The sequence below is a fragment of the Rhipicephalus microplus genome, chromosome X (assembly GCF_043290135.1).
Source record: "Rhipicephalus microplus isolate Deutch F79 chromosome X, USDA_Rmic, whole genome shotgun sequence".
NCBI lineage: Eukaryota > Metazoa > Arthropoda > Arachnida > Ixodida > Ixodidae > Rhipicephalus > Rhipicephalus microplus.
This window is the reverse complement of record NC_134710.1, coordinates 388083729-388227907: the sequence shown is the minus strand read 5'-3', so window position 1 is coordinate 388227907 and position 144179 is coordinate 388083729. Positions and strand designations below refer to the sequence as shown.

General features: G+C 46.9%; 1 protein-coding gene across 2 annotated transcripts; it reads right to left on the bottom strand.

The window, feature by feature from the left end:
* Positions 1–40986: 40986 nt before the first annotated feature.
* Positions 40987–141828, bottom strand: LOC119161024 (tRNA methyltransferase 10 homolog A). 2 transcript variants are annotated; one of them, XM_037413341.2, is made up of 7 exons: positions 141387–141828; positions 140688–140850; positions 134530–134601; positions 110263–110334; positions 87036–87182; positions 80864–80969; positions 40987–61801 (listed from the first exon to the last, which is right to left on the bottom strand). In XM_037413341.2, exons 1-7 carry the CDS (start codon positions 141623–141625, stop codon positions 61605–61607), a joined length of 996 nt encoding a protein of 331 aa, XP_037269238.1. In that variant the 5' UTR covers positions 141626–141828; the 3' UTR covers positions 40987–61604. The 2 variants fall into 2 exon arrangements, with proteins under 2 accessions (XP_037269238.1, XP_037269240.1); XM_037413343.2 differs by lacking the exon at positions 87036–87182.
* Positions 141829–144179: the final 2351 nt, after the last annotated feature.

Here is a 144179-nt window from a genome sequence, read left to right as displayed (position 1 = left end):
ACACGAGAATACTTCAACATGATTAAATCAATTTAACGAACACCAGCGTTGCCCGACCACCCAAACGAAGTGCAAGAAGGAAATCATGAACACATTAGCCTTGCATGTGAAGGTGCATTCTTTTCATCTAAACTGACCTCAGTGGTGACATCCTGAAAGAAATGTTTCGTTTGCGAATAATTTCTAGTAGGATACCCGGCAGGGAGGGGGGCAGCCCCAGTGGTGGAAGCGTCTCTATCACAGTGTACACCCTGCTAAAGCACGTCCCATAGAAAGTACAGAGAGTTTTCACCTTTTGAATATAATAGATTGTGTTGTTCGTGCTTAAGAAAGGGGACATTTGTTGCAAAGGGTCATTGTCTTTTCATACGTGTGAAAACAGTAATTAACGGACATTACGGAACATCGTCGCTTTTGGCACCCTATTAAAAAAACTCGTGTGGCGCTGTTGAGAGTCACCCGGCTTCTTCCACAATTACCTCCGAACTGCTTCCAAATTACCTCCGAACTGCTTCCCAATCACCTCCCTGCTGTTTCCCAATATGTACGGTTCATACGTCTTCGTGCAGCTCGCCTTCGGCCGGATGAAGGTGTCCAGCTGAGCGCACGGAATCGTCTTCATCATTCTCCAGTTTCTAGTAAGTTTTATTTATTTATTTATTTACAAAATACTGCAGACCCATTTAAGGGCCCCGGCAGGAGGGGCAAAGATCATAACATTGCACACAGGTGTAAAACAGCAAGAACAAAAAAGATACATCATATACAAAAGATACAAAAACATAGGTCATGGTTAAATACGCTCAAGTGCCTCTACAGAGCTGATTAACGATTGAGGTAGGCAGTTCCAGTCGTTTATGGTTCGAGGAAAGAACGAGTATTTGAAAATGTTTATTCTGGCGAAATACGGTGCTAATGAATGAGTTTGTCGATGCCGGGTTGGTCTTGTCGTAAGCGGTTTCAGATACAAATCACGGTTTACTGACAGCTTGTTGTTGTAGATCCTTGACCTTGTGCTGTGGTGATACATGGACGCTGATCCTGATGGCCACACTTCGAAATAAACAGCAGCTAGCATTCGCACTGGTAGAAGCAGACGCTGCGGAGGAGGCACATCTCGTCGTCACTATATTGAATATATTGGTAGACGCAGAAGTGGATGCACCCCTGGATAGAGTTTACTTCCGTAGGACGACGGTGCGCCACCGAGGAAGGCATGGGACTGCAGGCGTCTATGTTGATCGTCGTTCACCTCTTGAGACTGCTGCAGCTGGCGTTGGAAGTTGAACAAGATGCAGCACTCGTGGTCTCGTTCATACATGGACAGACGGTGCAGCGAAGGCATGTCTCGATCGAGATTACTTGCGTAGGACCATGGTTGACTTGGTGGGTGGGCGGACGCAGCAGCGCAGGTGTGTCTGGAACTGGTTCGCTTGCGTAGAACAACGGTGCTCTACCGGTTTTGGCCCGGCACTGTGGTTGATTTTCGGTGGACTCCCGTGTGCAGTCTCTGTAAACAATGTCTTCTAATCTTGTACTGCTCATGCGACGCTGGGGCGGCTTGTGGTCTTCCTGCCAGTCGATCATTCTTGCACCTGGCTTTTCGAAAGTGCTCCATGACATAAGCACGCGCACAATGAACGCGCGCACGATTTGCTACTCTCCTACTTCTTCCTCCATTTCGTCCGCGGTTTAAGCCACATGTGGAAGATTGAACGTGAGGCGGGCTGTTTTACCATCGCTCTTAGTTTGCTAGTAGTCATAAATATGGCATGTCGCCCCCTCACCAACATGAGACACACTAGTTTTTTATCTTTCTTATTCTAAAAGTGAACAGGTATAAGCTGGTTTTTTTTTCGGATTGGAGTTGAAGGAGAACTATCATCATCACTATGGCTCTTCTTCAGGAACTGTGCATAGCGTTTGTGGAAAATCGGCCTACGCACCCTGCCTTTCTCATTTTCTTCATCTTCTACTTCAAGAGAAAAAAAGAGAAATAGAGAAAAAATGAAACAAAAGATAAAAGACACAGCTAAAAAGGCAAAGACACTGAGACAATGCAAGTGAGGAAAGATAGATAGAATAATAATGAAAGAAACAAGAAACTTACGAAAAAAGGTAGAAACAGAGAAAAAAAAGAATTCAAGGATCATTCCACACCAACTGTCCCAACACTGGCGCTCGACCACATGTGATCTGCTTGAAAAAAAAAAGTTAGAACCCTCTACCTAAAGACCTACTCCACCAATCTACTCCACCGTAACTTTTTTTGAAAAGTTTTTTTTTTTGCCTTTAGAACCAATGGTAGGTGGGCTTTTCATGAGGCCTCTAATATGGAGAATATCGTCCATATTGGAGCTTTCTTTATATAAAAAATCACATTCAGCGAAATGTCATAATTGGTATTAGAATAGTGCCAAAATGTTTTACAGTGAACTAAAAATGACTTAGGTGTGAAATAAAGTGTACAGGTGGCGATAAAATTGCAAAAAAAATGTTCGATTTCGCACATGCTTGGTCGCAATTCATTATTAAGGCTGTTTTAGTAAACATTTGCTTGATTGCAGATTAACTAAGCATTTTCATTCGCTCCTCTCTCATTAAGGCTTGTCAAGTTACGCCCCGCTGCGGTGGTCTAGTGGCTATGGTACTCGGCTGCTGACCCGCAGGTCGAGGGATTGAATCCCGGCTGCGGCGGCTGCATTTTCGATGGAGGCGAACGTGCTCTAGGCCCGTGTGCTCAGATTTGGGTGCACGTTAAAGAAACCAAGGTGGTGGAAACTTCCGGAGCCCTCCATTACGGCATCTTTCATATTCATATGGTGGATTTCGGACGTTAAACCCCACTTACCAATCAATTGCAAACATGGCTAATCTGCCTTTGGATTGCAACGAAATGCTTTGCATTTGGTAATGAGTGCTTAACAGCGCAAACGACAGGATGGGATAGGAGAGGCGAGACAGAGCGCTGAACTTCCAACAATTTCTTTCTTGCGAAAGTCTTCGCTTTTGTACAGTTACCAGTTGCACCAGCCATGCACGAAACACAATGACAATGCAGAAGTACATCACACCTACAAGCAAAAAAAGAGCTTTTCTTTATCGATGAGTGCGACAGAAGGGATGCTAGCACAAGCATCTTTTAATGAACGTATCTTTTCAGCCTCTTTAATCTCGCGTGTGGTGCGATCCCTGCATGTCGCAACAATAATACACTCTGAAAATATATGCCGGCAGTCACACGTGCTGCAGTGAACGGACAGCGATCCTTGTTGATAATGATCCGCATTGTACATATGTTCCTTCAGCCTCTCATTTATACAACGACCCGTTTGTCCTCGGACAAACGACTCGGAAACTAAGAGCGATGGTAAAACAGCCCGCCTCACGTTCAATCTTCCACATGTAGCTTAAACCGCTGACGAAGAGGAGGAAAAAGTAGGAGAGTAGCAAATCGTGCGCGCGCTTATGCCACGGAGCACTTTCGAAAAGCCTGTGACTCCCGGCTGGCCGTCGGTACTGCTGTTATGCGCTGCTTCTCATGGGTTGGAACGGCTGGAACGACGGACGGCAAGACTTCACTTGAGTTTAACGATTGCTTCTTTGTGGTTTTGGGTGTTTTTTTGGCAGTTGTTTGTGGTTTGTGCCATTTTATTTTCTGAGCTCAAGCGACTCAGGCTACCTCGATGCCGGTTTCTTTGTCTGACCCAGGGCCTTCCCCTTGGCTAGCTTCTATACCGGCCAAGGATTGGCCGGTTGATTTTTTTCTTTGCAGCGATGTTATCACCGTCCCCGTGGTTTAGGTTCCGACCAATGGAGGTACAATACCTATGAAGAATTCGAAGGTGATTCAAATGGAGCTTCTGCCACATCACGTTTTAAAAAGATCACCGAGGTCCAGCATTTCGGTCGTGGTGATATTTTGTGCTGTTCTGCCGATCAGAGTGCGTCCCAGAGCTTCTCAATTGTTCCGAATTTGCAGCGCCATTTCATTATGCGAAAAACCACCATTTCATTATGCGAAACGCCATAGTGGAGGGCTCCGGAAATTTCGACTACCTGGGGTTCCTTAACGTGCACCCAAATCTGAGTACACGGGCCTACAACATTTGCGCCTCCATCGGAAATGCAGCCGCCACAGTCGGGATTCGATCCCGCGACCTGCGGTTCAGCAGTCGAGTACCTTAGCCACTAGACCACCGCGGTGGGGCAAACTTGTGTAGGGTAGAAAACTGAACTTAGCATAGTTAACTTCCCTACCTTTTCGATATTTTTTTATTTTTTCTCTCTCTATACGTGAGAGAAAAAATAAAATACTGTTGAAAATAAAATTTTTCAACAGTCGCTCCACGACGGTGTCCTCCACGACGGTGTCGTGGAGGACACCGTCGTGGAGCGACTGTTGAAAAATTTTGGTTAGTATTATGGATGAATAACAGACAGTATTTTGAAAATATTTGACATTTATTTGATTGTTACCCGGTGCCGAGGATGGTTTCAGTGACTTAATAATGCTTGCGACACCATCGTAGCTGAGAATGACAAGAAACATATGATCGTGGTGATATGGTTGTACATGGGGAGCGTTGGTGGTGGTGGGTAATGAAAATTTTTTTGAAAAAACATCATTAAGCATTTTCGAGCATTGGTCGGTCGGTATAGCATTACCGCTAAGGTCATTAAGTACTATAAGATCACTTTCTTGATATTGATCACTCGCCAACATTTTTTAGGGTTAGTCTTTACCATCGTAGGTAAGGTGTTGCTTAGAAAACGATCTTTGGCAACTTTTAAGGCCTGCGCGTATTCATCAGCGCACTTCTTGTAATCTGACCAACGAGCCCTACTATTGATAACTTTAGCCGATTTGAAGAGACACTTCTTTTTATTAGAAAAGCGTTTAAGCTGGTGATTATACCATGGTTTTTTTAGGTTGGAGGAAATAGCATAAGCAGGGATGTACTTATCTGTTAGTTCCACAACCTTAGCAAGAAAGATACTCCAGTTTGACTGAACGTCGCGATAGTCGAAATCATTCAAGAAATCATCAAGAAATATAGCAAGTTCATTGTTGATGGTAAGAAAGTCGGCCTTGTTGTAATCTCGTAGTGTATTATTCATTTTAACGGCTTTAGGTTGCGCAAGGCAAACGTTAAACGAGAGAAGGTTATGATCACTTATTCCAGGCAGGTAAGTTACATCAGAAACAAGATCGAGTTGTGTGGTCGATCAATGCAAGATCAAGTGTATTTGAAACGAATGGTGTTATCCTTGTTGGTTCTTTAATCAACTGTGCTAGAGAAAATGTACTGCACAGCTCTAAGAAGTCTTGCGCCATAGATGAGTTTGGGTACACTGTGACGGGTTCGTTTTTCCATAAGATATTAGGCATATTGAAATCACCAAGTAGGAAAATTGGCCGTGTGGTGTAATAGGAAAAAACACTATTAGTTGCATCATGTAAATTCCACACAAACATTGTAGTGAAACTTGGGGGGCGATAACAAACACCCAAAATTATTTTTTGGTGGGCTGTTACGACTGCCCATACAATCTCCAAATTCGAAAGAGTTTGAATGCAGTCTGAAGGCAACCTTTTATTTATTGCCAAAAGCACGCCACCACCAGAATAATTATTGCGGTCACAGCGGTAAATAGAGAAATTGCGTGAGTTGGCAAATAATTCATGGTCCCTGATTGCTGGTTGAAGCCACGTTTCTGTCAATGCGATTATATCCGGTTCGCATGTATCAATGGCCGAATTCAATAAAGGACATTTGTCCCCTTTGTTGAACTGTGCATATTGGGAAGCAGCTCGGAAGTGGTTGGAAAGCTGCTCGGAGGTGGTTGGGAAGCAGCCTGAAGGTAATTGGGATGCAATTTGGAGGTAATTGAGGAAGCAGCTGGGAGATTCACAACGATGCCACTCTAGTTTCCCAAAAAAGGTGCCTAAAGCGACAATGTTTCGTATGTCAATTACTGTTTCTGCGTGCATAAAAAGGCAATGAGCCTTTGCAATAAATGATGGTTTTTTTGAGCACGAACAACACATTTAGTGATATGCAAAAGTGACCTTTCCACCAGTGACGCTCCCCCCCCTCCCTTGCCGGGTATCCTATATTAGAAATTATTCACACACAAAACATTTCTTTCCAGACGTCACCAGTGAGGTCAGTTTACCAGCCAGCAGTGAGGTCAGGGAAAGATACGCCTTCACAAGCAAGCCTAATGTGATCGTGATTTCGTTCTTTCACGTCTTTTAGCCACTCAGGCAACGCTGCTTTTCGTTAAATTTAGTTAACCATCTTGAAATATTTTCGTGCTGAGTGGTGGAGAAAGGAAAGATAATTTATTTGTTGATAAAGCAGCAATCAATCAAAACAAGTAAGAATATTCTTTTTTTTTTGTATCACACGTTTCATACTAAGACAGGGACATGCATGTAGTGTGGAGAGTCAATCTGCAAAAACAGTTTCATTGCATGGCTGAGATAAGCACATAATGAGCAAACAATGATCCCAAAATATCTGAACCCGTGCAAAATTTAACAATCACGAGCACTCTACAATGTACTGGACGCGATCACGTAATTTATGACAGAGAACATATTTCGTTTGAGATTTTGAGTACTGAACAAGACAGAAGTTCAGGGACAGATAGAGGCGCGAAGTGATGAGAACCATTGAACAACCAATGATACTGCAAATGTTTTGGCTAGTTTACTTGTTTTTGTCTAGGCCTTGCCTTGAGGAAACAACGTTCACTTTTCAAAACAGCTTCAGTGCCATTCGCTGTTCAACAATTTCTGAAATTACTTTGAAATTCCTCTGAAATTTCTGAAATTGGCTTCTAGTACTGTCACTGAAATACGTGTTAATGACAATGACAGTACTAGAAGCTGAGACCTGGCTTCATTCATTTACAAGAAAAGGAAAGACTATCATTGTTCCACATTGGTTGGACTACATGCCAAATGTGAAGGATTGAAAGACTCTGTTTCCGAGTCGACACACATTCAAGCCTTCTATGAAGCATTTTATGTCAGCAGCAGGTAGGCTCTCGTCATTGAAAATTAGGCTAGCGACACGGCGCTTTTGTCTGTCGGGTGAGGCTTCCACAGAACAGGGTTTACTCATAGAATATAAATACCCCCCCCCCCCCCCAGCTCAAATAACAAACCCAAACACTTGTGCTCACTCGTTGGCACTCGAAAACCTCGAAAACATTCACAAAACTTGGAATCTTTGGGTTAACTCACCACAGAGTCGCGCAAAACATGTGATGACCTGATCAAGTCATCTTCGCCTAATGCATGCTTGTCTTTCTAAGGCCACTTTCCGAGGAATACCATGCATGCTCCTAGAACATGAACCACTTGGTGCGAAGAACTTTATTGCGAACTAAAGCCTGACTATGCTTAACTAAGATTTGAAACTTCACGTGTGCCTCAGCTCAATTAACTCTATTGAGCCTATGTCAACACCATCTTGTTACGAGATTTAGAATAACAGACCGAGCGACGCTCGATCTCCTCCCTCTGTTATCTTCACGGGTGAGTGCTAAAGCCTCTTGCCAAAACTGAAATGTAACAATGTTCAGGAGTAGAAAGAAAACAATTCATTTCTTTGGAGAGAAAAGACCACACTGGCAGGGAGACAATTGGGGAGTTCTTCACTTAAAGGGTACAGGTAGCCAGTGCGCCTTCACTTGACTAGAGTGACAAAGAAGTGATATGTTACAGCGGAAAGTGTCAACAGGTCACAACGGCAGTGAGGTTGTTTTCCATCGCCGCTACCGGTTTTGGTAACCACCATCACACTGAATAAGTGAAATATAGCTAAAAAAATTCTTAAAACTGACTATTATCAGCAGCGGCGTCAAATTGTGCAGCAGCTCGTGTAGCCTGGCAGACGCATTGAGGGTGTACATAGTCATTTCGCGCAAGGGAGATTTTGTGGAGTACGGTTGACTTGACTTTGCAGCTGTATTGTAGGATAGTTTGAATAGACCGATTTCGCGGCCCCATACGTTTCTCTCCTTGCAGCAAGGTTAGGGTGTCCGCCACGACGCGGATTGAGAAGTCGTTCTGAACGGGGCCCGATTACGCCATACGGTTCCACTTTGTGTCTTTGTTTGTTTGCTTGTATGTTTGTTTGTTTTACAGCAATGGCTACATCTTCAGCCCTGGCCAAAGAACTGAGCTTCACAGTGCAGGTCTCTCAATAGTGCGGTGTGAAGATCGGACACGTTTGACCCTCTCATCTATCCTCAGCAACAAAGAACCTCTAACGTTTTCCTCAGACACGAAGAGCAGGTTGCAACAGAACAAGGCTCGGCATAACTTTAGGTCTCGAAGCGGTACACCATTTGAATGCCGATGCCATCTGGGTGAGTTCTTACAATCCCCGTCAATTTGCGGCAGCACAGTAAAGTGAGCTGACCACTCGCCGCTGAAGTCTAACGCGTCCGAAGGTGAGCACTAAGAAACGATACACACGAACAGTTAGCTGAGGCGCTGGTAAAAAATCGCTTCTCCTTTGTTTAATTATGCGATGATTTCAAAAGCCCACGACACTCTATTTGCGATTAATGTTTATGATAGCTGACTCATGCCTAACCTCTGCCGTCATAACGCTTCGTACCATTAAGCTTCACGTTTTCGTTAAATAGTCCTGAAGAAGCAGCGTCTCGAGGCTTAGAAAAAAATTACGTAGCTTTGCAATAAGGTTGCTAATCCTGAAAAACAAGTGGAGCCAGGCGGCCTTGTTTATCTTTAGTTCTTTTTTTCTTTCACTCTCTCTTTCTGTCTTTTATGTTTCTGTGTTTATCTTCCTTCCTGACTTTTTCTCGCTTTATTTCTTCTTTCTTTTTCTATGTTTCTTTTCCCTCCTTCTATCTTTTTCTAATCTTTCTCTCTCTCTCTCTTTACCCTGTCTTTTCTCGTCTCTGTTTATTTCTTCGTTTCACCCTTTATTCCTGTCTTTCTCTTTTTTTCTAGGCAAAACATGAACAGAAGGACGAAGAGAGCCCATTGTTATGCCAGCGAGTCCTCGTCAAACGTCCGTGCCCCTGAAAAAGGCAATCTGGGTCAAGGCCAGCCCGCAGTCCGCTCGACGCGAACAACTCAACGGCGTGAACACGCGCGGCGCCTCTCTGGCCCACGTGCATTGAGTCAGCAGCGCACGTGACAGCGAGCCGGCGTCCTCGTGTCTGGGGGTCCGACGTGGCCCAGCGGCGACCCCATTGGAGGAATCTGCCCTGACGACCAGCGGCGCTTCTGATTGGACATTTTGGTTGGACCCGGTGCAAATAAAAGAAGCCCTGCGGCGCGTCGCGATCGGCGGTCCTATGAGAGAGGAGTCCCCATGTCGGAGAGCCGACATGTGTGTGAGTCGGCGGTCTTAGGCGAAAAGCTGACCTATGTGTTAGAGAGGAGAGCTCGGCTCTTCGAGTCTCTGTCGGCCCCAGTGCCGAAATTGTAACGCCTCTGTATATATGCTGTACATAAACCTTATTTAACTCACCGTCGTCTCGTCCGCTCGTCTTATCAGCTCTGCGCAGAAGCAGTCGCGAGCTGAGAAACATACGCTACCAAACGGCTGGTGACCTTCCCGGCGGAGTTGAAAGCAGTGGCGCCTTCGGGACCGTGTTGGCGTCGCCGTCTTTCGCAACAGTGGAGGTCAGCGGTGGGATTCGGGGGTGGCTTCGCAACAGTGGTGGCTTCGGCGGGATCGGTCCGTCTTTCGCAACAGTGGTGGCAGCGGTGGGATCGGCCGGCGTCAGCGACATCGATGCGGTGAGTGCCTGATGTTTTCCCCTCAGTTCACCAGACTACTCTAGCTCAGGTTATAGTAGTTTAGAGAAGGGCTGTGTGAAGCATTAGAGTGAGCTTTGATCGTTTCAAGCAAAGTCGAAGTGCTTTGAAACCAAAGTTAATGCGGAGGGGGTAAACACGGGAGAGTGAAAAATTGCTTGCGCGTCTTGCTAGTTGACTTATAGTGGGTACGGCAAGTAAATTGTTAACAGGGGCAAACAGCAAGAGGCTAGTGTGAACGATGGAGAACCTTAAAGTGAAGGAACTCATCGAAATTTGTGAGGAACTCGGCATTACTTTGGGCCGTGCGAAACGAAAGCAAGCGATCCTTGAGATCATGAAGGATGAGGGAGTGTCGGCTGAGGAAGTCGATGAGGCCTGGGTGGATATTAAAGCACGCCGCGAAGAGGCTGAAAGGCGCGAAGCTCGCGAAGAAGCTGAAAGGCGCGAAGCTCGCGAAGAAGCTGAAAGGCGCGAACGTCGCGAGGAGGCCGAGAGACAGGAGCGTCTCGAGTTGAAACGACTAGAATTGGCAATCCTACAGTGTTCGCAGGCGCCTAGCGTAGCTTCTCCAACAGTTCAGGTCAGCGGTTTTAGAATTCGGGACCAACTGCCACCGTTCGTAGTAGGCGAGGACATGGCGAAGTATCTCGTCAAGTTTGAACACGTCTGTGAGCGAAACGCTTTGGAGCGGTCTCTTTGGGCGCAGAACCTGTTAACTCTTCTTCCCGGCGAAGTGTCCGACGCGATAACTTGCTTGTCGAGGGAAGCGTTTGAGAGCTATGACGAGGTTAAGGAGGTGCTCTTGAGACGTTATAAGTTGTCACCCGAGGCTTTCAGGCAAAGGTTCCGGTATGCTGAAAAGGGGAATGAGTCACACGTTGACTTCGCGTTTCGTCTTAAAGCCGATTTAATTGAATGGCTCAAGGGCGAAGGTGTTTATGACGATCGCGATAAAGTTGTGGAATGCGTTGCATTGGAGCAATTCTACCGCTGCATCGAGGATAATGTCAGACTTTGGCTGCAGGACAGACTTGGGGAAGTACAGCTAAACAAGGCAGCAGAGTTAGCTGAGGAGTATTATACTCGCCGAAAGTTGCACAGCAGGGCAGTGCGCGTTGAAAAGGATGAGAGAAAAGAGGGCTTTTCAAAGAAACCTGATCAACGGAAACCCGCTCCGCACCGTAATTTCAAGAAGGACCCGTCTCTTACGAAGGACAGTGTGGGGGAAGGGCAAACAGAAGCAGAGAAATCGAGTGAGGTTTCTACCACACAGGCATTTGAATCGGAAAACAAACGGAAGCCGCTAATCTGCTACAACTGTAAAAAGGAAGGGCACATCGCTAGAAACTGTCAGGAAAAGTTTGCCTTCGCAACGATCCGAGAATCAGAAAAAAACATTCGGTTGTTGGAGCCGTATCTCCAAGAAATTAGGGTCAATAAGAAAACGTGCCGAGCACTTAGAGACTCAGCGGCAACCATGGACGTTGTCCATCCTTCATTGGTGTCTCTGGATGACTTCACAGGAGAATGCGCGTGGATCAGGCAGGTCGCCGAGGAGCAGAGTGTTCGCTTACCAATCGCCACGGTTGTCATTAAAGGCCCGTTCGGTGAGCTTCGCACCGAAGCGGCTGTGTCTGCCGCGCTAAATGATCGTTTTCCTTATCTTTTCTCCAACAACTCAGAGCAGCTTCTCAAAGAGCAGGGCAAATCGTTCTTCCCCAACTTAGCGTGCATGGCTCTCACGCGATCGCAAGCGCGGAAGCTATCGCGGCAGCTTGATCTGGTTCAATGCGGTGAACTCTCGAGTGACCTTGTCGGCGGGTCGACGGAACCCCAGAAAGGAAAGTTTCCGCATGAGTCATGTGAGCAGTCACGCGAGCGGCCCGTCGCCGAACCGACCGGCGCGGTTTCCGTAGAAAGGGGAGACGACATGGCGCCATTGAGTCAGAGCGAGAGGGTTGCAACGCTCTCGCCTGTAGCAGAAAGTTGGAGCGAGCTGCCGAGAGTTGATCGAGAGACGCTCATTCGAGAGCAGCGTGAGGATCTCTCGATTGAAGCGCTAGTAAAAAGCCAAATTGAAGCGCTAGTGGAAAGCCAGAAAAACGCGGCAAAAGTGCTGTCGAAGGAGCACTACGAGGAATCGGTGAAGAAGCGTGCTTTTGAAGTAGGGAGTAGGTAATGCTGCTGCAGCCGTTCAAAAAGAACAAGCTTGAGGTTGATTGGGAAGGGCCCGCCAAAGTATTATCGAAGCCTTGCGATACAAATTATGACGTGAAATTAGGAAGGCGGCCGGACAAAATTTACAACTTGATGAAACCATACGTTCAACATCAAGCGGTCGTAAATCTGTTGTTGAATGCTTCAGAGGAAAAGGAAGCAGAAAATTTGAGTACTAGTGAGGTAATCGAAGGGGGATCGAAAGTAATCTGGGAGCAGATAAACCTAGAGCCTAGGTTAAGTGAAGCCCGGAAGGAGGACCCGAGAAGGATTGTTTCCGAGTTTGGAGACGTGTTTTCGGACCGCCCCGGAAACACGAGGGTGATCGAACACGATATCGAGCTAAGCGGTGAGGAGTCAATCCGTAGCAAGCCGTATCGTTGTTCCCCTGTGCAACGTCGCAAGTGTGAGCCGCTCTTGGTGCCGCATAGGTATCGTCGCTTAAAAGTGGCCGGTTACTGAGGTGGAGCATGTTGCTCCACAGCGCAACTTTGACGTTCGCTAAAAAAAAGGGAAAGCTAAACGCTAATGCAGGTGCATTGAGCAGTGCGTTCTAGCTAGTAGCTTCTCAACCTTTCGGTTTCTGGCTGGCGATTCGGGGCAAAATTTTGACCTCATCACGACCTGGGCTGAGCGCTCTCGTTCAGAGTGATCTCAAGGGGCCAACTTTATGTGGTATTCTAATCCGTTACGTTGTTGTACGTGGGAAAAAAATTTGAGTTGTCATTTTAAGGGTCTTTTGTCCCACATGTGCCTCTTGATGTAGAGGGAACAAAATTCCGATAAACACGTAGATAGGTATATGTTGTACTATACTTTGTCTGGTGTTCTGTCGGGTGACCGAGGGCACTTGCTTGTGTCGTGTGTTGTCTGTTGTCGAACCGTTCTTAGCAAGTTGCAGAACCATCGACAAGTGCTGAAACCGAAAATGGTCAGAAGAGACGAGCGAAGTTGGCCAGCAAGTTGTGGCGACAAGCCAGTGGAGCTGGGATCCGTCGTCACAAATGGGATGTGTTTCCGGAACAGTCTGGAGCTGTATTCTCCCCATGGCCCTGGAGGCGAACCTGGAGGAACCTGGCGAACGAGCGCACCTGACATCCGAGCCCCGTGGAAGCAGCTCGTCTTTCCGGTGCATTGTCTGGCGGCGGGGGTGCTGTTATGCCAGCGAGTCCTCGTCAAACGTCCGTGCCCCTGAAAAAGGCAATCTGGGTCAAGGCCAGCCCGCAGTTCGCTTGACGCGAACAACTCAACGGCGTGAACACGCGCGGCGCCTCTCTGGCCCACGTGCATTGAGTCAGCAGCACACGTGACAGCGAGCCGGCGTCCTCGTGTCTGGGGGTCCGACGTGGCCCAGCGGCGACCCCATTGGAGGAATCTGCCCTGACTACCAGCGGCGCTTCTGATTGGACATTTTGGTTGGACCCGGTGCAAATAAAAGAAGCCCTGCGGCGCGTCGCGATCGGCGGTCCTATGAGAGAGGAGTCCCCATGTCGGAGAGCCGACATGTGTGTGAGTCGGCGGTCTTAGGCGAAAAGCTGACCTATGTGTTAGAGAGGAGAGCTCGGCTCTTCGAGTCTCTGTCGGCCCCAATGCCGAAATTGTAACGCCTCTGTATATATGCTGTACATAAACCTTATTTAACTCACCGTCGTCTCGTCCGCTCGTCTTATCAGCTCTGCGCAGAAGCAGTCGCGAGCTGAGAAACATACGCTACCAAACGGCTGGTGACCTTCCCGGCGGAGTTGAAAGCAGTGGCGCCTTCGGGACCGTGTTGGCGTCGCCGTCTTTCGCAACAGTGGAGGTCAGCGGTGGGATTCGGAGGTGGCTTCGCAACAGTGGTGGCTTCGGCGGGATCGGTCCGTCTTTCGCAACACCATACAGCTCAATTTTTTACAAACGCCATGCATATTTCTTAAATAACAGCACTAATGATGATGATAGTTTTTCTTCAACTCCGCCTGGATGAAGCTACACCCTGAACAGTCCCACTGCTAAAATAACAAAGATGAAAAAAAACGAAGTCTTTTCGAGGTGGCGAGACACCTTAACCATGATTTCTCACATAGTGATAGCCACCGTAAAACAATCAGCCTGACATTCAATCTTCCATGGTGGCTAGGAACCATCGACGAGGAGGAGGAAGAAGTAAAAGAGAAGGAAATCATGCAGCGTGTTTGTCTGCAAAGGTAAATACTTCGATTCCAGTCGTAGGAATCATAACTGATTCATTATCAGTGTGCTCTTCTCTGTCCACATCTGGTTGCTCATTCATACTGAAACTTTCTAAATCATTGGCTCCCTGTCATCCCCAAAGTATTCATTTAGTCTGGGCTCCAGAGCACAAACGTTTGTTTGTTGTTTGTTGTTGAAATAGCTGATTCTCTTGTGAAGGCATCCCTTTCGACACCCATAATTCCTATTTTCCCTCCTACAGTACGCATTGTGATGGCGCGATTTCGCACACTCAAAATCAGGCAAAATTTATCAGACCCTGCACTGACGGCTTCTCCTGAGTACAACCACTTGTTATTTCCCTTGTGCAGTGAACTGTCTAATTCAAGGATGATGGAAGTTGTCATCACAAAATTTCGTTGCTGCGTTACCTCTCTCAATTTTTACTTGCATAGATCAGGTTTATTTAATTCCCCTATGTGCATTTACTGTAATCGAGAGGAAACGATTAGTCATTTTTTATTATATTGTCGCCGTTTCCATTTATCCAGGCAAAGCAGACTAGCACCACCTCTTCAAAAACTGGGCTTGCATTTATCAAAACCTGTTCTTCTTTCATTTGCAGCCTCTACGCTGGGTTTCAGCAACAGAGATGTTTTATTCATCATGCAGGAATATATCACTGCGACTAAACAATTTTCTTGCTAAATTGTGGTTTCACTATTTCTATTTTTCTTCATTTTTTTTCTTTAAATTCGCAATTGGCATTTGTAATCATAACTAAATAACCAAAGTATTTTTTAGGAATAAAGCAATCCAGAAAGTATCGGCCAAATTCACTTTATAATCGGCCAATCCCCTCCTTTGGGTACGAGCCATGTGCAGAAGAAAACAACAACAACAACCCTAAGGCTATTCAGGAGCAGCTTAGGGCAATAACCTCAGAGTACGTAAAAATCACCAAGGTACGACAGTTTGGCCGCACAGGTATTGTGTGCAGATCACCAGACAAAGATTGTGTAGCGGATCTTTTGAAATGCTCATCATTTGCCTCTGTCCCGGTGAGTGCATATATCCCAACTCATCTTGCATGCACAAAAGGCGTTGCACGAGGAGTCGACTCGTAACTAAGCCCATCTGAGATGCTGGAGAAACTCTCCTTGGCCGGAGTAGTAGCTATCTACCGGTGCAATCGAGTAGTAGACAAAGTGAAGGTAGCCACCGAGTCAGTCATCGCAACTTCTGCTAGAACATAGGGCCCATCCAAAATGAAAGTTTGGCCACTAATCTTTACGATGGAACCATTAGCATGGCACCCCCTGCAATGTAAAAATGGTTGGCGTTTTGGCCATAGTGCTGGTGGGTGTAAATATGGAATACGGTGTTCCATTTGTGGTGAGGGCCACTCACACAATGATTGCACAATCCAAGCTGAAAGTGCTGCCTCTGTGAGGATGCTCATAAAGCAGATTATTCCAGTTTTCCTGTTCTCTTTCAAGAGAAGCAAATGTTGGAAGTAATGGACAAGCGACGATGCTCAAGAAGCGAGGCAATGACAGTTATCAAGAAAAGGACACAAGGGTATGCTGGGGCTACCGCTCAACAAAAAGCAATGGCAGATGCTATCTTTGCCCAAACAATTGAGGCTGCAGTAGGAAAAGCAGTATCAAAAGCAATAGACAGGTTATTTACCAGCCTCTCAGAATGCCTGTATCAGATAATGAGTGCTCAGTTAACTCAGGTGATGAATAACTTAGCAGCTCCTCCTCAGACAAGTTGTACACTGACATACCAGCAGGAGGCAGGATGCAGCACGAGAGAAAATAGGTTGCCCCCAGAAGACCCTCGGGAGGTTAATAAGCCTACAGAGAGAGAAGTTCGCCTCCCTGCTATAAATCTGAGTGTCAACACTGATGTTGAAATCGATTCGCATGCCCAGAAACGTAGCCGATCTCCCTTAAACCCACCTTTCGTGTCTTCACAGACAAAAGCGAAAAAGGCTCCGCCTAGCAAGGTCGTAAATGACAGCATACTAGAGAAGGTTGTTTCGAATGTTGGTATATCCCACCATTGAGCCGTTCAAGGTCTTACAGTGAAATTGCTGTTCTATTTTTACAGCCTCCACAGATTCATCTTGTCTCATTGTAGGAAAAAATCCTGATATAATATTGTTACAAGAAACTTGGTTATTTCCAGATCAGTATTTTCATTAAAAAATTATAGATAATTTTGTCTAGATCGATTGTCAAGAGGGGGCGGGTTACTCACTTAAGTTTCTACCAGATTTTGCCACATGGCAAAAATAAAACTTCAGCTTCTGTCACTGGAGTACGAAATTTTAGTAATTCCTTTGAGTCTTCCGTCATGTAGAGTATTTCACATAGCAAATAGATATTATCTGTCAGAGGTTCATGACACAAACCTTTAGGATAGTGTAATTTCTATGAGCGATAACACTGTCCTATTGGCGGGAGACTTCAACTCCCATCACATAACTTGGGGCTAATGGACAGCCTCGTGCAGCACTCGTTTGTGGGACTGGTCTCAGGGTAATAGTCTCACTTGTCATACCTCAGGTATCCCCACTTTTTATCACAGGGATGTCATCCTCATCCTTATATTCAACATTTGCGGGTTCAGGCCTGAGCATCTCATCTTGGTCGACTGTTGACACTGCAACTAATAGTGATCACATTCCAGTGATATTTGACATTGTATGCCCACTAATATCTGTTCCTTCTAGAACACTCACGTGCATAAATTGCAGTATATTTTAAAGGAGCTTGCGGGGCTTCATAGATTCTCTGTCAGAGGCAACGGTAAAGCAAAAAGCATTGAGCATTTGTTCAGTGATACAGGAGTCGCGTAGCAAAGCAGAATTTGAAGTTCACTCAGTTGAAAAAAACCTGTGTTGCGATGGTGGAACCATAACTGTACTCAGGATTTCAGGCGTAGAAAAGCTGCCTGGAAGAAGCTATTACACAATTAGTGTCCTAAAAACTGGTCAGATTATAAATTTATTGCAGGCACATTTAAACTTACATGGCTACAGCAAAGGCAGAGTATGATGAAAAGCATTTTGAATTTATTTCAAAATCAAACAACAAAAACGCTCTGTTTTGATTTCTGAGACATAAGAAAGTAATTTCTCAAAGCAGTAAATCCTGAATCTATAGTTTTATCGCCTCAGGAATCGAAGCAGTCATTGCAAAGCATAGCTCAAGGTTTCGAAAAGCGATTTTCGGCTGATGTTTATCCCCCTCCAGTAATCTCACGATCAAGTGACAGTTTTTCCGAAATCTCTATGGAGGAAGTGTCAGAGGTTACGAGAATTTTTCCGACGGCGGCACCAGGTCCGGATGAAGTCTCTTCAGCAATGCTGCAAATTTTATTCAATGAGTCACGGGAGAATGTACTTATTATAATAAATTATTTCATAAGAGAAGCTTGGATTCCATCTGAAGGGAAAATCGCAAAAATCATACCTGTTCTGAAAAACCAAGTAAAGGTTACGTTTTAGATAATATAAGACCAATTGCACTCACGTGCAATTTTGTCAAAGTAGTAGAAAGAGTAGTGCACATTTACATAATAAAATTTGTGAACAGAGAAAGGATTCTTTACGCATGTTAAATTGGATTTCGGCTGAGATGTTCCATATGGCAAGCACATATTCACCTAGAGAGTCATACATCTGGGGCGACGTCAAGGGCAGTACGCAGCTCTAGTTACCCTGGCCATCACAAAAGCGTACGATAGTGTCAAACATAGTGTACTAGTCGGCCGTCTGAGAGAAATCAATTTGCCGTATTATTTAGAAGCGTGGATTACAGAATTTTTAGGAAATATAAAGTTTTACTGTTCACAAGATGGTGTTTCGTCAAGTTCTTATAAACAGGAAAAATGAGTTCCCCAGGGCGCTGTTGTGTCTCCGGTATTTTTCAATATTTTAATAAGCTCGATCCCATGTAATGAGAATGTTCAGATGTATGCCTACGCAGGTAATATCTCGTTTTCGTCAGCTCATGACATTCACGCTCCCTATCAAAAACTCCAAATGTACTTAGCTGAAATAGAATACTGGCTCAACGTTATTCATCTTTCTCTAATTATGAACAAATGTGCATTATTAGTATTTCCTATAAAAGACCCAGTACACATATATTTCTCGAACACAACTAATATCATTCCACAAGTTCAAACCATTAAATATCTAGGAGTGATACAGCTCTCTGGTATGGCGAAACCACATTGAATATATTCCGGCAAATGGTGTTCGAGCAGTCCGCTTATTACGAAGGATAAGCAACATGAGATCAGGAATGCGCAGAGCCTCGTTATTATCAATATACCGCATGTATGTGAGGCGGGTTTCAGAATTTAAATGTGTCTTATACTCCGAGGCACCTGCTTATAAGCTGCGTTCTCTTATTCTTTCGGAGAAGAAGGCACAGCACATATGCTTAGGGCTACCTAAATTTGTAGCGAATAACGTTTTTTATGTGGAAGCTAGAATTCCCTCATTCCTCAACAGATTCAGAATATTGGATGTACAAACGTACTTAAGGGCATTTGAATCTACTTTAAGGCGTAAAGAAACAGTTTTTATTGCGCAACCTGGTTTATTTTTTTTATTGCCTTCGGCCTAGGTTTCACACACCTCAAGTAAAGTTTGTACAGTCTCTTCTCGACCCACTGTCCGCGCAAATTAGGAAGGTTCTTCCAATTTGTAGCGTGACAAGTTCTATCCAATATACTTTGATGAAATTTTTTCTAATAGCGCTAAACACCTACTGAATAATATGTTAAGAGCTACTATACAGGACTACCTGCTAGGAATGCAAGCACAGATCATCATTGTAACGGACGCTTCTCCGAAAGATGAAATGAGTGGCATCAGTATATTCTGCCCTGTGTTAGACTGGTGCTTTTCCCTCCGAATTCCAGTTTTCACACCTATCTCTATTGAAGAATTTTTAACTGTAGTACTGGCCCTTCGAAAACTGCTAGCATCAATAAATTCCGCTGTAATAATAATGGACTCCTTGTCGGTCTGCAGTGCGCTCACGGCATCCGGTGATTCGAAAGCATTAAGCGAATTCTATTCTTTAGTACCAAATAACTAAACTCAGGTGCGATTAGAATGGGTGCCGGGGCATAGAGGCACAAATTTAAATGAAACAGCTGATGCACTAGCCAAAGCGGCGTTAAACGAACCAGCCATCAATATTACCCCTACAACCTTTATAGTAGTGTCAAGATTTCGGAGGCAAATGATGATGCGAGAATTCTCTACATCATCTTTAAGGAATTCTCCAGATTTCAACCATCTAATGACACCATGGAAATGTCATAACTGACACCTGGAAGTTTTAATCACTCGATTATGCTGTCGTATTCCTCCATTAAATTTTTATTTGTTTAGAGCAGGCTTGACTCCCTCTCCACTCCGTTCTTTTTGTAGAGAAGAGGAAACTGTGGAACACTTCTTGATCTCTTGTAGAAATTTTTCATCATTAAGAAAGGTATTACTAGAAATTCTGTAACGAATCCTTGGATTAGCTTCCAGGACGTCAAATTTACTATCCCTAGGTGCACATACCCTAGGGCACAGCAACAGGAAAGTGTGGGAGACCGTGCAACATTTTATAATACAGTCAAACAGATTTACTCAATAACCTAAATTTTAAAAGGTTCTCAGTTAACCAATATAAACTATTAAAAAGTTTTCCTTGATATTAACTATTTATTGCTCCTTCAGTAGGAAATAATTGATCAAAATCTTTTGTAAGGAATAATTTACAAAAAAGTTATATTTCTGTTAAGATTCCTTTGGCTACTATTTAAATATATATATTCCTTTCTGTTTGGCTACCCGATTCTTGGCCGATCCCCATGGTGGGTGTGAGCCTCAAATTTAGGATCCAGATCTACATCTACATTTATATACAGAGGTCGTTAGAAAACTAAGGCGCAAGCTATGGTTAATTGACTGGAAGACTGCAGCTCCCTCCATTGTGGTATGAGCAGTACAAGCTCAGAATACATCGAACACGGCAGCCTATGGAAATCCACGCAGCATCAACCGCAGACCCGTGCCTCCGCCGGTAGAACGCCGTCGTACGTCCTACGCAAGCGAGCAAGGTCCAGAAGCGTCTTCGCTTCTGCGTCTGCCCATAAACGACCTGGATCGTGACAATGAGTGGTGCCTCTTCCACAGCGCCTCCTTTCACCTCCGAGAGGACCAGCTGCAACGAGCTAGGGAGGCGAACAGCGGTCAGCATTGGCGTTTGCAGTCCCGTACCGGATTCATCGGTACTGCCCCATCGTCCTGCGGAAGTCATCTCGATCGAGACGCGCCTTCACTGCACCGTCTGTCCATGTACGAACGAGACTACGAGTGCTGCCTCTTGGTCAACTTCCTACGCCAGCTGCAGCAGGCTCAAGAGGTAAACGGCGATCAATGTAGACGTCTGCGGTTCCATGCCTCCACTGGTGGTGCACCGTCGTCCTACGCAAGTGTACTGAATCCAGGGGTGCCTTCACTTTTGGGTCTACCCATACGCGACCTGGATCGTGATGAGTGGGGCCTCTTCCGCAGCGTATTTTTCCAACAGCGAGAATGCCAGCTGACGTTCGTTTAGAAGTATGGCGACAAAGGTTGATGTCTGCTTATTGCCACAGTTAAAGGTTAAGGGTCCACCCTATGACTCAACTGGGAACGGTAGCATAATGAGCACCGATTCCATGTGCCCATTCACCTGCTTTAGCCTGGCGAAGGGCGACCAGTACCCGAATATTTCGAAGTGTGCTCAATGCGAAGCAGTGAGCGCAGTACGACGAGCCACATGGTTCTTGAACGTCACAGCCTCCAAATTTTTCTTCAGCCGGTGAGCGTGGTGGCAATGGTAGCAACCATGTGTAGTTTGACACTGCTGTTTTGTACGGATGGCTACAATGAGAGCTGGACGTTTGCCGAAAGAGTCTGGCCTGCCATGGTGCACGTCAACCTCTGGCACTATAGAGGAGTCCCGCACTTACCGTATACAGGTTTACACGTCCCGTGAGCCTCTTCGAGTGCACCTTCGTCTGCTGACCCGACATGCACAGCATCGGTTGTCTTCACTATAAGCGGATCGACCAGGCTGTATCTATTGACGATGCCTCGATACGCATACACACACGATCCCTTTAAGCTTTGCACCTGCCGTGATCCCCGGAGTGCCTCCATGAACATCGACTAAACCGTTGGTGAGTCTTCACATACGCGGAATTTTTATATGTCGCACGTTTCTTATATTGCCCTCAAGCAACTCATCTTGGCACGTTTGGATGACCGATACAACGACTCTGTGCATATCTACACCGATGGATCTGTAATTTCGTCCACCTCGGCTGCAGCCTTCGTGATCCCTCAACTCGGTATTTCCTGACAGTACAAATTAGATCACAGGTCACCTTCGACAGCTGCAGAACTTGTTGCTATACATGAAGCCATAAAATTTGTCAACGACCAAGCACCGCGTAAATAGAAGATTCTGTCCAATGCAAAAGCAGCGCTTCAAGCCATCCATTCTTGCTCAAGAAGAGACCAATTTACGCGTTAGCATTGAGAATCGTCCAAGCATTTGACCTAACACACAGGAGTGGTCACTTGATTACACTCCAATGGATTCCGGAACACTGCGGCCTGGTTGGCAACGAAATAGCTGATAGCGAAGCAAGAGCGGCAGTATATAACGCTCATATGAACGTCAAAGTGCCGTATTTGCGAAGTGACGTCAACACATTCTTGAGATCGCTCATGCGCTGCCACTTACTGGCCACTACAAAATCATCAGAACAAGCGTCGGCGGGAAACAAACCGCGATATGACTTTTCCTCTTCCAGCTGAAATCAGCCGAAGACATGCCAATATACTGCACCGGATTCGCCTGGGCATCGCCTTCACTCGTCACTACGCCCACCTATATTCAGCCATGCGGACAGCCTAAACTGTGAGCTCTGCCTAGTGCGCGAAACTTTTGCTCACACATACTGCGACTGCCCATTATACGTAGAGCAAAGAAAAATGCTAACTTCAACGTGGCCAAGCATCGGACGAACGCCATTGAGTGAAAGCCGCATGTTGTCAGCAATGAACGACCGCACAGTGTCAAAAACTGCTACAAAGGCTGTTCTAGGCTTTATCAAAAGCACTGGACTAGATACTAGACTGTAGAGTACTATGCTAAGTGGCTACTGTACATACGCACCACCCCTTGTCCTCATCATCCTTCATCCCTCTTTCCTTCCTCCTTCCTGTGTAGAGTAGCAGGCTAGATCGAACTAGCTCAGGCCGACTTCTCTGCCTTCTCATAAATTATCACTGACCTTCATCGTACAAGCATACTTGTTATTAGGATAATGAATATGTGGCTGACCGATTTCACGCGTATTATGCTGCTGCCCCAAAAGAATATGCCGGGGCTTGGAATGTTTCAGTCACATGGTCCCCCTACTGTTCACCTTCTCACCTGCCCTCCAGGTGTGCGGCGCATTCCAGTGGCAGATTGAGTGGCCCGGCTCTCTGTGCTTTGCCCCCCACTTCTCAGTGCCCAGCCCCTCTACTTCTGTTCTCTCAATGGAATTCACCATTAAAATGTAATTCGCCATTAAGCATTACTATCAGCCTTAGCTGGATTCACGTTTATACTCACCGGTATTCAAAGCAGTGTCGTTCATACACCATTTCAGTATTTATTAATTAGCGGTGTGAAATATGTAGGAGGGTTCCTTGATCTCCCCCACCAACTCTTTCAGGGAATTTCTTGATTATTGTATATCTTATGCTGCCATCTCTTCCAAGAAAAATGACCTTACTGGTTTGGAAGCACTAAGAACTCATTTCAAAAGCTACTATGTGAAACAGCACCAAGAGCACCAATCTCGTGAGATATTGGCGTTGAAGAGCATTGACACCGTGGTCGAAGGAGCATATTCTACGCTGACGGGCTCGTGAGTTGACTCACTCAGACTCAGACTTAATTCAAGCCGTGAGTGGCAGTGAGTTCAGGTGATTAATGTTTTGGCGAGATTGAGTACGGTAGAAGACAATTTTCGTGTGTCCGAGTCCGATTGGGTTCAAAGGTTAAAATATATTATTGCAATGGCAACTATATAAACACTCTCGGCTGGATTTTGCCGCCGGCGTCGACGTCACTCATACTATATTGCCACCAGCACGTAGTGGGTCGACAGCAAGAGCGGCTCTCAATCTGGAGGAGAAAGATGATCGCGTGCTTTCTTCTCTGCTCGAGAGCCAGCCACGACTGACGCATCGTCCTAGAGCTAGCTACCCGGTCGTTCAATAAATCCCCCAGTACTTGTGACTCATCGTGACAAACTGGTGGAAGGTGCTGGGTAGTCTCACGGATGCTGCAGACCCCCCCAGGAAGCCGTAATACGAGTCCAGTGCCAGTCAATACTCCCGTGCATCGGACCAGCCGCCGAATCAGGGGATTGCCTCCGGAAGTCAACGATACTGCTCCCACCACGCCAACAAACATGACCAGCACTTCGGTACAAACCTTGCCAACCGGCACGGGAAGCATGTTGCCGAACCGCTATACGTTGGAAAGCCCACGGGCACCGCCGACGTTCCATGGTACGGAGCGCGAAGACGTTGAGGACTGGTTGGCGGACTTCGAGCGCGTAGCCAACTTGAATCAGTGGGACGACGCGGCGAAACTGGGTCGTGTCTACTTCTATCTCGAAGACGGGGCTCGCACGTGGTATCAAAATCGGGAGGAGCAGCTGACGACGTGGCCAGAATTCTCTCGTAGACTTTTGCAGACATATGCCAGCGCTGACCGCCAAGAAAGAGCTGAACGAGCTATTCTTGCCCGCGTCCAGTCGCCAAACGAAACTGTGACCGCGTACGTCGAAGACATGACGCGCCTCTTCCGACGGGCAGATTCAAGAATGACGGAGGACAAGAAGTTGCGTCACTTGATGCGCGGTGTCAAGGACCAGCTTTTCGCCGGCCTCATGCGAAGCCCTCCGAAGACGGTCGCGGAGTTCTTGTCTGAAGCCGTGACAATGGAAAAAATGCTGCAGCAGCGATCAAACCTATACGACAGGCAAGTCAGTGGCATGTCCACTGCTGACATTTTCGCCGCCGCTGGGACCAGCAATGACTCCTTACGTGAACTCATCCGTAATATCGTACGTGAAGAGTTGCAAAAGGCTGGTGTAACACCTCATCCTACGGTTAGCTCTATTGCAACTGTGATCAAGGATGAGCTGCACCAGGCCCTCCGGGACACCTTGCCTCCTGATACAGCTGCGTCAGCTTCTGCTGAATACCACCGTGGGACAACCTACGCGGAAGCCTTGAAACGCCCTGCTGCATCGCCGCCATTGTTCGTTCATCCTGTCTCTGCAGTTTCACTCGAGTCAGCGCAGCACATACCATACTACGAAGGCACGTACACGCCACCGCCCCTGCCCTTTGTCCGTGGTGCTTCTGTCGCCCATCGTTCGGTGCAACCGGTCCAGTACATCAACGATCGCCACTCGTCTCCTCGGAAGTCTGATGTCTGGCACACACCCGATCATCGGCCTCTATGCTTTCACTGCGGAGAAGCTGATCACTTGTACCGCCAGTGCCCTTATCGCCGTCTTGGGCTTCGCGGCTTCTCTGCGTACTCGCCGCCACCCCGTTACGGTCAGAGACCACGCGACATCCAAAACTACCTCTCCCAGCAGCATGCACCACCGTCTGCTGGGCGCCAGTCGCGCTCGCCATCACCGAGGCGATTTTCATCAACGCCCCAGCGGTACTCTACCACACGATCTCCCAGCCCACGCCGGGAAAACTAGCCGAAGCGACCTCTGGGGGCGGGGTCGCTGAACGTCGAAGCGCTGAAGACCTCCTATTGACGCAGAACCGTACAGAAACTGGTCCGACATCACCTGCTGCTGCAAAGGATAGCCGGCTTTCACTCGACATAGCAGTAACAATTGATGGTTGTGTAGTTAATGCGTTAGTGGACACCGGCGCAGACTATTCCATACTGAGCGGGAAACTGACAACGCAGCTGAAGAAAGTAATCACACCGTGGCATAGCGCGCAGATTCGGACAGCTGGTGGCCATGTCGTTACTCCACTGGGTGCCTGCATAACTAGAGTACAGATTCAAGGGTACACATTCGTAGCAAGCTGCCTTGTTCTACGTGAATGCTCCCGTGACGTCATTCTGGGAGTTGATTTTCTACAGGAAAATGGAGCTATCATTGATCTGCAAGAGCGCCGCGTCACGTTCTCAGCCCAGCGAGCAATCAACGTGCAGGATGACGGAATGCGTGTCGACGTACTCCGTATTTCTGAACAGAGCGTGACGCTTCCTCCCCGAGCCAGTGTCCTAGTCGACGTAACATGCTGTGGTTTGAGCGATGGCGATGTGGTGGCCGAGACAAATTTAGAACACCTCCTGCAGCAAGGCATATGTGTAGCGAGAAGTGTAATACACGTTCGTGACGGCCGATCTGAATTGCTCGTTACCAACTTTAGCAACGAGCATCGACACCTTTTCCGTGGCACTTCGATAGCGTTTGCCCACGAAGTAGCAAACGTAACCAACTGTCTCACGTCAGAAGTAGTGGATAACGCAGACACATCAATGAGCAACATTGACATCAATCCTGATCTGTCCACCGATAACCAGACTGCGCTGCGAGCGCTCTTGTTCGAGTACAGGTCTTGCTTCGCAAGTTGCTCAAAGATCCGCCAGACGTCCATCACTGAACACAGGATCATCACGTACGAGGACGCACGCCCAATACACCAGCACCCCTACCGCGTGTCGGCTAAAGAACGTGAAGCGATACGTACGCAAGTTCGCGAGATGCTTGACGATGGCGTTATCGAACCATCCAACAGCCCGTGGTCATCTCCAGTCGTGCTTGTCAAAAAGAAGGACGGGTCGCTACGCTTCTGCGTCGATTACCGAAAGCTTAACAACGTGACCAAAAAGGATGTGTACCCGCTACCACGTATCGACGATTCGCTAGATAGACTTCGTCGTGCCCATTATTTCACTTCTCTCGATCTCAAAAGTGGGTACTGGCAAATCGAGGTAGATCAGCGAGACCGCGAAAAGACAGCCTTCGTGACTCCAGACGGCCTATACCAATTTCGAGTACTCCCTTTCGGCTTGTGTTCAGCGCCGGCGACTTTCCAGCGAATGATGGACACTGTCCTCACAGGGCTGAAGTGGCAGACTTGTCTTGTCTACCTTGACGATGTGGTGGTCTTCTCTGCCACGTTCGAGCAGCACCTTCAGCGCCTGCGCAGCGTGCTGGAGGCTATCCGATCGGCGGACCTCACACTAAAGCCATAGAAGTGCCACTTCGGCTATAAAGAACTAAAATTTCTTGGACATGTAGTTAGCGCCGAAGGAATCCGTCCCGATCCGGACAAGCTTGCCGCTGTTGCCGAATTACCAGCTCCTGTCGATAAGAAAGCCGTCCGGCGCTTCCTTGGTTTGTGCGCCTACTATCGCCGATTCATTCATGGCTTTTCACAGATAGCAGAACCTCTGACTCGTCTCACAAGGGACGACACACCGTTTGTCTGGGAAAACGAGCAACAAGCAGCTTTTGATGAGCTGCGATAGCGCATGCAATCAGCGCCCGTTCTAGGTCATTTCTACGATGATGCTGACACGGAGGTCCATACCGACGCTAGTAACATTAGGCTCGGTGCAGTGCTCGTACAGCGTCAAGAGGACATCGAAAGAGTGATAGCCTACGCCAGCCGCTCTCTATCGCGTGCCGAGGCGAATTATTCCACTACGGAGAAAGAGTGCCTCGCAGTCGTGTGGGCAATCACCAAGTTCCGCCCGTACCTTTATGGTCGTCCCTTCAAGATAGTGACGGACCACCACGCCCTCTGCTGGTTGGCAAGCCTGCGCGACCCTTCAGGACGGCTAGCACGGTGGAGCTTGCGGCTGCAGGAATTTGACGTCACCATCGTCCATAAGTCCGGCTGTAAGCATGAAGACGCTGACACACTGTCACGCGCGCCCCTTCATGTCGTCGGTCAGGAAGCAGAAGAAGACGAAGGCTTCCTGGGCGCCATTAGCTCATCAGACTTGAGTAAACGGCAGCGGGATGACGCAGAGATTCGTCCGATCATCGATCATTTAGAGGGCCAGGACACAATCATACCACGTCATTTATTCCGCTCGTTGCCGTCGTTCTGCCTTCGAGATGGTGTGCTGTACAAGAAGAACGCTCGTTCGAACAACCGTGCCTACCTCCTGGTGGTTCCTCGAGACATGCGAGACGACGTCCTCTTCGCTTGCCATGACGAACCCACATCCGGTCATCTGGGCTACTCACGGACACTTGCCAGAGTGAGTGAGAGGTACTATTGGCCAGGACTTTCGGCAAGCGTCAAGAAGTACGTGAAGAGCTGTCGGGAATGTCAGCGCCGAAAGCAACCATCTGTTAAGCCAGCTGGTTTGCTTCAGCCCATTGAAGCACCTTGCACGCCATTCGACCAAGTCGGCATGGGCATTCTCGGGCCATTTCCCCTGTCTGCGGACAGCAACAAATGGGTGATCGTCGCGACCGACTATTTGACACGCTACGCTGAAACCCAGGCGATCCCACGAGCCACGGCTTCTGAGGTAGCACAATTTTTCATGCGCCACATCGTGTTACGACACGGTGCTCCTTCCAGTGTAATAACGGACAGAGGGACGGCATTCACGGCGCAGCTTACGGACGAAGTTTTCAAACTGAGCAACACCAGACACCGAAGGACAACTGCGTACCACCCGCAAACCAACGGACTTACCGAGCGACTGAATAAGACCCTCGCAGACATGGTCTCAATGAACATCGACGTACAGCACAAAACATGGGACCGGATCTTACCTTACGTGACCTTCGCGTATAATACCGCCGTGCAAGAGACCACGCGATTCACGCCATTTCGGCTTCTCTACGGCCGCGAAGTGCAGACCATGCTAGACTCTATGCTACCGTGTCAAGACGAAAACGAGTTGGCAACTGACGCCGAAGAATTCGCAGAGCGTGCTGAGGAAGCCCGGCAGCTCGCGCGACTGCACATCGGCCAGCAACAGCAGGCAGACGCACGACGCTATAATACCCGCCACAGAGAAGTGTTTTACAGCCCCGGAGATCAAGTTTGGGTGTGGACGCCCGTCCGCCGCCGTGGCCTTAGCGAAAAGTTGCTGAGCCGGTACTTTGGCCCATATAAAGTGTTACGCCGCGTCAGTGACGTGAACTACGAAGTGGTTCCGGACTCAACACCCCATGCACGGAGCTGGACACGGCTGAGGCCGGACGTCGTTCATGTGTTGCGCATGAAACCATTTATTGCGCGTTGCTCGTAACTTTTCCTTTACCGTACAGCATTCTTTGTGTGTTTTGTTTATTTGTGTGAACTTGCTTTCTCGTTCATTGCCGTTTCTTATATTGGCACGCTCTTCAATTTTTACTTTCACATTTGTGGTGACCCCGCTCCTAACTGCAGCGGACGATCACCGCGGGTTCACGCTTAGCGAGCCACCGGGCCGCTACTCCGTTTACTCGCGTATAGCGCACCGCTCCGCGCTCAACTGATAAGGCGTTTAGCGCGGCGCGGCAAATATACAGTGTTCTAATGTAACAGTACACAACACTTTATTGCCTCTGGCGGCACCCCGAACGACAGTACAACGTCCGCCGGGACGCGGGTAGCAAAGGCACCCGCACGCGGACGTTCACAATAAGGGGAAAACCGCGAGCACGTCGCAGCTGGCAATGGCGAGCTTTGACACGCCGGTCGGGAAAAGGTCCCTCGCGGCTATGCTGCGCACTCTCACGATGGCCACTGGGCCTGGTCGCGAGTGTTAGGGCAAACCTCGTACACGTAGGCCTAACGCAAGTGCGGCTCGTTGTGGTACGACCACTTCAAGCACTAGGCACCGCTCTGGGCTTAGCGTACGCTACCGAAGCTAGCACTCAAGTAAACACGCCTGCCGGGGTGCCCAAGGTCACCCCAGGCAGGCTACCGTCCGCGATTCCCAAAGGGGACGCGGACGAAGGAAAACACGTGCTTACCCGGCGCTGTCCACGGAACAAGAGACGCTCCCTCGGCGCGCGCAGTGGCCCGCGCCGTGCCCGCACGTGGCGCCATCTATCGCCACGTGGTGTTTACAGAGCAGGAAAGCGAAAGGGTGTGGCCGTGTGGCGGAATGCCCGCGAAATGGTCGCAGGCGCGCCTCAGATCCCCACATCCTCCTCTCCTTAATTCACCCTATATACCGGTCTGCAAAGGCAGCCGGTCGTCGCCCATGCATGCAAAGGCGTCATGCAATGGGCAACAGCTAGCCTCAGCCTCGCTCTGCAACTGCTGCTGAAGAAAAAAAATAAACAACACAAGAATACACTTGACAAATACAAGGGCTCCGCGGAAGAGGGGTAACGGGAGTTCATGATGCTCACGCAAGAGCGCGTTCACGGCTCGGAGGGGCAGCGTCACGTAATGTCTTACTTGGGTGATTGCGTGGATGCGAGAGTTCAAGGGGAGGGTCCTGGTTGAGGCATTCATGCGAGGAACGGGCTCACCTTCGTCTCGTCGATGTTGACGACAGCCCTGCGAGTCCGACGAATGCCGCCTTGGTGGAGGTTCGGATGGACCTCGCTGCGACAGCCGGCCCTTCTGTTGGAATAATGGTCGCCAAATATACTGGCTTCGGTGTCGGTCGAGTCGTGCAGAGCGTCTGCGACAGATGGCCTCGTGCAGGAGCCTCGTGCAGGTCTCCGAACACCTCCAGAGTCCAAAGTGGTGTAGGGGTCGGTGACTTCCTAAGTTGTCGCCACACGCACACACACACACGCACACACACCTCCGATGGTCGGGTCTCTCCAAACGCGCACCGCAAGGGAAGCGCAGAGTGTCATTTGTCCCTCTCCCCACGCTAAAGCACCAATTCAAATCCCCTCCTCCAGCGAGAAGAAAAAAAAAGAAAACACTGAAAAACATCAAGTAAACAACAACACTCAAATGACAATCAGCAGCAGTAACTGGGCGGAACAGACTTTTTTGCAAGCACTGGCTGTAAAGAAGTTAGCTAACTGAGACTAGAAAGTAAAAATGAGGGCCTTCGGTTGCGGAAATAAGCCCGCCGTCCGGCGCGAAATCACTAAGGTGACCGCTTCCTCAGATTATACCGGTGCGTGGTCCGAATGCGGTCCGCCGCACCGGGTGTGCGCCGTCGCTTGCACGAAGAGCCACTGGGCGCTGGCGCAGGCTCGTCAGACCTTGACGCAAAGGCTTTCAGGTCTGCGATATGGGCACGGCTGAGTTTTCCCGAAAGCGGGTCTTTCAGCAAGTACGCGAGTGGAGTCCAAGCTTTTTCCACTCGGTACGGACCAAGCCACTTCGGAGCGAGCCAAGTTGAGAAACCCTTGCTCGCGTCGCTAAGAGCGTGGTTGCGCTTCAGGACGAGGTCACCCACCTTAAATGAAAGGTGGCGACGTTTTCGGTCGTACTGGGCCTTTTGCTCGGCCCTGGCCGATGCCAAACTTTGCCTCGCTCTACTGAGAGCTCGACAAAGCCTGTCCCGAAGTGTGGAAGCGTAAGCAGAACAGTCTGCCGGTTCTTCCTCGTCTCCGAGCTGGCATTGCATGACACTGGTCACCGGATTTGCCAACTCCCTTCCGAAATTAAGGAAGGCGGGAGAGAAACCAGTAGAGCGACTCTCGGAGGTTCGGATTGCAAACGCGAGTTCACTCAAATGGTCTGCCCAGTCCCTTTGACTTTCGGCAAAGGCCGCCAACATCGGTTTGAGCGTACGATTGGTTCGCTCCGTCAAATTGGACTGGGGATGGTAGGGCGAAGTGGTGCAGTGATCTATTCCTAGGAAACGGCACGTATTACCAAACACCCGAGCGGTGAAATACGACGCATTGTCCGTGATCAATCTTTTCGGAAAGCCGAACCGACAAAACACTTCCTGTAGCCTCTCTAGCACCGCTCGCGCTGTCACTTTCCGCAGCGGAAACAGCTCCACCCATTTGGAAAAATGATCAACAACTACCATCAGATGTATGAACCCCTGCTTACTCCTGGGGAACGGCCCCATTAGATCGCAGGTGGCTACTTGCCACGGACGCTCACTGACAATCGGTTTCATCAAGCCGGGCGGCTTGCCACCCCTTGATTTCACCGTTTGACAGACGTGGCAGGAACGGCAATAGCGAAAAATGTCACGCTTCATGCCAAGCCAAGTCACAACCTTGCTCAGTTTCGCAAAAACTTTGGAGCCACTCAGGTGACCGGCAATGGGCTCGTCGTGAGAGGCTCGCAACAGTGCGCCTCTCAGACTTTTGGGCACAACCACCTTAAACGGGTCCACTGACTCCTCATCGGTGGCTATGTATTTCAGCAGGAGTCCATCATGGTCCAGCAAGTATGTATCCGCGGGGGACCCAGCGACACACGCCGGTTCCCGTCCCCCTGCGCCCGCCGCACTACCAGCAGCGTCTCGGCGCTCCGTCTCCCTGAGACCGTCGCTCAACTCGCGACAAAACGGATAATCTTGCTGGGCCTTCAGTAACTCTTGTCTGCTGAAAGCGATTCCCATTCTCCCAAAGGGGAGCTTGGTATCGTTCCCACTCAGGACTGCAGCCATCGCCTCCGCTCGCATTGGCGTCACGGGTTCGCTTCCCTTTCGCTCCCCCTCTCGCCCGCTTCGCGGCGCGCTGCTTGCCTGGCCCGTGGAAAGGGTTTGCTCGTCGCCGCACTCACCCTTTTCTCCACTCGGCGGCTCCGTCGCCGTTTCGCCCGCGCCGCTTGCTTGCGCAAAGGCACCGCTAGCGGTTGTCGCACCGGGATCCAGGCTCCTGGTCGACACTGGGGCACGAGATAGCGCGTCAGCTACCACGTTAGTGCTCCCCTTCCGATACTGCACTGAAAAGTCATAATGCTGTATTAGGAGAGCCCAGCGCGCTAGCCTGCCTGCAGGCTCACGGAGCCGCATCAGCCAGCTAAGCGCGCTGTGATCTGTTTGCACCACAAATTTCGTCCCATCCAGGTAGACATCAAACTTCCGCAGTGCAAACACGATGGCGAGACACTCCCTCTCGGTCACGGAATAATTCCTTTCCGCGGGTATCAACGAGCGGCTGGCAAAGGCCAGCGGCTGCAACACACCATCGTATTCCTGTAGGAGAACTGCTCCCAATCCCAGATCGCTTGCGTCAGTCTGGACAACAAACGGTCTGGTCAGGTCGGGGAGCTTGAGCTGCGCTGTCTCCGCAATGGCGCTAGACAGACGGCAAAACGCCTCTTGCTACGTTGGGCGCCAGTGTGGTGACCCCGCTCCTAACTGCAGCGGACGATCACCGCGGGTTCACGCTTAGCGAGCCACCGGGCCGCTACTCCGTTTACTCGCGTATAGCGCACCGCTCCGCGCGCGCTCAACTGATAAGGCGTTTAGCGCGGCGCGGCAAATAGACAGTGTTCTAATGTAACAGTACACAACACTTTATTGCCTCTGGCGGCACCCCGAACGACAGTACAACGTCCGCCGGGACGCGGGTAGCAAAGGCACCCGCACGCGGACGTTCACAATAAGGGGAAAACCGCGAGCACGTCGCAGCTGGCAATGGCGAGCTTTGACACGCCGGTCGGGAAAAGGTCCCTCGCGGCTATGCTGCGCACTCTCACGATGGCCACTGGGCCTGGTCGCGAGTGTTAGGGCAAACCTCGTACACGTAGGCCTAACGCAAGTGCGGCTCGTTGTGGTACGACCACTTCAAGCACTAGGCACCGCTCTGGGCTTAGCGTACGCTACCGAAGCTAGCACTCAAGTAAACACGCCTGCCGGGGTGCCCAAGGTCACCCCAGGCAGGCTACCGTCCGCGATTCCCAAAGGGGACGCGGACGAAGGAAAACACGTGCTTACCCGGCGCTGTCCACGGAACAAGAGACGCTCCCTCGGCGCGCGCAGTGGCCCGCGCCGTGCCCGCACGTGGCGCCATCTATCGCCACGTGGTGTTTACAGAGCAGGAAAGCGAAAGGGTGTGGCCGTGTGGCGGAATGCCCGCGAAATGGTCGCAGGCGCGCCTCAGATCCCCACACATTATCCGAATTTCCAATTTCTTGTTCACGTGCCTATGTAGTAGCATCGCGGTGATGCTATGTACTTTTCTTTCCTCTTTTTGGGACTTGTTTTTTTTTTCTTTTCGGAAGGGGGGATAATGCCACCAGCACGTAGTGGGTCGACAGCAAGAGCGGCTCTCAATCTGGAGGAGAAAGATGATCGCGTGCTTTCTCTGCTCGAGAGCCAGCCACGACTGACGCATCGTCCTAGAGCTAGCTACCCGGTCGTTCAATAAATCCCCCAGTACTTGTGACTCATCGTGACAATATGTATACGTATCTATATATATGAAGACGCAAGAAAAATTATTCAGAAAAAGGTTCTGGCACGCAGAACCGAACGTGGGACCTATGAATCGTGAATGCAAGGCGTTCACCGCAGAGGAGCACTTCCTTCAACGTTCAACAGGCAAGCTATTTATTTCTACCACTTACCGCTGTTGACGGGCATTTCGGGGGGAACTATCGTGTTTTCAGCAATACTAAAAAGATGGCACAATGAGCGTGCGTTTCCACATCGTCACGACGTGGCGGCGCGCGCTCCCATCTTCCACGCGTAGTTTGCCCCGCTGAGAGGAAAGAGTGGACGCTCACTCACGCACCCTGACCTCGCAGTGGGGACTATCGTACGCTTTGGCTGGCCTTGGGCTTTCACCGGAACGATTCTGTTCTAGTTAACCGAGCGCACAAAGATTACTGCAATCGTAACAGTCTTGGCTTGCAAAAAGGGCGTGCTTTTCAGACACAGCAAAGTAACAACCGAGACGCTTATTCTCGTTCATCTGTACCTGTGAGTAGGTTTCGTGCGTCATTTGTGCGAGAGAAACGCGGGGCCCGTTTTGATCTGCTTGCTGTTCTGCGCGTGGCCTTCGAATTTGTTCCTGTCCCGTACATTGCTTCGCCTTTATGGCAAAGCTGTGATTGTTTTCCACGATTGAGTCTGAATGAGCTCGACAAGTTTTGCCGACCTATGGTCTCAACTACAATCATCGTAATCGGGCGGCTAGAAGGCCTGTACTAGCTAGAATGACTGCATGCGGCAGCATATTTTACGTACGCAGCTCTCAACAGTATTTTATTGCACACACCCTCTATTCATCATATATGATGTGTGCTTGTTGGGGGGACTTGTTCCCTTATTTCAGATATATATAAACGTTTCAAATTAACATAGAAACCATCATGAGGACGCAAATAAACACAACACACAAGAAGAAATAGACGAGGACTTGTGTGTTGTGTTTAGTTGCACCCTTACGATAGTTTCCATGTCAAAGCACCAACTCGCCCAGCAGTCAACACTTTTGAAGTTTCAAATTAAGCGGCTTCATTATAGCAGTGTCCAATGGAATGATCTCTACCACGATTCTATTGCAACTAGTTTTTTATTTAACTAGCTTTTTAAATTAAATGCTTATTTAACCACTCAATTATTTTGATGTTTTCTAAATACTGTAGGCATAATATATTAATGTCTTGCTTAGATCCTATCGTAAGAGCGTTTAAATGGCACGAACGCTGAAGGTATAGTGCCTAGAAAATATGTAAGTATATTGTAGGCCAGAACGCTAACTGTGAGCCCTCTATGCACTGTTCGTTGTAGATACCACCGCAGTTCTTTCCCTGCGGCCGTTTGCTCTATGTTCCTCAACTGAGGTCCACTGCGAGCTTACCGGCACACAGTACCTAAAGTAGGAAGTGATTCTAGGCTAGTAATGTGAAAAAAGCTGGGCGCTCAGGCGTGCGAATGAATTGCCCCCATTTCATTTCAGAAAATCTTCTATTATACAGCCACATTCGGCTCAACGATATGAGTGAATGCGCATATTTGCGGCATGAGATGCACTCATTGGACTGGCATGCGGATTAGTTTGGCGGCTACCCTCCACCCACATATCCCACAAGTCATGATCAGAAACAACCTACCGTCAAGACATGTGAAACCAGACACGTACATGCAACAGGCGTGCGCTGGTTTGAATGCAGAGTGCTGAAGGATCGATGTTTGGTCTAGTTGGTACGGTAAACGAAAAGATCTCTGACAGACCTAACTGTGCGAGATGCACACTAGGCTTTGTCACTAGCCTATCAGATCACACGGCTTTGAATACACGCATAGCTGGCATGCACCAGTCTTGTGCATTGCACACTATTGCTCAGATGAATTATTAATGTGTGCGGGCATTTTTTAAGAGTAATAACATTTTTTTGTCATTGTGCATATATAACCACGAACGAAAGTTCAAGAACACAGTGTGCTTCGACTAATGCCAGGAGTATTTCTTGCCAGTGCCACGGTCTCCAAACTTTTGCTCACGACTACACATCACCATCCTCGTACGTACCACGCTATTCAATTGACTGTGCAGTCATAAGCGAACGAGGCAGGGGTCTAATTCGTGCGGCAGGAGGGTGGAGGGGGTTGATGGGCACAGGTTCGTTGCAGCCCTCTTTTGCGGTTGTAGCGCCGCCCCTCCCCCACTATTAAAAAGTATGGGGCAGAGATCGCGCCCGCCCTAATACCCGTGCACATGCCTATATTACGAGGCTGACCCCTAGTGCAAGTTATAATTAGGATTTGAACTTTTTTGTTACATAAAGGCTGAATTTTAAAATTCTGTTACCATATATCTTATTGCTTGAGAACCTCAGAGAGCCATAATATTTATTCAGATCTTGCCACTAAGTTATAGCCTGAGCATTGCCTTGAAATGACAGACTCTATCAATGAATCAATATTTATGATTCTCATTTGCTCGCTTTATATTTAATTTAGTCGACTCTCGTTAATACGAAGTTCACGGGGACTGCGAAAAACTTCGAATTAAGCGGAATTCCAATTAACCACAATGAAGGAAAAATACATTTATTTCAAAGCAGCCTAAGAAAAAAAAAATCTGTGATTGCCGTTTGCTTCTGTTCGCTGAATCTTGCAGCAGAAAGCAAGTCCAGCAGGCTGTATATGTGCCCGAGTGCTTCCTCGGCGTTGCTCTCAGCAGTGAAAAACCGCTGCGCAAGGGCAAGGCCTGCGGCTACATCAGCAGCCCGCTGTAGTGGCTCACTTGCGGCGTTGTCGTCATCAACCTCAGTTTCGTGACTAGGCTCGCAGGGCCGAACCATCTCCACGATCTCAGCGTCTGACAGTTCACCCCACGTTTCTACCAAACTGTCAGTGGCAATGTACAGCTCGAAAGGGACGTCGCTGAGACCTGGCAGGAGACCATCAACGTTAAGCTGCCTTGTGTCTTCTTCCCCCACTGTACAAGAGAGAGAGAGAGAAATAACTTTACTGGGTTGAAAAAGAAGGGGTTTAGGAGCTAGATAGGTGGGGCCCCATGTCCAAGGCTCCACTGGCTTGCGCCGCCTGCCGGACGTGGCCCAGGAGTGCTAGTTGCACCTCCGGGTCCGAGCTAGCGAGGAGTGCCTCCCATTGCTCCAAAGAGTTTTCCATTCTATACATACGCTGTAAGCGATCAAGTTCATTTGGCCATTTAGCACAACTCCACGAGATATGGTAAAGGGTCGGGGGCCAGTCGCGACACCACGGACAATCGCGCCCATACAAAGTTGGATGAATTTTGTGCAGTCGTAATAAATTTGAATGAGCTCCCGTTTGAATTTTACGGAGGTCTATGGCATCTTCCCGTTTAAGAGATTTGTGGAGGGCGCCATATTTCTGCCGCGTGCATCGCTGGTGAGCAAGAAGCTCTCGCGGAGCCATCCGAGCCGAGTCGTTTTCCTCTTCCTCGCGAAAGCCGTCGTTGCTGGGTTGTGGTAACAGCGAGAAAGGCTGCTGCTCCGCTCGGTTCGTGAGCGCTCGAGCTAGAGCGTCCGCCCTCTCGTTAACCTCTAGGCCTGCATGTCCAGGGCACCAGATCAACCTATAACTGTTTCTCAATTCGCCGCCTAAAAATTTGCAAATGTTTAATGGGAGGCGGCCTTTCGTGAATAGCCGGCACGCCTCTTGCGAATCTGAGAGTACGGTGATGTACGTCTAGTCGCCGCTGCGCTCTCGACTTTTAATCGCCAATGCGATGGCGAAACACTCGGCCTTGGTGATCGATGTAGTGTACAGTGATGCGCTGGACGCCATGCTTCTCATGTCACTGCTTACCACTGTGACGACGCAGCGCTTCCAGTTATACCTGGAAGCGTCAACGTATAGCACGTTCTCATTGCCTCTGACTAATTTTCTGATCCATTTTACACGCTCCTCTCGCCTTTCGTGATGCCGCTCCTTGGTCATATTCCTGGGGATAGGGGCGATCGAAATATGTCGTCGGACTGGGTCTGGTACGTCCACCAGCTTTTCATCCAAGTTTTGGGGTTGCGGTGTTATACCCGCCCTCATCAGTATCTCTCTTCCCGACTTCGTCTGGCTGAGGCGGTTGCGCTGAGAGATCAATGCTGCTGCTTTCAGTTCAGCGTACGTGTTATGCAGGTTGATCTCGAGAAGCCTCTGTGTCGGAGTGCTTATCGGTAGGCCTAATGCTGCCTTGTAAGCCCCTCTGATGATAGAATCTACTTGCTCTTCCTCGCTCTTGTTCAGCGTGTGGAAAGGCAAGCTGTATGTCAATATGCTCATTACGAGCGCCTGCACTAAACGGACAGAATCACTTTCTTTCATGCCTTTTTTGTGGAAGGTGATCCTCTGAATCATCCTAGCCACTTGTTTAGTTGCCGATTTAAGAAGACCGATAGTGTGATTTGCCCTACCATTGCTTTGAACCCAGAAACACAGGATCCGGGTGACGGTGACTTCTTTAATCATTCTGCTTTTCAATTTCAATTTCTATTCTTCCGTTACTTTTGTAGCGTTTCATGCGTAATCTGATCACCTCCGATTTTTCGGGTGCGCAGCTGAGACCACTGGTTCTGGCAAAGTTTTCGACAGCCAGTACCGCCTCTTGCAGAGTCTGCTCTTTGCTGGCCAGGGACCCCCGTGTGGCCCACAGAGTAATGTCGTCCGCGTAAAGGGTATAACCTAGCTGTGGTACACAATCCAAGGCCCGAGCGAGTCGACGCGTAGCGATATTAAACAACACAGGAGATATAATGGCTCCTTGAGGCGTTCCCTTGTTTGGCATTCGGAATGGCTCACACCTAAAGCTTGAGATACCAATTGTCGCCTCCCGATCGGTGAGAAATTTTTTTATATAGTTATATATCTTTTTCCCGCAACCAATTATATTTAGCTCTCAGAGTATTGCTTCATGAGAGATACTGTCAAAAGCTCCCTTAAAGTCAAGAGCAAGTAGCAAATGCTCTCCATCTTTGGGAACACCCTTGAGGACCTCTTCTTGTATCAGGAGGAAAGCGTCCTGTGTTGAGAGATCAGTGCGGAACCCCAGCATGGTGGCCAGAAATAGCCTCCTGTCCTCTGAAATTCTGAAGTCTGGTCTGAACGACCCTTTCGAAAAGCTTCCCCATACATGACGTAAGTGATATAGGTCTGAGCGCCTGCAGGGAGGGCTTTTTTCCGCGTTTCGGAATGGTTATAATTTTGGCGGTTTTCCATTCTGCAGGGACCTTTCCTTTGAGCCAATAGTGTTCATTGAATTGTTCTGTCATGCCTTTGATGGCTTTGTCGCTAAGGTTTCTTATCATCGCATTCGTAATTTGGTCTTCACCGGGGGCTGTGTTCCTCTTGGCTGCCTGAGCTGCTGCAAAGACCTCCTCCTTTGTTATCGGCTCGTCTTGTTCCTCATTTCTAGCTCCGCTGTAACTCATGTGATTAGCCGAATTACTTGGTGGACTATCGCCAATATATCTCTCCTTGAGGGCTTTCACGAGGTCGTCGTCCGTGGCCGGAAATGTTTCTGCGATTTTCTGCTGTGTTCTACTTGTCGTAGATTTGGACTTGACTGGATCAAGAATATTTCTTAAGATTGACCAAGTTTTCGCGGTGCTCAGTGTATTCTGAAGCGAACTGCAGAACTTTACCCATCCCTCGGTAGCCAATTTGCTTGCATAGTCGTTTGCTTCCTCTGCAAGAGCAGCGATCCTACGCAGTAGTGTCCTATTCAGGCGTTGACGTTTCCAACGCTTTAGTAGGCTGCGCCTGCTCTCCCATAGGTGTAGCAGACGGCTGTCTACTGCTGGCGTCTCTACGGTTCTCGCAATTTTCTTCGTAGTGATGGCGTGTACCGACTTTATGTACTCTGGCCATGCCTCTATTGAGTTCGGTACATAGTCGGGTGGAGGATCTCGTTTCCTAAACTCAGTCTAATCTGTGATCGCCGCGTCGCCTATCAATCTGCGCATCTTGGGTGTCGATATGGAGATGCTTATATTGTAATGGTCGCTTCCTAAATTTTCCTCCAGGTTTGTCCAGGATGCGTCTTTGAGGTTGAAGGTGAAAGTGAGGTCCGGGAACGTGTCTCTACATACGCTGTTGCCCACTCTCGTGGGCGCGATTGGGAGAGTTATTAAACTCAGGCCCAGCCAAGACGCAGCATGTTCAAGGCGCGTTCCCTTCGGCGAGTCTTTTGGGTAACCCCATGTGGTGCTGGGTGCGTTAAAATCACCCAAACCCCACTGTACAAGACGCCAAGTCAAGCGTCTGATAAGGCCCACGAGTTGCCATAGTAAATGCACGAGGAGCTTCGTCGCACGTGGAAACACTGAGTCCGCGCACGACCGTAACGAGATCAACAAAGAGCACCGGAACCGGAACCGCCGGAGCAGCTGCTTCCCGATCTGGGGCGCTGCATGCAACTGCGATGCCATCAGCTGACACTTTGAGCTGCGGCGCTGGGGTCAACAGCGATGCCCTTGGGTGCCGGTCGGACACACATTGTTGTTTAGCACTTCGAAAATGGAAAACTCAACAAACATTACGATTTGCCCGAGAATTCGATTGAAAATAAATTCAAATTAACCAAAATTTCAGACCTCAAGCTTTTAATTACCGAGAATTTCTTCCAGTTGAACTGCATGCAAAACTGACGGGACCCCCACTCCACTTCCAATTAACCGATAATTCCAATTAAGCAACTTCGAATTATCGGGAGTCGACTGTACTATTAGACAAAAGCCTCTCTTGATAAATGGACAATATTATTCATTAATATATGTTGTTGGGCTACTTGGTTCATACTGTGCAAAAGGTAAAGACACACAAGAGCAACACGAGGTTCACAAAAGTGTTTCCTTGCCTTGCATGTGCATTACCTTTCGCACACTAATCCACATTAGTTCATATCATTCACTTCCACAACTTCTACGAGACCCATATTTCTGCTGCTTACTTCTTAAAGTTTTCCTTGTGTGCAAATCTGTGAATAAATAAATGAAAAGGTAATAAAATCATTACTATGTTTTCTTTCCCTTTCGTCAGATGTGCTAGTGACTGCAGAAGTGTTTGATCACTATGTGCACAACGATACAATAACACCTTGACTTCTGTCCGGTGCTCACCCGTGTTTATGTGTTGCCCGTCCAAGTCATACTGCATTTGTACTAGCACAAGGGTACGTACGGCTGGTCCTCGTTACACTATAACTTGGGCTGTGACAATATGAAGCCAGCCCTTAATCAGTCATATGAAGCATGCATGAATCAAACATGGCTGCTCCTCAGAGCAACTGGAGAACAGAAAAGGACATACATTGGCTTCTCAAGGGAGAGATAGAAATATTTTAATGAAGAGCTGGGATGCCTGGCTTTTCGCCTGACATGGTACTCCAAATGATCGGTGATGAGTATGATATATACACTGATTAAAATATATACACAACACATACAGCCACACACAGGCAGACTGCACTATTTACAGTTTCATTCAGTACTTGGTACAAATATGGCACAATATTATTTTTTTTACCAAACACTGCCTAAATAAAATAAGGAACATACATTAGATGTACTGATCCATCCATAGCTGTAACCACAAATTCGAAAGGACGCTTTTCTTTGTTATGTGGTCGCGGGCTGCCCAATGCAGCCAACAAACATATAGGTACCAAGGTGTTGTGGCCGTAACAGAAAGCAACACCATTAAAGACGCTCCAGCAGATTTTGGTTATGGCTCCCACAGATTTTGCTTGTTCTACCCTGTTGAAAGTAAAAGTGCTTCTAAAAACTCTGAAAGAACAAGTCGCACGTTTCTAAAACTCTTTTATCTGCACCATAAGTTATATTCCAATGGTAGTGTAAAGTGCACAGCCTGCTGCATGTTACCATTGATGGGTAGCTTCATCATCCTAGAGATACTCAAAATCATGCAACACTCCTTTTAGGCAAAAGACAGTTAACTCTTATTTCCAAATACTGACAAGTGAACAGTCCATTCTGACAATTTCACTGAGCTGCGCATGACTACGACAATCTCTGAGGGCAAGGCAACACAAAGAAACAGTGTTTTTTTGTGACAATAAAACCTGTAAAATTTGAGCCCTTTTATAAAGCTGCTTGTTTCTTTTTTTTAATCTGGCTGATTGTTGTCCCCCCCCCCCCCTATGCAAGGTTTTTTTCAGATTTTCTTCAAGATTAGCACATATTTGATGCTACAGAGAATCTGCTATTTTGTCAGTGCTTTTTATGGCTTTTGTCCAAATTCATCAGCAGCGCACACATATTTTCACCTGAGCTATATACGGACCTGCCATGCTTGCTTGCCATGGCTCTGATGCAGAGACAAAACACATACACACACACAGAGCATCAAGACAAGTGCCACCTAACACCTGATCTGTGAGCTTAGGTGAACCCTCTGTGGGGGGCTCAATGGGTCAAAAATATTTTTTAGCAAGTTGCTTGAGGCAAGTCAGGTAGTGTAAAGACCAGGGTACATGGAGTGATCGTACAGAATCATGTAGGCGATCTTGGACCTACAATGCACAATGTCCATAAACACTGCTGCGAAACTGAACCCTCTAAATATTTGACAAATGCCTCTGCTGGCCACTGGAAGTGGCCAGCAGGTAATGGCCACTATGAGGTGGGACAGCTCTGCTCACTTTTGTTTTCAACAAAAACTGGCTTGTCATTTCACACAGCGTGATCATACCAGTTGTTTTCTGAGAACATTCTGTGCCAAATATGTGCAAAACTATTCAGGCATTCTTAAGGGGGGACACGGGTTGCGGAGACCAAAAAGTCGCGAAAAAACTCGTTTTCTATTGCATTTTTAAAATCTACAGCTACTAGTGCACTTATATCGTGAATTTCATGCCAATTATATCATTACTTTAGCCACTAAGACCCTTTATACGGCGCTTTCTAGCTAAATCTGAGCCGAAATCAACATTGAAATCGCACACTTTCCGTGACGCGCCCCTGCCCTTTCATGTGTGCCAGTGCGGCCCGCTTGGTCTCAATTGAGAGAGCCGTCTTTCGCTTTCGAATTCCCACAAGAATGGGTCCAATTGAACCATTGGCAGCTTGTAAAATGAGCAGCAAAAAGAAGTATCAGAGCGCCTTCCTATTCACTACTTCGCGCACGTGACTTGAGCTTGCCTCCCTATTAGTGGAGGCTCCTGGCTTCGTCTGCCCGTATTGAGGTGCGCGTCTATGCGCACCATTTTGCCTCAGTGTCGGCGGAGAAGTTTCATGATATCAAATACTAAAAGCGAATTCCACATGAGGTACAAGTTTGGTGGGAAAAAAGTCCGAAGGACGCTAGTCGCAAATTTCAAGAAGCCCTTCGTGATACAGCAAAACCCCCGAGACGCTACACTCTCCATGTCCCATGGTGAAGTCGTCGACGCTACCACGGAAGACCTAGCTACCGCATCAGTTGTCATGGAGCCTGTGCAAAGTCCGTCGGCCGCGGAGCCTTCGAGCAGCGGTCACGTGCCTCTAGATACTATCTATCGGCAGCAATCTGACTTGGAAGAAGAGCGAGGTAAAGCCGAAAATAAGTTATCGAAGGTGTGGTTCACTGCAGCGACGGAGCGAAAACGCGCATTCGTGGTTGACAGTGCTGACGAAGCAGCTCGGCCGCCTGATGGAACCACGTTCACAATTATAGATTTGGACACAGTGAACAGCGCTTTGTTGGCATTTGCAAAGTGCAGGGCATGCAACGGAGAACTGCAGATCGTTCGCAACGACCGGGAATTCAGACTCGCCGTGAAGTTGCGTTTTGTGTGTTCGACCTGTGGGGAGACTGTGTCGTTGTGGAGCTCGCCGCCCGTACATAGCGATGAACGTATGAAACCTTTTGCTGTGAATGTTCTGGCCGCGCATGCCTTGCAGGCAATGGGGAACAGACAGACCGCACTGAATGATGTGTTCTCGTTGATGGGCATCAGCTGTCGGGATCTTCACACAAAAACGTGGCAACACTACCTGAAGCTATCTGAAGACGAAGTTGGCACCCGCGGCCGATTGTGGTGCACGCAATTTCATGAGCGACGGCGCGCGGTCGGTTCGCGAACTTTACGGCGAGCCTAATATAGGCCACACGGGAAACATCGCGGTGTCGTTTGATAGGTCATGGATGACTCGCGGTCATTCGTCGCATATCGGTCTCAGCACCGTCATAGAGTTGTTCAGCGGGCTGGTGCTTGACTTCGTTGTTTTGAGCAACTTTTGTGCTGGATGCGAGTCGGGCCCAAAGGAAGGTGTGAAAATTGAGGCAAAGGCAGCGCGGGCTTTGCTGCCTTTTCTGCCGTTTTCATGTCCCAACATGTCTCCTCTCCTCTGCTGTCTGCCGCGCTGGGGGAGTTTAACCCCCTCAACCGGTAGCCGATGTTGACTGTGGCGCCACGCGCGGAGTCTCCAGAGAAGTTTTCGCGCGCTGTGTCGGGAGCGGGGAGATACTCTCCGGGACAGCAGACGATGAGCCACGCAATCTTTTCCGTTCGTCGACTCCCGTCGCTTAGGGCTCGTCGGACCTCGCTGACGGCTCCTGGCGCCCGAGGCGAACGCTCACCTTTTGTTGCGCCACTGCGTACGCTCGGCCAAAGGGTGCTACGGTGTCCTAGTGTGTGGCTTAGCTATGTCGACCCGTCTCCCTTCGAAGCCAACGCGAGCACCTTTGCCCTCGCATGAGCAACCGGGCCTTGGTCCCGATGTCTCCGTGGATCACCTTTACCACAGACGTGCTTGTGGCACACTGTGTAGTACTTTTATGCCCGTGGCGTGGATCAGCCTATTTGCTTTCCCGCCGCGCCTTTGCAACGGGCTGTACTGCGTTTGGTGTTGCCACAGACAATAAAGTGTTGCAACTTTGAGCAGTATCGTGTTCTCGCCACGGGGACGGTTAACGCGTGCCCTGCGGCTCGCTAAGACCGAACCCACGCTAGTGGCCGTACTCCTTCGGGATGCGTGTCACTACACTGGCGCCCAACGTGGTATCAAAAGCTCTAGCTTTTGACTGCTCTTAGCGAGTCAATTCGCCTGCACGATTCGGGCTCGTCGTAACATGTCTGCTTCGTGGCATGCCGCGTTGCACAAGGAGGCCATTGCCTCCATTGGCGGAAACCCTTAGGCACCCCCTATTGCAGTAACGACACGAGACGCCTAGCTGCTCCCTTTGGAGATGGCGCGTCGTTTCGGAATGGCCCTCTTGCCCTATCCGAACAGCGCTCGCAGTCGGTTCCCTGCAGAATTGACAGGGCGCAGGCACCTGAATTGTTGATGGTAGCCGCACCATGTGCGCCTTTTGTTCGACAACAGGCCAATTCCACAAGGAGCCTATTTTGCTCTGGGAACGGCGCGCAGGGCAGTGGTCTGTTTGAAACCGCCCCACTGATTGAGCTGGGCGACTGCTCACCTTCGCTCGACCGTGCCGCTACCGCACCAACGGCTTCTTACGAAGCCGGTGCGACGACGCAGACATTGCTGCAAAACGCCGTGCAGATCATCCAAGCACTCTCAGGAGCTGTGCGAACGCTTTTGGCTGGTCCGAAAAGCGGTCACCCCGCTGTGTTATGTTGCCTTTACCAACCTACAGCAGATATCGCGATCAGCTCACCGCCTGAGATTACCTCGACTCTCAGTCCCGTTATCAGAGAGCAATGCATATATGCCAGGTCTCCCGATTTGCCCTGGAGACTCCCGACTTTTGACAACTTTGTACGATTGTACGACCGAGATAGAAATCTCCCGGAAGTGCCCGCGTGTTTGTCTCAAAGTGGGCTCTAGTTCTGCAACCTAGCACGAATGCACACGCACGGAGTGCCGATTGTCATCGCCGTCGTTGAAGAGCTGGAATGTGCCTAGTCAACCAAGCGGAGCCGTCGCAAAAGCGAGCGAGCCTGCCAGTACTTCTCTGAGTATGTGAATGCAACGCCGCCGCTCTGTGAGCTATGAGGCGCAAGGCAGGTGTGGTGGCGCTAGCGTAGGATTCTGCTGTGTTTTCCACGCTGATGTAGCTGAGTGATAGCACTGACACCGCTGGCACATCGACTTGCCGTTCTTTCTCTGAGCATTGCTTGTGTTCTTGTGTCACGAACGCTGTTAGCGTGGCTAGCGCTGTGTAGCGTTGCTGTCTGCCATGGCACTCAGCAAAGAGCGAAAAAAATATCTTCAGGTGTTCTTGAAGCAGTATACGACAGAGTTCAGTTGTGTAATTGCCTCGCGGAAAGGTGAGCAACATGCGTTCTGCACCATCTGTAAGTGCGACATCGGTATATCCCACGGCGGCAGGACTGACGTGGTTGCACACGTTTCGTCGAAGAAGCACACCAACAACGTTCAGTGCCAGGAGAAACAGCATGTAATGCAACAATTTTTCGGTAAGCAAGACGGTGACAATGATGTGATACGTGTGGAATGTTTGTTCACCGCTTTTCTGCTTGAGCACAGCATTCCGTTGAGTGTCTCCGACCACGTGGGACCCTTGCTGCGGAAGATGTTTCCAAAATGCAATGTTGCGAAGCGCTACGGCTGTGCTAGAACTAAGACTACAATGATTGTTGGCGAAATGGCAGGCCATGCAAAAGAGTGTGTGGTGAGTGCCTTGAAAAGACGAGTTTTTGCGGTTGCTACTGACGGCTCGAACGACAGCCAGGCACAGCTGTGTACCCCATCGTGGCCACCTTCTTTGCGGAAGAATTGGGCTTTATCGAGAGCAAACTGCTTACTATAAGCACCCTGGAAGGCCCTTCAATGGGGCACAACATCGCCAAGTTAATTATGGACAGTTTTGCGTCATTGAATGTGTCATTGTCTAATTGCATAGCTTTTTGCTGTGACAATGCCAACGTGACGATGGCCAATAAGAATGGCGTAGCGGCAGCGCTAACCGAGGCCCATAAAATCATTATGAAAATTGGATGCCCATGCCATTTAATAAACATTGCAGCTGAAAAGGCAGCTTCTTGTCTCCCAGCGAAGGTGGACGAAGTCCTTGTGGACATTTTTTATTATTTTGAAAGAAGTGCTAAAAGAAAAAGTTCGTTTAAAGCGTTTCACGAACTGCACAATAAGGAGTTTCGCAAGGTTCTAAAGCACGTTCCAACCAGATGGCTTTCGCTGGGAAAATGCCTGGAAAGTCTCCTATATCAGTGGGCACCGCTCTTGAGTTTTTTCCTTCAAGAAGTGAAAAGAGATGCCACTACAGGGTCCCAATTTCTGACCTACTACGACATTCCCAAAATGCTAGCACAAACTGAAGACACTGAGCAGCACCAGTTCAGACAGAAGAGAAAGAAGTCTGTTGAATCAACACCTCTGCCTGTGAAAAAGTTAAGGCTACTGATGTGTGCAAGACTGGATCAACTTGCATAACACGTGAGGAACGACTGTTCATGTTCTTGAACTCTGAGCTTAGCAAAGCTTGCTGTCTGTTTTTAAATAATATTATTCCTGCTTTTGAGACAGTCAACTGCCGCCTGCAAGCACAGGCACCCCTAATACACAAGCTACAGCCTATACTTCTAAACCTTCTTGAGGACATCCTTTCAAGGTTTGTGAGGCCAGCACTGCTAAAGCAGCACAATGACATCTGTTTGATAGACTACCACAGCAGAAATGTGCAAAAGGATGACCAAGACTTGGTAATTGGACACCAAGCTAAGTATGTCGTTGAAAAGCTCAAGCCAAGTGACAAAAAGGAATTTTTTTAGGCTCTTAGAAGGTACATGGTTGCTGCATGCGACTACATGCACCTCAAATTTCCTTTTAGAAATGAGGCTTTGATCAATGCACGTGTTGCGGATATTGAAGCTATAGATAACATGTCATTTAAAAATATCTTTTTCTTTGTTGAGCGGTTTCCAGCGTTATTGCCACAAAACGAGCAAGAGACCAGAGATCAAGCTATTAATGCACTGGAAATGGAATTTGTGAAGATGCAGTCTTTCGAAATTCGTACAAATATACTGGAAGAGGAACGGGCCGATGTGCAGTGGAGAAAAATCTCGCTGCTGAAAGGCGAAGATGGACTTATGAAATTCAGTCGCATTGATCAAGTGACGCTGGGAATCCTTTCAGTACAGCACAGCAATGCTGAATGCGAGCGGCAGTTCAGCATTGTGAGGAAGACTCGAACAGAGTTCCGCGCTTCCATGTCAGACAAGACACTTGGGCAACTACTTCAGGCCAGATGTCATAGCCGCGGACCGCGTTATTCACAGGTATATTCTGAGGAGTTTTTGAAGAGGGCCAAATCTGCCACGACAAAAAATGAGCAGTAATGTAACTGCGAGTGACACAGCTTGGACTGTTCTTTGAGTGACAGCTTGGACTAACATGGCGCTAAGGTTGGACTCCACGTGCAGTTTCCCCGTGCAAAAAAAAACATTCTTTTGGGAAAGTGTTGGAGTGGCAGCGGTGAACATTGTTATGCCCAACAGTGCTCGAAGGACATTTCGAAAAAGGTGGCTTGAGCCACGTCGAAGATTTGGTGGTGGTGACCATAGCAGGGTAGGTTGTTGGCAGTTTACAAAAACTATACCATTATTGTGCCATGATAATTCCATAAAAGTTCAATCTTGAGAAAAAGCGCGTGAAAAATTCCATCCTCCGTGACCCCCCCCCCTTCCCCCTGGTTGCATCTCCCTAATGCCTGCGCTGCCAACCTGGCAGGTATGGCAAATGGGTTTGGATGATAAGGTGGTGTTCGAACGTGTTATTCACACTGCACTGACTGACACGGCGGCGAGATGGTATCGGCTTACCGGTTACCGTGCAGCAATCCTCGAGGAGTTTCGTGCGGGCTTTTTGCGCGAATTCCTACCCGCCGACTATGAAAGTAGGATGCGGCGAGAGCTTGAGCTCCGTACACAAGCTCCTGACGAGTCTTTACAGGAGTATGTACGTGCGATGTATGAACTTATTTCTATCGCCGAGTCCCGAGCATCAAACGAGGAATGCGTCCAAAGGGTGATACGGCAGGCACATCTGACTTTTTCGGCATGCCTGCATGGCGGCCGCTTCTATGACTTGGAGGAGTTGGCCGCCGAAGCAAAGCGCATTCAAGGCGAACGACATTCTCGCCGCACGTGCCTATCGCCCGCCGCCGCCAGCCAGCGATGCCCTTGAGCCACGCTGCGCTTGGAGAGGGGCCATGACCCTTCCCCAACAGCAACAGCCTCTCGGTGCCGCCTTTGCAGCTGCAACCAGCTGTGCGTGAGAGTTGAGCGATCGCGCTCTTGACCCCTTTAAGCATGAAAGGCGGGCAGCCTGCGCTGCTCCACCTGAAACCTCCACACAGGGACGCTTTCCGACCAAGTGTAATGTGGAAGATGAGGCTTGCAGAAACGTATCCTGCGATAACGTAGCGAGCCGATCACGACAGCTCGAGGCTGCTCCATCTGGGAAAACAGACCGTGATGGAGTGCGCTGTTACCGCTGCCGTGAAAGAGGGCACATAGCAAGGGAATGCACCAGATCCAGACCTCCTGCGAGGCAGGGAAACGGGTTTTCCGGGCCGTTCGTGAATGCAAGAGAGACCCAACCCTTGCTTCTTCCCTCTGCGTGCAGGGCAAGCACTTCTCTTGCTGATACGCATGCGCTGTTCATTCCGGTCACCACTGCCGGCCATGAATTTTCGGCTTTGCTGGACACGGGCGCTAGCGCCTTGTTGTTCGGCGAACAGGTGTTGTCCCTCTTGCACAAGCACTCAGTGCCCTTGCGGGACAGCCGAACGACATTCATCCTTGCAAAAGGCGTGGCGCATTCGGCAGGCGCTGCAAGGTTGACTATCAGATGGGGAGATCGAATGAGATGCTGCCGTCTTGTTCATCTTCCAGGGCTCGATGTTCCAGTGATTCTCGGTCAGGACTTTCTCCTTAAAACCGGTATCGTTGTGGACATTTCGAATGGCGGCTATTGTGATGACCCATTTTGCCAACTCAAGCCATTCATCAGCCCGCTGGCGCTTACCGTTGCCTTTGCTGCAGAAGCGTCGGAAACGTGCCCTGCGCAGAGTTCGGGGCCAAGCCCCTGCTCAACACATTTGCCCTCTCACAGTCCCCTTCGGGAACGAGAGACGTGGCATGAACCGTGTCGTACGCCAACTCCGGGGTCGTACGCTGGCGTTCCGCGCTTGTCGGCTCGAAACCCCTGTGTGGATCGACCGACACGACACAAAAAGGCACTACATCCTTTGGTCGCCTACGTCTTGGTTGGATGATGCACAGAAGGCTTGTCTGTCGACACTGTTACGTGAGTACGACGAGCTCTTCACCGATCAACCGGTCTAAACCGATTTAGTGAGCCATGTGATCGAAACTGGTGACGGGCTTCATCTGAAGTGTAACCCCAGGCCCGTCAGTCTCGCCAAAAGGCAGATTATCGATGGGTTGCTAGACAACATGCTTGCGGCTGTCATTATTCGCCGCTCGTGTAGCTCCTGGGCGTCTCCAATTGTGTTGGTGCCTAAGAAAGATGGCAGTCATCGCCTTTGCGTTGACTATCGCCGTCTGAATGGAGTGACTCATAAGGATGCCTATCCACTTTCCACGATATACTCCATCGTAGATAACCTGGATGATGCACGGTACTTTACCACGCTTGACGCCTCTAAAGGTTACTTACAGGTCAGTATGGGTAACCGTGACCAGTGTAAAACTGCCTTCACGTCCCACAGAGGGTTGCTCGAGTTTACTCGTACGCCCATTGGTCTTTGCAATGCTCCTGCAACGTTTCAAAGACTCATGGACCGCGTCCTCGGGGAAGCAAAGTGGTCTTACTGCATGTGCTACCTCGACGACATCGTGATTTATTCACGAACCTTTGAAGAGCACTTGGCCCATGTTGCCGATGTACTCGAGAGAGTGAGGAGCGCCGGGATGACATTAAATCCCGCTAAGGTCCAATCAGCGCAGACCCGTGTTCAGTCACTCGGGTTTACGCTGGGCGAAGGCTCCATGGAGCTGGATCAGGAGAAACTTCGAGCTATTCTCGATTTTCCCGTGCCCAAAGACGTACATGGCCTTCGCCGCTTTTTAGGAATGGTCAACTTTTACCGTTCCTTCATTCTGTCCTGTGCCCGACTGCAGGCGCCCTTGAGCAAACTCTTGGGTAAGTCTGCTGAGTGGCAATGGGGACTTGAGCAGCAGGAGGCGTTTTGCAGACTGTCTAACGCCATAGCGGAGACAGCGCAGCTCAAGCTCCCCGACCTGACCAGACCGTTCGTTGTACAAACGGATGCGAGTGACCTGGGTTTAGGAGCTGTTCTCCTACAGGAATACGATGGCGTGTTGCAGCCGTCGGCCTTTGCCAGCCGCTCCTTGGTCTCTGCGGAGAAAAATTATTCCATGACCGAAAAGGAATGCCTCACCATCGTGTTTGCACTGCGGAAGTTTGACGTCTATCTTGATGGGACGAAATTCGTGGTGCAAACGGATCACAGTGGGCTCAGCTGGCTGCTGCGACACCGTGAGCCTGCCGGCAGGCTGGCGCGCTGGGCTCTCCTGATACAGCACTATGACTTTTCAGTGCAGTATCGAAAGGGGAGCACCAACGTGATAGCTGACGCGCTATCTCGTGCCCCATTGTCTGCCGAGGACCTTGATCCCGATGCGACAGCCGCTAGCGGTGCCTTAGCACATACAAGCGTCGGGGGCGAAACAGCAGCTTAGCCGCCATTCGTCGAGGAGGGCGAGTCACCATGCGGACAAACCTTGGCTGCTAACCAGGTAAGTGGCGCACCGCGAAGCGGCCAAGCAGGGGAGCTTTACGAAGGCCACGAGGCCGAGAGCGAACCCGTGATGCCGACTCAAGCGGTTGTTGCTACGGTCCGGAGGGGGCGCGATACCCGACTCCCCCATTTTGGGAGAATGGGCATCGCTTTCAGCAGAGAAGAGCTTCTGAAGGCCCAGCAAAGTGACCTGTTTTGTCGCGAAATGTGCGACGGTCTCAGAGAATTGGAGCGCCGCGACGCTGCTTGTCCTGCAGCGGGCGCGGATAGCGACTGTCTCGACAAGACAGAGCGCCGTGACGCTGCTTGCCCTGCAGCGGGAGCAAATAGGGGGCTCGGACCAGCGTGTGTCGCTGAGTCCCCGGCGGATTCATATTTGCTGGACTATGACGGGCTCCTGCTGAAGTATATATCCACTGACGACGAGTCCATCGACCCGTTTAAGGTGGCTATGTTCAAAAGTCTGAGGGCCGCACTGATGCGATCCTCTCACGACGAACCCATGGCCGGTCACCTGAGTGGCTCGAAAGTTTTTGCAAAACTCAATCGCGTTGTGACCTGGCCTGGCATGAAGCAACATTTTTCCCTATTGCCGTTCTTGTTGCGTCTGTCAAACGGTGAAATCAAGGGGTGGCAAACCGCCCAGTCTGATGAAACCGATTGTCAGTGAGCGTCCGTGGACAAGTGGCCACCTGCTATCTAATAGGACCATTTCCAAGAAGTAAGCAGGGGTTCATTCACCTGATGGTAGTCGATCACTTTTCGAAATGGGTGGAATTGTTCCCTCTTCGGAAGGTGACAGCGCGAGCGGTGCTTGAGAAGCTGCATGAAGTGTTTTGCCGGTTCGGCTTCCCGGAAAGGCTCATCACGGACAATGCTTCATATTTTACCGCTCGGGTGTTTGGTGTCACGTGCCGTTCTCTCCGAATTGATCACTGCACCACTTCACCCTACCATCCCCAGTCCAATTTGACGGAGTGCGTCAATCGTACGCTCAAATCGATGTTTGCGGCCTTTGCCGAAAGTAAAAGGGGCTGGGCAGACCATTTGAGTGAGCTTGCATTCGCTACTCGAACATCCGAGAGTCGCTCAACTGGTTTCTCGCCCACCTTCTTAAATTTTAGAAGGGAGTTGGCAAATCCGGTGACCAGCGTCACTCAATGCCAGCTCGAGGACGAGGAGACGCCAATAGACTGCTCTGCTTACGCATCTACACTTCGGGACAGGCTTTGTCGAGTTTTCTACAAAGCAAGGCAAAGCTTGGCATCGGCCAGGGCTCAGCAGAAGGCCCAATATGACCGCAAGCATCGCAACTTAGTTTTTGAGGTGGGCGATCTTGTCCTGAAGCGTAACCACGCTCTTAGCGATGCCAGTAAGGGGTTCTCAACCTCACTCGCTCCTAAGTGGCTTGGTCCGTACCGAGTGGAAAAAATTTGCACTCCACTCTCGTACTTGCTGAAAGATCCCTATTTGGGAAAACTCAGCCATGCCCATATCGCAGACCTGAAACCCTTTGTCTCACGGTCTGACAAGCTCGCACCAGAGCCCTGCGGCACTACGCGCAAGCAACGGGGCACCCCTGGAGCAGCAGACTGCATTCGGACCCCGCACCGGTATAATCTGAGGAAGCGGTCACCTTTGTGATTTCGCGCCGGACGGCGGACTTCTCCGCAACCGAAGGCCCTCAGTCTACAGTTTGGTCTCTGCAGGCTAGCTTCTTTCAGACCACTGCTCGGAAAGGAGTCGGCCCTACCAGTTGCTGCAAGTGCTTTATTTTTGTTTTCATTCCTGTCTAGCGTTCATGTTATAGCTTGTTTTTTTTTGTTGCATCAAATGCTCTAAGAACGTGCCTTTTCTGCATGAACACATTCATTTTTTCTCCTGCTGTTCTTTTTTTTTTTTCCTTTTTGCTCTCCGTGCCCTGCGCTGAACTATTTCCCTTGGCGAGCGCGATGTGGTGGTGGAGGGAGACCCACGTAACGACGAATCAGTGTCAGTGGCATGTGTGCTGGTGCCGTGATCGGGGCATGATGTGCAGTGACGTAAGTGATTGTGCGCACTGTGAATGGAGTTTCATCGCCGACAGATCGGGGGGAGGGGGGGCTTGGTCACCACGGCTGCGAGTCTGCGTGCCAGCAGTGCGGCTTCTTCTCAGTTTGAAATCAACGACGCCGTCCACAAGTGGTGTTTTCCCGTTCTGCCTGCCGTCATGTCTCCGTACCGAGGAAGTCAAGATCGCCTGCCCGCCGACAGGGACGCGGCGGGCGCGCTAATCACCCGATACCGCGGTCCCTGCGCCTCCATGTGCGAAGAAGCAACTACAAAGCGTGGCCACTTGAACGTGGCAAGAACACCAAGATGTGCCTAAGTGCTTCGTGAGCGATATGCCATCGAAGGCTCAGCAACGAGTGCGGCATGAAACTGCCTTTGATAAGATACCGTCGCCATTCCGTGGCCACACGATCACGGAACGCGACGTGCTTGCGCGAGGTGCCCGGCTGCCGGACCCACCTGGAGTGCGTGTGTGTTCATTGTGTGGGGTGAACGTATACGCCAAAAGCCATTTTAGGGGAAGCCTCGTGGGAAAAGCCCTGGCGGCGCGAGCCTCCGGGCGTAGCAAGACGATGCCGACCTCGTCTGTGCCACCCACGGCGCTCCCTGATGAAGATCTCGCTGCTTTGTGCCTGGAAAGAATGCGCGAAAACTCGGGCTTCGCGGCCCTCGTTGGCCCAGGGATTCCGTCGGCTGACGCCTCTGCGCCGGACGGTAATGGCAACACCAACACAGACTTTCTCATCAGTTTTGGTGAAGACTTTATTTGACTTTGTGTGTGTCTTTTTTCTCTCGTGTTCTTTCATGTGTTCTTGTACTTTCACTCTTCGTTCTTTTTCCTTCCTTTTTTGAACATAAAGCTCATGTTTGTTGTACCTTTAGAGCGTTTTCCTTGTAGTTTGTGCTGCAGCAACAGGGTCAAGAGAGGCCACTGTCTTGCTCATAGCGGTGTAATTTTAACTGCATGGGTAATGCCCGGCTGCCTTTTGCAGACCAGTGAAGGGCAAATTTAGGAGAGGTGGATGTGGAAATTAAGGCTAGCCCGCTGCCTTTGCGCGGGCTTTGCTGCCTTTTCTGCCGTTCTCATGTCCTGACATGTCTCCCCTCCTCCGCTGTCTGCCGCGCTGGGGGAGCGGAGTGACGTTTAGCCCCTTCACCCAGTAGCGGATGTTGACTGTGGCGCCGCGCGCAGAGTCTCCCGAGAGGTTTTCGCGCGCTGCTTCGGGAGCAGGGAGATACTCTCCGGGACAGCAGACGGTGAGCCACGCAATCTTTTCCGTCCGTCGACTTCCGTCGCTTAGGGCTCGTCAGACTTCGCTGACGGCGCCTCGCGCCCGGGGCAAACGCTCGCTTTTTGTTGCCCCACTGCGTACGCTCGGCTGAAGGGTGGTACGGTATCCTAGTGCGTGGCCTAGCTACGCCGACCTATCTCCCTTCGAAGCCAACGCGAGCGCCTTTGTCCTCGCTCGAGCAACCGGGCCTTGGTCCCGGTGTCTCCGTGGATCACCTTTACCACGGAGACGTGCTCGTGGCACCCTGTGTAGTACTTTTTTGCCGGTGGCGTGGATAAGCCTATTTGCCTTCCCGCCGCGCCTTTGCAACGGGCTGTACTGCGTTTGGTGTTGCCACAGGCAATAAAGTGTTGCGACTTTGAGCAGTATCCTGTTGTCGCCATGGCAACGGTTAACGCGTGCCCTGCGGCTCGCTAAGACCGGACCTACGCTAGTGGCCGTACTCCTTCGGGATGCGTGCCACTACAAAGGTGACCCTTCTTATGCTGCGTGGAAGGAACATCCCCAGTGTCCGAAAAACAGTGACAAGAAGGCTGGGGAAATAGAGGTTGAGGCTGCCCTCATCCTCTTCAGGTCACTTGAGCGGCACAACCTGCGCTACACCATGGTGCTTTGCGACGGCCACAGTTACCTTGCGCTACAAGAAGATAAGGTTTATAGGTATATCCCAGTGAAAAAAGAGGACTGCATTAATCATGTCCAAAAGCGTATGGGCACTGCTTTGCGCAACTTGATTGCAAAACACAAAGGCCCTGGCCTTGAGATTCTTGGGGGAAAGAGCCGCTTAACAAGAGACCTGATCTCCAAGCTCACCAATTATTATGGGTGGGCTCTGAAGACACACAGTGGTGATTTTGATGCTATGCACACAGCAGCGATGGCCACTTATCATTACATCACGTCCAATGATGATGTGGCAAACCACACTCTGTGCCCACCTGGTCCAAATTCCTTGTGCAAATGAAATGCGGCAAAGGCCATGGGGGAGCTCATTCCCAAACATCGTCAAAAGCTGCCTTCACATGTCTGCCAAGCCTTACATCCCATTTATTAGCGCTTGTCAGACAGAAAGCTGTTGCAATAATGCAAGCGAGAGAAAACCCAAAATAACAACGAATGCCTGCATTCAATGATCTGGGCGCTGGCACCAAAGGAGCGACATGCTTCGCTATTCACAGTGGAAGCAGCTGTGGGAGAAGCAGTGCTAAAGTTCAATGCAGGCAATAAAAAGGCATCAGAGGACATTATGAAAGAGCTGAGCCTAAACCCCAGCTGACAAAGCCGCAGCCGCATGGCTGAGAAAGATCGACGGCGCACAGCAGCATCAGTCAAGAAGCGACAAGCAACGGAGAACAAGCACCAGTCCCTGAAAAAGTGCCACACAGGGACTCATAGTCAAAAGGACTACATGCCCAGTGCATACTGAGCATTTTCAAGCGCAGTTATGTAAATGAATGAGTTTTATTTCTTTTTCTCAGTTTTCTGAAAACATGGTTTTTGGTGACTTTACTAGTTTGTCGGGTTGATATTGAACTGACGCGCTCCGTCACGTCCTGGAATCGTACTTTGACGTATTCGACTTCTGTGACCGTCCGCCAGGTCAAACCAGCATTGTGAAGCACCGCATTTACACTGGCGATGCATCTCTGGTACATCGACGGCCGTACCGCGTTTCTCCTGCGGAGCGTCAAATCATTCAAAAGGAAGTCGAGAAGATGCTCGCCAAAGACATAGTTGAGCCATCTTCTAGTCCATGGGCTTCCCCTGCAGTCCATGGGCTTCCCCTGTTGTTTTTGTAAAGAAAAAGGACAACAGTTGGCGATTCTGCACTGACTACCAGCATCTGAACAGGATCACTAAGAAAGACGTCTACCCGCTACCGCGCATTGACGACGCCCTGGATTGCCTTCATGGCACTAAGTATTTTTCCTCCATCGACCTTCGCTCAGGATACTGGCAAATTGCTGTCGACGACATGGACCTCGAGAAGACTGCTTTTGTGACCCCTGATGGTCTTTACCAGTTTAAGGTCATGCCGGTCGGATTATGTAATGCCCCAGCCACCTTCGATTGAATGATGGACACTCTCTTGCACGGGTTCAAGTGGTTAATTTGCTTATGTTACCTCGACGACGTCATTGTGTTTTCCCCGACATTTGAAACACACCTCGACCACCTTTCCTCCATCCTTTCTGTTTTTCGTAACGCAGGACTGCAACTGAACTCATCGAAGTGCCACTTCGGTTGCCAACAAATAACCATGTTTGGCCATCTTGTGGACTCCTCTGGCGTACGCCCTGATCCTGATAAAGTTCGAGCTGTGCAAAACTTCCTTGTCCCGACTAGCACTAGGGAAGTTCGAAGCTTTTTAGGTCTATGTTCTTACTTCCGACGTTTTGTAAACAATTTCGCGGACGTGGCCCGACCTCTTACGGACTTGCTGAAGAAGGATGTTTCATTCTCTTGGGGCGCTGCGCAAGCTTCGGCGTTCTCCAGTCTCATCGCGTTGTTCACAACACCACCTATTCTAGCCCATTTTGACATGTCTGCCCCAACAAAAGTCCGCACTGATGCCAGCGGCCATGGAATCGGTGCTGTTTTGGTCCAGCATCAAAGCGGCTGCGCCCGCGTTATCGCATATATCAGCCGTCTGCTCTCTGTGGCCGAGCAGAACTAGCCTATCACTGAACGGGAATGCCTTGCTCTAGTTTGGGCGGTTGGCAAATTTCGGCCTTACTTACATGGTCGTCGCCTCACTGTCGCAACTGATCACCACGCCCTCTGCTGGCTCTCGTCGTTAAAGGATCCCACTGGGCGTCTTGGTCGCTGGGCACTACGGCTCCAAGAATATGACTACTCAGTGTCTTACAAATCTGGCCGTTTACACCATGATGCTGACTGCTTGTCCTGCCATCCAGTGGACCCCCCCTTAAACTTTAGATGAAGCGCCACCATGTGTGCTCTCTCTGCTTTGAGCAACATCCGTGATAAACAGCTCAGAGATCCAGTCTTGCATGGCATTATTGAGAAGCTAGACTCCCCAACACCCCATCCGTCTACTCGACTGTTTGTGCTTACAGAAGGTACCTTGTACCACTGCAATGTCAACACAAATGGGCGCGAACTGCTCCTTGTGGTGCCTTCCCAGCTACGTTCGAGTGTTATCGCCCAGCTCCATGACGCCCCCACCACCAGTCACCTTGGTCTCTCTCGGACTTACGACCGCGTGCAGTGTCGATTTTACTGGCCCAGGCTTTATCGCTCCGTGCACTGCTACGACGTTGCATGCGACCAGTGCCAACGTCGAAAAAAATCCCCTATGAGTCCTGCCGGATTCCTCCAGCCACTTGATATTCCTATTGACCCCTTCTTTCGAGTTGGCCTTGATCTTTTAGACCCGTTCCACCAGTCTACCTCCAGAAACAAATGGATAGCTGTCGCTACGGATCATACAACCCGGTACACCATCACGCAAGCTTTGCCAACCAGCTGTACCACAGATGTTGCCGATTTTCTTCTGTACGATGTCATCCTTCATCATGGTGCTCCACGCCAACTCCTCACAGATCGTGGGCGCTATTTCCTCTCCTGAGTTATTGACGACCTGCTACGCTCTTGCAAAACCAAACATAAATTTACGACGGCCTACCATCCACAAACTAATGGGCTTACCGAACGATTCAACCGGACTTTAACTGACATGCTTTCCATGTACGTCTCCTCCGACCACCTAAGACTGGAACGTTGCATTGCCATTTGTCACATTTGCATACAATTCCTCACGGCACGATACCGCTGCGTTTTTACCATTCTACCTCTTATTTGGCCGCCACTCAACTCTACCTTTCGACACCATCTTTCCGACAGCTGTCGATTCACCGATTGAATACGCCCGTGACACTATCACCAGAGCTCACAAAGCACGAGAAGTCGCTCGGAAGCGCCTCTTAGCATCGCAAGAGCAACAGAAGCAACGTTACGACACACATCATCGTGACATCTCCTTTGCCCCGGGTTCCCTTGTGTTGTTGTGGACACCAACTCTACATGTTGGTCTCTCTGAGAAGCTGCTTTCCCGGTACTCAGTACCCTACCGCGTCTTGCGCCAGGTGACCGACGTTACCTACGAGATAGCCCAGCTGAAGTCATCTCCAATGTCTACAGACATTGTTCATGTCTCCCAACTTAAGCTCTACCACTCCACAACATCATAGAAAGCACCGAGACAGTGCTTCTGCACCCGGGGGTCATGTTACGAGACTACATCGCGCTGAAAAATCAAGACAGACAGCGAGAAAGACGACGTGATTCTGGGATGTGGGGCACGCTCTGGCTTGCCATCTCAGCTTAGGCTTGGCGAAATATATCTTAGCTGTAACCTCGTTTCTCTGTGTACCCTCCCCTAACAATATTTTGCAATCTAGAACAGGTAGAGCAATAATTTTTTCATTAATGTAAAGCCCAATCTGTGTATTACAAAGTGCTGATAGCAGAATTTCCATTTGCTGCCCATATAAATTTAGAAGGTATTAAATTTCTTTGTATGCGATAGCCATGGTATGACTTCTCAACTTTCATCATCTGTAGAATCACAAGTTTTTATTTAATTTGAAATCTGCTTACGGCATTGCACTTATTGCTAATTGCACTGTCTAGCTATGCAATAATATTTACTTTTTGATAAGCAGTTTCCTTTTTATTGTCTTCAAAAGCAATAGAGTGGCAGCATTGTGTAGCTTCTAAATTGATTAACCTACAATGAAAATTTTTACATATTTGAAATCAGCAGGAGAAACTACATAAGCATGTATATTTTCATCATGTTTGGTCCACAAATACAGAAAATATCTCCACACACCATGTCCCCCCTTAAAAGTAGTTAATGTCACTTGTTCATGTAAAATAAAACAACAATTATGTTACCCAAAACATAATATTGGCCGTACTGAGCTGGTGCTTTCCACACATTCATTCCAGGTATCTCCTTTCAGTACATGTTGGACATCACACTGCCACAACATTCTCTGACACAAGAGCTTTGTAAGACTTGCACACACCTAATCTTGGGACAATGAAGCAAAACCGAGTCTGCTGCTGTCTGAAGTTATGTGGCTGTGCACTTCAAACTTGATGTCACAATCCCATAAGTCTGCTGTTATCACTTTTTAATTACTTTGGTCTTCGAGGAGAAGCGCAAAATTGTTACTACCTTCACAAATAAGCATTACAATAACGTCATTTCAATTCACCCGGAAATAATTCTGTGGAAACATAATTTCAGGCCTGCTTGGAACAAAGCTGCAGACAGTGTTGCCTACATTTCAGTCAGGTATTGTAATATTCTTGCCATCGGAGAAAATTCAGTTTCATTTTGAATGAGTACACTTCACAAGTAATGTCATTAGTAAGCTGTCACGTGGGGGTAGAAATGCTCAGTGACTGTCACAGCATAATAAAATCTCAAGTGAGCGTGTTGTTCAGTGACCTCATGTCACTGAGTCTAAATTTGCAGCCTCAGTAACAGAAGCTCAAAAATAAATAAACAGCCACAAGGCCAGTATTTATATGCAATACTTTTTGCTGCCGAGAATGTTCTTGGTGTCCAACAAAACGTGCTCAACTACAAAATAATTTAGTGTAATCACTCTCCTTCTGTTCACAGCTACAGTTGTCAGGGCCATGTCATGTAATGGCCACATTGCTTACGCCTGAGCAGCTAAAGTTACAATACTCGTTTACTTCATTTAAACTTAAGCTTATTCTATACTCGCTGGAAATAAAACAATATTTGCCAAACATTGCGTCAAATAACGAACGTGTATATCTTACGTACCGATTCATCCATAGCTGTTATCAGAAATTCGAAAGGTCGCTTTTTTTTGTTGTGTAGTGCCGCGCTGCCAAAGAGTCATTAAATCTGCCGACAACAAGGTGCTCAGCTGAATGTGGAAGCACAAGACAATAAAGAAAAAAAATCCGAAGCCAAGCACATCAATTTCTATAGCCTGGTTTAATTTGAGCTTCTTAATGTAATTATGTTTCAAGGCACCACCGTTTCTTGTCCAAATGAAGTTTTGATGCAAATATTTAAAATGAAAATTCTTCTGTTAGAGCTAAATGCCTGTAATTAGTAGTAAGCCTACACAAAGTACATTTCTTTACCTAGGTCAAATAAATGAGCGAAGAGGTCATTGCTCTACTACAGCATAATATGTATTAACTCACTCAGATTTATTATAACAAGCATAGAATGAACTTGGAGTTTACAACTTTATGATTGAGGACAAGAGAAAAGGATGAGCAAGACTTGTTGCTGGAAAGTACACAATAGCACAAACTTAGAAAAGACTGATCAGACAAAAGAAGGAAATAGATGGGGGCAGAAAGATTGGGCATTGAACTTCAACTGTTTCTTCAAACAAACAAACTACCAGATTACAACTCTCTGCACATGAGCACATCAAGATCAGTAAACCCTGGTCACACTCGCATGTCAAGAAGCTGCAGCTCATTTGGGTAAAGTGAAACTGACATAACAAAGGTTGCATTAGTGATACGTCCGTTTTACTTTACCAAAATGAGCTAGAGCTTCTTGACATGCGAGTGTGACCAGGGTTTACTGGTTTTGATGCGCTCATGCACAGAGAATTGTAATCTGGTGACTTGTTCGTTCGAAAAAACAGTTGAAGTTTTGCACCCGACCTTTCTGATCAGTCTTTTCCAAGTTTGCCCTACTATGTACCCTCTAAAAATGCAGGAGCCAGCCATAACCACTGCATGACAGCATCTACCAGGAACCTTTTCTCATTGCATGGTGCATATTTCATCATTGCAACTGCATCAATTCAATAACTAAGACACTTCTCCCAAGTCCTCCTGCTCATCGTCGTCTCCCAAGTCCTCCAGCTCATCGTCGTCACTGTTGTGTGAGAAAGATGAAGAACCGGGTCCCTGATCCAATGGTTTAGCACCTTTCCGTTGAGGGATGGCTGCCAACAAGGCATCTGTCCAAGTCATCCCCTGGGTCTTGTTAAGCAGGATAGTGAACACTACGAAGACAACAAAGAAAAAACATCAGCTTTTGCACACTAGAAAATGCATGTGCAATAAAATGATAGCTCCAACATTTGTTGCACAACATGCTTGAAAAAATAGCGAGCCCCACCCTAATGCAGCGACAAGAAATATGCTTCCACTGCAAAATCCTGGTGTACCTAGCTTGTGTTACAACACCAGCATCTGCTCTACTATAACTTTAATATAATGCGAAATTTCTTTCACTTTAAGAGCTACTAAAATACTGCCTGAGCAACATGTTTGAGTAACAAAACAATATTCAGAAACAGGTATTCGTAAAGAGAGAATCAGTTCATGCAAACTGGAAAAGCTCGTCTTTATTCATGCCCCAAATATACATAGGAAAGCCAGGGCGGTGAGTTAACATGCACTCCAGGGAGCATCAAAATGCCCTAAAAAAATAAATGCTCTTTTTCAAACTTTAAAACACAAATTCGAGAATGAGAATGTACTGCTGCATTTGCACAGACAAGGATTACTTTCCGCTACCCAGGTAAATTGACTAGCGAGACTATTAAGGCCTACAAAATACAGAAAACAGGTCATACCTGTGCAAGTAAGCATTCAATTGGCCTGCAGAGTAAAGACACTTCTCATTTAGACTACGCAAATTGTTGATCGCCAATAAGTGTTATTGACCTGTAAACAGGCGCCAACTTTTTTTCATACCTCCCAAACATGCTGACCTATGATGCACAAAATCGCAGCATTGCATTCTGTGAATGTCACAGCTCTGCACGGATGCTTCATTTAAAAAAACAATTGCCACGCCCCTCTCCTGTGCATGATCATTTCTCTTCACTTGCAAAGTGCCATAACACCATTGTTCAGCACTGAACTCATCGAGTGGTCCTTCGACCTAAAAAACGGTGCCTTAGTCCTGCGGTGATAGTTTTGGCCATGTAGCTATCGTGCGAGTAAAAGGTTCGTACAGGTTTTCAAAGCGAAAATTCAAGGATATTCAAGGACTTTTCAGAACTTGTTGCAAGTTTTTCAAGGACTCATAGTTACATGCAAAATTGAAATTTTTCACTCTAAAATTTTGAAAAATGACCAATTTTATTGTACTTGCAATATATAGATATCATATTTATTGAAAAAAAGAGTGTAGTCTTTACAACTTTTCACACCCTCTCCATAGAGAGCAGGCACGATGTCATGTCGGAAAGTTACGTGCTAATGGGCTTCAACGCACATGTGTGGTCAGGCCTTAAAGGGGTCGTGTCGCAATATTTGTGGCTTGCGTGCTCTTTGCTGGAAGCTTTAATTATAGCTCCAAGAAGCATGATACACCCGCCTAGATTAATTTATTCTCGCTATTTAATTTGTCACCCTTTTAATATGGACAATTTTCAGTTCATGTTTGTGGGGACCGAGTTGTGCAGGTACATAGTAGTGTAGCTGACTTAGTCTCGTGATCACAAAGCTTTGCACACGTCATACAGAGTATTTCAGCTCTTGCACACATGTGCCGCACAAGCACCTGTAAACCAAACTCTCCGCTACTAGCAGCAGCCGTGATGCTTTGCCGGTATGTACGGGGCGGAAGTCCGGAGATCACTCAGCTGACTACAGATCTGGTGTGACATCACTAGAACTTTTTTTGCCCTTCCTGTAGAACTAGGTCAGTGTTGGACGCACTCGCGATAGGTCTCAATTAGGAGAATGAGCATTTAGGTACACTTGGAAAGTGACTTAAAATATATTTTTAAACACACACAATGCTTGCTGTAGCCTTGAATTTTGATGGCACCATTCCATCAAGAGTGTCAGCTTGTGCACAGTTGACACTCGCAGCACATTGCTTTAATCACTGACATTTTACACTGCCAATATAAGCATAGCCACGACAACAGGCTACCCCTACCCTTTTGAATCGCAGAGAAAGTTGGTGAGGTTGAGAGTGAAACTGAATAGTTGTTTTATCACCTGTAACTTGATTATTACAGCAATTCATAAAAGTGTTGTGGGAGCATGTTTGCATTGCAGAAGTGGACAGCTATCCCTTCATAAAGCTCTTTTTGGTCTGCGCGGTTGTTTACTGGCTCTTCAAGGTCAATTTGTCTATTATTACTTTTTATCTAATTGCAAGTGCTCATCATGAGGTGCTTACTATCTTATAGGGGATGCGCAGCTACAATCAAACTTTTGAGGCGACAGAAAATCTTGCTGTAGCTTCCTATATATGCAAAAATAATCCACAAGAGGTGTTGGACACAGCAAGTGCTTAGAATATATTTCAATTTGCTTCCAAAATGAAACTAAATGCTCATTCTCACAACTGAGACTCATTGTAAGCATGACATATACCAACATCACCGTGTAGGGAAGTGTAATGAATGTTTTAGTGACGTCACATCACTTTAGAGGGTGTGCAATGATTGGTGCACCGAGAAGCCTTTTAGAAAGCACTAGCTACAAGCCCACATTCACTCACTTTTCTCAGCATGTTACCAAAGTAAGCAAGCTTTCTGACATTTTACAAAGTGCTTAACCGTGTCATGCAAACTTGGAAAGACAATGTTACAGGTTGTTAGATGTTCACAAACTTCTGTGTGTTTGTTAGCATATTGGGTTACCATAGCTGTAAACATGAGGGGGCCAGCTAAATGAGACTACCTGGTGAGGCTCAGATGAACTAAGCAAGCACAGAATGGTTGATTGATTGATATGTGAGGTTTAACGTCCCAAAACCACCATATGATTATGAGACACGCCGTAGTGGAGGGCTCCGAATATTTCGACCACCTGGGGTTCTTTAACGTGCACCCAAATCTGAGCACACGAGCCTACAACATTTCTGTATCCATCAGAAATGCAGCCGCCGCAGCCGGGATTCAATCCCGCGACCTGCGGGTCAGCAGCCGAGTACCTTAGCCACTAGACCACCGCGGCGGGGCAGCACAGAATGGTTATTAAAACCTAGTGTATTATACTTCTCACTGAGTGTAAACCATCAGCAACGGAATAATTTCAGTGTGTTGCCTTTCCAAACAGAATATGGTCAAGGACACTCATCCAAGATAAACATGTCTGCAATTGTGGTTGTCCAAAACCTTACAAGGTGTCAGTGCCATCGTCTGGCAAATCGATATTCTGCAAATACCTCCATGCATACACTCAGAAAGCATTGAAAGCATCAGGACGGTTGCATCATGCAACACACGGCAAAAGCAGCCGGAAAACACATGCAAGAAGAACAAAAATCTAACAAATGATAAACAACTATCAGCTAAAATATAAAAACAGTAAAATAAAAACAACACTAGTACTTGTTTTGTCTAGTTATGTGTATCTTGTGTGTTTGCACTTCAAAGTACCATCATGAATTCTAAGCATTTACCATAAGAAGTGTTTGAAACAAAGAACGCTGAAGCCACAAATCTGATGACTCAAACCTTTAATGTGCACTTCAACTAATTTTGTCAATAACAAACTTTTTTAATTTGAAAGTGTCAGCGCTTGTGTCGTATGCAAGCATTCCTTTGTCCTTGTTTTAATTTCACTCTTTCCTTATATTCCCTAAAGACTAAATAATTACTTTATGTAGTGACAACTGCTTCGTTTTAGTCATTACAGGCAGGAAGAATGTGTGCGAAATTTAGAAATCTGCCAAATGACCTCTTTAACTAATACCCTCAAACATGCTACAAACAGCTTGTGCCGACTGATGGCATGAATTGGTCACAAGCGAAAGTAATGAGCGATGCCCTTGCCTGCCATCTCTGATACATTGCCACCCACAACCAAAACCTGATAAGCCTCTGAAATGTCAATCAGACAAAAAAAATGCTGACCGAGTTACAACAACTATCATGCATTATTTATAGCACATTTTACACCTCGGTTTGCTTCATACATATTCCTGAAAATGTAGAAATGAAGGCCACTTAATTTGATCCCTCCACTCAATTGCTGAAGGCATCTTCACACATAGTGCGCATCGTCACTCGCTCACTCGTACCATATTTGAGGGCACGAACATCCACAGGTGTGCACAGAGTTCTGCTGTAGAAGGGGGGGGGGGGGGGGGCAAAGGCTCACGGCAGCCCTTCCTTTCCCCTTCAATGTCATTGTACTATTCATGTGACTGTGCCCCCCCCCTCGTTAGGTGACCAAAGGGAGTGACCACACCACCACGTGCACGCCTATGTTAACATCACTGCATGTGAGTGACTAGTCTTTTAGTATATTCAAAAATCTCCGACACTTTCTTTGTAGCCTGGAAAAACTAAAACCACAGCCTCTATTCGCCCCGAGATCGAGCAGAGTCACCGCCTGGCGTGCGTTGCCTAGTGTGCATTGCTCCTTGCGTCGTCTGCTAGGCACATAGGCTAGGATGTGTGCGTACGTTATGCTTGTCCTCAAAGGACGGCTTGTCCCGCTCTGTTAGCGCAAAAGTAACTGCTTGTACGTTTGCTAGCACTGTCTACAGAAGCATTTGGCCTTGCTCGGCCGTATATGTACTGCAATAAGATAAGGTCGGGCATTCGGCGAGAGTGCTCTGCATCGTCGTCGTAGCTTCAGTTCTCCAGGATCTGTCCGTGTAGGTGCTGCTTTCTAGCTGAAGCACATCGCAAAGTGCATTGAAGTCGTCCCAAAAGATGACGAATATTAAATATTGTGCAAATGCAACATTTTAGCACCTTAGAGATAAATGAAGTTTTGCATGGTTGTTAGGTGTCTAATTGTGGTGCTGTTGCTATGGTGGTTATGCAATAAGATCTGATTGTGCTTGAAGTAAGTTTATTGTAGGGTTCTAGTACCACAACTTTGCTGTCTAGTAAGTTCTACCACTTCGTTACTTAAATTGCCCCTTAGAAAAAACAGAAAAATGGAATGACACGAAGGTGATTGAACTTGAGCTGCCTTGTGCAATTTAAACATAATGCGAAATCTATACAGACACAACCGTGTTCTTAGATTTGGGTTAGCTTAGATGACCCAGATTGCCACAATTTATACAGCATGCCTCATGTATGTCAAATAATTTCTCACAGAACATCATCTTTTTTTTTTACATTATCTTGAGCACTTTTGTGGCGTTGTGATAGACTGAAGGAAACAGCGAACAAGTATTCGCCTGAAAAAAAAAAAGCATTTGTCCCATCAAATAATCTAACCTTTGTTACATCACTGTAATGCAAATAATCAATGTAAGAAAGCTGCGGGCTGAACTGTAACCTTTTTATACTGTTAGAGGAATAAGGACAGGCGCGCGCAAGCGCTTTGAGTGACGTAGCTTTCCTGAATTAATTAACTTATCAACTGTCCTACGTTTATTTAATAAAAAACTAAACTAAACGAAAATGCTGATGCTTAATCAGGGTATTTATGGGCTCATTGCCCAAAAATATCGAATTTATTTCTTTTTTTTGTATCCAATACCAGCGTGCATAATGAATGAATTCAATCATACTACAGCAGTGCATGGTAGATGGGATACAAGCTCAACACTAAAAATAAGAATACAAGAAACGCGACACAGTGCGAAAGCACAGACAGTCGCCAAGCACGAACACCCGTTTAAATGACATAGTGCTTCAATCACAAGTAATACAGTAGAATCTCGTTACAATGAACTTCGCGGGTCCGCCGAATTTAGTTCATTATTCTGAAACATCGTAGTATTGAAAAATGATGTCTGTAATTTAACGCAGCAACGAAAATCACATACCTTTGCAGGAGTTGCACATGTTGGGAAGTAAACAACGAAAAACACAGGGCACTGTGTGGAAAAAATTTGCTAGTTAAAGAAGTCTGTTTTCTTTTTCTGGCGAGTAGAGATCAGGTACTGGTGCATATATGCCTCCACATCTGCAACCTTCCTAAGAATGTCATGGGGTACATCCTTGCACCACCCTAGATTTGATCGGGTCTTCTCAAGGAAGACCACAACATATGAGCTGGAAATAGTCTGTTCCGTCGTCCCAGTCTCTGCATCTGCAGTGTTATCCTCGTCACTACTAGAGCAATCTTGGTCTTACACTTGACTGACAATTCTTTAACAGTTGAGCTCTGTGGACGTAGCCGCTGCGCAGTCGCTGTCCACGTAATCCTCGAAGGTTATCTCGCAGCGTCTACCGGGAGCTTCTTGACAAGCTCTACCGGGAGCTTCTTGGCAAGCTCATTTCACAGCTCTGGATCGAGCTCCACTACATTATCGCAGTCTCGTGACGTTGGCTCGCAGTCCTGCGGCACAGGCGAAGTCTCGAGAAGGCCTGCCTTTCGCCAGCAGTTGCTAATTATGCTGGCCTTGATGTTCCACCATGACCCTGTCAGCATTTCTGCAGCTTGAGGCATGTTCACCTCTGTTGGCAGCTTTAGTCAGTCCTATGTTGATGAGAAGGCACTGCGCAAGTCACTTCTGAAATTCGACTTAGACACATCTGAAGATACCCTGGTCTTAAGGTTGTAACAAAGAAGTACAATATGCGGGTAGAAATTCAAGCTGCACATTACTCAACCGCACATTCACCGTATATGCCGAAAAGTTATCGACGATTAGAAGAAGCTTCCTTTGTTTCTTCTTCACTGTCGTTGAGCTGCAGCAGCCACTGCATGAACAATTTTGGCGTCATCCACGCCTTATTCTTTACCCGGTAGTCGCAAGGCAACAAAACGAGACAAGGTTTTTGAAGCAGCGAGGCTTGGCAGACTTGCCAATAACAAGGGGTTTGAGTTTTTCTGTTCCCATGGCGTAGCAGCAGAAGAGCACTGGCACGTGAACATACAATTTCTTTCCGCCTATAATAATGAACCAAGACAGCCACAACTGTTACTTGAGACCAGGTAGGAGCGTAGGTCTAGCCAGCGAAAACAGCGACAGCATCCGGGCCGAGCGTCTCGTGCTTAGCACTGACGATGTGTCTGCCGAGCTATGCTTGACCCACTACTTCTTCATTACATATTTCCCCTCGCTGAAGACAGAGCCAAGTAGGTGTTCTAAGGTGTCGTGAGGACAAGTGGGTCGTGATACGGTTTGAGACAATCCACGTGTACGATTTCGCGGCCTCCGCGACACAGGTCCAGAGGGGGCGCGAGGGGTTCAATGAGGTAGTTGACAGCGGAAGTTTGCTCTATGACGCAATAAAACCCATGGTACCTGCTGACAAACTTTGTAGAGGTACCAGGAGCAGCAGTGGGAGGCACCCACAGCCAAACAAGAGAGTTGGGCAAAAACTGGTAGCGGGACCTTCCATCGTCGTGACAAATTTCTGTAGCCCTTGTTCTTGTGTTGTAAGGGTGCGAGCTAATTGCCGACATTCTTCTGCATACCGAGCGGCTTCAGGAACTGGTGTGCCTTCGGATGAGTCGGAACGGTAGGGGGGAATGGTGTCGATCGGAGATTACTCGACCACAGAGTAAAAAGAAGGGAGAAAAGCATGTCGTCACTTGAGCTGCCGTGTTGTAAGTGTAGGTTACATCATAGGGAAGGATAAGATCCCAGTTGGTGTGGTCGGAGGCGACACAATAAAAAGCATGTCGCCAAGAGTGTGGTTGAAATGTTCGGTCAAGCCTTTTGTTTGTGGGCGATATGCGGTAGTACAGCGGTGAATCACATGGCATTCAGCAAAAAGTTCTTGAATAACATCCGCGAGAAAGACGCGGCCTTGGTCGCTCAAAAGTTCACACGGAGCGCCGCGACGCAGAACAAAAGGTTGCAGCAGGAAAGACGCAACGTCATGTGCCGTTGCGGCTGGTAGAGCGGCCGTTTCTGCATATCTCGTGAGACTACAATAATCCAGCGATTCCCAGGTGATGAATATGGCAGAGGACCATAAAGGTCTATTCCAACCCAGTCGAATGGTCGCACTGGACACGGCAACGGCTGAATTTGTGCAGTAGGACGGCTAGGATCGTGCTTGCGGAGTTGGCACTCTGTGCAAGATCGAATGTACTTTTGAATGAATGTGTACATCCCGCACCAATAAAACCAAAAACGTAGCCTGGCGTAGGTTATAAACAAACCGGCATGTGCACACTGTGGATCGGCATAGAAAGCAGCACATATGCTGGCATGGAGATGCCTGGGTATGACGAGTAGCCATTTGTGGCCGTCAGGGTGGTAGTTGCGGTGATAAAGTACTTCATCACAAATGGGGAAATTAGAGGCTTCTCGGTGTAGCGCTCGAGATGGCAGGTGGGCGAGTGTTTCAGATAGGTAATCCATCAGAGACGCACGCAATCCACAAATCTTTGCGCTGCTCCGCAGCCATGTCGATGGGTCCTGATAATGGAAGTTGTCTTGGATGAAGCCACTCACAATATCAGTAGAAACAGGCGAACGCGAAAGAGCATCGGCATCGGCATGCTTTTGGCCTGAGCGATAAATGACACGGATGTCGTACACTTGCAGCCGTACAGCCAATCATGCTAAGCGTCCGGAGAGATCCTTGAGGAAGGATAACCAGCAGGGCGCGTGGTGATTGGTAACAACATCGAAAAGGCAGCCGTACAGATAAAACCGAAATTATTTAATGGCCCAGATGATCGCTAGGCATTCTTTCTCAGTTACCGAATAATTTGCTTCTGTTCTTGTAAGAGTGTGGCTCGCGTATGCAACAACATATTCTTGGTAACCAGGCTTTCGTTGGGCGAGTACAGTGCCAAGACCGACACCGCTAGCATCCATGTGGATTCCTGTGGGAGCGCTTGAATCGAAATGTTGAAGTATGGGTGGTGTTGTAAGCAGTTTACGGAGCTTCGCAAAGGCACTGTTGCAGGCTGGAGACCACGCAGATAGATTGCGGTCTCCCTGAAGTAGGTCTGTCAGAGGTGCCATGATCGAGGCAAAATCCCGGACGAAGTGGCGGAAGTATGAGCAAAGCTCAATGAAACTACGCAGCTCCTTGAGAGACGCGGGCCTCAGGAACTCGCTAACAGCACGTAGCTTAGTGGAGTCAGAGAGAACGGCATCCTTCGACACGACGAGTCCGAGAATGGTGAGCTTGTGTGCTCCAAGGTGACTCTTCTTCAAGTTTAGTTGGAGGCCTGCTGCAGAAAGGCAGCGTAGAACCTGTTCCAAGCGACGAAGGTGCGTGGGAAAATAGGACGAGAATACCACCACATTATCTAAGTAGCACAAACACATGTTCTATTTGAGGCCTCGTAGAACAGTGTGCTTCATGCCCTCAAATGTTGCCGGCGGCTTGCGTAGGCCGAATGGCATTACGTTAAATTCGTATAAGCCGTTCGATGTAACAAAGGCAGTTTTTGGCCTATCATCCAGATTCATGGGCACTTGCCAATACCCAGAGGGTAGATCAAGGAAGGAAAACAACTCTGCGCCTTGTAAAGATTCGAGAGCCTCATTGATCCGAGGCAAAGGATAAACATCCTTTCGTGTTATTTTGTTTAGACGACGATAATCTACGCAAAAGCGTATCGTGCCATCTTTATTTTTAACTAAAACAACCGGCATTCAGTCGGTGAAACACGGTACAGTCGCTGCCGTAGTGGTGGGTGATTACCTGTGTCGATCTGGTGGCATACAGTAGGTGTTCGATTTAAGGTAGCTCTGTGACTGTCAAAAGATGGCCGAAACTTGTCAAGAAGGTTCAAAAGCTCGCACCTCTGTTGTGGGTTTAGGCCTTCGTTGATGACACGGTTGAAAATGTCGGCAGTGGAAGGGCCATTCACCGAACTACAGGAGAGGGCCCTGACTTCCAATGATTCATCAGGAACATGAAGTGTAGCGATGGTTTCGAATGATTCTATCGAACCGATACATTCGCCTCGAAGCAGCGTAATCGTGAATGGGAACAGATTCTCCACAGGCTCGTTGGTCGCACCACCTTGAAGAGTAAGGAGAGCAGTTGGGAGCCGTGATAAGTGGCGATGAACGAAAGCAGCGGCAGGCCTGAAGAATGCCGTAGCGTCGACGACGGCGGAACACGACACAGGTGGGAAGACAGTTGAGCGTGGAGGGATCTGGGTGTCGTCACTAATGATCAACTTCGCGTAGGAAGGGCAATCATGCACTGGTAGCGCATCACCAAGGGGAGAAAAGGCGACTTCGGCACGGGTGCTATCAATGACGGCTAGGAGATGGGAGAGAAAATCCCAGCCTAAAATGATGCCGTGAGAACAGTGCGGGAGTACTACGAACTACGCTATGTAGGGCACTCCTTGCATTACAAGTCTCGTGGTACACGCGACCACAGGCTGCACAGGCTGTGCGGCTGCAGTATGAAGAAACGAACCTAAGTAAGGCGTCACTTTTCAAATGGCGCGGCAAACTTTTTCGGCAATGACAGAAATGGCAGCAATAGAATCGGTAAGGGCAAGTACAGGTACACCGAACGGCATTAATTACATTCGGCGGCAAACAAAGAGGGCTTGTGCTTTGAGACGAGGATGCTGTTCTTGCCTCGGGAACTGCGTCATTTAGTTTTCCGTGTCGATTCTAGGGGGGCGTCGGCGCACCGGGGAGGGCGAGCGACGACGTGGAGAAGGAAATCGACGATCAGAAGGTGGTCGATGGCTTGGTCGAGGAGGGTGCAATTCGGGGTCTGGAGTGTAGGGAAACGTGTGGTCGTACCCATATGGACGTGGGTTTTCACGTGAATGAAGCGGGAGGCGGCGGCACAGACGCGAGATGTGTCCGAGTAGACCACACGAAACCGACCACCGACCATCGGTCGGTTGTCGGCAGGGCGCCATGGATTAGGTAGGGACTCTGTGGACTGGAGGTCGCGGCGGCTGGGCAGCATAAACAGGAGCAGGCAGTGGAGGCGGCGCCACGAACGTCTGTGGTCGTGGTCGTGCTGCTGCTGCTGAGTACGTCAATGGTGCATTGACTGGTGGCACCAGCTGCGGCGGAAGGACCTCATACACTTGGTCTTGTATAATAGTCCGTAGTGTAGGGCTAAGCGGTGCACTGCGCTCCAGTAGGTTGGAAATGAGCGAGAGTTGGCGGGCAACTTATTCATGCACAAAATATGTGATCTGCGAGAGGAGGATGGGATATTGCAAGGGAGTAAGACGGACATAGATTCCTGATGTGGGACAGCACGGCGGGTGACGAGACGTTGCCGGCGGAGCTCATCATAGCTTTGGCAGAGCTCGGTAACTTGAGCAACACTAGCTGGGCTTTTTGAAATGAGCATCTGGAATGCGTCCTCGTCGATACCCTTAAAAATTTGCTTGATGCAGTCCACCACTGTCATGTTTGCATCGACGCGTTTGCACAAGTCAATGACATCCTGTATGTAACTGGCGGAATTCTCACCAGGCATTTGAGATCTTGACTGAAGGCGCTGCTCCGCACAAAGTTTGCAGACAGCAGGATGACCGAAGACTTCGCTGAACTTTGTCTTGAATGCTCTCCAGGTTGGAACGTCGGTTTCATGGTTCCGAAGCCACAAGTGGGCAATGCCACTGAGGTAAATGCTGATGGTGTCCAGTATCGTAGCTTCGTCCCATTTGTTCAAGACACTCACGAGTTCGTAGGTAGCCAGCCAGTCGTCGACGCAGTGATCGTCAGTGCCGCTGAATATGGGAGGGTCCCGCTGACGGACTGCGCTGGAGCACACGATGGCTGGGGCAGCCATTGGTGGAGGGCTTGTGGCAGATGCAGTGGTCATAGCGGCAGGTCGAGGTTGGCTTCGCAACTCCAGAATTGCGAGGAGACCCAGCAAACTCCACCAAATATAATAAAGAACTGAGACAGCCACAACTGTTATTTGAGAAAAGGTAGGAGTGTAGGCCTAGCCAGCGAAAACAGCGACAACGTCCGGGCCAAGCGCCTCATGCTTAGCACTGATGATGTGTTTGCCGAGCTATGCATGACCCACTACTTCTTCATTACACGCCCTTCAATTTTTCGCCTTTGAATTTCATTGTTTTGTCAGGCAACAGAGTATAAAAACATGCCAATTCATTGGCATTGAAAACCTCGTCTGGACTGAACAGCTCGACGATTTCCTGAAAGTGCTCGTTCTGCAAAGCAAATGCACTTTCAGCATCTGCCGCCTTTTCTTCTCTGCACATGACTTGCCACACAATGCCGTTCCTTTGCCAGAACCGATAACGCCATCCGGCACTTGCATCAAAGCCCGAGGTGCCCAAAGCGACCGTGAACTGTTGTGCCTTTTCTTGAATAATAGGGTTTGACAAGGGCACGAGGTGTCTGACATCCTTAAGGGGAGATGCTACTTGAGGACTTTTTTTTAAATATTCACCCTAGAGCAATGAAACTTGAGCTGTTTATGGAACTTTTTATGCTCATTTCAAATATATAATTAGCTTTCTTGCAAGTTACGCACTTTTAGCTCTGCAACATGACAAAGTGAAAACCTTAACCCTTTTGCCCCCCTCTTTTCATCCCTAAACTTCTGTAATTTTTTACCATTCATAGCTCATAATGCTTCAAATAAAGTGTAGAGTGCAAATAACTAATTAGGAAGCGCATACAAAATATGTAATACGCGTGAAAAATAATGGACGTAAAAAGTCCATATTTCACCTGCCCTAGTAAAGGTATACATACAATATTTCTATTACACCATAAAATATTGAAAGTTAAACAAGATAATTACACTTGTCATACTTTGGAAAAAATTTGGGCAAACTTTCATGCAGATCCGAGCTCTAGAAGTGCCCGAAAAAAGAGGGGCACATTGGAAAAAATGGCAAAATTTGTGTTTTGAGAAAAACAACTTTTAAAGTTAAAATTGAGTTTTTTTATGTAAGATATCATTAAATCAGATGAAATTTGCACACCAAAAAGAACAATCCTTCTTCTAGTGGCCACTGTGACTAAAAAAATGCCAGCACCATGAGTTTGTCCCTCTCGGCTTTTTCGAGCCAACTCCTCACAGATATTTCGCTCACAGACAGGGCCATAAAACGCTTGCCAAACTTCCGCTCCATCTAGCAGAGCCTTGTGCCAACTGCAAGCTAGGAATAAGTTCGACAAGACTGCGAAATCCAAAATAAGTCCAGTGTCATGCCATTTTGCAGCCATGCTTGTGCCACATACTGTTGTACATAATGGCAATGTTGTCCCTGTTAAGTTCTTTCACTGCGAGCTTTTTCGACCTTTCAAGATTGGCGATGACGTCATTCACTGCCGCATCAAGAACTTTCCGGCTGACAGGTGTGAATGACTTTTGATGCATTGGCTTTTGCAAGCCAATAACTGCCGCAAATCGGACCAGCTGCTCGTAGCCTATTCCTACAGAGCGCGCCGCACAACGGCTTTCACTTGCAAGCGATGCTTTTTTTCATACTTAACGAAGATATTTACACGAAAAAAGCATTGTTCAGCTGCGCTACTCGACAAGACATGGACCCCGCAAATAGGTTTCACAGCACATACAGGCGCGCAGCGGCCAATAGCGGTCTCCGATTCGTAGCATGTGATAAGCCAGTCGCAGCGCTCGAAAAACACGCAGAAGAGTGCTTCTTTTTATTATTTCTTGTGCTGCTCAGTGAGAGAAACTGTTGGTATTTGAAGAGTGAGGCTGGAATCTTCGACTCGTGCGATCAACAATAGTGAGCGGCGGCGCATTATCGGCGGCAAGGTGCTCGAAGACTGCACACTTTCGACCTTTAATAGGCACCTTGTGCTCTTTAGATGCAATATTAAAGCATTTCCAGTTAGGTCTCGACCTGTATTATTTTTTTCATAACAGTAGAGGTACTAACCTTATCAAAACATGCGAAAATAAAAAATCGGTAATTTTGAAAAAAAACTCGCTTTTTTCGACCCGCATCTCCCCTTAAACCATGTGAGGATGGGGTCGTCGATGATTTGGTAGTCTCACAGTCGCAAGCGTTTTCTTGAGGGAGCCAGCTGTTATTTTGATGTATTTCAAGATGTTATCCCGATCCTTCAGTATTGTTTCCACTGTTGACGGCACGATATCACGCTCCCTGCTTATGTCCACTTGCTCTTTTCTATCATTCAGCTACGTTAGAAGGTCCACTTTTTCTTTAAGCGAAAAGTGGCGTCATTTCATTTTAACACTGGGGCCAGGAGAACTCATTAGCAGAAAAGCAAACTTGCAAGACAATCTCAACTTCGCGGCTCCAACTGTCAGCAACTAACAACGCGAGGGAAAAAGCGGGACTAAGCCTACAAGTACAACCACTCTGACTGCTTCGACCATGTGGCTCCGACGCTGTTACATGCATTTGATGCTCGCGTTGATGTCGACGCTGATGGGGTTGCACCCATTGAGGAGAGTTTCTCTGTGCATTTTGCTGCAGATGATGATAAGAGTAAGCTTAACAAATACTCGTACCAAAACATTTACGGAAGTTCATAATAGGAAAGCATCTAGTTGATTTTGAGGTTAAATACGTATGTTTATATATATTCCGTATTTTGAAATTCATAGTAGTAAAAGTTTTTTACATTGGCAATATAGGCATTTTGGCAGAAATTTCAAAAAAATTCATAAATCTGAAAAGTTAGTTACCGTATTTTTCGGTGTATAAGTCGCGGTTTTTTTCTGAATTTTTCGTGGCTGCATCTTATACAACGATGCGACTTATATACATTCAAAATCGACTTGGATGCCACGGCTTGGGTGGCGCTGTTTACATCAAGTGGGCATCAAAATGGCGTCTACCGCGCTTCACCGCCTTCTGCGATGCACAGAAACCACATTTAAAAACAAAGTAAGATTAACGGTAAGTTAACACCCTAAAGATAACGCAGCTATGTAGTTTTGCACAAAAAGATAATCAGAGGGGTGAAAATGTGGAGGTATTTTTTAAATTATAAATTATGGAAAGCAAGTTTGGATTTTAGAGCCACTTCCTTTACCGTCACTTCCGTCCGCCATAACGTCTTCATTGCACTCGCTGTGTCGCTGTTGCTGCGCGCGTCTCGTGTGTTGTGTTGTGCGTCGAAGCATAGAGCCGGTAGCGCCGTAGAACCTCGCGAACCATGGCGCCGCTTGGAAAGCAAAGTCGGCGAAGCTATGACGCCAAGTTCAAGCTGCGCGCTGTTGAATTTGCCGAAAACCACGGGAACAGAGAAGCAGGGAGGCAATTCGACGTCAGTGAAAAAATAATCCGTGACTGGCGTAAGGCCCACAGCGTCCTCCGGACGAAGTCGACAAAGAAGGCCAACCGCGGCAAGAAGCTGGCCGGACCTCGAGCGTAGCCTGCGCACGTGGGTACTTCGACAACGAGCCGAAGGAAGAGGGCTGTCAACAGTGCAGCTGCGCCTGAAGGCGAAAGCTCTGGCAGCGGAGAGCAATGTTACGGGATTCAATGGTGGTCCGTCGTGGTGTTTCCGCTTTATGCGACGGAATCAGCTGGTTATGAGAGCCCGGACGACAGTGTGCCAGAAGCTGTCCGACGACTTTCAGGCGCAACTGGACAACTTCAGCTGATTCGTGAGGGAGAAAGTTGCGAAGAAGAATGTCAGCGCGAGCCACATCGTTAACACGGATGAAGTGCCGCTGACATTCGACATCCCGCTTGGGAGAAGCATCGCCGAAAAAGGCCAGAAAACTGTCACGGTGAGGACAACAGGCCACGAGAAGTCCCACTTCACCGTTGTGCTCGCCTGCTGCGCGGACGGCACAAAGCTGCCTCCCATGCTAATATTTAAGCGGAAAACCTTGCCGAAGGATAATTTCCCTCCACAGTGGTGATTCAGGCGAACACAAAAGGTTGGATGGACGAGGGAATGATGAGTGTGTGGCTTGACCGCTGTTTTTCCCGTCGACCAGACGGATTCTTCCACGTGAAGCCAGGAATGCTGGTAATGGACAGTATGTGGGCACATATCACCGATATTGTCAAGAAAAAGATCAGTTCAAAGAACTGTATGCCAGTGATTATTCCCGGCGGCATGACGAAGATGCTTCAGCCGCTTGACATTTCTGTCAACTGCAGCTTCAAGGCAGTTCTGCGACGTTCGTGGGAAACGTGGATGTCGGAGGGAGAACACCGCTTCACAAAAACGGGGCGCATGAGACGCGCAGAGTTCGGCGAAGTGGCGAAATGGGTGAGTGACGCTTGGGAGTCAATTTCTGCGAAGACCATTGTGGCGGGCTTTCGCAAGGCCGGTTTGATCCCCTGCGTGGCCGATGGCGACGTTGAAGAGTCCGATTCGAGCGAGTCGGAGGACGACAGTGATGTGCCAGCAGTACTGCAACCAGAAGTAGCTGCATTGTTCGTGAGCGACTCTGAGGAAGACGACTTCGATGGCTTTGAATAAACGTCACCAAGCTATCGGAATAATAAAGGTACTTCTGAAAGTATTGTTTTTATGTGTGTTTAAAAGCGCTTGCACGCGTGACTGCCGATAGCTAGAAACGTGCAAAAGTGTTGGCCGTCGCAAGCATGCATTTTTGCAATGCATTGTCACGACGGGATACTTAAATGTCGGTGGTCGGATGAGCAAGTGCGTCTTCTACACCGGTACGACTTATGCACCGGTGCGACTTATGTACGTTTTTTTTTTCAGGAAAACTGCTATTTTGAGGGGAGTGCGACTTATACAAGGGTGCGACTTATAAACCGGAAAATACGGTAGTCTGAAGATCCTAATAACAAGATTTTACTGTAGGAAGCTTCAGCGAGCTTCACGCATCCATTTAGCGATGGACAGCATATATATTACGAGTAAGCAGCAGTCTATGCATTTAATTCACCGAATATCGGCTCACACCGCTCAGAAAACACGTCGCTGTGTACATTTGCATGCACATTGCCGGCTGCCTATCAACACTAGCACGGTAATGGTGCTGCCCCCTATTGCCCCATCTGGGGTAAATAGTTGTGGGACTTTCACAGGCCAACAACTTCTTTCAGGGATCGTACAGGTTTCGAAAGCGAAAATTGAAGAATATTCCAGGACCTGTCGTAGATTTTTCAAAGACTAAAAGTGGCAGGCAATGTTAAATTTTTTTTACTCTAAAATTTTCAAAAAATAACTTTTATTGCACTTATATAGTATATGCACATTACACTTATTACAAACTGGTCTAGTCTGCACTTCAACTCACTTTAGTTTCACCGCTTGCACAACAGGGAAAGAGCCAGCACCAAAGAGCATGGTGCTGCCCTCTATAGCACGATCTGGGGGTAAATAGTTGTGAGACTCTCACAGGCCCACGACTTCTTTCAGGGATAGTACAGGTTTCGAAAGCAAAAATTCAAGAATATTCCAGGACCTGTCGTAGATTTTTCAAGAACTAAAAGAGGCAGGCAATTTTCAATCTTTGGCAGCGTCTCCTGCGCCGCACGACGCAGCAGCCAGCCCCACACAAAAGTGGCTCCTGCGCCGCACGGAAGTGAGGTCATTTTAAAGAACTATTATCTAAAGCTATTTAAATGTATAAATTACTATTGTATAATGCATTAAACTTACAAAAATTTTACTAAGCAGGTATTTACGAGTCAATCAGCCTATATTTGTTAATTAAACATATATTACAAACATTTTAAATACAGGGGGCACCATGGGCGCTGCGGCTGCGAAAGGTAGACAGTGCGAGATGATAGCTGCCTGCGATGTGTGTTGGTGGTGAAAATTCCCAACAAAATCGTGTACATGGCTTAGGCCTCCCCCAAGGAGGATCGGAAACCCTGTGTCTTCACTGCTTTATGTGATTGCTGGATGCTCAGTTCAACCTGGAGGTTGGAGCTAGCGCGGCCGCCCACCGCTTTCGCAGCTTCATCCGAGTGTGTGCGCCATGAAGTTTCTCAGGATGAAGTGTAGATTATTGTTGTTGGACATACCGCATTTTTGAGATTGCAATGAGTGGTATGCAGTATCATTCTGAAGTGTATCGCTCGTCGAACTTAGTCCCACGCCGCCGTCAGTAGAGAGCGTCGCTTAAGTTTCCGGCAGATCCAACATGTCCGGCCGCTACTCCAACTCAGCTGCCTTAGGCGCACTTGTAGCTGGTGCCTTCTTGTTTAAAGGCAGTTTTTTACGGCATCCAAAAGCTTGTAACGTCAATGGTTTCAGAAGAGAGTCTCCAAGCATCTTGATTGTGGTGAAGAAGTAGCGATGCAAAGCGGAAACACCGTGCTTCAAGAAGCACGCACGATCGCAAAAGCCGGCACACACAAACAGACAGCCACGGCAGCAAACGCAATGCACACACAAAAAAAGATGATGCGTCGGTCATGCCAGCCAATAGGAGACACAAAAAGGAGGCTCCCATTCAACGTGAGAGGCAATCAGCGATCTGAAAATGACCTTCATAAAACCTGTGACGGCAGCCATTCTGCTAGAGCAATGCCATTTTCAGATGATGCAAAATGTGCACAAAGAAAACAGCATCTAATCAAGCCCAAGATGGCGGTGCTCAGTCTGTTGCAAAGCACATAGCTTGCGCGAGAACTTCAAACAGATTTCGTCCTTTCAGGAGCATTTTAGTACTACCGGGGTGCATTGAAGGCCAATTTTATCGAGTCTCCCAACTGAATTCAGCATTAGCAATTTGAGAGTAGGTGCTCAGATGCACAAACGGCCCAAAAAGAAGCTTTGCAAAAAATTGATATTTTGGCCATTTTTGACCATTCTAAGCCCGCATCCTCCCTTAAACATCAACACTTCAAAACTTGGGTAATCAGTTGTCAGTATTTAGTTACCTAAGCTAATGATAATAAAGTACTTTGAGTTGCTTATTAAGAAGACAATGAATAATACTACACCATTTCCCTGTTTTAACACATCCAGTTTCAAAGCTTGGTATGGGTTAGCTGAAACATTTAGAAAACACCTTAATTTTTTTGTTTTTTTTTATAAAAAATACCAGCTGAAGTCAGTGTGCAGTGTGGCGTCCACATGTTTATTGATTTGAATCTTAAGTGCATTGTGGTTATGGCTAATACGCAATGAACAAATCAGAACACACATTCCTTTGCAAGGCAGCACTATACCTTATTTCCTTGTACACTGCACATCTGCAACAAAAGCCTAATGAACAAAAGTGATTGGCATATGCACTGGAAGAATCGGCGGGCTGGCTTTTTGCCGCAACAACCTACACAAGCAATGCTAGTTCACTGCCACTCAGATGATAGACATGGCTTACACGCATTCAACTTACCCTGGTCAATTGTGAGCACTTGGCGCGTTTTCATGATGAGGCAGTTGTCTATGGGCAGCCGAGCATGTTGCACACCCTGTTCTCTAGCCAGTCTGTAGCACAAGCCCTAAACAATCAAGAAAGAAAAAAATAAAATTTCAGCATTTTCGAAGAAAATCCTGCACAATGTTGCTTTCACAACTTGCACAGAAGTACTAGACATGACAAACAGGGCATATTTCTTTTTTAAATACACATTTTTATAAATGGCCATGCGCCTGTCATCTTCATACACGAACTCTACATCAAGGCAGAAATAGCTTGCTGCAGCTAAAGTCATGTTGAAATGACTAAATAAAGAAATGATACTAAATATTTAGATCATTCATTTGAGGACAGTTGTTTATATAGGAATGCTGTATACTATCACAATTTACGGCACACCCACTTTTAACAAATGACTTAAATAGCACATAATTAGAGACATTTGTAATCAGTTGTAGGATTTAGAAACCAAGTGCGGAGGGCACAGAGGAAATGCGGGCCCTCTGTTATGACCAACCGAACTACTCACTATGAGGAAGCGACGTTTTAACCCTTTTGAGTCCATTGTTGGCCCCTGCCCAACAACGCAACAAGGCTACAGGGATCCATGGTCAAGCACTAATGGACAAGTTCTTTCGAGGTTGATTCGCGTGCGCTTTTTCTCACTATATTATGCGCCACCTGTAAAAGAGTTAGTGAACTGTTTTTAGTTTATCTTTGAGTCTCTTAATTTTGAAATCGAACGGACAGAATGTGGAAAAAAAGTTTTGGACCACAGAGAGTCAATAAATGTGTATCAAAGCAACAATGTGGTCAGAAAAAATGGCAAGATGTGTGTAATACACATTTAAACTGCTTATTTTTTGCACGCCATGTGTGGTGCTCATGAACTTTTTTAACCTACAAAGAGGCATGAACTAGGAATGGACAATTAGTAAACTTCAGGTTCGAATGAATTACAGTAAAAGCTTGTTATTCGACACCCGTTACTTCGGAAATTCATATAATTCGGACGGCTCTATTGGTCCCGGCCAAAGTGCATGTTAATCTATGGGACTAAACCTTCGTTATTTCGTCGGAATTCGGCTCCGCACCGCTTTATTCGGACAAATGCTGACGGCTGCTGTTACACAAAAGTGTGATAAAGCAGCGCTGGCACCACTGGAGTGAAACCGAAACCTGAGTGGCATCGACATCATCATCAACTAGTGGAGGGGATCGTTGCGTCACCGAACGTCGGTGTCTTCTTTCTTCTCCACTCAGCGCCTCCGACGCCATTTTCCCTTGTGTTGTCGTGTCGGAACCATCTCTTCTTGCAAAGTTCTCTTTTTCTTCCATTGTGACTGTATTTGCATGCCACCACCATCGTGCGCTACAGTGATGGCAACGCCGAACAAGCGGCAGAACTACAACGCAAAGAACTTGGCGACTAAAGTGGAAATTTTGGAAGCACTGAAGAACGGCAAATCGCGACAGCAGGTTATGACCAAGTACAACGTGAAGCGGAGCACACTGGGAACATACGTGAAAAATGAACAACAGATTCGACAAGCCTTCGAAAGCGAGAAGTTTCATGCCTCTAGAAAGCGGTTGCGAACTGCAGCTCATCCCCAACTCGAAGAAGCTTTGCTACGGTGGATTACCGACTGTCGCAACGTGCATCTGCCTTTGAGCGGACCTCTCATCATGGCGCAAGGTGAGAAGTATGCTGCAATGATGAACATTGAATCGTTCAAAGCGTCAGAAGGATGGTTTGCGAGGTTTCGAGAGAGACACAAACTTGTCTTCAGGAGTGTGTGCGGCAAAAAGGCCAGTGTTGACGAAAGCGTGACCACCGAGTGGAGAAATGTGAAGCTGCTGGAGCACATCGCTGCATATGAACCACGTGACGTGTTCAATGCAGATGAAACTGCTCTATTTTTCGGAGCTCTGCCCGACAAGACGGTGACTTTCAAAGGGGACGCGTGCATTGGTGGCAAGAAGTGCAAGCAAAGGATAACTGTGCTTCTTGCCGCCAATATGACTGGCCATCTGGAACAGTTAAGAAAAATTGTGATGTCAGTCGGAATCTGCGCCAAAACGCAGAAGACAATTACAAAATACTTCAACAAATAAAGGTATGCTTCTGCAGCTTGATTTTAAATGTTGTTTTTCCTGTTAATTCGTTAATTCGGCATTCAGTTAATTCGGACAGTTTTTCCGGTCTCGTGAAATCTGAATTAACGAGCTTTTACTGTACAAACAAATCACGATTTGGCTGAATAGATTGAAATAGAATTGCATACATATCATACATTAAATCAAAAAATAAGCATTCTTGTCATGACTCAATAAGTTACACACTGTCTTGCTATCTATATGCGAATTCAATCTTTTGGTTTGAGGTGAAGTGGAGGAAAGCTCGTATTGTATGTATAGCAGGAATTGAATATCAGTAGGGTGCAATTCATAAGTGGTAAAATACGGGAGGTTTTAAAATTTTCTTTAACGCTAAGCCCATGTAACACTCTTTTAAACTACAACGACAAAAAAAATTTAATCACAGAGCACCTAATTTGTACATTTAGCCGTGGAGTAGTGCTTGGTGAAATACAAATTTCTCCGAGTGGTGGCTTCACGGCAGAGCGGTCCTACAATGCAGTGAAACCACCTTTCAAGAAGGTTACTTGTGTAAAACGTGTGTTTATTCGTTGTTTCCGAATACTTCGAGATTTCAGAAAGTTCACGCTCCTGTCGAAATTTGAATGCTCTAATAATGTCTGAATAATTGAAATGCTGGAATATTCGCTCGTGCCCAGGACAAAGCACTCTTTTTGTCTGTCTGCAAGAAGAAGCACCACTGCAGCTGCCCCAGAGGTTTTGATGCTGTACAAAATAAGAAAAGGTGGAAATTGGTTTTCTTGTGTACAGTGTGAGAAAAGTAACAGGTAAGCACCAAACTTCCCACACAAAGTTAACTCAATCCACTAGGGCAAGTACGGTTACTTGGCACTTCCCACGACAACACACTGCTGCCTTCATTCAAAGTACGTCCCAAAACTATGAGTCAGGATTGGCATGGAAAATGGCAGAAGAGGAGAAAGCAGAAAATAAACGTATGGAACACAAACAAGAGAAGAAATTTGGGAAAAGAAAAAGAAGAAGGGCGCCCGAGCACGCAGGATCAGAAGGCGGGCGCGTGGGGAAGAAGAATGTTGGCGAGGACGACGGAGAAGACGGCGAATGGATAGTTGAAGCAGCCCAGGACTGCAATGCGTCGAAAGCCGCCCGAGCCTCACCTCGGCGCACTGCTGTCGTCGTGGCTTCGGTCGTCCAGCTGGCGGACGGTGCAGCGAGCAGCCAGGAATGGTCAGCGTCACGCCGCCGACCTTGAACGAGCCCGGGCTCGCGGATACCGGTCTGCCACGTCAATGGTGCATGGGCCAAAGAGGTCTGGAACGTGCCCGGAGTACCTGCCGGCACCAGTACAACAACGGGGAACGACGTCCATGTTCCTCACATCTTTTGTGAAGTGCCCTCCTAACACCAGCGAGGACATCATTGCCAATGGCCGCGCCGGTACCGACGAAGATAGTGAGCGACTGTTGGATGTAGGCGTGACACACTCACCATAGGGGGCTGACACAGGGCGTCGAGTTGAGCCGGTAGTTAACGAGTGGACAAGAGAAGATGAGAGATGCACATGGGACTTAGTCATGCTAGGTATTTTTGTTCTGGGGGTCTAGATGTTCACCATTAGTTCTATTCTTCAAGTGAATGTATTTCTATCTGTGTTTCTGGTATTTGTATTGTTAAGTGGAATGAAGTGTGTTGTTGTGCCACACACCGAGTCGCCTTCCTGTGTCTAGCCTGCTGACTCAAACAAAACGCACCGGGCAAAATCCCCACATCGTGCCACCATGATACGATCATGAGGGACACCGTGGTGATAAGTTCAGGAAATTTCGACCAGCTGGGGTTCTTCAATATGCATATAAATCTACGTACAAGGGCCTCTAGCATTTCTCCTCCTTTGAAATGTGGCTACTGTGGCCGGGATTCTATCGTTAGGGTCAGCCGTCAAATGTTACAACAACCATTAGATTACCGTCGTGGGTTTCTATCCAAAGATCACGACTTCTTCACCATGAGAACCTCACAGAGCAGCCGTGTTTCTAGCACACCCTGTGCGTGAGGTTTTGATACCTGAGCGTTAAATTGGATATGAACAGTTACGTCCAGTGTTCATAATTTCTAAATAAATGGGTGAATCATAAACTGTGAGACCTCCAATTTTCACATATAAGCGTCTGCTCTCAAGTTTATAAGTAAAAAAGTTAATTAAGAAGTGGTTCCGATGTAACTTTAGCAGTGACAAAGTATTTCCTCCTCAATGCACAGTTAGTGTACCAAGAAGACGTGCACTGAGCTGCCTGAATGTCATAACAAGTTTATAAGAAGCCTGTACTGTCTAATAAAAAAAACAACTGTCTGTATACTTTTTCTTCGCAAGTATCAGTGGGGGGGAGAACATACACAAACCCTTGTTAAAGTACACATTTCCTCCAAATATTCTGGTTCCAATGAACCAAACCAGATTTCAGGGAATGCTCAGATACCTTTGTAGATTTTTGTCATGCAATGACATCTACAGATGCGCGGCTTCTCAACTGCACTCCACAATAAGTACAGTGAATGCTGACACAAAGTCTCAAAGAAACTGAATAAAGAATGCCATTGGAGTCAATGTTTCCTTATCAAAATGTTGCCTCGCAATTCTGCAACTCCTCAACCCTTCAGGCCTGCCTCCATGTTTCGTGGAACTTGCGTCTTGTTTTTGCCTCTCACAGAGAACTGTGTTACACAAAAACACACACACGTACACAAAGATTACAATGTATAAAACACCAGAAAAAACAGAGACAAACAAAAACACAAATGACAAGATAACAAGGTGGCAAATGACTGTCGCCTTGTTTTCATTTTTCTTGTGTGTTCTATGCTGGTGCTTTATTCGTTTTGAAGATGTACCAACTAGCCCAGTTCAACACTTTGCTACTACCAACAAAAATGACACACATTAAAAACACACATAAATGTCACAGTGGTTAGGCAGGATGACTGGAAGGGAGTACATATACTTGTGTGTTCACAATGTTTAAAAAATGCAGTTAAAACTTGATCTAAAGAAACCGAGTTTTAGAAACTTCCCGATCTAATAAGAATTTCCAATCCTTGGCATTTACCCAGAGTTCAATGTTGCCATCAATACAAATTAACAAAAATGACATGGCACCAAATCAAATTTAACAAAGTTTTCCCAGAAGTATACATATTAAAATGCTGTGATTTATTTCTAATTTTTATCACATACCGATGAGTTTTCCTTTGGCCGAACGTTGTAACGCTGTCACGTTGAAACATCTGACAGCCAGAGTAAGAACTCTAGTTCTACTTTGATGAGGCCGTGTGCAGTGCCCATCCACTGAACAACAGACTTAACAGCCGGTAGCGCATTTATCATGTAGCGAATGCCGTTAGCAGTGATAGTGATCTTTTGTTGTTGTTGTTGCAAACTCTCCCAGAAAACATGGCGGTTGCTTCTGTCATATTTAATAGTTTGTGCAATGAATGGCGCTAATGGTCTCGTAGCCACTTTCTTGCTCTGCATGATGACTATCTGCAGTCATTCTTCTCGTATTTGCATATTGGCAGCTTGTGGCAAGTTAATGTGGCCATCTACCTCTCCTTTATTGCCCAGACACGGGAGGCTCCATGTCTGGGCTGCCCTCAGAGACCTTCTGCGCATGAAGGAATCTGTTCTTATGACAAGTGAAATGCTGCAGTGGCGTTTGGGCACCGCTACATGACAATTTTACATTTCGAAGGACTAAATACTCTCTCTCCCCTGTTCCCCATTTTACGAAATTCCTAATTTGATGAAAAAATTTCAGCATGGTCACCACTTCGTTAAATAGTTCAAACTGTATGCATTAAAAAGCTTTTTTTTTTTCCTGCAATTATCTGAGCAGAAAGCGACGTATCTGTAGCTTTTGATCTGGGGTTTTTTCCCCCTTTTGTATGAGAAAAATAAGGACAATTATTATTATTATTTTAGATGTTTGAAAGTCACATTGATGTGCGCAAATGAGATAAACAGCTGACAAACCTTCTTGCGGTTGTAGTCAACCAGACCCCCAATGACATATGCCTTGCCTTCCTCAAGCTCGTGCAGCTCATTCTTGGACTCGCTTGTCAGGTAGACAACATTCTCTTTGCCAAAGCAGCTCACATGGTTGTCATCTGATGCATGCACCTGTCAAGAATTAGAAGGTCCAATAATACTGGAATCACACGACCAATGAGAATCAACAACAACAAAAAAAAAAACACGCATTCATTAATCTACGGAGAAACTACCGATCTCGCTGTACTTTCAGCCTGACTGTATACATGAGTTGCTGAAGAGTTCGGCTGTCAGCGAAACGGTACACGTACTGGTAACAGAGTCGTTAAAAACTGCGACAAAGGCTTGTGGTAGGAAGGCCACAGTGTGCAGAAAGATCCCATACTGCAAGATGCACGTCATGTTTTGACTTGAACCAGAACACATCACTGGTGAGCGAAATACAAAAGGGTGCACCATTTTTTGTAGTCAGTTCTCATTTTGAATTTGTGAATTTCTTTGCACAGACCTATCTCCGAAATTCTTTTTACAATCATTTCAGAATTATACAGAAAATATGTTGCATGTAAAATTTGGTGGGTAAGCCCATTTATTTATTTATAAATACTGCAATTCTATTCGAAGACATTTGCAGAATAAGGTTAGATAGTAATAAGAACATAAAAGAAAACAAATGAAAAAAGCCAGTATACATAAATACATACATACATACATATACATACACACACACACACATACAAAAAAGTATTCACAAAACATCTAAAACAAAAACAAAGCATTTAACAGGCTGTAGTACCAAACTAGTGAAACCTATGAGGGGTTACAGAACATAGGTGTATAAATTTATGCACTACTATTGAGGCTGGAAGCAAACAGAGCTAAAGATGACTGTAAAACTCTGACACTGGTTAGTTTGTTTCAGTCAGTTATACTTCATGGGAAGAATGAATATTGATTGATATGGGGGGTTTAATGTCCCAAAACCACCATATGATTATAAGAGACGCCGTAGAGGAGGGCTCCGGAAATTTCTACCACCTGGGGTTTTTTAACATGCACCCAAATCTGAGCCCACGGGCCTACAACATTTACGCCTCCATGGGAAATGCAGCCGCCGCAGCCAGGATTCGATTCCGCGACCTGCGGGTCAGCAGCCGAGTACCTTAGCTATTAGACCACCGCGGCGGGGCGAAAGAATGAATATTTAAAACAATTGTTACGGGTTAGAAAGGGCTCATGCTTTCACTGTGTAGCACGTCCAGATGTGAAAATGTAAGGATTTTTATAAGATTCACCTTGCTTGTCTTTTTATCAGCTGATATAGAAATTTTAGTCTGTTTAAGTGGTTCCTTAATCTAATCCAATCAGAGAAGAGTACTAGCTAAGACCCTCAACAAAGCCATGAAGTTGTCTAGACGTGACAGCCTCCAACGTGAACGTGCCATTGTTCCTTGTTTATTGTGAGCTAAAGGCGGACGGATTAGGAAGGAAGCGGGAGGCCAAAGAAGAGTGTTGGCTATGGCGTGCAGCCAACAGCAGTGCCAGAACATTCAACACCCTCAACCGATGAGCCATCGGTGCTAGAAGTCCTTTTCTGCACTTGGCTGGCCAAGACGGACCAGAGTGTGCACCAATTTGCTTTTTCGAAATTCTCCGACTTTTCCAGGTTTTCCATGACAATTTAAAGCAAATTCCATGACCGTTACCTCTGCTTGGAAAATTCTATGCACTGGAAACAGACCCGGAGTGGTAAAGAAATTAAGGCAATCCTATAGAATAAGGAAATAAATGTACTGCATGTGCTCAGAATGTTCTGAGTGCATGTGGTGAATATGAAAAAAATATGTATATCCAGCCAAAATTATACCTAAGCCAAAATGATAAGTTGGCTATTTGGCAGAATACAAACACACGAGTTAAAAAATTAACCGCAGCTGAAAGTTCGAAGGAGTCAGCGACAGTCCAACAACGTAGCAAATCTGCTGGGAAATGTGGAAGTAGCACCATCTCGTGGCATCTGTGTAAAAAGAAGACGCCTGAGTTTGGCCATACCACTACTGGAGTACATTCTAGTTCACTGCGATGGTTACAGCTCAGGTACAGTGGCTAGAATAGGGAAGTGTAATGAACGCGCCAGCTAGCAGTGGTGTCTTGGAAGGAAACTGCCAGGTGGCGCTGGCACACGTTTGCACATCATCCAAGGCGGCAATGTACTGTGAAGAGACGTGAATCACCCACGCGCGCCCGGGCAATGTGAAACATTTAAAATGTATTTTGTTGCTTGTGCATGGCCTCAAATGGCAACCAAGAAAATATGTTAATTAGATTCTGGGATTACAGAATGCCTACACGGGTGCGCGACTGAACTGAAATACTGACAGGGTGCAGAAAGTGAGCGCATGATAGCACTGTAACATTTTATCGATGTGAAGTGGTAGAAGAGTGAAACGATGAACTCAGTTGTGAGCCATTGCTTGCAACACCTTCCACAGCAAACCATCATTTCCTCAAGCACTAATCTGTAAATAATGCCCCATCAGTCAACAATCATGGCTCGCTATACCTGTTTCTGCTAACGCATAATCAAACTCAGAGACGAGAATCACAAGCAGTATCTGTATGAAAACATTTCATTTTCTGCACACTGGGGTCATACATCATACAACGCATTGCCAAGTAGTGACTATCTGTTTACAACAATGCATTCTTAATAATTGGTCTCAGGTCTTTTTCTTTATCCCCACGAAAAAAAGTTTTATATTTCACAAGCGCCTCACAGAACAGTTTCACTTGGGCTGCAAGCCTAGGTGACACGCCTGAGCTTCAGGTACTTCCTCTTTTCAGGGGAAGGTTCTCGCTCCTTGTGGGGTGCCTTTTTGTAAAAAAAGCAAATAGGTGAGCAGAAAAAATTTGGTCACTTGATTGGTGAGGCTCGGACCATGGTGTGCACAGCTCAGGAGGAGGAATAAACTCTATTGTAAGAAACCTGGCCAGATTAGGCCTACCATGAGGGGACATCAAGGGCTTGCCTCGACACTGCCTCACGAGCATGCTGGGTTGCCCAGGTTTGGTCGTCAAGAGCAAGGCTCCGCAGAGCCTCATGTGACAGTCCACGTGACATTTTTTTTTTTTTTTTGCAAGCACGAAACAATTTAATTCAAGCTATCACTGTGAAGCTTATTGTAGCCAAACCACTTTGAAAAAGTGATTTCAAGGACACCTACAAATGCGAAGAGCTTCCCCGAAAGGCCTACCCATAGCACAAAAGGAGCAGAGGGAGCGCCCCCCCCCCCCCCCCCCCCTCCGGGAGGGGAGAGCTAAATCTGCTCTATACATTGACTAGGTGGCGGGACACTCTTTTAGTCACTAAAATGGGAGGCCCAAAATCTGCATCATACACTGATTTCACGGGGGGCACTAAAATGACCCCCCCCCCCCCCCCCTACGGGTATCCTGCGCACGCCTATGGGCCTACCCCTTTCAATGCAGACGATTTCGTCATACACAGTGTGCTTAAAGTGCCGGGAGATGTACCTCTTGTCAAAGTGCAGCTCGCGAAACCACTCTTCGCCACTGCGCGAACACAGCTGTGTCCTTAAGAACGCCGAACAATACATGCTTCTTTTTAGCCGACTTGTAGCCTGTAGTGCACCTCGGGACGAAGCAATGACTGTTTTTGCACCCTCAGAGTGCATACAGAAGCACTAATGTCAAAGAGTGCATACAGAAGCACTAATGTCAAAGTGCCATCGAAAAAAAAAAAGGACGAACACGCCTAACGAAACTGTCGGAAACGTGCAAACAACATATAAATGACTGTGCACGCCCCCACGCAGCTCCTCCGTAGAGGCTTCAGTGCGCTTCGTAGGTGCCACTTGCCGCTCGTCACACTTCTCTATTCTAGCCACTGTACCTCAGGCCCTTTAGGATGTGGATTGGATAGGATTCGATCAACCTCTATTTGCTGACTTTATACTATTTAGAATGTTGATTGGATTAGATATGATGTGACCCTATTTACTATTGATTTGCATCCCCACGTAAATTGTACACCTCTAATATATACTTTTCAGCAAAAAAAATAATAACTATGCACTACTCGTGTATTCTGTGCACCATGCATTGACAATAGACAGTTATAGTTTACCGTTAGCATAATGGCAGAGGTTAAGGGAATGGCGTTACCGTACAGCAAACTGTTGGCTGACAGCGTCTTATAGTTTAGCAAGATAGCGTTTAAATACCTGCCAAGTTCAAGGATTCTGAATTTGGAAGATTTCCGCAATGGGGGGGCATTAAAAAACAAGATGAAACAAACAAAAAACATCACAAAAAGCAAAAGGGAATGGGAAGGGGGGTCTCAATCACAAGCGCCAACATCAGCGTTGTGGTCTTATATTGGCTAGGAGTGGCCGAACACTCGAGAGTAGAGTTTTTCACTAAGGTGAGAGTCTCAAAGGATCAACACAACTAGCAGAATTCATTTTAGTCAGAACAACTCGCATGTGTTTTCCTGGGACACACGTGATCGGACGGGACGGCGCAGCTGGCTGCCGCAAAAGCGCGTGTGAAAGCTTTGCTCATTGCTAGATTCTTTTGACAGGAACGCCAAAACACGTCTGGTCCCTTTTTATTGCGTTAGCAATTACCGTATTTTTCAGTGTATAAGTCGCGGTTTTTTCTGAATTTTTCGTGGGTGCGTCTTATACAACGATGCGACTTATATACATTCAAAATCGACTTGGATGCCACGGCTTGGATGGCGCTGTTTACGTCAAGCGGGCATCAAAATGGCGTCTACGGCGCTTCACCGCCTTCTGCGATGCACAGGAACCACATTTAAAAACAAAGTAAGATTAACGGTAAGTTAACACGCTAAAGATAACGCAGCTATGTAGTTTTGCACAAAAAAATAATCAGAGGGGTGAAAATCTGGAGGTATTTTTTATTTTAAATTATAAATTATGGAAAGCAAGTTTGGATTTCAGAGCCACTTCCTTTACCGTCACTTCCGTCCGCCATAACGTCTTCATTGCAATCGCTGTGTCGCTGTTGCTGCGCGCATCTCGTGTGTTGTGTTGTGCATCGTAGCATAGAGCCGGTAGCGCCGTAGAACCTCGCGAACCATGGCTCCGCTTGGAAAGCAAAGTCGGCGAAGCTATGACGCCAAGTTCAAGCTGCGCGCTGTTGAATTGGCCAAAAACCACGGGAACAGAGAAGCAGGGAGGCAATTCGACGTCAGTGAAAAAATAATCCGTGACTGGCGCAAGGCCCACAGCGTCCTTCGGACGAAGTCGACAAAGAAGGCCAACCGCGGCAAGAAGGCGCGCTGGCCGGACCTCGAGCATAGCCTGCGCACGTGGGTACTTCAACAACGAGCCGAAGGAAGAGGGCTGTCAACAGTGCAGCTGCACCTGAAGGCGAAGGCTCTGGCAGCGGAGAGCAATGTTACGGGATTCAATGGTGGTCCGTCGTGGTGTTTCCACTTTATGCGACGGAATCAGCTGGTTATGAGAGCCCGGACGACAGTGTGCCAGAAGCTGCCCGACGACTTTCAGGCGCAACTGGACAACTTCAGCTCATTCGTGAGGGAGGAAGTTGCGAAGAAGAATGTCAGCGTGAGCCACATCGTTAACATGGATGAAGTGCCGCTGACATTCGACATGCGTCTCCGAAAAAGGCCAGAAAACTGTCACGGTGAGGACAACAGGCCACGAGAAGTCCCACTTCACCGTTGTGCTCGCCTGCTGCGCGGACGGCACAAAGCTGCCTCCCATGCTAATATTTAAGCGGAAAACCTTGCCGAAGGATAATTTCCCTCCTACAGTGGTGATTCAGGCGAACACAAAAGGTTGGATGGACAAGGGAATGATGAGTGTGTGGCTTGACCGCTGTTTTTCCCGTCGACCAGACGGATTCTTCCACGTGAAGCCAGGAATGCTGGTAATGGACAGTATGCGGGCACATATCACCGATATTGTCAAGAAAAAGATCAGTTCAAAGAACTGTATGCCAGTGATTATTCCCGGCGGCATAACGAAGATGCTTCAGCCGCTTGACATTTCTGTCAACCGCAGCTTCAAGGCAGTTCTGCGACGTTCGTGGGAAACGTGGATGTCGGAGGGAGAACACCGCTTTACAAAAACGGGGCGCATGAGACGCGCAGAGTTCGGCGAAGTGGCGAAATGGGTGAGTGACGCTTGGGAGTCAATTTCTGCGAAGACCATTGTGGCGGGCTTTCGCAAGGCCGGTTTGATCCTCTGCGCGGCTGATGGCGACGTTGAAGAGTCCGATTCGAGCGAGTCGGAGGACGACAGTGATGTGCCAGCAGTACTGCAACCAGAAGTAGCTGCATTGTTCGTGAGCGATTCGGAGGAAGACGACTTTGATGGCTTTGAATAAACGTCACCAAGCTATCGGAATAATAAAGGTACTTCTGAAAGTATTGTTTTTATGTGTGTTTAAAAGCGCTCGCACACGTGACTGCCGATAGCTAGAAACGTGCAAAAGCGTTGGCCGTCGCAAGCATGCATTTTTGCAATGCATTGTCACGACGAGATACTTAAATGTCGGTGGTCGGATGAGCAAGTGCGTTTTCTACACCGGTGCGACTTATGCACCGGTCCGACTTATATACGTTTCTTTTTCAGAAAAACTGCTATTTTAGGGGAGTGCGACTTATACAAGGGTGCGACTTATAAACCGGAAAATACGGTATATGGACAGTCCAGGTTGTTTTTTGTTTTTTTTGCTGTCGCCACTGCCACCCACCGTATATATATATACATATTTATATATATGAGCACTCAAAGAAAAATAGCTGCCTGCGCTCGCTGCCGAGCTCGTCGCGATGCGCCGAAGCGTGCTTACCTCTCGCGTGTACTTTGCCTTATGGATGGATGGATGCCTGTGCGCGGGCGCTAATCCTTTGGTGGGGGATCGTGTGCCTTCGGCTTTCACTGAAACGAAAGCGTTAGTTGCCAGGCCGCCAAAGGTCACTTTGGTCTCTGCACAGGCCCCTTTTGCGAAAACAGTGTGCTTTTCATACACAGCGAGGTATATCAATTGGGACATTTGTTAGTTTGTACTCATCTGTACCTGTGATTACGTATCGTGCATCGTTTTTGTTTAAACAGTGCGTTACGTGTCGAGCGGTAAACGCTGTTAGTTCGCTCTCGTCCTGCGAGTATCATTTTTGTGCGTCATTTGTGTGTAAGCAGCGCACTGCACGTTTCGATCTGCTTGCCGTTTTCAGCGTTACATTCCAAGTTGTTGCTGACACATTTATTGCTTCGCCCTTGCGGCAAAACTAACTTTTTTATTTTTTACGTATTTAATGCTTTTAACCTACCGCTGCGTGCTCTCGGAGCTCCTAGATCGCTATTGCGTCGCCGCGACCGCGGTTTTTCACGAGGCAGTTGCGGCAAACGGTAGTTCATTTTGCAATCCCCATGTGCTTGGCTGCGCACGCGCCTTCAAAACTAAGTCGTTTTATGCCATCTACGATAGCATCTGCCGCTGGTTTGTCCGCAGAGTTTGTGGAAAGCAGCGTTGCTTTGACTAGTTGAGCACGCACTTTTGGGGTTCTCTCAGTTACGTCGCCATACATGATCATGTCAAGAGCGACCGCGGTTTCGTCCTCAGCGGTTGTGGCTACGATAATACACGCACTGTAGAAGACAGTGCGTGCGCCGGTCGCACGCGTACTTCCGAAGCTTCGAGTACGCTGCTCTCGGCCTTCGTTTGACGGTTGCCGTACTAAAGCTCGTATCACCCGCTGCGATTGAGAAATGTGTTCGGAACATTCGAATTGAGGCCCAATGAAGTAAAATAGTAAAATTTGACTGGGGAATTTAAGAATTTGTATCTGCTGCAGTTTCACATCACTGAGAGTATATTGTACGTTTACATGAATGGCTCTTAAACTCATTCATAATAAAATGGGGTAGGTTCGAAATGCCTGGAGTGGATAGAGCTGCTTTTTTGTCAATGTGGCCAGATCAGGCACAGAAATTTCGATTTCCGAGAGATTTTCATGACAACCGTACAACCGGAAAAAACGGTCAAAATCCGGAAGGCTTCTGGCCAATCCGGGAGACTTGGCAGGTATGCGTTTACGTGATTTATGTGCCCCAGCTGAGATGATGGCACCACCTATGGGAGGGTTGTGAAGTAAGAACAGTGAAAAGGAAAAGAAAACGAGAATGTCTGCTTGTGTCACTGTGCGAAGCATTGTTACAAGTTTATTTTATAAATAATAAAAGTAAATAAATATTAACCACGCACCAAATGCAAAAACGTTTATTTTGTCACTTTGTTTACATTGATCTTGTAGTTAGGAATAGGCACGTTCGAAATGGGAAGCTGTCTCAAAAACTACGCCAAGTTATCCGTAATACCCAGTCGTCGCAGCCAATGCAAGGAAAGTGAAGCCACTTTAAGCAGTTGTTTGCTGCGAACAAAGTGAATCTTTCAACAACTATGCCAAAATCACTTCAAAGCGGGCGTCACAGAACGTCCCCATGTTTTACGTACACTACGCACACCTACGCTAACACCGCAGCGTTAAATCTGAAAAATAGCGCACGTACGGTAAGCGATACGGGTAACGTACGTATCTGTACATGCGCACTTCGATCCCGCTATCAAAGTACACATGGTATCCTTATAAGCCTGGCATACTATAACTGTCTAATGACTAAGAACGTTACAAGAATGGAGCCGCACCGCAAACTTTTCTTTCCTCTTTCTTTTTTAGGAGCACATGCATGTTGATGTTTTTTTCTCTGAGCTCTGACGCATAGAGTTCAGCAAAGTCCTCAAATGCCTGCAATAAAACAAGGGTAGCATTTAAAGCGATGACGTTCGAATATGCGGCGGTCTGAAGGAATCTGCCTGGTCCCCACAACTCCCTTGATTCCACAGATTTATCACAGATGTAGACGGATTACCTTCGTACGTGAACTCATCTATTGGCATAACGCTAAAAACCAATCAGAGATTTATAATACCAAGAAACTGAAGTGAAAAATTTAGATTAAGTTACCCAACCCTACCCTTGAAACGTGAGCTACCAAAAATAAGTGTGTAGCTGAGGACATTTTCTGTTGCATCGTAAATACTAATAATGATAGTAATAATAATAACAAAAGGCATAACAAAGATTGACAGACCTCTGCTAATGGCAATTCTATCCGAACCAAAAGGCCTTCAAGCTCAGCTGAAATTCAGGGGAGGAAGTCATGGACCTACTTGCCAAAAAGTACCTGCTGCTCAAAAGGAGTGACAACAGGGCACACACGTAACTCTCGCATACTGTGAGAGGCCGAACTCCCCTCTTGCCGAACCATTCGACACTGAGGAGATCCGGACTGCTCTGCAAGACCTAAATGGCAGATCCGTGTTGGGCCCGGATCACATAACAAACAAGGCACTCAGAAACCTTGAGGAAGAGTCAGTCAAGTTTCTCGCAAATAGAGGCAAACGCATAGCAAGGGATGGTATGATCTTAGAGCAGTGGAAGATTGCGTCAGTCACCCTCATTCCAAAGCCCAGAAAGCTGCTGAGTTTGGACAACCTCTGGCCCATCCCTTACATACTGTATGATGAAGGTGGCTGAGCACATCATCCACAACAGAATATTAGGGTTTATTGAAGAAAATGACCCGTTTCCTCACAAAATCGTGGTACTTAAGCTCGGTCCCTTAACCCAGGACGCTATATGAGACTTGTGAAAGCTGGGGTACTCGATAGTAACAACCGGGACATGGGGACCAATCTCGATCACGACACGAAAAGGGGCTTTCGATAACTTATATCATTTCTTCATCCTTGACTCCATCTTAGACTCAGCCTGGGTGCAGCCGTTCACTTCTTAGTTATATCTTTCCTCAAAGGTACAGCACCCAGCTCAAGGTGAGCAAGATCTAACTGAGTAACAGGGGCACCCCGCAAAGGTCCGTCATTTCACCGCCCTTGTTCAACTTCACCATGGTCGGTTCATCGGAGGGTCTAGGCAATACTCAAGGCACTGGGTATACCATTCACTTAGAAAACAAATAATTTGGGGTGCCAAAAGCAGTGACAGGGATGTTAAATCAACCCCCCAGGGAGTCACCGACTATGCATAGTCCTTCCTGCAGTATACAGGCTTTATGTGTTCACTAAATAAATAAGAGCCGCTCTTGTATAGACTCAGCAGGTGGGGACACAGCCCTTGAGATTGAAAACCGCTGGCAGAGAGTGACATAAGCCTTCATACAAATAGTGTGGAGACTATCCCTAGGGTTGCACCAATCTGCATCCTTGACATGATCGTGGAGCGGCCAGGCACCAATAACCAAATAATACTCGAACTCACAAAAAAAAAAAAAAAGGACAGTGCAGGCTTGTCGCAGCCGTGCATGTCTGGCTGAGGGCTAAAAGGGATAAAATAAACACTATGATCCGAAGGGGCATGAAGAGCACTCTTGGGTTCCTCAAATACACACAAAAGAAACAACTCCTCTACCTGAGAATACACAATCCACTTGAGAAAATTACAGAAGCCGAGGAGAGGGTACAGATCACCAGACTTTCAGGTCTGAAGGCTGGGAGGAGACTTCTGACAGACATGGGTATCTCGCCAACCACAGTGGGCCACAATTATAATCATTTCCCCCTTTCCATGCTATTTGTACCCGCATTGCAATGTGGGAAGACGACAGGCCAGGGCAACAGCACAAATCTCTGGAGATAAGTTGCTTTGTCGACGTAGCCTGGTACGGGAATAGCAACAGATCCCGCAGGGGTGCAACAGCCAAAATACAATTTAGAGCAATTTTTGAAGCAGAAAATTATTACTTTTGGAGCACTAAAATTCAAATTTATAGCAGGTTACGAGGAAAAATCAAATTTTTTTTATCACTAACTACAGTCAAACCCCGCTACAACAAACGCCGCTTCAACGAAATTTTCTCTACAACGAAAAATTCACGGTTCCCCATCAGCAGTTCATAGGAGTCAATGTATAAATATTGTTGCCACAACAAACACTTTTTGTTCTGCCGCCCCACTTCAACGAAATTTCACGATGCAATTCCAGGCTGACATATTTATTTCTATTTATTTATTTATTTATTGCTATAGTTATTTATATTTATTACATATTTATTACTATACAGTAAGCACAATCTTTAACACTTTGATGCATTTTCAGAACCTGATAATACGTCGACAAAGTATAAAACACGTGTTTGCACCATCAGAAACCATCACTGTTCAGCAAGCATGGACGCCACCATTGCTCGATAGTGATGGCAATGAGACTGCCCTGCTTTTTCCACTGGCTTGCTTTCGAGCCGCAGACGATCTGAAGCTGAAGCTCAGTCGCAAAATTCATCGTTTCCTTCACAAAGATGCTGGGTGTAACCGCGAAACCATGCCTTTTCCGATGCCAATGCTTATCATTTTGTCCGCGCTTGGCCGGTGTGTTAACTAATCAGAACGGCTGTTCCTCCGCATTATCAACAAATCAGCTAGCCGCGAATAATGGATGATAAGAATGGCATAGAATAAAGCTTAAGTCACCCCTCCACGATACCCCGCCTTATCTCAGCGTTGTCGGATACAAATCTGATGTTGGACAGTTGCTGGTGTTAACGTGTTAATATAACTGTATGGGTCACTTACGAAAGCAGTTGTAGGCATTGTTTCAGTGTGATTTTCACCATGGCCTCGCTATGCATGGGTGGGAATCATGTCGTAATGCTGCTGGGAAAGAATAGAAAGCAGCAGACACTTTCTGAGTTTTAAGAATAAATGCTCCTTTGTTTTGCTAGCTCGATTTCACAACAAAATTTTTTCTGCACCTCGTCAGTTTTTTGTAGCAGGGTTTGACGGTACCAAATTTAGAGCAGTATAAATAAAAATTACATTTTGATCTATATATATATATATATATATATATATATATATATATATATATATATATATATATATATATATATATATATATATATATATAGATCAAAATGGGATATGGCACAAAGGGAGTGTTGTCAACAAGGATAAATATATTTATTTCCCAAATTTCGGGAGGGGTCCTCCCTTCGTCAGGGAATGAGTTATACTAACATAGACGTTTAAACTTCGTTGTTGCGGCATCCCTCACGCCTTGAAAGATGTTTGCGAGAGTGAGAGAGAACTAAAGAAACAAACACAAACAAGCAAAAAAGAAAAACAACAGTGAACCCTGAGCACGAAACCAGGTTGTGCACATCCAAATGTCGGTGTAAGTCCAGATCCGGTTCTCTTCCTGTGCTGGCCAGTTCTCAACGTGTATCGGGCCACCTAAAATTGTCGCCGCGGTGGCGGGAGGGGCATGCGACGGTGTGCGTAAGGAAAGAGTTCCCCCTTAATGGGTCGGTAGGCCCTTTACCTTTCATCTTTGCCCGTTTCCCCTCAATGGCCGTCAAGTGGTAGGAGAGCGTAAACACTTTGTATGTACACGTGAGGAAAAAATATATATATAAGAAAAAAAAGAAAAGAAAAAAGACAAGAAAGGACAGTGTACACGTACGAGCCAGTCAGAAAAAACAAGCATGGTCTCCAGCTATGAATCTTTGCCACCAATTTCCTTCTGGCTTACTTTTCCGAGGCAGGAGAGTCTTCCGGGGTCCTCGTTGATGCCAGCTACTAATGTTCTAAATTTGAAAAAAAAATATGCCTCCCACTGTTCGCGCTCGCGCCTGTTTGAGAAACCGGACTGTAAAAGAGTTACGCAGATATTTTCAAAACTGTGGTTTGGCAGGCGCAGATGTCTAGATAAAGGTAGCTTCGGCAGTGAAGTGATGTGGTACCGGTGATTATTGAACCACAGCCGAAATGGCGTGTCTGTTTGGCCGATATATTCTTGTCTGCAGATGTTGCAATGTAGCATGTATATTACGTTACTGGAGTAACAATTAGGGCTTTCACTTATGCAGAATTTGAAATCCGAGAAGTTCGCTTTTGATTCCCGGGTTGTGACCATCTGTGAGCATACCTTGCATCGAGCCTTTTCGCAGGGATGGCACCCCGATTGAATTTTGGAGGGGTTTGTTTTTGCTCTGACAAGAATGTCCTTCAGGTTTTATCCCTGCAGTACACCACGTGAGGTGGCTTCGCACATTGAAGTTAGTCGTTTGCTTTGCCTGATTATGTTGAAATGGCAGGAAAGTATGTTGTTGATTCGTGGCACGGATGAGGAGTAGGTTAGTACAAGGTTCATTCAGGAAGTCGCTTTAGATACTCTGTTTGGTCCCTTCATTATATCATTGCGGTTTATGCTGCGAGCGCGTAGTATGGCATTGTCAATAATGTCTTCGGGACAATTTTGTTTCAATAAGGAATGCTTTAGGTGTTCTGCGTGTCTGTCAAATTCCTGCACATCGGTGCATATTCTTTGGTACCGGTAGGCCTGAGAATATGGAATACCCGTTTTGCAATGCTTTGGATGGCTGCTGTTGAAATGTAGGTACATTTGACAGTCTGTAAGCTTTTTGTAAAGGTTTGTTGACAAGTGGTCATTTTTGACCGTGACAGTGACGTCCAAACAGTTAATGCTAGTTTTGGAAATTTTGTGCGTGAATTTAATTGACGGGTGGCACTCATTAAAATCCTCTATGAAGCGGAAAAGACTTCCCTCATTGTGCTTCCATATCATAAAAATATCGTCTAAGTATCTTCTCTAGTAGAAAGGTTTCAAGGTGCGTCCCTCAATGAAAGGGATTTCAAGTGAAGCCATAAAGGTGCTCGCAAAGTTTGGGGCCATTTATGTGCCCACTGCAGCGCCACTGACCTAAAAGAAGTGCTTGCCATTGAACTCAAAAAGGTTATAATTTAGTACAAGTTCAAGAAGCGTAAACAGTACCTCGCCACTTACACCAGTTAATGAGTCAGATTTTACATATTTAGAAACCATAGCCGTTATTCCGTCATGGTGGAGTATGTTGGTGTACAGTGAGCAGATGTCCATGGTCACCACAAAACTACTGTCTGGGATGTTGAGACTTAAAGTTTCGCAGATGAAGTGGTTTGTGTCCTTTAGGTAATACGGAAAATTTGGGGGGATGTCTTTTATTAAGGAATTGATGAATTCTGATATATTTTCTGTTGATGTGCTGTTACTGAATACTATCGGACATCCCGGATTGCCTGCCTTGTGTATTTTGGGGAGCAAATAGAATCGACCGGGAACAGAATGGGCCGGTAACATTGCTTTTAACATTTTGCCAGTAATTTTCTCGTCCCGGCGGAGATTATTTAAGGTTCCTTTTATCTCACTTTCAAATTCGGGAGTCGGGTTCATTGGAAGTTCTTTGTAGGATTTTGTGTCTGATAGTTGTTGTTCCCCTTCCTTTAGGAAGTCCGACGTGTTTAGAATTTCTATGCAGCCCCCTTTATCAGCCCGTTTGATGGTAATTTGAGCGTTTTTTCGTAGTTCATTGAGTGCCCTTCGTTCTGACTGGTAGGTTGTTTCGAGATGGCAGATTTTTTTCATACGCTCTGATATCTTTTTGAACTGCTGATATATACATATCGAGGTGTTTGTCCCTCTGCTCACCTGGACACCATGATTGGCCACCACCAATCAATCTATTCTCGTCCGCACAGTCCTTCCGGTCATAGAAGTATTCACGGAGGTGGAGAATACGTGCAAAGTTATCGAGGTCTTGGTAAAGTTCAAATTCATTGAATCTACAAGATGATGGACAAAAAGTTAAGCCTCTCGACAAAAGTTGTAGCTGAACGGGTGCAAGCATTGTGTTCGACAGATTGACGACATATTTCTCATAATTTTTTTGCTGCTGTCGGCTATCACGTGGCACGGGAGTGTCAGCATCATATTCCAGAGTAAGGCTGTTTTGATTAAGATTACACTGTAGTTTCGAGTTCCCACTTTTCTCCTCAAAGTTAGGTTGTGGTACGGGTGGTCCCTGGCATTCTTGTAGGGTCTCATTCCTATTTTCCTGTTACACAGCAGTGGAGCTTCTACAGTCCCGATAGAATTTTCTATCTTTTACTATTGAAATTTCGCCTCTTTTTTAGTTGATATCTTTCCAATTCTCTTGCCACATGCACTCCGAGATTAGATACTAATTTCTGCATGGCCTCCGGGACACTGTATTCGGCGGCCTTACACTCACTATGGTTTGCAATGAATATATATACACCATTCAACACCACCAAAATCTTGCAGTGTGAACATGAGCATTGCTAGTATTTCAATGAAAGTAGTATTTTGAACCACCCCACTGAGCTAACAGTGATGAAGTCTATATTGGCATTTTCTGCACCTGTCAAATCACTTGACAGACTATGTGAATTTAAATATGGATCTGCAAAGCTCGGGACCATGAAATTTGGGAGATTTGCAAAACCAAGTATTAGGGGTGGCAAAAAAAAAAACTGGCACAACATTTGGTTTTTTTAGGGAAGCAAAAATGTCATACAGTGTTCCATATAATTGTCAGCAGCTTACTTAGACGTCATTTATTATACTGGTATTTTTGTACTGGTATGTCAGTTATTATACTGGTAATTTTTAACCACTACACCTCCTCTCCCCCTACTTCCCGCCTTTTTTTTCCTTTTTACTGGGCGGGGGCTGGTGCGGCTTCGGCAATTTTGCAAAGCACGTTCGACCAGGTGAGTAACAATGGCACGTGCCCATTGGCCTTTCGACAGTACCAGATATCTTTCCTTGGAACGAGGCGGTGCAACTTCAAAAAAAAAGGGGGGGGGGGGGGTACCAGCGCTGAGGCAATCGCACGGTCACGGGTAACGCAGGCGTTCACAGCAGGTCTAGCTTGTCGGCATGAGAAAAATGTGGCATAAACTTCCAGTTTTAGTTCCTAACAAGCCATAGCCGCGTTTTCAGGCTAGAAAATTTACATTTCCCGCAAAGCCTTGGCGACTACAGCAACGCATTTTTGTCTTGAAGTTTTGTCATCCCACCGGTAGGTATCCGCTGTGGTCACTGGACCGATGGGTGTAGCGTTGTTACTTAATCTGGTAATATTTTAAGTACATTCTAGGGACTATAGCCGGGGTCTGGGTGCTTTGACGGATGGCGCAAAATGCAGGTGGCCAACAGGACCTGCATTTCTCACCAAAACTAGTGCGCCTGAGGAAATTTTGAGGCTGGCTGGGCAATTTGGCGCAGTGTGGTGCAATTTCAGCAAATTTCGCGGTTCTTGCGCAGCTCGGCACAACAATCAGAAATTGTATCAAATTGGCGTAATTGGCACAACTGTTGCACCCCTGCACACACGGTGCTCTCAGTTGACAAAGCCGGTTTGGTGATCAACGCTGCATCAATCAAATGTCCTTCTTAGTGTGCTGACGAGAAGGTGGATATCGCCCTCTCTCTCCATAACGAGAAGCATGCAAACTACAATATTGAGGGACTCCTGCGCAGCGATCTAGGCCTTTGCTTTTGGTATTATCTCCAAGGAAGCACGCCATATTCTCATCGACAAAGACATTTCTAATTGCATCTTATTGAGATTTACTGCTCGCATGGGCTGTTTTCAGGGAGGCACCACCAACCTCAATGATCTGGTCCATTCCAAGGTGTGGGGTCTGACGTCTCACCACCACGAAGATTCTCTAAAGCCTACCACATTGGAAAACAGCGATCAGCCAACCACGTACAATAAGATTTTACTGCAGTTCTATCTGCGTAGGAGGGCCTACCGTTCTCCTCACAGAAAATTACACAGAGGCTAGGCAATCACATGCAGACTCTTGCAGAGGGGCTCAAACCCAAATTTGGCTTTATTTCATATCTGGTTCAATGTGGCCATGATCAATCTGCATGAAGTTCTCAATAAAATACCAGATGTCGGGCACGCAATGTACTCTGACGACATCACACTCTGGACCAAGGCTTCAAACATCAAGAGAAGAGAGCTGCTTACAAGATGCCGCAAACACCATTGAAAGGTATCTCCGAAACTGCGGCCTCAACTGTGCCCCCGAGAAGTCTGAGCACTTTGTACTCAAAGCAAGGACGAGAAGCAGGCCTCTCATATACGAAGAGCCCAACCGTTGCATCACCTTCAACGGGACAACTATTCCAAAAGTCAATGCGCTACGCGTGCTCGGACTTCACATACACAAGAATAGATTGGGCGAGGCCACCATACCGAGACTCCAAAGAACTCTGTCACAGCTCCTGCACCTCATCAAAAAAGATCGCAAACCAATGCAATGGGCTTAAAGAACATGACTCCCTATGAATATTACAAGTTCTGCTGACCAGCCGCGTCACGTACGGCACTCCATACCTGTTTGAAAAACGTGGAAACAGAAAAACTTAATATTATTATAAGAAAGGCAACCAAAGCCACGTTGAAACTACCACCCATGGCTTTTACTTCAAGACTTCTTAAAATAGGCATTTACAACACGTGGCAAGAGCTTGCTGAGGCTCACAGGAACAGCCAGCTGGAACGACTGAAGCTCACGCCCACTGGGAGGTCGGTATTCAAGTATCACAACTACAGAGGTCATATATTTTGGAACCAGACCAGAAAAAGCGCTTCCCGGTGGACGTTCGAGAGTCCCTGTCCATTACACCTACCCCGCGCAACATGCCCACGACATTCTACAAAGGTAGACGAAAAGATAGAGCTGAGGCTATTCAACGAACGTTCAAACAAGACCCGGACCTCGCTATACCGACGAGGCCAAGTATCCACGAAGAAACGTGCACGCTATCAGCAGCAAAGTTAGTGTCAACCACGGTCAAGGCACGCAACTCAGACGCAGTGGAAGAAGCGGAAATCGCTCTCGCCACCACCACATGTAAAGATGCCGCAGTGATCTTCACTGACTAGCGAGCCGCTTGCGGGAATTATGGGAAGGGCCGCGTCTCAGCCGACGCAATTAACATCCCACAACGAAGCTCTCCCTTCATATATCTGTGTAATCTGGGTTCCTGGACTGAGGGTCTACAGCCTGCGAGCACATCAGCAGGGCTGCCCTGAAACAAAAAGATACTCAATCTGTGGCTTCAGAAATGGAGGTTGTAGAAAACACCTATTTGTCACTACTTCAACACTACAAACTGGAGCGGTGGGTGTACCCTCCACCTCCACCCCATACAAAACTAACCAAAGAAGAAAGTGTGACCTTTGGAAGCCTGCAAAGCAACACGTACATACATGGAACACTAATGAACCGCCTCTACCCAACCACACATGGCTACATGTGCCCACTCTGCAGTGTACCGGAAACCCTGGCACACTTGCTTCTGGAATAGCAGTGCTGCTCCTCGAATGCCAGCGCCATGCAAAACTACGACACGAAACTGAAGCGGGACCAAGCACCAAGAATGAACGACGACCATCTAATCGAAATATGGGAGAAAAGACTCGTCCTGGAGGACCTGGAAGACCAGAGACAACTCGCCGCCAGGGCCAAGAGGGCAGTCGAAGCCAATTAGGGAGCCCTCCCACCTTAGGGTGATACTGAGCATAGCTCGGAACACTGTTTCGAAATCAACATTTATTTTCCTCTCTCTTAGACTGTCCACAGCTATGGTGTCGTCAGGAACTTCTCAAGCGCCAACCTTCCTCTACCTCTTCCACAGCTAGAATACACGTTTGCGACATGGCATGGACTATTTTCTGTATTTGAGGCATGCGAGGGCCAGTCGCGCCAACTGTTCCCCTTGTTCTATGTGTCAGTTCTGCAATATCCACTTTGTTGATTAGGGTCCATGGCTAGAATGCACGTTCGCGACACGGCATGGACTATTTCCTGTATTTGAGGGATGCGAGAGCCAGTCACGCCAACTGTTCTCCTTGTTCTATGTGTCACAGTTCTGCAATATCCACTTGGTTGATTAGGGAAGTTTAGGTTTCACTAACCATCCACTATGTTTTACTTTCAATGTGCTAGAATAATTATATATATGGCAAAATTCAAGCTCGCTGTTATAGTCTGCTGAAGCAAATGGGAACCGTGCTGCCACCAAGCACTTTCAGCATGAAGTTCATCAACATGCAATGTTTGGTACAGAAGAAGGCAGAACAGTGCACGCTTGCTAATGCAAGTTTCCTGCCATTGAGAAGACCTTTTCAATTATATGCCAAAGCTTCGGTCCACCCGAATTGCTGTGTCATGGGACCTGATTTCCACCAGCATTTTCAAGAAAAGCTTTAAGAAAATGGGGCATTCAAACGTGCTCAACGGAACAGAGGATGACGTACTTTGGGGGTGCGATGACAGCGGTCGCAACGACGATTTCAAATCTGATCTCTTGGCCAGTCTTACAATTAGACCGCGCATGACCAGATCACACTTTTTGAAGTATGTGCTAATTATACTGAATGAACATGTACACTTCATTTGTTCGTTTGTGGTAGAATTTATTTGCTTTATTTAAATGTATATACTACTTGTGTTAGGACTATTAATTGCACATATTTTGGTATGCTTGAGAAATTTCCGCATAATTCGAAAAACCCCTTTTTGCTGCTCCAAAACTGCAAAAAAAAAATTTGCAAATTATGCGAGTAAATATCGCATGTCCTGTAGATTCCCATAATGCAAGTTATGACAAGAAAAATTGCATCTGTAGTAGTAAATTACCTCTTTACGACACCAAAAACAAAACTCTTCATGGGGGACACGGTTCTTACCATAAGAAATAGTCAAAAAATGAATTTTTTTGCAAAACTTATTTTTGTTTTTACCTCTTAGCAACTACTATAAAGATACCACGCCAAATTCCGTTGGGAAATTCGATAAAATGGGCTTTCAAAGCACCCCGGCAGCAGTGAAGTGCTCCCAAAAGAACGAAATTCGTTCGAACTTTTCACGCGCGCCATGAGTGTTGCAGCGGGCCGAGCACCGCCTTCTTGAGCTTGATTTGAAGCTATTTCCTTTGTGCCTAATTTGTGCCATCTCAAAATGACGTCGTCCAAGCAGAATGGCCGCCGTCGCAGGTTTTCTGAAGGTCGTTCCTGCGTTGCTGATTGGCTCTCACTCGGCGCGCATTTTGAGTGCGCCACACCGCGGCTTCCACTGGCTGACATGGCCGGTGTGCTTTTCAATAGCCCTGTTCCACATTTCCCATTGGCTGGCGTGAGCAACGTGTTTTTTTTTTTATGCGTTCCCCATTGAGACTGTACGATCATGTGTGCTCTGGCACTCGTGAATGTTTCTCGACGCAATGTGTTTGTGCCGGTAGTTTATCCACACGATCGAGATGTCTGGAGACTCTTGTCTGAAACTATCCTCGCAACAAGCTTTTGGAAGCGGTAAAAAGCGGGCTTAGAACAAAAAGGCACCGGCTAGAAGTGCACTGTCGGGATGAGAGTTTGGTGAAGTCGTTGCCCATTAGGCACCCTTACATTTTACGATCTGCTCCATGTGCAGAATAATCACACGAGCAGCCGAACAGATAGTGCATGCCACGCTCCGCTTACGAAGGCAATTGAGTGGAGGGTAAGGTGCGTCCGCTTGGTTTCGCTGTGGTTTTGCAAAGGCGCTTGTCAGAAACGCAAAATCTACGCAATTCCCTGTGCACCCTGCACAGTCTTGGGACGCTACATCTGCGCGTGGCTGAGAGTAAGCAACGCTCAGCTCATAGTGACCTATTACACAGGGCAGATGCTGCCCAACATTCAGGCAGTTAACTAATGATTAACATGCAGGCAGTTATTTAATGCAAATCGAATTCTCATTAATTTAACAAGAAGTGGCTTTAGTCTCATACCCCATGGTCTTTTCAGGACCACGCCCCACTCCCCTCCCCTTCAACCACTTGCCATGATGGGGCTCAGATCTTGCTTTCCACATTCGAATTTTTTTTAATGATTCCTTGGATGAAGAAGAAACTATCTGTTTTGTTTAGCAGGCAAACAGACAGGGAAGAACTAAATAAAATTTATTGTTGAACATTCCTTTTAGAAATTTCTGCAGTGAGTCTCAAAACTTCAAATGCGGTTTTCTTAGATTCACATTTTTCGTAATGTTTTTCTGAGCCAATTTCAATAAATGTTATACCGTTGAACTCAAGAAGGATCAAACTGTGGGGCTATGCTATTTCTTTATGGATAAGTTGAACATATAAGATTTCGCGAACAATCGTCTGAGAAAATTACACTTCATAATTATGAAACATCAGTACAATTGAAAATTTTCATTTGATGATGGATATCGGCATGAATATCAATAGCATAGCTCCACATGCCAGATCTTTGGCTACAGCTGCATATTAAACTGAACCAAGAAATATCGAGGGAAAGTGCCATTATCCCCGCAGGAAATAACCTTAATTAAACTTTCATTATTTTCTCATAATCTGAGAACTTGAGGTACAATAAAACAATTACATTTTCAAAAACAGAAGAAAGAAACACATATACACACCTAATTTATTAAAATACCTCTAATTATGAAAAATTTCATTTTTGAGACCAGTGCCTCCCCTTAAATAGTGGAGAGGTTGGGTTATCCAGAAAAGGCACTAAAAAAATTCAGCAGATCCCACATACCTGGGAATCCACGTTATGCGAAGCATGCGGAAAAAAGGTGACCATGTTGCAATTTTTTTATTGAGCGACACGTTATGAAATGACCCTAAATTAATGTACAAATGTCGCACACACAGACATATGTTGCAAGAGTTGCAGATGTTTATTTAACGAGTTGCTTGCACTTGCCCAACAATGCCAATTGGAACATGCGTATTAGCAACACCAGAAGCTGATATGAAGCGCTGATGCTTGCGAAGATACTTGCTCTGGACACTGCTACATAAATCAACTTCAGCGCATGGCAACTAATCACATCTAATGTTAACCTGACGTGAAGGCTGTATCAAAATAGTACATATGTAATGTTTATCAGATTCCCAAAGATTAGTGTCTATTTGACAAGTAGTTCTGAGACCTGGCGTAGCTCTGTGGTAAAATTCTTCCTTGGCACACAGAATGCTTGGGTTCGATTCCAGCTGGGACTCGTCGGATCGACACTACTGACGTCGGGCATTCCTTAACACTCGCGAGTTAAAATTGCCCATGTGTGTTCTCGTCGTTCCTGTGCAGATACTAAGCCACAATCACCTGTGGCACACACCCGTATATCAGCGGCACATACCAGCCCGTGGGTATGTGCCACTGTCTGGCGGGAAGTGTTTGACGATGTAGGATGTAGGCGACGGGATTGTGACATTATTCATGTCTTGACAAACACATCGTATTCATCAAACCATCTTACCCTCTCATGCTAAATTTGGTTCATGTCAAGTAAATGGAGTAACCACGACAGCACCCAAACGTAAGTGGATAGTTAGTTAATTTAGATAGATAGATAGATAGATAGATAGATGGATAGATAGATACACAGACAGACAGACAGACAGACAGACAGACAGACAGACAGACAGACAGACAGACAGACAGACAGACAGACAGACAGATAGATAGATAGATAGATAGATATAGATAGATAGATAGATAGATAGATAGATAGATAGATAGATACTCTTAAAATTGCTGAATTTTGCTAAGAATTGCTTCACATTTAAGAAAAAAAGACAGGTGGTGACACCACTTAGAAATTTCTGTGTCAGCTCACCATTGTGGATTTTAACAGAATATGCTTGGTCATAATCAATAGTTCATCATTACAAATAGATAAGAATGTTTTCAAAAGGAGACCTAAACAAACATCGCAGGTTTTGGGAAATTTTACTGAGTGATCCTGACCAAAACATAAAAAAAGAACCCTGAAATTCATAACATCAGGCTTACATACCAGGATAAAATTGAAAAATCAAACTTCTACCTTTATTTTTGTTTCAATCATCAATGTATTAGCATAGCAATATTAATGAAAATAAAAATATTTAGCAGTCTGAATTCAGTATTCAGTTGCCTCATATTACTTATGGGCACAGTCTTCCAATCCAAATTTGAATAAATTTCAGGCTCTATCTGTCAGTTTGGTCAAGCACATACAGAGGAACTGAACAAATGAAGCATTTCAATTGATTGATTGATTAGCGGAGTTTATTGGCGCAAGGGCCAGATATGGCCAAAGAGCGCCAGAGCAAAAGCATTTCAATTGTAAATCACCAATCAGTAATACTGCCTTGAGGACTACTATCGCTGTTGCTGAAAGTTAGCGAGATTGTAACAAATGCAAACAAAAAAGTACAGCAACTTACATCCCACTTCTGAATACCATACATGTTCATGGAACCATCCTTGAACGATCCAGCCATGCCAGTCAGGTAAAACTGCACCAGGAAAAAAAAAGGGGGGGAGTGGGTTGAGGCCTTATGAAACTTCTGCACTACTGTTTAGTGGTGGCACAGAAATGAACAAGTTACAGGAGGGTGTGTCAGCTAACATGCATTTAATGCTATTAAACGTTTCACAGTAGCGTTGAAGTCATGTCGACTGGAATGAACCTACACTGGTGGCAGCAGTGTTAAGACAACTGCAATTTTTCTCGTGTTCTGCCCAGCCAATGCATATGCTTTAATGGGGGACTCTGGTCTTGGTGATGAAAAAACGTCCAAAAAGATTATTTCTTCAATTTTGCAATTTTTGTTCACTTGATATCATCGCGTGCCTTCCAGCAAAAAATCAGCTCAAAATGATGCAACGTGTAACCCAAATCGATCGTATTTATGCATCACAGCACTTGGATTCGCTTACAAAAACGCCGAAAATGGCCCTGTTCTGCCTTGCTCGTCTCGCACTTACCACTCATCAGAACGCGGCCATCTTAGCCTCGTTTGAAAGAGCATCTTGTCGACTTGCATTCCCGCCGAAAACGAACCTTCAATGCTGCTGCCAATGTGCACTACTAGGTGAAAACACGCAAAAGAACCATGTCGTATCACTGACCTATAGCGGTCACGTGAGTGAACAGTGCCTTGTGATTGGAGAGCGCGGACTGACAACACTAGCGATGATGCGCACGTGGCCGCTACTTTGCTAATTTACTGCCATTCCTGAATGTTTTGTGATCGGAATAGAGATGGGAAACCGTGCTCGTAAGTTCCCCACGCTGCATAAATTCAGCAAGTGCTGCAAAAAACGTGCCACATAGCCCGAGGAGTCATCGTAGTCAGCAGCGTCTACATCGGCACAGCCGAGCGGGACAACTGATGAGCAGGCGCCGCGATGTAGCAACCCGATGCAAAGGCAGCCACCGATCGCTACAGATTCTAGCAGTGGCGACATGCACCCAGAGTGCCATAAATCATCGCAGTTGTCGACGAATATCTCTGATCACTTTGGCGGAGGAGCACAAGGAATGCTGCAATGAAGCGGCAGTGCAATACACGTGAAGACGGCGATTGCAATGGCATCCACGGTGGTGTCATAATCGGCTGATCAGGATGATACTCCAATGAGCAGCCAGGAAACAATGTTGCCACTTGTAATTACGATGGCGGACAATGCTGTTGCTGTAGAAGACCTCACAACCACAGAAAGCGTGGCGGTGATTGCGATGGCTGCTTCGATTGCAGCTGGTACGCATGATCGGGCGGCCATGAGAAGATAGACGCTACATTTTTTACCATGGCTGACCAGAATATCATCGAGAGTCGTGGACAACAGAAAACAGCGGAAATTTCTTCGATCCCGACAACGGATCGTAAAATGAGTGTTCTCACGAGCAAGTGAGGCATCGAAAGTTTGTCGGCCACGACGTATACAATAGTTGACATGGTAAGCAGCTTACTTCACGAACATTCTTCTTGCCGAGTATGCCGAGGACAGCTGTTCATAGGAAGCCAAAGTAACGCATAGTGGTGCTGCGACTCTGAACAGGCAGCATCATCTCTAGTAGAAAAGTAGAAGTTGGGGATGTATATCGCGTTTTCCCTTCCCGCCAATGCACTGCTGCTCGCTTACATGCTCGTGCAGAGAGCTCGAGGTGCGTTTGAGTCACTTCATATAGTACCGCCTGCAGTGCGGCTTCATAAAGATCTCTGAGCTGGACAAGCACTTCCGAGAAGCAACTCGAACGAAAGGAGTAACGCTCGTTTGTCAAGTTTATGATGTGGAGCATACGATGAAAGACGAGGACACCTGAATCACTGCGAAATGCAATTACAGGGTCCTCCGTGATAATACCGTGTACAACGTATGCCTCGAGGAAAGTCTCATTCTGCCGAACTGAATCTGCGTACTCTATCGATGTGCTGTGTTGACGTTTATGGAAACCATATAATTGTTGTTTGATGTGGTATCTAGCAGTAACAGCTGTGTACTGTCATGTGTAAACGTTTGCGGCGTGCTAAAAAATTAATAAAAACTAAAGTTATACGGTCATGGCATTCAAATGTCCGAGAAGTTTTAGAGACATGTCCTTCGTGCCGCGAGAGCAAGACCCGCTGACTTCACGAAGCAGCAAGCTGAGCTTTAAACACAGCGAATCAAGTTAGTGTGTTCGCCTCGGTTTTTTTTTTTTTTTTTTTTTTTCTCGTGTCATGCTTGCTCTATTTTTCGCGAATGTGGCTGTGTTCACCGGCTGTGACTTGCTGGGAAACTGATACAGCTTTACATGTGGAGAGCGTCCCTTGGTGTTGTTTGCATTTTTGTGGCAGACCACAACACAACAATACTTCGGACCTCGCCGACGCTTCCGTGGGGCCGCTTCTTCCATAACGGAAAGGCAACTTCGCACAGCGAGCGTCTCATTTTAGTGCGCCAAGCTGACGGCACAGCGCTAAAGTTTCCCGCACCAACTGCAGAATGCGTTCCGCGCGTGTTGCATGCGCTCCCGTTTAGGTGAAACACACTGACTCGTCTGCGCCCTCTCCCGCGCTTATCCTCAAGTTTTCTGAAGGTCGCCGCCAGAGCCAGGCGCGGCGTTGTCATCGCTCCGCAAACTTGAGCTTCGGTTCCGTATCGAATGCGACGCACGTGAGTATGCATGGGTGCAACAGCTGAAATAGAATTTGGAGCAATTTTAGGAGCAGCAAAATGATACTTCTGGAGCACCAAAATCATAATTTGGAGCAGGGTATGGGAAAACATGCATTTTTTATCGCAAAATACCAAATTTCGAGCACTATAAAAAAGAAGGCTTACATTTATAAAAAATATTTATAAAAAAAACATTCAACATCACCTAAATCATGCAGTGTGAACATGAGCACTGCTATTTCAATTAGAGTAGTATTTTGAACCAGCCTACTGTGCAGATAATGAAGTCTATATTGGCATTTACTGGACCTGTCAAATCATTTGACAGAGTCTGCGAACATAAATACCTATATGCTAAGCTCACGAACTTGAAATTTGAGAGATTCGTAAAACCGAGGAGCAAGGATAGCAAAAAAAAAACAAAAAAACTTGCACACAATTTAGTTTTTTTTTAGGGAAGCAGAAATGTCATACACTGCCCCATATGATTGCCCGTACTTTATTTAGACGTCGCTTATTATACTGGTACTCAGTATTAGGTGGCGTGCATACGCTTGAGTAACCCAGCAAAATTTGCAGTGTCCCATGAATAACATTAACAGTGCCTTCCAAATCTTCATACACTTTTTCACTAGGCACTAGTGTACTGCTGCGAAGGCAGCTTAAGCAGCATTCTCTGCATGGGATTCTGTTAAATCCAAGAAATTTTCTAACCGCTACACTTCTCCCCAATTCCCACCTTTTTCAAGGCGAAGCTCCTTAAGGCGTGGCTCTGTACATCCTCCATTGTCGTACGTAGCCACCAGTGGCATATACCCGCTCTAAAGCGGATATTGTGCCACAGGGGATGCGAGATGGCGGTACTAGGAGTGTTCACTAGATGGACCCACGGACGGACAGACCGACTAGCAGACAGACGGACAGATGGCCAGGCACGCGGAGCAGGTATGTGCCAAAGGGGATGCGAGATGACGGTACTTGGAGTGTTCACTAAATGGACGCACGGACGAACAGACAGACCGACTAGAAGACGGGCGGACAGATGAACGGATGCATGGATGGTAGCGCCGACAAACAGAAGCAACAACGAACGGGTGATCGGAAGCACGGACGGGCTGACAAACGCTTCGCCTCACTCATCATTCACTCCATGGATATGCTGCAATTTTTTCTTCTTTCACCCGGGGGTTAGGTGCCGCTTCGGCTTCCTTCTTAGTATATTCTAGGCACTATATTAGGGCTCGTGAACTTTTATTGATGGTGCAAACTGTAGGTGGCCTATGTAGCCTGCATTTCTCGGCGGAATCAGCGCACCTGAGAAAATTTTAAGGCTGGCTGGGCATTTTGGCGCAGCGTGGCGCAATTACAGCAAATTTCACGGTTTTGGCGCAGCTCAGCGCAATAATGAGGAATTGTATCAAATTAGCACAATTCATGACAATATATGGTGTTTTTTGGCGCAAGGGCCATATGATGGCCAAAGAGCGTCAGTACATGAGACAAAAGATGTGGGCAGTAGGTATGTTTACTGGCTGTATAGGGGCCTACAATTCTTCGTAGGGAAGGTGGGTAAAACATGAAAGTATTAAAATCATGATTGATTGATTGATTTGTGGGGTTTAACGTCCCAAAACCACCATTTGATTATGAGAGACGCCGTAGTGGAGGGCTCCGGAAATTTTGACCACCTGCGGTTCTTTAACGTGCACCCAAATCTGAGTACACGGGCCTACAACATTTCCGCCTCCATCGGAAATGCAGCCGCCACAGCCGGGATTTAATCCCGCGACCTGCGGGTCAGCAGCCGAGTACCTTAGCCACTAGACCACCGTGGCGGGGCATTAAAATCATGAGAGTGACATGACATGTGTAGTGTGAAAATGAGTGGCTAACGGTTCTAATAGTAAGTTATGGAAAGATGATTGAGCATGAACGTCTCTGCATTGCCCTTGTTTGCAAGGGCCGCGAAACAGGTGCTTTGTAGTGTATCTACCGCAGCAGTGACCTCTCTTCAGTAGTCGAGCTGCAGATTACCAGGACAGATAACATGAAAGCAATGAACATCGTTTAGGAACGCGAGCAGTGACTGATGTTTGAAGAATGCATTGCTACCGATGAGTATGGATGGATGAAGCAGTATTTCCCTTCTCGCCTGTCGGCGCGTCCTCCTTGCTTGCGACTTGACAATCTTAAAGTTTACAAGATTCTCGGCTGTGGGCGAGTCTCTAAGCAACTTCCATGCCTTATTTTGTTTTTTTAGAGCATCACGGCACTCATTATTCCACCATGGGACTCGTCGTTTGCTTGATGGTCCACATGTTTGGGGAATACATTTTGTTGCTGCATCAACCAAGAAAGCTGTAAAGTAGCATACAGCATCCTCTATGCTCAATGCCGCCATGTCAGTCCAAGATAATACAGTCATTTTTTGAAACTTTTCCCAATCGGCTTTGTCGGTGGGCCATTTGGGAACTTGTGCAGGACATGTATTTGTTACTGATGTGCTGATAACGATAGGAAAATGGTCACTACCATATGGATCATTAATGACTTCCCATTTAAGTGCAGGCAGGAGTGATGGGGATATTATGCTGAGGTCTATTGCCGAGTACGTATTGTTAGCGATGTTGTAATATGTTGGCTCTTTCCGATTCAGCAGGCACGCACCGGAAGAAAAAAAGGAGCTGTTCAATCAGGCGACCTCGAGCATCGCAGCGAGAGTCACCCCATAGATTGCTATGTGCATTGAAATCATCAAGGAGAATATAAGGTTCTGGAAGTTCCTCTATGAGGGACTCGAATTCATGCTTTTCAAGACGGTGTTGTGGAGGTATGTAGAGAGAGCAGATGGTGACGAGCTTATTCAAAAGAACTGCTCGAAAAGCCACCGCCTCAAGGGATGTTTGTAGTGGTAAATGTGTGCATGCAATCCCTTGATTGACTATAATGGCAACACCATCGGATGGCACAATGGCATCATTTCGGTCTTTCCGAAAGATAACGTAGTGACGTAAAAAGTTGGTGTGTTTAGGTTTCAGGTGTGTCTCTTGTACGCACAGCACCTTAGGTGTATGTTTATGTAAAAGTTCCTGGATATCGTCGAGGTTTCTCAACAGTCCTCTGACGTTCCACTGTAGTATTTGTGTCAATTTAATGTAGTGTGGTGCTGTGTGTACAGAGGTGCTGCGTTAGTTTACAGGGCCTTTTGGGGGCCCTGTGATTCGAGGTTTTTCTTTTTTGGGGCGCTCCAAGGAGTTGCGCCTATCCTTCGGCGTCTGAGGCGCCGGAGGAGTGGGACTTGTATCCATCACCTCTTGTGAGGTGGTGGATGGTGCCTGCTGGGCAGGCACATTCACTGCACTTTCGGACCTAACTGCGCCTGCAGTGGTCCGAGGTTCAGCAGACACTGGTGTCTGCCGGCCCTGTTTGTCAGGTGGCGGAGCAGTACAGGCTGCTCCAGCCGGGGGCGCTGGCGGCACGACCGCGGCCACACACTGAGTGACATTCGCGGCGGGTGCCGAAACATGTGGCGCGGCGCCCCGGCGCGTCACATTTGCAAAGGAGGGATAAAATGGGTTGTGTATTGCGAAACGTTGGCGTGCTTCTTGGAATGAGAGATTGAATTTAACCGTAAGTTCTACTATTTGTTTCTCTTTTTTCCATGCGGGGCATGATCGTGAGTAGGCAGCGTGATCTCCACAGTTCGAACAATGAGTTGTTTCTGAGGTGCAGTTGTCCGATATGTGTTGAATGGATGCGCACTTTGCCCAAGTGGCACGCCCTCTGCAACTCTGCGATCCATGACCGAAACGTTGGCACTTGAAACATCGAGGGTTGGGAATGTATGGTCTTACACGAAGCTTACAATAGCCGGTTTCGATTGATTCTCGTAGGTCACTTGTCCTGAAGGTAATTATTACGTGTTTTGTAGGAGTCAGTTTGTTGTTGCGCCTCATTGTTATTCGTTGGACTTTGACCACGTTCTGGTCCTGCCAACCTTCGAGCAGCTCACTTTCAGAAAGCTCGGTAAGATCATCATCAGAAATTATGCCACGGACAGTGTTCATGGACCTGTGTGGGCCCACCGAAACAGGAGTTTCCCCAAAGGCTACTAGCTTAGACAGCTTTTCATACTGTGCTTTGTGACAAACCTCCAGAAGAAGATCGCCACTTCCCATCTTTGTCACTTTATAACCTAGGCCTATTGCTTCTGTGAGAGTTTTGGAAACGAGGAAAGGTGAAATGGCAGGGACTGTCTTCTTTTCGTTTTGACTGTGGATTACATGGTACTTTGGGAATGTCGTCTTTGGTGTGTTAGGCAGGAAAGTATCTTCGGTGCGCCACCTTTTTAGGGAGCGATCAAGAAGGGGGGGAAAAGCTTTTGCCAGAAAAATACTATAATGTTCGGCGGCGATGGTGGCCACCCACCACCGAGCCCAACAAGGAGACGCTACAAGGTTGACTAGTGAACACATGGAGAGGCCAGCCATGCATCGCCGCTATAACCGAGTATAACTATCCAAGGTTGGGCAACTACACAGGGTTAACCCTCGCTGCCAGGAAATTCGGAAGTAAAAGGAAAAGAGAAGATGACAGGACAGATGAAAAGTGAGAGATAAAGACGAAGATGTAGGAAGAGAGAGATAGGAAAAGGCGACTGCCGATTTCCCCTGGGTGGGTCAGCCCAAGGGTGCCGTCTACGTGAAGCCGGGGCCAAAGGGGTATGTTGCCTCTGCCGGGGGGCCTTAAAGGTCCAATCACCCGGCGTCGGCTCAACCCCCAGGACCGCTTTTCCCCGGACACGGCAAAGCCACGCACGGCTAGGCGTGGGAGGGAGCCAAAACTCCCCCATTAGCTCGGATCCGTGGTGTCGCTACACACCAAACGCCTACTTGCGCAGGTGCCCCTGCGGGCATATTGTGTGGAATGTATCAATGCAAGATATTCATTTTTATAATTAAAACTGTGCAACTCAAGACATCACCTTGCGGCACTCCAGTCTCCTGGACAAATGTTCGTTACAAAACATTTCCCACCCAGACACCAAAAGTACGGTTGGACAAATAGCTTTCGATTATGCTCAGCATGTTACTTCGGACACCTAAATGCGAGAGGTCTCGCAGTATGCCAAAGTGCCATGTGGTGTCATATGCCGTTTCCATATCTAGAAATACTGAAAGAAAAAACTGTTTTGCACAAAAGCGTTGCGGATTTGTACCTCGATACGTAACAGGTGGTCAGTGGTGGATGATCTCCCTTGCGAAAACCAAACTGGTATGGGTCCAGTGGGTTGTTTTTTTCCAGAAAATATAGTAGTCGGAGGTTAATCATCTTTTCGAAAAGCTTACACAAGCAACTAGTTAAAGCGATTGGCCTGTAACTCGCTACAGAGGATGGATACTTGCAGTCTTTCAAAATCGGAATTACAATGACCTTTTTCCAAGAAGCAGAAACCTCACCGGAAGACCATATGGCATTATACAGGGAGAGTAAGGTTTTCAAGTTTCAGGAGATAAGTTTTTCAAAATCTCATAAACCACGCGATCAGAACCAGGGGCCGAATCACTGCAGCAGCCCAGCGATGTTTGTAGCTCAGCCAGCTTAAAGACTGGTTGTATTCCTCATATTTTGTACATTTGCATTCTAGTTTCTCGTTTTCAATTCTTGTTTTTGTACCTTTGGAAGGCTCCACTATAGTGTGACGAGCTGAACACCTGTTTGAATTGTGCGCCGAAAAAGTTCGCTCGATCTTCCAAGCTGTCACCTTGTGTGTTTACGAGAGGGAGTGAATGTACTTGTCTTCCTGCTACCTTCCTAACCATGCTCCAGACTTTAGCCTCCTGTGTATATGAATTGATGCCTGATATGAACTTGTGCCAACTTTCCCTTCTGGCCTGTCGCCGCGTCCTCCTGCCTTGAGACTTTATGTTTTTCAAATTTGTAAGATTCTCCACTGTCATAGAGTCCTCAAGCAGCTTCCATGCTTTATTTTGATTTCTACGTGCATTCCTTCCGACACTCACTGTTCCACCAAGGGACGTGTCGCCTGGCTGACTGTCCAGTTTGTGGGATACACTTCGTTGAAGCATCAGTAAGAAGTGCTGTCAAGAAGTCTACAGCTGCATCTATACTTAATTCACATATGTTCGACCAACTTAAGCAAGCAGCTTCTCTGAAATTTTCCCAGTCTACCTTGTCTACCTTGTCTATCTGCCATCTGGGAACCAGTGGAGGACCCTTGTCAATTGATGTACTTAGAATGATCGGAAAGTGGTCACTTCCGAAAGGATTATTGATCACTTTCCATTGAAGCAGGAGTACAAGCGGTGGGGACACAGTGCTGAGATTTATGGATGAGTAGGTTTTGTTGGCGAGGCTAAAGTATGTTGGCTCTTTCCTATTCAACAAACACGCACCCAAGGAAAAGAGGAACTGTTCGATGAGGTGACCTCGTGCATCGCAGCGAGAGTCGCCCCGTAGACCATTATGCCATTCAGGTCCCCAAGGACCACATAAGGTTCCGGTAGTTTAGCTATCAGGGACTGGAATTCATGTTTTTCGAGACGGTACTATGGAGGTATGTAAAGAAGCAGATGGTGACGAGTTTATTGAAAACAACAGCTCGAACAGCCACTGCCTCAAGGGATGTGTTGAGTGGTAAATGTGTACATGCTACTCCTTGGTTAACTATAATGGTTACACCACCGGATGACGTGATGGCATTATTGGGGTCCTTTCTGAATATTACATAAGAAAATTGGTGTTGTTTGACAAGTGTGTCTCTTGTACACACAGCACTTTTGGTGAATGTTTATGTAGGAGTTCTTGGACGTCGTCAAGGTTTCTAATCAGTTCTTTGACATTCAATTGTATAATTTGTGTAATAATTATTAGTGTAATTTAGTGCTGTGTGCCGGTGAGAGCTATTGTCTTAAGTCAGGGAGCCGTTCTTCGGCCCCCTGATAAGGCTTTTGAATTTTTCGACGTGCTCGAACAAGCTGCGCCTATCCTTCGGTGCCCGCCACGCCGCTGGACTTGTCATTGTATGCATAAACTCAGAAGAGGTTCTAGATGTTCGTTCGCGGTTGCCGCTTACAAGCACAGATGTCTTAGAGCTCTCTGCCAGCACAGAAGGCCCTTGGCTTGCAGATACAGGGGCCTGCATGCCCATTGGTGGTAAGTAGCACTGGCTGCTGCTTCCGCTGAGGGGCTGCTGCTTCCGCTGCTTCCACCACCCGTCCACTGTGTGTGGCACTTGCGCGTGCCGCGAATGATTGTGGCACTGCCCTCATGCGTGCCACGTCTTCAAACGAAGGACCCTGTAGAGAAGCAAGACGTTTCCATGCGTCCTTGAATAAGATCTTTTGTGTTACTTTCAACATCTAATTTCTTTTTCATGTTTCAATGCTGTGCAGGCACGAGAATAAGCTCGATGCCAGACGCCGCAGTTCAAGCAGTGGGGAGGTTCCGCACAGTTGTCTCCAGGATGTTTACGTGAACTGTACTTGGCACAAGTTAGACGGCCGCGGCAGCTGTGAGAGCCGTGACCGAAATGCCGGAACTTAAAGCTATGTCGGGGGTTAGAGATATATGGTCTGACTTTTAACTTCAACTAGCCTGTTTCAAGGTGTTCGGGAAGAGTACTTGTGCCAAATGTAACTATGAGGTGTTTGGTGAAAATTCCCTAGTGATCTCGTGTGATTTTTGTTCACTGTACTTGTCTGACATGCTAGCCGTTCCACCCCAGCCCTCAAGAAGCTCATTTTCAGTGAGCTCCAGCAGGTCTTGGTCGGACACTGCATCTCGGGAACTGTTCAGAAAACAGTGCGGTGTTACAGAGACAGGGGTGCTTCCAAAAAAGACAAGCTTTCGGAGGTCCTCATACTGGGTTTCGCTTTTTACTTCTATGAGAAAGTCACCTCGAGCCATTTTGGTAGCCTGATATCGCTGACCATATGTAGTTGTAAGGCATTTTGATACAATGAAAGGAGAGATCGCTTTCGCATTCTTTTCAGCAGTTTCGCAGTAGATTACGTGGACGCGTGGGAATATTTCTTTTGGTTTCCGGAATATACTGAAGGTTTCATCGGTGTGCCCCCTTTTGGGGAGAGGACAATTAGACAGCAGAGGGAAATGAGTGGGGGCCATAAATTATGAACGTATTCAACGGCTGTGCCAGCCAACCAACATGGAGCCCTACATGGGCACGTGACAGCCCTTACAGTTACATAAGGCATGTCAACACCAGCTGTACACAGCCACTATAACCAAATATATGTGCCCAAGAGAGGGCACACACACAAGGTTAACCCTTGCCGCCAGGAAGAGCGGAAATAAATGGAAGAGAGGAGAGGACACAAAAGATAAAAAGTAAGAGAGAAAGACAAGATGAGGGGAGAGAGAGACAGGAAAAAAGTGACTGCCGGTTGCCCCTGGGTGGGTCTGCCCAAGGTGCTGTCTTAGGTTCGTGCCCAGGGTGCTTAGCTTAGGTTCGTGGTGTTGCTACGCACTAAACGCCTACGGGCGCAGACGCCACTGCGGGCAAATTGGCGCAGCTGTTGCACCCCTGGAGTATGGCGTCGCCATGAAGCTAGAGCTTCAGTGCAGAAACTGCGGGGAAGTTGGTTCAAAATGGAGTTCGCGACGAGTTGGTGGTAGCAATAACTTCAACTTGAACCCATTCGTGTTCAAGATTCGCATGGCGCTGGCTGTGCAGAGCACAGGAGACAGGTAGACGGCACCGAATGACATCTTTGCCACTATGGACGTTTCACACCGAGGTCTTCATATGAAGACTTACCAGCAGTACCTAAAAACAAAGCTCCAGCCAGCAGCAACGAGAGCTTGTGCCGATCATGTGGCTAAATTTGCCGCAACAGTGGAGAGCCTTTACAAGGACCTTTTCATAAACCCTGGAAATATTGCAGTCTCTTTTGATGGAAGCTAGCACATTAAAGGACACACCTCTCACATTGGAGTGGCCACCATAGTAAAGGTTTTTTCAGGATATGTGCTTGACTATGTAGTGCTGTCTAAATTTTTCCTCGGCTGAAAGTGTTGCCCAAAACCAGACAGCCCTGAATATGCTGAATGAAAATCTACGCATTGATATAAAAAAAAACAACCTCAAGCAAGGCTGGCCAAATGGAAGTAGAGGCAGCAATGATTTTATTTCAGCGCTCACTTTCTCTTCATGTGCTCAGATATGCCACCATGCTTTGTGATGGTGACAGCCGGTCGTAAAGTGCTGTCAACAAAGTCGAAGTGTATGGCTTCATCAATGTCAAAAAATAAGGCTGTGCAAACCATGTGCAGACTCACAAAGGGGAGGGCAGAGAGCACGTCTTGTGATGAGGTCACTCGTGAGGCAGCAAGGGCCGCCTCACGGGTGACCTCATCACAAGACTAACGAGCTACTACGGCTGGGCTCTCAAATCCCATTCTGGCAATAGGGACGAGATGACAAGGCTGTGTGCGCTACATACCGTATTTACTCGCGTAATGATCGCACCCCTAAATGTTTTCGTCTAAATTTGATTTTTTTCCCTGCATAATGATCACACCCCGAAATTGCTGTATCGATATGTCGCGTGCCAAGTCTAGCCGATGATCATCACCTTTAATATCTGTCGAATGTTGCGTTAATAACTCTTCAAAACTCGCCAACTGCACGCACCAAACACTTCCCGCACTGTTACAACGGCGGCCGCCTGTTGGCGGACCTGTGTTCATCCCGCAGCAATGTTTTTTTTTTTTTTTTTCCTGAGACCACGTTTTTTTTTTTGGTGTGCTTTGTGATCGTCTATTGAAGCGTGCTTTACCATGGGGCGGTATGCAAGCTTTGATGATTGATTGATTTGTGGGGTTTAACGTCCCAAAACCACCATTTGATTATGAGAGACGCCGTAGTGGAGGGCTCCGGAAATTTTGACCACCTGGGGTTCTTTAACGTGCACCCAAATCTGAGTACACGGGCCTACAACATTTCCGCCTCCAACGGAAATGCAGCCGCCACAGCCGGGATTTGATCCCGCGACCTGCGGGTCAGCAGCCGAGTACCTTAGCCACTAAACCACCGTGGCGGGGCGGTATGCGAGCTTTACTGCCGCGTTCAAGCTGAAGGCGCTTGACTACGCGCTAGAGCACGGCAACCGCGCTGCCGACAAGGTGGTCCATTTTCGACGAGGTGGTCGCCAAGAGCTTCAAAATGACTGGCATTTCCAACGCGCTCGACGAAACGGAAGATGACCCTCTGTGGGTCAGTGAAAACACTGCCTGTTCCGACAGGGAATCGTGCGACGACACTGATGCCAGTGACACTTCGGAGTCTGAATGAACATTAGGGGGTCAGAGAGGTAAAAAATAAAAGGGCAGTGTGCCATGCATGTAGCTCCTGCGTAATGCGTGCATTTTATTAGAAAGGTAAGCCTTAATTTACTTTTATTTCTGGTTATGTTCATGATAGCTACTGTAAAAATTCTGATTAGCGATTTTTTTGCGTTTTCGGTGCTCGAAATATTTTTTCACCAAAAATTTACTGTAATGATCGCACCCCGAAGTTGGAGTCAATTTTTTTGAAAAAGAAAAGTGTGATCATGATGCGAGTATATACGGTATTACCATGTGACGTCCACTGAAAACAATCGCAGCATATCCACAGAGTGAATGATGAGTAGGGTGAAGCATCTGTCTGTCTGTTTGTGCATCTGTCCATCCTATGTACTCACTTTTATTGAACCAATGCCATCTAGGAAATGAGACGAGAAATGGTAATGAGACAGCACCATCTATTACACTGTTCGGGAGATAGTGCCGGTTACAACTGACGCAGGATAAGGTAGACGATAAGACTAAGACGAGCTTTTCCCCTAAAACCTGATTGATTGATATCTGGGGTTTAACGTCCCAAAACCACTATATGATTATGAGAGACGCCGTAGTGGAGGGCTCCGGAAATTTAGACCACCTGGGGTTCTTTAACGTGCACCCTAATCTGAGCACACAAGCCTACAACATTTCTGTCTCCATCAGAAATGCAGCCGCCGCAGCCGGGATTCGATCCCGCGACCTGCGGGTCAGCAGCCGAGTACCTTAGCCACTAGACCACCACGGCGGGGCAGCACAGAATGGTTATTAAAACCTAGTGTATTATACTTCTCACTGAGTGTAAACCATCAGCAACGGAATAATTTCAGTGTGTTGCCTTTCCAAACACGGGTTTACGACATTTCGACAAAAACGGGTTTACGACATTTCCGCCTCCATCGGAAATGCAGCCGCCGCAGCCGGGATTTGAACCCGCGCCCTGCGGGTCAGCAGCCGAGTACCTTAGCCACTAGACCATCGCGGCAGGGCTCCCCCCTAAAACCTAACCACAGCTATTGTGCACAGGGCCCCGAGTCATGGTGAAAGCACAATGCAGCCATGGCAAGAAATGAGCCCATGCCAAAAAGCAAGTACAACTTGCCAGAGGCTGTCAGCCATGTGCTGTGCCTTGTGTGCGAGACAAAAAACACAAAATGCAAGTGAGGCATTGTACTATGTTATGTGGAGCCTGTCACGAAAGGACAAGAATGCGTCTTTGCAGTTGAGACGGCCGTGGCAGATGCTGTTATGGGTTTCAACCAGGGAAACAAGGAGTCTAGTCATGGAGGGAAAAAAAAAAGGAGGGAAGTGATGTCACGCAGGCAGCCCTGGCAAGCCGTGCCGTTTTGAAGCCAACATTGTCAGCCCAACACGTGACCCTTTACGCTAATTCACACCAGCAAGGAGACTTGCTGATACTTCGGAGCAAGGCGCCCGGTAGCTTTTAATCGAAACGCACTGGTTCGGCGCAGACCGGCAGGCTCACGCAGGTGGTTCAAAGGTAGAACCCAGCACTGAGAGTACTAAAACCTACCGCAATCTGACATTTTGATCACGTGTTCGGCCCAAAAGGTGGGCTTCACTTCTGTGACGTAATGCTCCTTTTTTTCTTTTTCTTCCTCCATGGGTCTAGTTCCCTTATTTTGCGTGAACTACAGCTAGAGCCATCAAGCCAAGGCAGCCAGCGGGCAGTGGCGAAAGACTACCGCCATGCATCTAGCGTGAAGAGGAAGCGTGCATCTTCAGCAGCATTTCAGGAAGCCGCAAAGAACAAGCACAAGCAAAAGCGTGCTTCAGAGTACTCCACAGGGGCCTTCTGAGTGATTGTAATCATAAGCTTTGTTGCTTCATGTTAATTTTTGCAAGTTTTCGATTTCTTGCATTTTTCTCAAATAAAGATTGTTGCATGTTTTGAATTTTCAACTCTGTGTCTCGAATACTCATTCAATATCCGTGACTTTTTTTTTTTTAATTCTAGAGATGATAAAGTGTTTTAGGAGATCGCAACATGATGAAATCTAGAAATCACCACCACAAATTTACAGATAAACGACTGCGACATGAAGACTTCATAACTTTCGGTAAAATTCAGAGACAAGCATGAAATTTCATATTTGCACTTTTTGAACATTTAGGAACGTGCCTGACAAGTTTGAGCTCTTCAAATGCACGGCTTTTTAAGCAAGTCACATCTCAAATTCATAAAGCAAGGATTGTTGTAACTTTCTTTATGGATTGGTGTAAAGATAATGTAATTACATAATTGAAGCCAGTATACAAAACCGAATATTCTCTGAAAAATCATGTGTCTAGGACCAATAGTAATAAATTTCACTCTCCGGACCCATGTCCTTAACAGTCCACCTGTTTACTATCCTGAATGCTTACGTGGACACCTGTTGCACTGTCCCTCTTAAAGAAATTTAAGTGCCCATTTCATTTCACACTGAAGAGAAAGAAGTGCTTCATACTTGTGTACAAAGGATGTCATCACAAGCCAGTCTCTATAGTCGAAGGTGCTGCTTGAGCATCTCTGAGTTATCAGTCACTGAAAACTGCAAGAAATTAGTTAACGACCAAAGGCACAAAAACTGCATGTAATAAATGATATCGCGCACTTCCCGAGTGGTGTGGTTTGCAGGGCAATAGATGTTTGTAACTTTGTTAATGTGAAGCAGCACTGCTACGACTCCTTTTAATAACTGCCATGAAGCACTCCAATTAATGCAAGTTTTATTCATGTAACTCCCCACTGCCCTCAACACCCCCCCCCACCCCCCCTCTGAAATTTCACAATTCAATTTCAACCAAAATCTTAGACACGTGAGACACATTCCCATAATATGTGATGTGCAATGTTTCAGGCCCAACCCGCTTTTTATTTATTCTACAGCACTTTTTTAAGGGCCTGTAAACCACCCACAGATTTCCATCTCTAGACTTGGAGTTGTTTAAGCTTTCAATAAACATGAAGCCATGAGAGTTTTTCAAAACGGTTCTGTAATAATCGAGTTACACTCTTTGATGACACAAAAGCAGCCCTCGCTCATTTAGCTCTTTCCTTTGCACTGCTCCTTTTTTCAGCTCATTTCTCTTCCTGGCTGAGTGCCCCTCCTCATCTTGAGAGTAGGAAGAGCAAAGAGTGCACATACGTGCAAGCAGGCAAAGGGTGCTTTGTGTTGATGACAATACTAGACGTGAATGGTGATGTCATGGCCAACGCCAGGAACACCTAAAAGGCCGCAGAGGACAACGAATTGGTTCTTGGAATTTGTGGTGCACCCTCGTCGTGTAAGACTGTTGACCAAGTCTCATAGCCCTGTTGACCGTAATGGCTATCAGAATTCGATGCGAGTGTTCACTTGAAATATTAAAAAATTATTGGAGGTGGTTGAGGGGTCTTTAAAACATATATGTGATTCCCACAGGTAATTGATGAAACTTCAATAATTCCCCACAGTTTAACCAGCCAACAGACTAGCGAAACATGATCGGTTAGGTTAGGTTAATTTGGTTTTTTATGGCGCAAAAGCAGCTAAGGCTATGCTGCGCCAGACACAAGACTTTCAGGAATGGACGCTAAAAAGATCAGATTTTAAAGCTTATTTAACAGGTTACTTTCTTTCAGAAAGTTTAGCAAGTCAGGCAGAGGTACTAGAGGGTCATCTCCTAGGAACAAAGCAGGGTGTAAAGGTACGTGTTGTTTGTAGAGCTTGCTGAAATGTTTTTGTCTCTGTGTTTCAATGGTAGGACATGTGATTAGGATGTGCATAAGTGTTAACGCTTCTTGGCATTTTTCACACGTTGGTTGTTCTTCCTTTGCGAGTAAGAAGTTGTGTGTCAAGTGTGTGTGTCCAATGCGAAGTTGGCATAATACAACTTCAATAAACCGTTGCTGGTGACGGCAGGTCTTCCATTCCCCGAGTGTGGGTTTCACCAGGTGGAGCTTATTGTTCGTGCAGGTGTCCCATTGCTTTTGCCATTTTGCTAGTAGGGCCAGGCGAATTGTTCTCTGGATATCTTTAAGGGGAATTTTTACTTTTGTTACTGTTTTATGGGCTGCCTGGGAAGCATACTTATCTGCTTTTTCGTTTCCAGGTATCCCAACATGACTTGGGACCCAGCAGAAACGGATGCAGGTTGCCTGGCTGTTTAAGTATACCATGTTTAGAATGTCGCCTACTATAGGCTCACATTCGGATTTTATATGTAGTGCTTTTAGTGTGCTTAGTAAGTCGGTGTATATGATTGCTTTCTTGTATTTTTCAGCGATTATTTTCCGAACTGCTTCACTCAAGGCATAAGCTTCAGCTCAAAAAATGGAAAAACTACGAGGTACTTTCACAGAAATTGCACTTTTCGTCGTCACAATCCCAATACCCACATGGTCCTCCGTTTTTGAGCCGTCTGTGTAAAATTCTTCGTAATCCCTATATTCGTGCTGAAGTGTATAAAATTCTTAGATTATGTGTTCTGGTGGGGTGCTTTTTTTGTTGAAACGGCTAAGTGAAAATTCGCATAGCTGTGACAGGTCAAACCATGGCGGCAGTCTTGGTGGTTTTATAGCGACATCTAGTGATTCAACAGGGATGGTATAAAAGCGGCAGTATTCCTCGAAACGTAGGACAAGTGGTTTGATTAGGTTCGGTTTGTTGAGATAGTGTGAGCGCGAGTCACATTTTGCGGCAATTTCATAGCAGATGTGTTCAGGTGACGACCTTATTCTTAAAACATATGACAAGGTTAGTAATGCTCTTCGATCACATAGAGGGGGCTCATTGCATTCTACGTATAGACTTTGCACAGGTGATATTCTGTAAGCACCACTTGACAGACGGAGACCGAGGTTGTGTACAGGGTCAAGACGGCGGATGTATGAGTTTCGCGCCGAGCCGTAGACTATGCATCCGTAGTCTAAAATGCTGCGTACAAGGGATCGGTAAATACGTATAAGGCAGAATCGATCGGAACCCCAGTGTTTATGGGAGAGTACTTTGAGCACATTGAGTGCTCTGTTTGCCTTAGTTTTCAGTGCATTTATGTGTGGCAGAAAGTTTAGTTTTCGGTCGAATGTGATTCCTGGAAATTTGTGTTCTTGTTTTACCGGCATGTTGATGTTGTATAGTTTGAGCGCGGGTTCAGGGAACAGTCCTCTCTTTTGTGTAAAGAGAACAGCTGTGGTTTTTTGGGCTGAAAAGCGGAAACCATTTTGGTCGGCCCATTTCGTAAGCCGATTTATTGTAATTTGGAGTTGCCTTTCGCAGGATGATAGGCTGGAGGCTCGGCATGCAATTTGTAGATCATCAACATAGATGGAGTGCATGACTGTACGGGGTATAGCCCTGTTGATGGAGTTCATTTTTACTATAAACAGGGTGGTGCTCAAAACGCAGCCCTGTGGTACACCATTTTCTTGGACAAATGTTCGTGACAGTACCGTACCCAAACGTACTTGAAAAGTTCTATTCGATAAAAAATCGTGTAAGCAGTTCAGCATTCTTCCGCGAATCCCTAAGTTAGCTAGATCTCTGAGAATTCCGTATCTCCAAGTTGTGTCATATGCTTTCTCTAGGTCAAAGAAGACCGAGAGACAGAACTGTTTGTGTAGAAATGCTTGTCGTATTTCTTGTTCCAGCCTAACAATGTGATCAGTGGTGGAACAGCCCTTTTTGTATCCACACTGGTGTGCGTCTATTAGGTGCTCCGATTCCAGAGTGAAGGTAAGTCTAATATTTATGATGCTTTCGTAAGTTTTTGCAAGGCAACTTGTTAATGCAATGGGCCTGTAGCTACTTGGGGTTGTTGGGGGTTTACCAGGTTTTAGGAATGGTATGACTATGGCTTTTTTCCAATCTTCAGGCATTATGCCAGAGTCCCATATTTTGTTGAAGAATTGGAGAAGTGCCCGCGCGGATGCTTGGGATAGGTGTGCGAACATTGCGTAGTGTACCTGGTCAGACCCTGTTGCCGTTTTTTTACCGGCAGAGAGTACCCTGTTCAATTCGTGCAGCGTAAGCGGAAGGTTATAACTTTCATTTGAGGTACTGCTAGTAGGCAATCTTTGTCTTTCTGCATTTTCTTTATATTTCAGGAATGTATTGGTGTAATTTGCTGAGCATGATACCTTATAAAAGTGTTCTCCTAATAGGTTGGCCTGGTCGTCTAGTGTTGATTGTGTGTCTGGACTTGTAAGCAGTGGTATTGTGTAGGAGGAGTACTCTCCCTTGAACTTCCTCACCTGGTCCCAGATGTGTTTAGATGTGACTGAACTGTTAATTGATGATATGTATTTTTGCCATGAATCCTTTTCTGCCTGTCTTCGAATAAATCGGGCTCTGGCTTTTGCCTGTTTGAAGTTGATGAGGTTGGCGTAGGTGGGATATCTTCGTAGAATTCCCCAGGCCTTATTTTGTAGTTTTTTGGCATCAGTACACTCGTTTGTCCACCAAGGGTTGAATTTCTTGGGTACGATGCCGGATGATTGCGGTATTGCTTTTTCTGCTGCTAAGATTAAAACTTTGACGAACTCTTCGTTTAGTTTCTCATCAGAAAGCTCCGATGAGAAAACTTCATCGAGCTTAGCGTTTTCTGTGAAAACTGGCCAGTTCGCGAGCTGTAGTTTCCACCGGCGTGGCCTGCTTGTTAGAGTTGGGTAAGATGGTATGAGTTTTATGATGCCGGGTTGATGATCACTGCCATAAAATGTGTTGACGACGTCCCATTTAAAATCATTAAAAATACACGATGAACACATGGCGAGATCTAAGCAACTAAAAGTGCGCGAGGTTGGTGAAAAGTAGGTAAAAGCACCGGAATTAAGAAGGCAGATGTCATTTGTTAAAATGAAATCTTCCACGGCTTGCCCTCTTGCGTCAGTTTTGTCGCTACCCCAAAGGGTTGAATGAGCATTGAAATCCCCAACTAAGATAAATGGTTTTGGCAACTGTTCCACTAGATTTTCTAGGTTATTGGTGGTGAAAAGGGTGTGAGGTGGGATATACAGTGAGCAGATGGTGATGGTTTTGTATGATAGGATGGTGACGGCTACGGCCTCGAAAGATGTGTTTATTTGGACATCTCGCGTAGGAGTGCTGCCCTGCACCACTATGGCTACTCCTCCTGAAAGACGGTTGCAATGTTCGCGGTCGTTTCGGGCAACTTTGAAGCCTTTTAGGAAATGGCTGTGTTTTGCACCAAGATTTGTCTCTTGGAGGCAAAAGGCTACTGGTGAGAATTTGTTAATGATGTCCTTTATGTCACCTAAGTTATGAATTAAGCCTCTACAGTTCCAATGTACGATAAAAGCCATGGCAGAATAAAGTTAAGTAAATATACTTCTGGGGATTGATCGGTATAAAAGATGATAGGTGACAATATTAAGAAATAGAAATAGAGAGAAATACGATAACCATTACGGTTATCGCTTTCTTATTGTGGTTACTGGGACTTTGTCCTTGTCCTGTTTGGTACGCTCGAGAGAGGGCTTGTCCTTCGGTGTCGATGACACCGGAGTTTTGTGGTCGATCTCCATTGCCTTGTCTGAGGCACTGGAAGATCGAGAGTGAGGCGCTGAGAAACGGATCTCAGGCCTTGGCGCTCTATTGAGTTTAGGGCCCAGGGAGACCGGAGTCTGCGGGCCCTTTGATGTGCATGGAGCAGCTGGCGCTGCTTCTTTTACAGGGGCGGTTTGAGTCACCATACAACCACTGGGTGTGGTAGCGGTCGACTCCTGAGGCCTTTGTGACGCTGCCCCCAACTGCGTCACAACGGCGTAACTTCTGTGGAAAAGATATGATAGCCGTGTTCGCGCTTCGCTGAATGATATTTTTTCTTTGACGGTCAGAGCGATCACTTCTTTTTCTTTTTTCCAACATGGGCATGACCGGGAATACGCTGGGTGTTCCCCGTCACAGTTAACACAGTGGGGTGAGAATGAGCAATTTTCTGATTTGTGGTCGTTTGCACTGCATTTTGCGCATGTTTTTTTGCCTCTGCAAGAGTGCGAGGCGTGTCCGAATCTCTGACATTTGAAGCAGCGTCTGGGGTTGGGAATGTAAGGTCTGACATTTATTTTTAAGTACCCAGCCTTAAGAGAGGTGGGCATTTCACATGTTCCAAAGGTTAGTATTACGTGTTTGGTGGGCACTTCCTGATTATTGCGACGGATTACTATTCTTTGGACTTTTATGACATTTTGGTCTTGGAATCCTTCGAGGAGCTCTTCGTCACTAATGCCTAAGAAGTCTTCCTCAGAGATTACTCCCCTGCTGGTATTTAGAGAGCGATAGACCGAAACGGTGACAGCTGTTTCTCCAATGCTGGTTAGTTGGGATAGCTTAGGCACTTGGTCTTTTTCGGTTCGCTCCAAAAGGAGGTCACCGCTTGACATTTCGGATGCTTTGTATGTGGGTCCTAATTTTTCTTTTAGGCACTTGGCCACCAAAAATGGGGATAATTTTCTTAGAGGTGTGCTGTCACTGTGGATAATGTGGTACTTCGCGAAAGTAAATTTGGTTTCTTTCGAGACGTGATAACTTGCTTCGGTGCGGCCTCTTTTGCGAGACTGATCAAGGTCGGCGGATGCTTGTAAAGCCATACAAGTATGAATGTGTTCGGTAACAGCGGCGACCACCCACCACGGAGCCCAACAAGGGGACGCGGTTGGACTTGTTGAAACAAGCCCTCCGGACGCCAGCCGTACGCTGTCACTATAACCCAATGTAATTATCCAAGGTGGGATACCTACACAAGGTTAACCCTTGCCGCCATGAATATCGGAAGTAAACGGAAGAGAGTAGAAGACAGGACAGATAAATAGTAAGAGATAAAGACGAAGATGTAGGGAGAGAGAGAGATAGGAAAAGGCGACTGCCGATTTCCCCTGGGTGGGTCAGCCCAGGGGTGCCGTCTACGTGAAGCCGGGGCCAAAGGGGTGTGTTGCCTCTGCCGGGGGGCCTTAACGGTCCAATCACCCAGCGTCGGCTCAACCCCCAGGATCCCCTTTTCCCCGGACACGGCAAAGCCACGCACGGCTAGGCGTGGGAGGGAGTCAAAACTCCCCCGTTAGCTCGGGTTCGTGGTGTCGCTACACACCAAACGCCTACTTGCGCAGGCGCCCCTGCGGGGGAAACATGATCGTGACATCACCCCCAATGTCCTTGACATTCTTCCTGAATGTCAGCCTGCTTTTTACTTTGCCAGCAATAAATTCAGAAGCTTGATTTATTATTTATATTTATTTATTACAAGTACCTACATCGCCCATTGGGAATTGTTGTAGGGGGGTTACAGTAGAAAATAGAATACAAAACAGCAAAATTAAAAGCAAATAAATCGTGCATTACAGTATACAGGAGAAATCAACACTTGTAGTACAGCATTAGAACAAAAGTACAAAACACAGGATTATACAACGAAAACAGTAATTATACATATAAAAAATCAACAAACAAGAGAAGTACAAAGCCAACGTTAAATATATGGGTTATTTCAGCAGCTCAAAATGCTGTTTCAATGGCTGTTAGGAAATTAGAATCAGAGAATATTGGTATTTTTAGCACATTCCAGTCACTAATAGAATTTGGAAAGAAAGAGTATCTAAGGACACCCAATCGACAGGTATATTCTGTAATTTTATATAAGTGATCTTTCCGTTCGGACATATAACTAGGCGTCTTTAAATACCGCTCTTTATTTAGCCCAGTCTTACCGTGATATATATTATAGAGAAATTTATGTCTTTGAACTTTCCGTCGTCCACAAAGGGGTTCCCAACCCAAGGCCTGAAGAATTCCAGAATACCTTATTCTAAAATCGTAGTTTCCTGTAACAAACCTAGCAGCCCCTTTTTGCACCTTCTCCAACTTTTCTTTCAGTACATTCGTGAAAGGGTCCCAAGAAACACAAGCATACTCTAAAATTGGGCGCACATTTGTAATATACAGGGTTTCCTTGAGTGTTTGCGGCGCGTCGCTGAAATTTCTTTGGAAAAAATGAATTAAGCGCGAAGCCTTGGCTGTGATTAGATCTACGTGACTGGTCCAATCTAGTGTTGCCGTGAATGTTACGCCGAGATACTTGACTTGATCTACCTTTTGTACTGGGCAGGAATTTAAGTAATAAGACCTGGATACTACCTTTTTTTTGTTATTAAATTGCACATGAAAACATTTAGTTAGGTTCAAACTCATTTGCCACTGAGCACACCAAGACACAATCTTATCGAGGTCAGACTGAAGTACTGTGGTGTCATCAAAACACTTGACTGGGCAATACAAAACACAATCATCAGCATAAAGCCTCACTGTTGATTTCAAACCCAGTGGAAAATCATTGATAAAAATCAAAAACAGAAGCGGCCCCAGGACCGACCCCTGTGGCACCCCGGACAGTACATCAGCTGTTGATGAAGACACACCATTTATCACAACACATTGCTTGCGGCTGCTGAGATAATCCTTAATCCAGTCTATGAGGGTTTTAGGAATACCAAGAAACGACAACTTATGAAGCAAAAGACTGTGGGGGACGACATCAAAAGCTTTTTTGAAGTCCAAAAATACAGCCTCCAATTGAATGCCCTGGTCGAATGATGAAGCGATGTCATGTACGAATTCGGTTAGCTGTGTAACACACGAAAGGCCTGCGCGAAAGCCATGTTGAGACAGAGTGAAAAAATTATTATCTTGAAGGTGTTTTATAAGGCAAGAATAGATTATGTGTTCCAGTGTCTTGCAACAAACGGGGGTTAGCGATACCGGTCTATAGTTAGACACATTATCAAGGACACCGGATTCGATTGTCAAGCTGTATCATATGACAGCATTTTTGAAGGATGGTACAGGTAAGGGCGCATTTTCTGCATCCATACACCTCAGAGCTGGGCCACAAAAGTGTATGTGGCAGCCCACTTGTGTGCTTCAGTATTGTTCTCCTCATGCAAATTCCAAGTGAAGAGAATCTTCTTGACACTTGAGTCAGTGACTGTGCAGCTGTGACAGGGTGCTTGCAACACCATGGCTGTTGCATCTGTGGTAAATTCGTGTAGTGTCATACTGTGTGGCAAAAGGAGAGCCCACACTCGCAGACAGCCCACAATACGGCTTTGTGGCAGCAAACTGTTATCTTTCTCAAGAACATGTAAAGAACAACCAAGCATGAAAGCAAGCTGGCCACCTCACCTGCACAGGAGCTGGAGATCTGCGGTTGAGCGAGTAGCAGCGCTGAACCTGCTTACGACACTTGCCCTTCTCCTGAAATAAATATAATGCACTGCTATTCAGTTTTCAAACAATAAAATTCAATACAAATGTGCACAGCAGTAATTTACATGCTAGTTATTTATGCTAGCCATACTAGTCATACTATCAGCACAAATATAAACTTGAATGCAAAGTCCTGAATGTCGCGCTCTGTGTGACCAACCCACCTACGTTTCCGCATGTCGACATTTCTCAGCCGCGGGAGCGGCCACGACTGCTACACTCACTCGCTCTCCCCTGCTATTCTTCCAAGGACTTGCCTGTCTGCTTAGTGAACGACCGCCGGAGACGAGAAGTGATCCGGGGGAAAAAAGGGATAATCAAAAGGAGCGGTCAGGAGTGCTCACAGGTCTTTTCGCTACAAGAAGTTGGCCGGCTTCACACCGGCCCTGCGGCTGTCGGACCTACTGAGGGTCACGTTTTCCGTACATTCCCGTATAAATTGTTTGTTCTTTTAATGTCCAACGTTAAGGCATCTTCCTCCGGAGCCATCGAAGACTGCAGAGAACACCATCGAGACACTTGGGCCTGGCCTTGCTTCGCACAAAAAGAACCTGAAGTTTACTGGTGCAGTCAAGCAGGATCGCTGCACCCTCAGAAACTACTGGACGAGGCTTTTAAACAACGAAACTCAAGGACAATGAAGGAGCCCGCAAGCACCGGAGCAGCAGTAGCCGAAGCCTAACCTCACATGCAGAGCATCAGGAGTGCCGAAAGGCCCGGGCAGGCATAAAACGAGCGGCAAGCGGCCGTCCTTGTCAAGACCGCCGCGAAAGACTTTCCGAGACAACCATGTAGTGAGCTATGTACTGAGCTACGGAGCGACACTGACCAGCGACGGCATACACCAGCGTCGATAGCTCCCCCAGCAAAGTGCTCAGATCAGCCCTTCCTGCCCCATTCCTGAACATCTCTGTGTTGTTTGGGCTGGCCCGCTCATATTCTCACTAATTTCAGGCACTCTGACAAATGCCGCACTTGCGTAATGGGAAATGAGAGCGGAAATGGTAGGGCCGACTAAAACCGCGGTATGACCACTCCCTCAATTTCAGAGAAAGAGATGTAAATGCAGCTTAAAATCGCCGAAGAAGAATGGAGGTCCCTGGAAATTAAGCTGCAGATTGTTCAACATCAGAGGGATAGCTCACCGCATACAAAAGATGCCGAGAGCAATGCAACATCTCCCAGTAGGTCAATAAAGCTCCTTAGACACTATGAGCAGATGCTAGCGGGCACATTTCCTAAACTTTGGCTGACGGGGAGGTATCCATCCGGTTTCAATCGGTGGAGAGCTCGTTGGAGATGTATGGCATGCTGAGATATTTCAGGGGACACCTTCCCACTGATCGCCCAACGCTTGCTGTACCTTTCCACACGCCTCATACGCGAGCAACATCGCGATTACGGCACCATGAAAAGCGTCATACTCGAGAAACTGAAACTGTCAGCAGTGGATTACCAGACGATTCCTCAGTGCCACTAAACGCTGCCACGAGACATGGAGGACATTTGTGTAACTCGCGTATAGAGTTATTTGAACTTCGTAAAAGCCCGCGGTGCCTCCGCCTCCACCTTCAGACGCCTGGTAGAGCTCTTGGTCGCTGACAAGATAAAAGCCAGTCTAACCCAAGAATGTTAAACTGTGTGATGGGGAAGATTCGTTGAAAGCTTGCGAGCTAGCTCGTTTATTTCAGACAGTAGAGGAAGCTACTGGGAAAGGTAGCACCTGCAGAAAAGCTGGAGCCACGAACAAAGAGCCGATCTGCGAAAAGGTTGACAGGCTGAACAAACAAAAGTCCCTCCACAGCGCGGAGACACAGGCACAAAGGCACAGGAAAGTAAGTCTTCCTGGGGAGGCAAGAACCAGTCGCGCTCGCAAGGGTGCCCCAGCTGCGGTAGCTGGCAGTATTACAGTGACAGCTGTCCAGTAAATGGCGAGAACGCTAACCCTAAAGGTGAAGAGCCTACAGAGAGGGTAACCGTGCGCATTTCAATCAGCTGTAATGAGGCGCTTTTAGTACTCCACAATGTACAGCTGAACTGCGAAGAGAAAGTTTTGAAAAAGATTGTGGAAATGGGCACTGATCTCGCCATTGTGCAAGGGAGCAGCATACCGGGCCACCTCGTTAAACCACACGGCACCGTCGACCTAGTGTTCACCTTCGATGATAAAATTGAAGCGAAGCTTGCCGTCATTCCTCTCACTGCGCAGAGATTGGGTGCCTCAATCCAAGTAAGAGAGCTCGACGCCAGTAATGTGTGCCCTGATGGACAGGTCGGCCGGCCACTCAGACTGTTCAATATCCGCTGACACTTGGGAACAGTTACAGGTACATATGGCTACGATGGGGACACAATCGCAGGAGAACCTCGCCGAACACACATTCACAAGCCCAACTTCGGCTGGTGTCGAGCCTTTAAAGGATTCTACGTGGGAAACCATAATTGAGGCCGATGAGAGAAACCGCGGGGCACTAAAATCTCAGCAACAAAGTGATGCGATAAATTTGCGTGATAAACAACATGGCGATAAAATGCTGAATAATGCCGGGGGAATGCTGCAATCAGTGAGACGACCATGCACCTGGTAGATGGACTGTGCGAGACCGCATCCCTTGCCACGCCAAACCTCCGAACATCGCACGTGTTCTCCACCGACGCATCCACTGTAGTTGCACGTGCAGGCTAGACACGAATTCATGAAAGCTCCGAGGTGCCGATAGCGTTCGGTAATCATTTGTTTACACCTACGCAGATGCGGTGGACTACCACTGAACACGAAGCATCCGCAGTAATTTGGGCCTTAAAAGAATCTAAAAGTATGAGGTGTTGGGGTTACGATGACCTTCATCGCCTACCACTACTTGCTCTGCGTGTCAGAAAGCCCCAAGGGGCAAAGCTAACATGAGGGTGGTGTGAGCGACCAGCCTGGGCACTATTGGCGTTCTAAGGTCTTGTGACAGGGAGGGTTCCCTGCTTATTTCGTGCAAATGGTGTGTTGCAAAATGAACTTTTGCCCACCGAACCTACTGCAGTCACATGATTTCAAAGTGAACTGTGCGTCGTGTGTGCTGCCTCACAGCAAGTTCAGCGCACGCGAGTGACAGGTTCATTTTGATTTTGTAATGTGATGTTGCATCTTGTGCGATTGTTTTTTTTTTTTTTCATTGCACCTTCTTTCTGGTCAACGAATCTTGGAAGGGAGGTGTTATGTCGCGCTCTGTGTGACCTGCCCACCAACGTTTCCGCACGTCGACATTTCTCAGCGGCAGGGGCGGCCAAGACTGCTGCACTCACCCGCCCTTCCCTCCTATTCTTCCAAGGACTCGCCTGGCTGCTGGTTACATTAAGACTGTTTCGTGAATGTTACTCATTAAGCTTATAGTACAATTTACTCCTATACTCTAACTGCGCATCATAAGTCATACAAAAAAGACATGGAGGAAAAGCATGGATGTGGCATCAATATAACAGCACAAAAATGTAAACATAGATAAGGATGAAACGCCTCTTTAGAAGAATGCATGTGTTATTTGCACCATCGTTCTTTTTACATGGGTATTATTTCTGCTTTATTACGGCACCATCGTAACAGCCACCATTAGGAGATGCACTCACGGAGTGTTTAATATTGCTGCATTCAACCTACAAAAAAGAAGACAAAGTTTTTGCCCGGTCCTCTTTGCGAGTGCCTTGCATATAATTACAGTGAGCTCTCCAATACCAGACTTCTACGATTTCTGTGTCGTGACACTGATGGAGGTGCTGGGTACATGGCCAGGACACCTTTCAACAGCCCTGGATCTAGTCCACAAAGACTTCGCTCGTCGAAACACCCGATCACCGCCGCCTGTTAGGCCTGAGCCCAGAGTTCGGTCCTTTGCCGGAAAACATGACTATGCCCGGAAGCAGTAGCCCCGCCATGACCAGCCCAAGCACGACACAGGTGACTGTTTCAAACCTAGAATTCCTGTGGACTTCCACATCAACACATATGAGGACGCAGATGACTGGCTCGAGAAGTTCGAGCGCACAGCCAACGTTAATGGGTGCAACGCAGCACAGAAGTTGCGATACGTGTATTTCCCTCTTGAAAACTGAGCCCGCACATGGTTCACAAATCGCGTGAGGTTAACGTGGGACGAATTATGGCGGAAGTTCTTAGACACGTTCGCAAACACCGAAAAGCGGGAGCATGCATAGCAACTCCTAGAATCACGGATTCAGAAGCCAAATGAATCTGTTGCTATGTTTGTTGAGGACATGGCCCGCATTTTTCATCAAGCAGACCCTGATATGTCCGAAAGCAGAAAGATCAGCCACCTAATGAGTGGTGTTAAGGAACATTGCTGGTCTCGTGCGAAGCCCGCCTTCATGTGTCGATGAATTTTCCAAGGAGGCGACCACCATCGAACGCGCACTGCAGCGACGCTACTGCCAGTACGACCGCCCAAACAACAGCAGAAAAATCAGCGCAACTGCCTTGACTACAGTGACACCTGATGAGCGTTCTTTGCAGGAACTCATATGCGAAATCGTACAAGAAGAGGTGAAGAAGCTCGCTGCCACACCGCTTGACTGCGCGATTGTCATGTTGGAGAAGTTGTGCTCCAGGAGATAAGGCAAGCACTTTTACTTCCCGAGCGAAACACTGACACGGTTAGGCCAGCCTATGCTGATGTTCTCCGCTGAGAGCCAGCTAACGAGCCACCACCACAGCAGTACCACCAGCCACAGCCGCCGACAGTTCCTTGGTACTACAAGCAAACTTCCACGCCAATGCCACTACCAGTTCGCAAAACCAGCATCTGGCATACCCCTGACTAGCGGCCTTCGTGCTTCCATTGTGGGGAAGCACGCCACATTGTTCGCTATTATCCCTATCGCATCGCCAGGTACCAAAGATTTCCGTCCACAAATTAATGACTTAACAGAACACCTCAAAGAGACATGTACATTGACGTGGGCCATAAAAATTGGGACGACGTTCTGCCATACTTGACGTTTGCCTATAATACGGCACAACCCAAAACTACCCGAGGCACGCTATTTAGTCTTCTTCACAAGCTTTTACTCAACGAGCTGAAGAAGGGAGGCAGCTTGCACGCGTACAAATCGCCCAGCAGCAGAGTTACGACGCACAACGTTATAACCTGCAACACAGATACGTCACTTATCAACCAGGCGAGAAAGTGTGCGTCTGGAACCCTATTTGCAGACGCGGTTTCTCTGAGCAAGAAAGGAAGACGAAGTTCTTGCCAGGTCCTCTTTGGGAGTGCCTTGTGAGCTTTCCAATAGAAAGTGAGCTTTCCAATACCCGACTTATGCTGTTTCTGCGACTTGGCAATATAATTACCTCACAACTACATCTCTAATCCTCTGAGGGTTGAAGATGCGCATGTATGCCATTCACTAACAGCCACAAGATAGTCAGACGTACATGCACGTTACTGCCTGTATGTCTAAAATAGATGCCTTTTTTTTTCATTTCTCTTGCTTGCCATATGCTGCCACACATAAGTTGAATTGTTTCCTTGCACTGATGTCTTTCTATTTTATTGTTTATTAAATGCTTTACTGAACCAGCATGCCAGTTAACTTCAATTTCGTTTGTCGGCCAGTAGCCGCTTGTTGGGCCCACAAAACTTATAATTTTCGGTTTAGAATTATTCAATAGGTGACCGATTTGTTACTCTGTTTTTTATTGCTCCCTGGTACCCGATTATACCGGTTTTCACTCGGGCACTGACTGACACAAACGATACTGCTGCGAGTGCTTTCTGTTTTGGAAACTCGCAAAAACCGCTTCCACCTTATTGGCGATAAGACGGAGGATTGTTGTAGCTTTTGAACTTGTTTTTGATTTCTGGACACACTCACAACTACAGTTGTTTTTTAAAGCATTCATGGCACCATTAACAGCAAACAGTTAAGAAACACAGCCTTTCTCGCTTTCTGTGCACATGTCTGTTCGTATGAATGTGTCCTATGCCCTCTATTCAAGAGTTCAAACAATATCCCTTTTTTACACCCTCATAATTACCATACTTCTGATGATCTACTAGCGCCTACTGTACCTTGTCAGTCATGTAGCTGTCAAAGGAGAGGTCAATGGCCACTTTAATCTTGCACAAGGATTCCTCCATCTTTGTGATTGTGGGCTTCTTGTGCACTGCCGCTTCCCCGTTCCTGGACTTGAACGCCTCCCGCTTGCGCTTTTTCTTCTCTTTTTCCAAAGCCCTGCATTTAAACAAGACTGTGTTAGCACTGCACCAAAACAGAAAAACATTGAACTTGAGTTTGTAAATGTAGCTCTGTACCACCTCCTAAAACGAGTCTTAGTTACAGATCTTTGTTAAACAGCCCGTACATTTCTTTTGAAATCAGTCACACGGGTTAAGAAACCCTGCAACACTTTTCTACGTAATCATCGAATGGCTTTACTTCGGAAGTTCATTGCCTCACAAATGCGGAAAAAAATAGAATCTGTCATGAAGAAGCAAAATTACAGGGATCGGATTCATGCTTTAAGTGATTTCTTTCTCCTTTGATGCCAGCGAGCATGTTGAAAGATAGTCAGGTGAATGGGCAGATGACAATGGGCAAGATGCTAGGCACTTTTTCCACGGGTTCAACCGAAGTTGCACGCAAATGACAGAAGGTCGTAAGGTAAGTGATGCCGCTGGCACTAACGTTTGGCACGTATCTGGAACTCGCTTACCGTTACACTGCGTCCCATAAAACTACTGCGTTCGCAGTAATGCTCGTATACGTACCTTCTCTCCGGTCTCTTTTTCAGCCAGTATATTCTTCGCCACACACGTTTCCGGAAGCGTTTAGACAACGTGGAGTTTGGATCATTTAACAAAGCCTCCAGTTCAGAGATGGTCATCAAGTTGAACTCCTTTGTTACCGGTTTGTCACTTCCACCACTCACATTTACGAGTCCCTCAACATCGCTGCTGTCGGAGTTATCTTCGAAAGCTGCGTCCTGTTTGCCATTTTCGTGCTCCATTTCTTTACTGATGCTGCGCACACGCGGAAGATTAGTCCTAATAAAATTAGTGCTTAAAAGCGCGAAGACACAGCACAAATTATATTACGCGCAAAGGCATACAAACTTAGGTATCACACCACACCACAGAGTGACCACACTGAGCACGTGCGTAACAAACGCTGCTCGCTTGCTCGCACACACAGCCGGAAAAAGCGACCGGTGTTTCCGGTTTAGTGCGGGTATAGACTTCTAATAAAATAGAAACTATTCTGCCAGTAGCGTTGTAGTGTTGCAAGTAGCGCCATAAAGTTTTCGAAATGGTTATAGTTATATCACAGAACACCTATACACTACCACAACGGCTACAAGGAGGTTATACTAAACTTTCTGGAGTGGCGGAGGGGCTCCGCGGCTGACGCCACGCGCCGCCATATTGCTCAGGGCAGAAAGCGGTCGAACGCATTGTAACGCGTGCATGTGCGTGCGGCCTCTCCGTTGTTTTTCTTGAGTGCGGTGCCTCTAATCGAATGAGGCCGCTGTGGCAGACGACTGTGACCTCTTCTGAAGACGATGGTGGGCTCTTGCGCAGCATTTGGCTGCGCAAATCGCGTGAAGCAAACACCGGGGATAACTTTTCACGTGTAAGTAGCGTGCTTTGCTCGCTCGCTTTCCCTCGCATTTTTTTGCGATTACGAATGCATTCGCGCGTACAAGCATTTCCCATTTACGTCCGGGTGCCATGGAGACACTGTGAAACATTTTTGTGCTTTGCAGGTTTCCCAAAGACTGCGAATTGCGCAGTGCATGGGAGCGCGCTGTGAGGCGAGAAGGTTGGACTCCGAAGAAGAATGACGTCTTGTGTTCAACGCACTTTGAAGCAGACTGCTTCGATAGAACAGGGCAAACAACGAGACTACGAGCTGGTAGCATCCCTACCAAGTTTGCAGCGTTTCCAGCGCACCTACAAAAGCCAGTGAGTACGCTTCGTGAGCTCTTCGTTTACCAAATGTAGTTATTGTAGCGTTAGCTCCGCATCTCTGGGATTTTCAGTTTCTAATATTTAGTTGCGCATTCGCTCTAAATGCCTAAATTTCTGACGCTGTCGCGTTATTCCTCTTTTTGCGTAGGAGAAGAGAAAACGAGCTCCTTTAAAAAGTCGGGAGATGCCTTCGCCTCAGGAGCCTGTTTTGGATGAAGCTGCCGAAGTCTCCCCCCTGCAAACTTCCCCCCCGAAGGAGTGGTACAAGCAGAAAGTGCATGAATCGGCGAAAGAGGTACAGCAGCTGAAAAACAAGGTCAAGACGTTGCAACAGAAGAAACGGAGACTTTCAAAACGCATTGATGCTTCTCAGGATTTGATTGAGCAGCTAAAGGAGCAGAACCTTTTGTCGGAAAAAGGGTTGGAGGTTTTCCAAGCGTCATTTTCTCCGGATATCCAGCAGCTTCTCAAGAGAACTCATGAAAAGACGAACAAATACCCCCCAGAATTAAGAGCATTTGCACTGACGCTTCACTATTATTCGCCAAGAGCTTATGATTATGTGCGAGCTAAGTTTAACAATGCTTTGCCAAACCAGCGAACTCTTCGCGAATGGTACAAGGCAGTGAATGGTGATCCTGGCTTCACCTCAGAATCATTCGAGTTTATCAAGAACATAGTGCAAGGAAGAGATGAGCCACTGGTCGCTGCCATAATGATTGACAACATGTCTATTAAAAAACATGTCCAACTTGTGGGCAACAAAGTTTTCGGATATGTCGACTTGGGCATGGAAATGCCAGATGACAGCCTCCCAGAAGCAACGAATGCCTGTTTTTTCATGCTGGTGGCACTCAATATGAGGCTGAAGGTGCCCCTTGGGTATTTTTTCGTTGATTCTCTCTCTGGTTCTGAAAGAGCGCAGCTAACGAAAGAGTGTATCTCGCGCGTGACTTCAGCAGCTGTCATAGCAGCATCACTGACTTTTGATGGAGCGGCCTCGAACTTTTCAATGGCCAGTTTTCTTGGTGCTGATCTCCGCTGTCGTTCTCCGGGATTTAACACCTCATTCCAGTGCTTAGAAGATTGCCCAAGCAAAGTATTTGTGATTCTAGATGCTGCCACATGATCAAGCTTGTGCGTAACTGCTTGGGATCAGTAAACCACCTCACTGATGTTCAAGGGCGCAAAGTGAAGTGGTCATACATTGAAGCTCTTGAGGCCTTGCAACAAAAAGAGGGCTTGCACCTTGGAAACAAGCTGACGAAAGTTCATCTGGAGTGGGCAAAGCAAAAAATGAAGGTTCGACTGGCTGTGCAGACCCTTAGCTCATCTGTTGCTGATGCACTGGACTTCTGCGAGTATAAACTGAAGCTTCCCCAGTTTCAAGGTGCCCACGCAACAGCGGAGTTCATTCGAATCTTTGATCGCCTCTTCGATATTCTGAACTCGAGGAACCCTCTGGCGCGATCATTCAAAGCCCTACTGCGGCAGCAGAATGCAGCTTCTTGGAAATCGTTCTTCCACGAAGCCGAGGAGTATATTAGGGGGCTGAAGGATGCAAGTGGGCGACCAGTGATAGATGGACTGAAA

Bases quoted from the DNA above. Each gene is read 5' to 3' on its own strand.
- LOC119161024 (XM_037413341.2), bottom strand. From the start codon at position 141,625: ATGGAGCACGAAAATGGCAAACAGGACGCAGCTTTCGAAGATAACTCC. The intron at 87,183-110,262 runs GTAAGTTGCTGT...AATTCTTGACAG, and splicing joins ATGGTATTCAGAAGTGGGAT to GTGCATGCATCAGATGACAA. The intron at 80,970-87,035 runs GTTTGTCAGCTG...TTGATTGTTTAG, and splicing joins TTGACTACAACCGCAAGAAG to GGCTTGTGCTACAGACTGGC.